The 141,449-nt window shown below is 43.4% G+C and overlaps 6 protein-coding genes and 10 non-coding genes across 16 annotated transcripts; 8 read left to right on the forward strand and 8 right to left on the reverse strand.

Moving 5' to 3' along the window:
• Positions 1-7,011: 7,011 nt before the first annotated feature.
• On the forward strand, positions 7,012-16,640 carry CPOX (coproporphyrinogen oxidase). Its single transcript, XM_054400592.1, has 7 exons — positions 7,012-7,432; positions 7,521-7,664; positions 8,291-8,401; positions 9,135-9,276; positions 12,255-12,473; positions 14,226-14,330; positions 16,127-16,640. Exons 1-7 carry the CDS (start codon positions 7,012-7,014, stop codon positions 16,212-16,214), a joined length of 1,230 nt encoding a protein of 409 aa, XP_054256567.1. The 3' UTR covers positions 16,215-16,640.
• Positions 16,641-17,135: 495 nt separating this feature from the next.
• TRNAD-GUC (transfer RNA aspartic acid (anticodon GUC)) lies at positions 17,136-17,207 on the reverse strand. Its single transcript has one exon. It is a non-coding gene; the product is annotated as a tRNA-Asp (tRNA).
• A 250-nt stretch (positions 17,208-17,457) lies between these two features.
• Positions 17,458-17,531, reverse strand: TRNAI-AAU (transfer RNA isoleucine (anticodon AAU)). The gene has a single exon. It is a non-coding gene; the product is annotated as a tRNA-Ile (tRNA).
• A 458-nt stretch (positions 17,532-17,989) lies between these two features.
• On the reverse strand, positions 17,990-18,061 carry TRNAD-GUC (transfer RNA aspartic acid (anticodon GUC)). Its single transcript has one exon. It is a non-coding gene; the product is annotated as a tRNA-Asp (tRNA).
• Positions 18,062-20,278: 2,217 nt separating this feature from the next.
• TRNAD-GUC (transfer RNA aspartic acid (anticodon GUC)) lies at positions 20,279-20,350 on the forward strand. The gene has a single exon. It is a non-coding gene; the product is annotated as a tRNA-Asp (tRNA).
• Positions 20,351-20,499: 149 nt separating this feature from the next.
• Positions 20,500-20,571, forward strand: TRNAH-GUG (transfer RNA histidin (anticodon GUG)). The gene has a single exon. It is a non-coding gene; the product is annotated as a tRNA-His (tRNA).
• Positions 20,572-20,854: 283 nt separating this feature from the next.
• TRNAI-AAU (transfer RNA isoleucine (anticodon AAU)) lies at positions 20,855-20,928 on the reverse strand. Its single transcript has one exon. It is a non-coding gene; the product is annotated as a tRNA-Ile (tRNA).
• A 236-nt stretch (positions 20,929-21,164) lies between these two features.
• On the forward strand, positions 21,165-21,246 carry TRNAS-AGA (transfer RNA serine (anticodon AGA)). The gene has a single exon. It is a non-coding gene; the product is annotated as a tRNA-Ser (tRNA).
• A 307-nt stretch (positions 21,247-21,553) lies between these two features.
• TRNAT-AGU (transfer RNA threonine (anticodon AGU)) lies at positions 21,554-21,627 on the forward strand. Its single transcript has one exon. It is a non-coding gene; the product is annotated as a tRNA-Thr (tRNA).
• A 3,410-nt stretch (positions 21,628-25,037) lies between these two features.
• On the reverse strand, positions 25,038-25,111 carry TRNAI-AAU (transfer RNA isoleucine (anticodon AAU)). The gene has a single exon. It is a non-coding gene; the product is annotated as a tRNA-Ile (tRNA).
• Positions 25,112-25,335: 224 nt separating this feature from the next.
• On the reverse strand, positions 25,336-25,418 carry TRNAL-CAG (transfer RNA leucine (anticodon CAG)). The gene has a single exon. It is a non-coding gene; the product is annotated as a tRNA-Leu (tRNA).
• A 3,868-nt stretch (positions 25,419-29,286) lies between these two features.
• On the reverse strand, positions 29,287-50,850 carry TTF2 (transcription termination factor 2). Its single transcript, XM_054382463.1, has 23 exons — positions 50,823-50,850; positions 50,593-50,704; positions 50,264-50,350; positions 49,187-49,253; positions 47,786-48,721; positions 46,833-46,959; positions 45,496-45,678; positions 45,114-45,271; positions 43,368-43,449; positions 42,961-43,074; positions 41,853-42,003; positions 41,093-41,198; positions 39,361-39,551; positions 38,437-38,590; positions 37,616-37,707; positions 36,673-36,755; positions 36,100-36,239; positions 35,218-35,388; positions 34,552-34,610; positions 33,221-33,374; positions 31,769-31,851; positions 30,195-30,269; positions 29,287-29,431 (listed from the first exon to the last, which is right to left on the reverse strand). Exons 1-23 carry the CDS (start codon positions 50,848-50,850, stop codon positions 29,287-29,289), a joined length of 3,498 nt encoding a protein of 1,165 aa, XP_054238438.1.
• A 3,123-nt stretch (positions 50,851-53,973) lies between these two features.
• GPR161 (G protein-coupled receptor 161) lies at positions 53,974-62,840 on the reverse strand. The gene is made up of 5 exons (XM_054387259.1): positions 62,401-62,840; positions 61,179-61,903; positions 59,540-59,644; positions 56,088-56,207; positions 53,974-54,221 (listed from the first exon to the last, which is right to left on the reverse strand). The coding sequence occupies exons 1-5, from the start codon at positions 62,838-62,840 to the stop codon at positions 53,974-53,976; spliced, it is 1,638 nt and encodes a 545-aa protein (XP_054243234.1).
• A 3,568-nt stretch (positions 62,841-66,408) lies between these two features.
• Positions 66,409-76,526, forward strand: TIPRL (TOR signaling pathway regulator). Its single transcript, XM_054384801.1, has 7 exons — positions 66,409-66,509; positions 69,293-69,472; positions 70,888-70,987; positions 72,266-72,397; positions 73,235-73,330; positions 74,721-74,783; positions 76,212-76,526. Exons 1-7 carry the CDS (start codon positions 66,409-66,411, stop codon positions 76,359-76,361), a joined length of 822 nt encoding a protein of 273 aa, XP_054240776.1. The 3' UTR covers positions 76,362-76,526.
• A 5,143-nt stretch (positions 76,527-81,669) lies between these two features.
• Positions 81,670-89,129, forward strand: SFT2D2 (SFT2 domain containing 2). Its single transcript, XM_054386646.1, has 8 exons — positions 81,670-81,732; positions 82,563-82,649; positions 83,254-83,339; positions 84,376-84,457; positions 87,021-87,056; positions 87,749-87,807; positions 88,431-88,460; positions 89,090-89,129. Exons 1-8 carry the CDS (start codon positions 81,670-81,672, stop codon positions 89,127-89,129), a joined length of 483 nt encoding a protein of 160 aa, XP_054242621.1.
• A 15,912-nt stretch (positions 89,130-105,041) lies between these two features.
• On the forward strand, positions 105,042-119,127 carry TBX19 (T-box transcription factor 19). The gene is given in 9 exon segments (XM_054385083.1): positions 105,042-105,174; positions 105,177-105,408; positions 111,774-112,038; positions 113,969-114,103; positions 114,899-114,960; positions 116,055-116,116; positions 116,927-117,115; positions 117,938-118,070; positions 118,893-119,127. Coding segments are annotated over 9 exon segments (1,446 nt in total).
• Positions 119,128-141,449: the final 22,322 nt, after the last annotated feature.

Below are 141,449 nucleotides of genomic sequence, written 5' to 3' on the forward strand. Positions count from 1 at the left end.
CTGAAAAAGGAAGAAACCTAAGAAATATCCAGAAGGGAAAGATAATGTAGTGCTGAGATCCAGTATTGTTTGGGACAGTGTTTCCTTTAAAACCCAAAGAGACAAATCTCACAGAACTAATGACCAGGCATGCTCTGGCATGAAGGCTGAGTTATACAAAGAGACAAAAAAGGAAGTCTGATACTAAGTGGTGCAGTGGTCCTACAACATCCTACACCTTATCAGCATTTGAGATCTCTGGTAAGAAGTTGTACAGAGAAAGTTCCTGGCAGACACTTGTTAGTAGCAAATGGATTCTTTGGCTTTCAGTATGCTGGCCTGCTCCTCAAATCCATTTCAGTCTTTATGAGCCTCACCATACCAAACAGTGCTACCCTGGAGTAGTTTAGCCCACTTCAGAAAAATCACTTCTAAAAAACATTAGAGGTCTCCAGACTAACTGTGAAACTGCCCCCAGAAACTTTTGCTCTCTGCCTTTGCTGTCTGCTCTCCCCCAAAGTACCCCACCTGTACGGGGGCTGCTCCACTACGCCACTCCAACCTAGTTCCCAGGCTGCCCTCCTCATAGACTTGCCTCTGCAGTCTCTGGCTTCATGCCCACCAGGATCATTTCTGCTGTGGTAACATTGCCTCATCCACAGAACTAGACCAGTATGAGATGAAAGATTAAGAAACGTAGACAACAGAGGAAGTGAAAGTTGTGATTCAACAGATGGTAATTCCTTTTAGGCAAGACTAAAACCAGAGTGCTGCCAAAATATTTATCGATTGGCCCTTTAAGGTGCCTTTTTTCAAGCTAGACACAAGGTCAGTGGTTTCTTTGTTTCTCAGAGTTTTGAGAGAAGCAAACACCGCTCAAGACAGACCTTACAATCCCACCAGGTTTCTATGCTGAGGTAACAGATCTAATTCTGCTCACCCTGAGGAGAAGAATGACTATATTAGATTTAAATCAATGGAGAAAATCAGGTCTGATAGTTAGATCTGATCACAGAACGACAGCCATTGCAAAACCTGTAGTTATATATTAGATGAACTAACAGCACAAGGAAGGGAATTCTCGACAGTAATTAAAATAATAAAAGGATTATCATTAGTTTTCTAGCAGCAACACAGGAAAACTAGTCTATTTCCTTTTCCATAAGCCTCCTGCCTGACCTTATCCTCACAGTACAGTGTAAGGGTATGATTAGGATGGTACATCAAGCCTACAGCTCTACCAGATGGTAAACCAGGCACTCACTACCAGGGCAGAAAATGCCACAGCCAGAAACCATCACTAATCGCAAACCGCCAACTTCTAAATGATCACAGCACCCTTCCTGTGTACTGTCTCTAACACCGGTCATCTTCCTTGACAGCAAGGGTGAGCATAGCACCTTTCTCTACAGAAAACTGCTTTCCCATCCTAAAGCTCTCTGCTGATTCTCCACATATGCATCCCAACCCTTCCTGCCACTAGTCTTCCTGCTAGTGCCATCTTGGGCAGTGGCACTGACACAGGTACTTCCTCTCTAAGATTTCTATTTTAATAACTCTCATGATTACAAACCTGCTGAATGCTCTAAGATGTTCACTTCTGTGCATCTTGCAGAAATCTGATCAACAAGGGCAGATTATGAGATTCTCTGATGTAAAAATCTTTAAAATGGAGGCAAGCTGTAAAAAACAAATGTGAACAATTACAAAGTTACTGTGCTAACATGATTCAATCCAGTTGGTTAAAGAGGACCTTGAACCTAGTGACACAGCTTTCATCTTGACATCGTGCCTTACACCAGAAAAGGTTATAGACACACAAGATACCAAACCAGCACTGCAGTTCTTCTAATCCCAGTTCCTGCAGTTACCACAGAAAAAAAAAATTAGCATGTCTCTGGTGAGAGTGGGAAAGATCTTATTTTATACCACGCTAAAATGTGTAGTGCTACCTGACACGCTTAGAATCAAGGCTTCTTGGGGGACATTACTGAACTTTTGGCAGCATAAGCTCATGATTTAAGATCTACAAGTTTGAAGCTCAGTTCTGCAGTCACACAGGAGCATTTCAGACTGTAAATCTCTGGAGCTCTGTAGAGCTGCCCAGAGAGTAGAGCAGTTTCAAGCACACTATTACAGTGTATGTCTGTTACTCTGAAATAGTTACAGACACAAGTCTCTTAAGACTTGTGAGCTAACTCAGCTGCTCCTTTAGCTCAACCATAAACAACATACTGATTATTCCAGAGAAGACAGAAGGGTGTGTATTTTGGCTTTTTGGTAGACTTTAACAGCAAACATTACATTTGGTCAACAGTTACAGTGGCTGTAAGAGGAAAAAAAAATAATTATTGTGACACTGTCATGAGGGCAATAGGGTGTTTAATCTGGATCCCAGTACAAGAAAATAAATAGGGAATCCCCTTCAACAAATCACTCCTGCTCATTCTTTCCCTTTCTTTGGAAGCCCAGGAAATAGGTTATACTTTGTTTAGCCTTGGTGAAGCCACATATGCAACAGCTATATTTTTGGAAAATTCCTGATGTTTTATGAAGATTGTGTGATGCATGTTTTGGGCCTGATTGTTAGTGCAAACCACTCCAGGGGACTCACTCTTTGGATGATGGTACATTTCAGGCTGTGAGTGTTGGGGCTGTTCTGCCTGGAGAAAAGAAGGCTCCAGGGAGACGTTATAGCAGAACCTGAAAGGGGCTACAGGAAAGCTGAGGAGGGACTTTTTAATAAGTGCTTGTAGTAATAGGGCAAATCAAAATGGATTGCAGCTTGAGGAGGGTAGATTTAGACTGGATATTAGAAAGAAATTCTTTACTGTAAGGGTGGTGAGACACTTGAACAGGTTGCCCAGGCAGGTTGTGGATGCCTTCTCCCTGAATATGTTCAAAGCCAGGTTGGATTGGGCCTTGAGCAACCTGGTCTAGTGGAATGTGTCCTTGCCAATGGCAGGGGGGTTGGAACTAGATGACCTTTAAGGTCCTTTCCAACCCAATCCATTCTATGAATCTATGATTAATTTTTTTCCTCTTTTTAATTAACTTTGTAAAGGCAATCAAGTAGTAAGATGAAAAAAGGCTTTCCTAAAGCCTTTCATAACTTCTCTTACCTTCCGGAAGGTGCCTGAAGCACAGCAGTTTCTTTTTTCTGTAGTTATCCTTTCCCTCCTTCATATAGCAAGGATAATCAATCCTGGACCAAATAAAGAAAAAAAAAGGAGGGATTCCTAACAACCTATCATCCAGACAAATTACTGAGATGACAAATACAGAAGAAAAGGTTTTTATCTTTCTCTTACAAGCTTCACATCACCTACTGTTTTCGCTCAGCCCCCCAAAGCTTTTACTTCTGACGACACACTGAAATACTAACTAAATTCAGTTTACACTGTCAGACAAAACATTTGAGCTGACCTCCATTAAACAACAGTATTTGTCCAGCTTTGTAAGCCCTCAGAATCACTTTGAAGTCACAATCAAGGCTTTGTGTGATACAGTAAGCTGGATAAGATTGGCTCCTTTAACTTTAGAAGTAACAGAAATGCCCCCAGCATGATGGGGAATGTTCCTCTTCTCAACAAACCTTTTTCTTTTAATTTTCTGGTAAGTCACTGCATACATTCAGTGCTCAAACAGAAGCATCAAGGAGCCTCAGTGAAAGCATTGTGCCTGTCTTGGTCTGAGTCAGGTCTGATTGTGCTTCACCACCTTAGAACACTCAATGTTTCTTGTTCTTTTGCTACTATCCTTTGTGCATAAATTATGATTAAAAAGAAAAAGAAGGTAGACAGCACCTAAATACAAACATCAGAGGAGTTTCAGAGCTTTTTTCTTCTGTTTGGTAAAAAAACAACAACAACAAAATTAGGAATATTCTATTCATTTAAGGTCACCTTTCATAAAGCTGTAGATCAGATTCTTCTTTTATTTTTTTTTTCCCCAAACCACTGTAGCCTTACAACCATCTCCAGAATCACACTCATTTGTATCAGTAGAAGGTTTTGGCTACAAAGCAAGTCTAAATGGCTTCCATCTCATTGAAAGCAAAACTCACTACCATAACACATACAGGTACAAAAATTAATGACTCATTAAGGGATACAATATTCAAAGTAACTTCACCATGTAAATTTTCAGCCAGACTTTAAAAAGTGACCCAGAGATTTCAAGGGAACTCAAGACTTTGGTTTTCTTTCTGGCTTTAATCTAAGCTCTGAGCATCTTTTTCCTCTTCCTTTTGTATTTCCAAAGAAACAGAGGAGCACAGAAAATCAGCACTATACACACAAGCTGAAAGTCTCCACCCTTCATACCAATACCATGCACTGAAAATGTGGATCAAAATGTAAGCTGTGTCATTTTCTTGCCTCTTACCACTGTTAGGTTGTTGACCCTCTCACACACATCAGTACATGCTCCTACTGTAAAGAGAGGTAAGCTGAAATAACGTGAAGTACACAAGTCCACACACTAAAGGAAGTTTGAGCTACTCTCTGCAATGCACAATTTGGCTGTACACATATAAACTAAGCCACACAAAAGGTGCCACTTTTGATGTGCTTCAGTGTCCAGCCTGAGAAATTCTAGTCTGTAAAGTAATCCAGCTTCTAAGAGTCAGCAGCAAGATCAAGATGGTGAACTGAAGATGTGGTTGCAGCAAAGGAAATTCTTACTAGATACAAAAGATCTTCTTTGAGGAGGTGGTGGAGCACTGGAAGAAGATTCCAGGCATGATAGAAGGAGTTTTTCTCCAAATGCAGTTGCACAAGGAAGGTTGTAAGTAACCTCATCCAGATGGGAACAGTGAACCCCTGGAGACCTCCAGACATCCCATCCAGCTGAATTACCAGATATCACCTAAGATTGCACTCAAACTAATATAGAAAAAAACAATCATCAATATGAATGCATTTTACATGCCTTAGTATTTATTTCCCCCCCACCACTATATTAGTGCCTGAGAAACCCACTCAGAGTAGAGTTTTACTACAGTAAGTAACACAGAAGTGTACAATGTCCACATAGTTAGTATGAAAATGCTTAGGTAAATCTAGTGGATGCAATTCAAGAAGAAACCAAGCTATTACAGCTGGCTCTGTGAAAATAGCTGCTTAGTGCAGCCAAATTAAGCAGAATTGTCACAGCCCTTACGATGGTAGCATCCTTTTCCCTCAGCAGCAGATCAGTCCTGCAAAAAAGTGACACACTCCTTCCCTCATTCCTGTCTCCAGTGTCTCATGTCTCCTGGCTCATCAAGGATCCTGTCCTCCAGCTGATGGCAGAAGAGAGTCCGGCTCAGAGGTCTCCTTCCCTTGCCCAGAGCTTCAGCAGCTTCACAGCATCCTCTGCTGCCAAAGAGCAGAATCAGATCAGAAATGAGGAAGTGAACGTTATGGCTCTATGTATCTCCTATATAAATGTATATATTTATACATTTCTCCCTCTAAATTACAATTGAAGGGAACAGATAAAGTCTCCAGCTATATTAGGGAGAAATCACCTTGCCTCCCACAGAGCCATCCCTGAAACTGATCTCCTCTTGGTTACTGTAGGTGCAGAAGAGTTCTGAAATATTAGAAGCTCACTCTTTCTAAGAAAAAGAGTACAAACATTGCAGGGCTGGGCAAGTAGCTGATATTTTTCTCAGCCTAACCCTCACATGGGTCCTCGGTTAATGCCAGGCTTAACAAATGTCATTACTTATTGGAAAATAGCAGTGTGCTTATTAAAAAACAAAAAAACTACCCAAACAACAGCAACAACAAAAGCTTAAATAAATGAGCTGTTTGATTTGAAAGAAAACTCTCATAGCTAGGTTCAGTATAGCATCATCATCAGCTGCACTGTCATTTATGTGTTTCCTTGAGGAAAACTGTCATTTAATTTACTTGCTAAGGTTTTTTGTCATTGCGCTATTTAGTTTGCTGTGCTGTGCTGCTATCCACAGTCATGTCGAGGAATCTGAGAAAACAGAAAATAATTTTAATAGATCTGGCACCAACATCAGCATCAAGAAAATCAAATTGCAAATTCAAGGCTGGTGTTATGCAGTACTTTTCAATGTCTGCCACTGCAGACTTATTCGTCTAAATCCTTGTTTTATTAGCAAAAAATAAAATTAGCTTCAACTTCGAAAAAAAGTGGAAAGCATAAGTGTATGCCCTCTCAAAACCATGGGAAATATTCCCATCGCACAAACTAGTCAGGTTCTAACCACAGAAAGAACTATAGAATGAATTGGGTTGGAAGGGACCCTTCAAGGTTGTTTTGTCCAACTACCCTGCAGTGAGCAGGGACATCACCAGCTAGATCAGATTGCTCTGGGCCTCATCAAGGCTGACCTTGAATGTCTCCAGGGATGGGGCCTCCACTGCCTCGTTCAGCAACCTGTTTCCAGTATTTCACTACCCACAAACGTCTTCCTAACGTTCAGTCTAAACATAACCTGCTCAAGTTTAAAACCGCTGCCCCTTGTCATATCACCACATGCCCTTGCAAACACTCCCTGCTCAGTCTTCCTGTGGGCCCCCCTGCAGATGCTGAAATGTCACTATGAAGTCCCCCTAGAATCTTCTCCTCCCTAGGCTTAACCACCACAACTCTCTCAGCCTGTCCTCATAGAAGAGGTGTTCCAGTCCTTTGACCATCTTGGTGGACCTCCTCCAGCAGGTCCATGTTCTTCCTGTGCTGAGGGCCCCAGAGCTGGATACAGCATTCCAGGTGAGGTCTCAGTGGCAGAATCACGTCTCTCGACCCGCTGGCCGCGCTTCTTTTGATGCGGCCCGGGCGGGGAGCACGGCGCAAATCCAGCCCAGAGAGTTACAGGGCGCTGAGCACCCTCCCGCGGCACCCATCCAGGACAGGCTGTCCTGTTCATACACGGACATTATCCCCCCTCTTCAATCAAAAATTTATACTCCGCGCGTTGCGGCCCGGCCCGCCCGAGCACGGCCTCCGCTCCGCCCGCGGCCCGCCCCGGCCGCGACCCGCCCCGCCGGTAGTGCGGCTCTGGTGCTCGTCATGGCGGCGGCCGCTCAGCTGCTTCGCGGCGCCGCCCGCTGCCCGCCCGCCCTGGCGTTAGCCGCCGTGGCGGGCCGGCGGGCGCTAGGCTCCGCGCCGCGGGAGGCGGTGGCGGGTCGCGGGGGGCGGCGGGCGGTGTTGGCAGCGGCAGGGGCGCTGGGTGGGCTGGGGCTAGGGCTTTGGCAGTGGCAGCGGGCCGCGATGGCGGTGGCCGAGGAGGATGAAAAGGAGGACGAGGAACTGCAGAAGCGGTTCATGGCGCCGCCGGTGACCGGCTTGCGGGAGCTGCGGCGACGGCGGCGGGAGCTGCGGAGCCGCATGGAACTGCTCATCATGGAGACGCAGGGGGAGGTGTGCCGCGCCCTTGCCGCGCTGGATCCCGGCGCCTCCTTCGCTGTCGACACCTGGGAGAGGAAGGAAGGTATGAGGGGTCTGCGAGAGGCGCCCTGGGCTCAGGCACGCCAGGGGTCCGCGGCAGCCCCGGCGCAGGGTGACCCTGGTGTTGGCAGGTGGAGGCGGCATCAGCTGCGTGCTGCAGGACGGCGAGGTCTTCGAGAAGGCGGGGGTGAACGTGTCGGTCGTGTTCGGGCTACTGTCCGAGGAGGCAGCGCGGCAGATGCGGAGCAGGGGCAAGTCTCTGAAGGCCAAAGACGGTAAGTGTCCGGCGGGGATGTGGTGTTGGGGACCGGGACGCGTTCACCTGCGGGGACTCTGAATAGAACGTAAAGAAGGCCGGACCGAGCAAAGCTCAAGGGTTTCATTTGTATCGAGGGGCTTTCCAACCAGTAAGCCTGGCAGGTGGACTTTCATACCCCTGAAAAGCTGGGTGTAAGAGTGCCCCACTTTAAGCAGTGTAGGTTGTTTAATAATGACAACACCATAGCTCAGCGCTCTGTACCAAAGAGGTGGAGAGTGAAAACCAAAAGACTGGAAGGCTAAAGAGGATTCAACCCACACTTGTGTAGCAAAGGTTGATTTTGAGGACTGAGTGTGATGGAAAGCCTTAGCAGTGTTTTGAATTTTAAGTGAATGCTCCTTATCTAACACACTGTTTCATTTCAGGACAAATACTGAAAAAAGCATTTAGTTAGGGTGCACAGAGAACTGTGGATGAGAAGCAAATTGCACATTGATTCATAACTGTGGTGACCCACCATGAGGAGTTTTCTTGTAGTGGAACAGTAGCTTGGAACCTGGAGAAAAAACATTGATGTTCCTTAAATGATAATAAATTACCTGAAAAACTGAAGGCTTTTTTTCTGTGCATCTTTTTATATAGGGAAGCTGCCTTTTTGTGCCATGGGTGTGAGCTCTGTTATCCATCCAAAGAACCCTCATGTTCCAACCATGCACTTCAACTACAGATACTTTGAAATTGAAGAAGCCGACGGTAAGAATTTCAGTCTAAGAGGTAAAAAACTGAAGCAGGTTTGTTCCCAGTTGTGCCAAGAGTCAGTTGTGTAGCATTGGATCTCTTGATCACTGGTCATCACATTATCTCAAACTCAAGATTTTTCCTGATGGAGGTTTAGGGACACCACTGAATAATCACAGAATCATAGAATTGTTTTGTTTCGAAAAGACCTCTAAGATCATCAAATCCAACTGTTGACCTAATACCACCACGGCCATGAAACCACATCCCGAAGTGCCACATCCACACACTTCTTGAACACCTCCAGGGGCGATGACTCCATCACCTCCCTGGGCAGCTTCTTCCAATGCCTCTTGCCTTTTGCAAGAAAGGAATTTTTCCTAATATGCAACCTAAACCTCCCCTAGCACAATTTCTGGCTATTTCCTCTCATTCTATCACCTGATATTAGGGAGAAGAGACCAACCTCCACCTCACTCCGGCTTCCTTTCAGGGAGTTGTAGAGAGCAATGAGGTCTCCCCGCAGTCTCCTCCAAGCTAAACAATCCCAGTTCCCTCAACCACTCCTAGTAAGACCTGTTCTCCAGACCCTTCACCAGCTTTGTTACCCTTCTCTGGAACACTCCAGCAACTCAATGTCTTGTTCGGTATTGTAAAAGTAGTTGTTACTTCTTGGTGAACCACTAGCAACATACTGCCGTTTTGAAGTTTAAAAGAAAAAATGTTGCTGCTTGCCTCCCTCCTATAGGAACTAAACAGTGGTGGTTTGGTGGTGGGACTGACCTCACTCCAACTTACTTGAATGAAGAGGATGCTGTTCATTTTCACAAGACTCTGAAAGAAGCCTGTGACAAGCATGACCTAAAGCTGTATCCCAAGTACAAGAAATGGTATGTGGGGAGAGATGTTCTTGGGTTCCTTCTGTGGAGGCAGAAGGCAGCACTGGATGTTGCCAGTTAAATGTGCTCCAGGGACAGTAGGTTCTGCTGCTTTTTGAAAAGTATCAGCAAACCTTAATGAAAACCAGCAGATGTGTAGGAGGGCAAAATGTAGTCAAAACCAATCTTTTATTTACAGAGGCCTGAGTTTTTCAAATTAGAGGGCTGACAACAAGGATCGTAAGTCTACAAGTCAAATAAAAAATGAGCTGGTTTTTAAACCGCAAACTTCGGTAGGCAACTCAAAAAGTAATGGTAGCCTCTGATGTTAAATCAGGACAAAACTCCAGACTTACACAAATTCTGCTTTCATTGAATTCATGGTAAATGTGCATGACTGACTTTAGCATGAGCTTATAGGCCAGGGCTGCAGTTCTGAAAATTCCACTCCAGTTTTTCTGCTTTCAGTGTGACCTTCATGACTTTTGGGGTTTTTTTGGCCAGGTAGCTGAAGGAGCTTGTTCTTAATGTAGAAGCTTCATAATTTTGATGGAGCTGTAATTTTTTTTCTTTCTAGTGACATATTCAGTGAGAATTCAACAGCATATTAATCTAAAGATTCAAGCTTTGACCATTCTTCTTAGGCTGACTGATAAAAGTGATGCTATACTTCACTGTTCAGAGGGGACTTGCTGTTCTGTGTCTGATAACCTTATCTGCTGCAAGCTGTGGAGTCCAGGAAGGAGGGGTTACCCTTTTGTAAGCTACCAGGTTTTTCCTGTGGACAGGAGATAAAGTGGGTCTTGTAGCTTGGGTGGCAACCACTTAGTAGGGAAGCACACCTTAAGACTTGTTCTCTTGACCTTAAGTCTTGTTCTCTGAGGAATTTTTGCCTGTTCAGTGTCTGCCTTAATGGTCAGGTTGTTTGCAGCCTAAGTAAGCTAGCAGGGGTTTAGAGAGAAGGACATTTGTTCTTAGTCTGAGGGCAGCTCAGGGGAGGACTAATTGTATCCCATGGACAAAGACCGTTTTTTTTCTATCCCAGCTTGTTTGCTTTAAGCAGCAGCTGTGTAGGACATGGTTCTCGCTGCCAGAGAAGCATGAATCTCCTCTGAGCTTTTACTAATTAGCATTGCCCCTTTTCCTACCTTTCTGAAACATAAAAGCTCTTCTTGCACTTACCATGCTATGTCCCTCATTTAGCTTTAAGACTTTGGCCAGGTTTTGCGTTTCTGACTCAGTCTTTTTTCGTAACTCTTCCTGCTGCCAGTACAAAAAACCAAATAGGTGAATATCCCTTTATTTTAGCTTATCGGGTACATCTCCACACTGTCCTGCTATGGCCATGTCATTTTTATTGCTTGTGAACAGCAACCATGGATGGATGCACATATCAAAAACTGGTCCCAGAGGAAGGCAAGGTTTCCTTACTGTTGTGACAGGACAAGGGGGAATGGGTTTAAGCTGGAGGAGGGTAGATTAAAACTGTCCAGGATGAACAAGGCTTTCAGCAGCCTGGTCTAGTTGTTTAAAAGGTGTCTCTGCCCATGGTAGAGAGGTTGGAACTAGATGATCTTTAAAGTTCCTTCCAACCCAACCCATTCTGTGACTGATTCTGTGATGGTTTCTGCTTCCTACTTCCTTTCTACTTCTCCACATGAAGACTTGCTTGCAGGGTATGGCTACCCAAGCAAGTAACCGTAAGCAACATAGGGTGTGGATAGAATGAATCACTAACTTACTGGAATTGCATGCCTACATACTCCCAGTAAATATAAAAGAGATTAATTGCCTTTCTATTGTAGGACAAGATGCACTTAATCCTTCATAAACTTGAACATAAGCCATGAAGACTCATTGCTACAATGACTCCATCTTCCAAGTTTAGCTATTAAGCCTTTTTCCAAGGAAGGCTGCCTCACTTTTGATTTTTCCTTAAGTGACAATGGCTTTCTTACCTGGTCTTGGGTTTTTAGATTATTTTAGTTTTGATGTGGAAAATCAGTTAGTTTATTAGAATGGCAAAAAGAGATTCTCTTACAAGTTTATTTTGAGTTCTTCTGAAAGTTGTACAAATAATTTGGGATCTATATATAATGTTGGGAATGAAATCTAGAAAGAGCTCTGAGGGTGAAGTTTTGAAATCAAGCTTCCTTCTGTGTAGATGAAACCTCACCTGGAGTACTGCATCAGGACTGGAGCCCTCAATACAGGAAGGACATGGACCTGATGGAGCAGGTCCAGAGGAGGTCCACAAAAGTGATCAGGGGGTTGGAGCACTTCTGCTATGAAGACAAGCTGAGAGAGCTGGGTTTGTTCAGCCTGGAGAAGAAAAAGCTCTGGGGAGACCTAATAGTGGCCTTCCACTACCTGAGGGGGACCTACCAGGCTGCAGAGACACTGTTTACAAAGGCCTGTAGCAATAGGATGTGGGGCAATGACTTCAGACTAGAGTAGATTTAGATTGAATGTTAGGAATAAGTTGTATACTATGAGGGTAGTGGAACACCAGAACAGGTTGCCTGGGGAGGTGTTTGGGGCCCCATCCCTGGAGATATTCAAGGTGAGGCTCAGCAGGGCTCTGGACAGCCTGATCTATTCTGACTGCAAAGGTGGTTGGACTAGATGACCCCTGGAGGTCCCTTCCAACCCAGACCGTTCTATGATTCTATGATATGAATTGGATTACTCCACGTGGAAGCATCTGCTGTGTTTGAGTGTGAGATGTTTAGTGACTGTGTGGTGATGTGTAGCTTTGCAAAGACCATGCCATAAGAGTTTTTGCCATAAGTGAAGGTGGGAGTGCTTTCCAGAGGGTACTGGACCATCCTGACTGGTGGTAATCAGTGAAGTGTCAGGACACCTGGCATGGCAGGGATTGAGTTCTCATCAGTGTTTCACTAGTGCTCTCCTGTGCCACATAGCTGCTTGAGTTCTCATTTCATTGAGTATTGTGGCCCATATTAATAATCCTCTGCTGCTGCTTCTAGGTGTGATGACTACTTCTTTATCAAACACCGTGGTGAGCGAAGGGGGATTGGAGGCATATTCTTTGATGATGTGGACTCTCCCTCCAAGGAGGAGGTATTCCAGTTTGTGAAGAGCTGTGCCAAAGCTGTGGTGCCTTGTTACGTTCCCATTGTGAAAAGGCACTGCCATGACTCCTTCACACCAGAGGAAAAGCTATGGCAGCAGCTTCGGAGAGGACGGTGAGTACTGAAGGACCAAATGAATACAAGGGAGGTGGATTATGCTAGCGAGAAAAAAATCAGCTAGTTCTTAATAGTTACAAGTTTGTCCTGTGTGGTGTGAGCTGAGTTTGCACGGGTGCTCTAAAGCTCACAAGAGAATTTCACCATTTTGTGCACAGAGCTAATCCAACGCTTGACTGCTGAGGAGGGTGCAAAGAAGGTATTAGCACACCCTCATCTGTATCTCCCACTCTTCCATGTTGCAGCACAAGCAACTCCTACAAAATGTCATGGTTTCTCTCCAGCTACTTCAAAAACCAAGAGAAGTTGCTGCTTTGTAAGGCAAAGAGGTGCATGTGCTCCTCTTGTCCTGAGTTCTGCCCTCTCCTGCAGCTTCATGATAATGGGATATAGGACTTCCCTGTGACATGAGGAGATAAGTATGAGGGAGTCATGCTTCCTATTCAGTAATGAAGCTAAACCCCAGAAAGTCATAAATGCACCCAAGAGTACTTTGAGCTTCTTAATGTATTTCATTTGATCATGGCATTGAAATGAGGAGGCAGTGAACTCTGTAAAGGGATAAAGATACAGGGAGGTTTTGGTTTTCTGGCATGGTGCAGAGTCACTGTCACCTAAAAGACTTTTGGAGGCTTATTATGATGAACAACTGTCACTGCATCAAAAGCTGAAGTACACTGGTAGATACAGTTGTACTCCTTATCCTATGTCCTGTGATTGTGTAAGCATATGGAGAAATGAGAATACAATCACAGAATTGTTTTGGATGGAAAAGACCTCTAAGATTGAGTCCAATTGTCAACCTCTGACCACCATGGCTATTTACACCATGTCCCGCAGTCCCATGTCCACATGTAATGCATGTGCTTTGTGCAGAACTAGAGAGTGTTCTTTGGTTTCTGCCTCTCCTGCAGAGAAATCTGAGAGAGTAGTGTAGAGAGGGCATAAGTGTTCAAGTTTAGATCACTGGCCTGCATCAGTCACTCAAGCATAAATGCTTAATTTGGTGGGACTGTTCCATTGAGCGTTGGGCTTTCACGAGCCAGTCTGTGGACAGAATTTAGCAACCCTCCTAAGGTAGTAAGGAGGAATAGCTTCTTTAAGCTGCAGTCAGGACCAGCTTATAAGGCCTGCTTATTTCCCTGGACCTGTTTGTAGGCTATTGGGTTAGGTAAAACTCTCTGCAGATGAAGAAGAGCTCCTCCCTTCCTGAACCTCTGTTAAGTACTAATACCACAGTACTGGTTATTAAGATAAACCTCTACTTCAGAATTGTCATTGTTCCTGAGCTAGGGACAGAAAACCATTCCAGCACTTAAAAGCCCCAGCCTGCTGCTTTCCAGATCTGCCAAGAAACAAAATCTTGTTCTGACCTTCCTTTAAGGCTCCTTTTAATGTCTGAGACCAGCACACAAAAGAGTACTAACATAACCAAGCTTGCCAGCAGTGTTGAGACCTGGGAGAAGTGAGCTACTAAGACCATGCAGAATGTGCTCCTTTGAACAGTTTGTCTGCTCTAGTCTCTTAGCTTAAGATGATTACTTCTGTGCTTTGTGGAGTGGCAAGGTCACACCTGCATTCCTATGCAGAGGGTGCTAGAGAACCATTGGCCCTGAAACAGGGTTCATTCTGACACCCAGCACAGCAGCAAGCCTGGTTTTGTTTGATGTCTGTGAGTTGAGGAAGACACAACTAACTGACTTCTGATAACAAACTTGTTTTTCTGTTGCATCTCTTCACTCCCCATAGGTACGTAGAGTTCAACTTGGTTTATGACAGAGGTACAAAGTTTGGCCTCCTGACACCAGGATCAAGAATTGAAAGCATTCTTATGTCTCTGCCACTGACTGCAAGGTAAGGTCATGATTATGTGGAGTTGCAGGTAGGCACTGTTCTCACTAAAACACTTTACAGGATTCAATCTGTCATGGTGTCCACTCTCTTAATCGAGATACTGGAACTGGATAAATACATGCAGATGCTTCTCTGGTCTACTGCACTCACTCAGTTGGCATTAATATGTGGCCTAGATATTTTTTGTCAAGAAGTGGTACTTTTTGTCCTTGATACTTGATCGATTTCCTCTCCTTGCTCTGTGAGATTTTGTGTAGTAGTGTGTTGAAACCATGTGAGCTTCTGGCAGTCCTGATAAGGATGTTGCAAGGATTTCCACAGTTTAACTGTGTGTTGTATGAAAAAGTGCCTCTTGTGCTTCCTACTTGCACCTGATGACTTCATTTGACTTTTCAGTGAGTAACCAGATTCTCTTCCTTTTCATTTTCTCCTTTATAATTAATATTTTACAGGCTTCTGGGGTTTTTGTCTCTTTTCTAGTGTGGCAAGTCCTCCTCTTTGTAGTCTTTGTACAATGGCTGTTCCATACCTTTGTTCACATTTGCCACTTTCTCTAGGTTTAAGTTTTCTATGCCCTTTCTGAACAGGTAGCATAAGCTACATACGTGTATCCAAGATGCAGGTGTGCTGCGGATTCATAGCATGGCATCATGATGATTTAGTTCATTTTTTCTTTCACAATCCTTAAGTGCTGTTTGCTGGGTTTGACTGCTGCTAAGCACTGAGCTGGCTTTTTCACTGAATTACAATGCCAAGATCTTTTCTGGGCAATAAAAGTTAACTCAGTCTCTTAATGTGTATGTAACTTTTTTCCTTTGTGCATCACTTTCAAGCAACAGTGAATTTCACTTACTGTTTTATTGCTCAGTTGCTTGTCTTGATATTAACTCTTCTCAAATGCTTTTTTAGTTTTTAACCTATTGTGCTTAATCCTGCAATATCAGCAAACTCTGTCATTTACTGTTTACTCCCCCTTTTTTGTTGCTTTTATATATGCTGAGTAGCACAGACCTGATCATGAATTTCGTAAGATTTATTAGTGACTTACCTCTGCTATGAAAACTGTCCTTTGCTACCCCTTAACCATGAAGGCAGTCCTGTTCTCACCATATAGCTTCATCTCACTGCCATTACTAGATGTGTCCCTGACCTGGTGGTGTAGCATGCTGCTCCCATCTTCGATTCCATTGCTGGGATGATCTAATTTTGTTTGTTTTCGTCTGTGTAAATAGGCCACTTCACAGCATAAATGGGTCCTTCTTGGGGAAAAAAATGGAAAAGGTTGTACCCATCCCTTTGTGGCTGCTAACACTATTCTTACTCTGTCATGCCTCTTTTAATTGCCTTTTCAATAAAAAGTGGTCTTTCCTCACCCTTGGTTTTAAAACCAGTATTTAACAAGGACTTGTAGAGCTTCCAGTCCACATTCTGGAAAAACTGTATCTTGTGTCCTTACTGTCAAAATTGTTTGGGTTCCTATTGTGCTTATCTTCGTGATACTTGTGTGTCACAAGAGACTGCTAAAAGATCTTTGCAGATTGGTGGGCATTGCGGAGTAGGGGGCATTGCTCTTTACCTTTGTTCTTCCAGCCTCTCCAGAAGTTTGGAAAAAGATTGAGCTAACATTTCTCCTGTCTATCTGGGTGGGTTTTTACTGGACTTAATGATTTGTTGCCATACCTGTCACCTAATCCAAGAATATCTGCTGTGGGTGGAGCTTTGCTTTCTCAGAACAGGCAACTCAAGTCCAAACACAGCCAGCTGGCAGCCTGAGTAAGCATCCCCTCTCCCCACAGGTGGGAGTACATGCACACACCACCAGAGAGCTCAAAAGAAGCAGAAATCTTGGAGGTTCTGCGTAATCCCAAAGACTGGGTGCACTGACGTGGATCATGAACAAGATGGATTGCTGACACTGAGCCATTATGAAAGAACATGAACGCCTGCAAGCCACCAGCTCATTCAAACTGCTGTTGCATGGTGTTCTAGTAGAGCTATTTATGCTCTTACCTGGTGCCTTAATAATGCTGTAGACTTCTTATTACTTGCAAATATGTGAACTCATCATTTAAGATTGATCAGCTAATGTTATTTCCCTCTCTTGATGTTGCCTTGTGATGGACAGGCAATACCCTCACAGGACCACAGTGCATGCTTAAGAAGTTTTTCAACTCACTTGTTGGACTGCAAAGTGGCAAGCTACTGTGAAGTGTGCCCCCCATGGAATGAAAGCATTATCTGTGCCTAAATAGCACTGCTTACCCTTATAAAATGTTGAGATGTTTTAGAAATATTTTTTTAAAGAATAAAGGGAATATTAAGGTTTAAAATCATACCCAAACTCTGCTTTCAGGAAGTTGTGAAAAGGTGGTACTTAATCACATGTCTTTTGCTGCTCTCCACGTTGACTTAAGAGATGGGAAATGCTTTCAGATGTGCTACAGCAGTATAACTGGGAGATTCTGAGTTGGGGATCCCAGTCTTAACTGCTGAGAGTGGAGGCTGGAGGCTGGCTGTTTCAAGGGAAAAAAAAAAATCTTCCTGCACTGTGCATCTCAGCTGTGATTAAGACAGGAAGGCAACCGGCTCCTTTGCCAGGGAGACTGGGGACAGATCAGAAAGCTGTGGGTGTTGCCCTGAGCTCCTCCAGATAGCATCTCACACTGCTCCCTGCGTGGGGCTGAGCTTTCTTACCTCGGAACGAACGTCGTCGAGAAGCCCCCAAGGAAAAGGCGAGAGCATACTGCCTCCTTGCTCGAGGAAAAGGCAACACTTCCCATTTCTTATCTCGGGAAAAGAAACGCTCTCCCCGTCGGGGAATCGAACCCCGGTCTCCCGCGTGACAGGCGGGGATACTTACCACTATACTAACGAGGAATGAGGTATCGAAAGCTTGGCTTTCCGCTGTGACGTGGTACGACGTCACCTCTGGCTAGTTTCCAGTATACGAGTTGCAGTTGCCCGGGGACCCGTATAGAGTAGAGCAGAGCTACGCCAAGACGGCTGCCGTTTAATCTCGGAAGTCACGTTTCTTTTTGGGGCTACAAAATTTCTTTCCGTGTTAAACTTCTTAGGAAACAAAGTACTAAAATACAGGGAGCAGTGGGTAGCGTTCTCCAAAAACAAATGGCCCGTACGGGGATCGAACCCGCGACCTTGGCGTTATTAGCACCACGCTCTAACCAACTGAGCTAACCGGCCTTCTTGTAAGCCACTCTTCGCGCGCTCACAGCTCAGCCACTCCCGCGAACACGCTGTGGGGACACTGCAACTGCTGCTGGTGCTGCTGCTGGTGCTGCTGCGAGGTGCTCTGAACCCCGCTCTTTGCAGAGACCGCGGCGGCGGGTCCTGTTAAGGAGCTCTGCAGAGCAGCGTGAGCATTTAGCGGGGTGGCAAGAATTGCTAAAACGGAGACTTTCAGAGCTGGTGGTTTTGTTTTGTTTTTTTTGTTTTGTTTTCTCTTCTTTCGGCCCATCCTCCGGTCCGCGAACGACATTTACCGGTGTCACGAAGCAGCTCTACAGGGCCACACACCAGCCTCGCTTTTCCCGTCTACTTCGTTCCGGAGCAGTTCCTGATTGTATGCTTCGTCGCGACGGGGGCTCCGCCGGCAGGAGAAGGCGCAGACACTCCCCTCGGCGGTAAAAAGAGACAACCTCCTCCCCGTCGGGGAATCGAACCCCGGTCTCCCGCGTGACAGGCGGGGATACTCACCACTATACTAACGAGGAGTGAGACGTTAACAGCTTCTCATCCGCCGCACCCCAAGAGGCGCCTATGGTTGTGAGCTGAGCGGCGATGTGAAGCGCTTGTTCAGGTCCCAGCACAAGGTAAAGAGAGGTTCGCCGCCAAACCAGCTGCTATCTCCCAGCCAGGTAGCAGGTGGGGGTCCGTACCTGAAGCCTGGGGTGTGGCGTGGGTCTGCGGCTGTTGTCAGTGCAAGTGCATGTGTGCCCGCTGCGGTGTGAGCCTCAGGGCTCTCCATGGAATTGCAACAGCCGGTCTGAAGGAAAATGCGCCACGAAGGGAAGACCAGGCTCACTTCCTAAATCTGTGATAAAGTCCTGTTTTCTACTGTGCTAAACCCACCCGTCCTCAGAGGAAAGTGTGAATCCTTCCCAGCTGGAAAGCCACATGTAAAATAGAAGTGCAGAAAATATGTCAAAATTAAATATTACTGAGCAAATTAAAAAGTTGTAAAGGTCGAGGACATCGTCGAATTCCAAGCCCCTTGCTTTCACAAACTGTCAGTGTGTGTGCAGAGTTCCTCAGTCATCTTCTCCTTTGCAACTACTATCATCTACCCTAAAATACGTTAATAAAAATAGCATATTAGAAACCAGAAGGACAACAGCTGCAGAGAGATGTGTCACAAATGTGCACAGATATGTCCTGATAGTGCAAGAGCTTTCTCAAAACTAGGCAACTTTTAACACAGCAGAGTAAGAGAGCAAAAAAAGTATGTTAGCATCAAATCTGGGTGGGTTTCCACAACAATGAAATTCTGTGAAGGGCAGATATGGAAAGCCTTTCAAAGGTTGACAGCAGTTTTTAAAATCCTTGACCCATTTCTTCCTTTAATAAGTTTTTATGATATGCTCCATTTTCCAACCAGTTAGGTCTGAATTGTTGAAAAACATCAGGGAGAGAATGTGTATCACCTACAGCTCTGTTTTCATTTTCCCCTGCAAAGCATACAGTCTTTACCACAGTACACTAGGCTGAAAATGGTAATAGTTCATAATTTGATCTGCATGCACACAGGACACTGCTGCCTCACAATCAAACCCTTGCTCAGGATTTTTAGGGTAGATGATTAAGTAATATTTTCAGCATACAGTTTTAATCAGATGTCCTGAGCTTGCCTGAATCCTCAATGACATTTAAGAAATAAAGCCATAAATGAATTTGCCCTCTTAAAAAACAAACCAACCAACCAATCAAAAAAAAACCAAAACCCAGCCCAAAACAAAACAAAAAACCAACCCAACCCCAACAAAAGCCCCACACAAGCCAAACTGACACCCACAAGCTTAAGAAATACTTAGGTAACATAATTTTAAAGGCCTGTAGCATCAAGGACAATGGGGCAATGGCTTCAGACTAGAGAAGAATAGATTTAGATTGGATTTTAGGAACAGGTTCTTAAGACTATGAGGGTGGTGGAACACTGGAACAGGTTGCCCAGGGAGGTGGTTAGGGCCCCATCCCTGGAGGTATTTCCCCCCTGTAGGTCAGAGCCTTCAGCAACCTGACAGAGGTTATCTGCCTTCCTAGCAGGGAAAAGGCAGAGAGTGTACCTTGGGAGATGTATTTTGAAGTTCAGAATGCAGTAAGCCACCCATCAAACCATGCCCATGCCTTTCATGGATTACCAGAGTGTAGTATCAGTATGTGAAGGGACCTACAGGAAGGCTGGGGAAAGACTTTTATTTAAAAGGGCATGTAGCGATAGGACAAGGGTAGTGCAGGGTAGATGTAGGTTGGACATTAGGAGCAAGTTCTTTACAATGAGAGTGGCGAAATACTGGAAAAGGTTGCCCAGAGATGTGGTTGAGGCCCCATCCCTGTAGATATCCAAGTTCAACTTTGATGGGGCTCTGAGCGACCTATCTAATTGGACTGCTGACTGCAGGGTGGTTGTACAAGATGAGCTTCGAAGGTCCCTTCCAACCTGATGCATTCTGTGATTCAACACGCTGCTGGGTTTGGGTGCAGATGTTCCGTTTTAGCCCCACCATTCCATGAAGCAGGACTCACTTCAAACTCCATTTTCAAACTCAGAGGGAAGTAAACTCGGCAGATCACAGGCGCCTCAGCTCAGCGCCCTTTGCAACTCGAAACACCTCGGTCACGTCGAGCTCTGTGAAGCCGCTTGCTCCACCCATGTGGTTCAGGCATTTTCCCGGCCTCCGGGCAGCCACCGCACCGCGCCGCCCCCAGCTCGTTCCTCGTTAGTATAGTGGTGAGTATCCCCGCCTGTCACGCGGGAGACCGGGGTTCGATTCCCCGACGGGGAGACTGTGGTGCTGTTTTGGTAACACGGGGCCGTCGCTGCTTCTTTTCCTCACAACAGTTTCCACTAGCCCATTCCCGCCGGCGCTAATGGTGGACTAACGCAACTACGACACATACCTGCGTGCGCACCGGTGGCGCCGGGCGCTGAGTCGCCGTGATCGTATAGTGGTCAGTACTCTGCGTTGTGGCCGCAGCAACCTCGGTTCGAATCCGAGTCACGGCAAAAATACTTTTTATTCTACATTCGCTTCTTCCCCCGCCGCCACGCTTTCCTGGCCCCGTCCGTGTCCGTGAGCGCCTTAACAGAGACACTGGGAGGTTGTTCCTTCCCGGGGGCTGCCACGCATGTGGAGGGGGCGTTAGGGCGAGGATGGAGGGCGGCATGCACTGCCCTGACCGGCTTGTCCTCTTCTTCTGGGTGCGACCCGATCACGGGCGCTACAAAGGGGACCTTCCGATGGAAAACACTGAGGAGAAACGTAAACGAATTCTTCAAAAAATACACTTGGCCCGTACGGGGATCGAACCCGCGACCTTGGCGTTATTAGCACCACGCTCTAACCAACTGAGCTAACCGGCCCACCGCAAGTGTTTTTTTTTTTTTACGGCATGGATCAGCACCCTATCAGCGGTTTCGTGTGCCGCCGCGCGTGGAAGCTGCACCACGTCCTTCCCCCGCCGCGACTCCCTAGCTGTGGCTGCTCGACGCAGGGTGGCGCCGTGCACGGACCGCCGACGGCACGTGAACAGAAAAGGCGGGAGAGAATGGTGGCCGCGAGTTGCAAAATGCGGGAACCCAAAATAATGTATCACACGGTAGTCGTGGCCGAGTGGTTAAGGCGATGGACTAGAAATCCATTGGGGTCACCCCGCGCAGGTTCGAATCCTGCCGACTACGGCATTACTTTTCCCGATCCCGAATATCCTCCTCCGTCGGTACCCCTGATGCACTCACAGTGTTTGGGGTTTTTTGAGGGCTTTTTGATTTTTGGGCCTCCCCTTTCTCACATCGTAGGAGGTTTCACCACTAATAAAAACGGAAACGAAAGAACTCCAAAGCGCTTGTCGGTAGGCGCAACTCACGGCGAGCGCTCCTGACACCACCCACCCCGCCAGCAGGGAGGGGCTGATCCCCGGCATAGGGCATCCCTGCATCATCCCCGCCCTCTTGGGCAGGGTGAGGCGGGGCTCACAGCGGCCCTCCCGGCGCCGTGGCTTAGCTGGTTAAAGCGCCTGTCTAGTAAACAGGAGATCCTGGGTTCGAATCCCAGCGGTGCCTCCGTCCTTAATGGGCTCTTCACATACTTATTTTGGAGGAGCCCGACGGCAGCTATGATACCAGCGCCCGCGTCAGGTTTCTGGCACCGCTCTCATGACAGCACCGCTTCTTTATACGTCCTCAGTCTTATCACTTTCTCTCCTTGGACCTCCCCCAAACCCAGGAAATAGGGCAGCTGATCAGGACAAGCTTGCAGCAGCAATTTTTCAGACTGATTTAGAATCATAGAATCAGTCAGGGTCGGAAGGGACCACAGGGGTCATCCAGTTCCAACCCTCCTGCCATGGGCAGGGACACCTCACACTAGAGCAGGCTGGCCACAGCCTCATCCAGCCTGGCCTCAAACACCTCCAGGGATGGGGCCCCAACCACCTCCCTGGACAACCCATTCCAGGCTCTCACCACTCTCATGGGGAAGAACTTCTTCCTCACGTTCAGCCTGAATCTCCCCACTTCCAGCTTTATTCCATTCCCCCTAGTCCTATCACTACCTGACACCCTAAAAAGTCCCTCCCCAGCTTTCTTGTAGGTCCCCTTCAGATACTGGAAGGCCACAAGAAGGTCACCTCAGAGCCTTCTCTTCTCCAGACTGAACAGCCCCAACTCTTTCAGTCTCTCCTCACAGGAGAGGTGCTCCAGCCCTCTGATCATCCTGGTGGCCCTCCTCTGGACACGTTCCAGCACCTCCATATCCCTCTTGTAATAGGGGCTCCAGAACTGGATGCAGTACTCCAGGTGGGGTCTCACCAGAGCTGAGTAGAGGGGGGGAAATCACCTCCCTTGACCTGCTGGCCACACTTCTCTTGATGCAGCCCAGGATCTGGTTGGCTTTCTGGGCTGCAAGCGCACATTGCAGCTCATGTTGAGCTTCTTATTCACCAGCACCCCCAAGTCCCTCTCCTCAGGGCTGCTCTTCAGCCAGTCACTGCTCAGCCTGTATTTGTGCTTGGGATTGCCTCGACCCAGATGCAGGACCCTGCACTTGGTCTTGTTGAATCTCATGAGGTTGGCTTGTGCCCACTTCTCCAGCCTGTCAAGGTCCCTCTGGATGGATCCCTTCCCTCCAGCGTGTCTGCTGCACCACACAGCTTGGTGTCGTCAGCAAACTTGCTGAGGGTGCGCTCAATGGCACTGTCCATGTCACCAACAAAGATGTGGAACAAGCCTGGTCCCAGGACTGATCCCTGAGGGGCTCCACTTGTCACTGGCCTCCACTGGGACATGGAGCCATTGACAGCCACTCTTTGGATGTGGCCATCAAGCCAGTTCTTATCCATCTCATGGTCCACCCATCAAACCCATGTGTCACCAGTTTGGAGACCAGGATGTGGTGCGGGACAGTGTCGAAGGCTTTGCTCAGGTCCAGGTAAATGACATCAGTTGCTCTCCCCTCATCTATTAATGTTGTGACTTTGTCATAGAAGGCCACCAGGTTTGTCAGGCAGGATTTCCCTTGGTGAAGCCATGCTGACTGTACCAAATCACCTCTTCACTATTCTTCTGTCTCAGTAGTGCCTTCAGGAGGATCTGCTCCATGCTCTCACCAGGCACAGAGGTGAGACTGACTGGCCTGTAGTACCCTGGTTCTTCCTTCTTTCTCTTTTTGAAAATGGGAGTTATATTTCCCCTTTTCCAGTCAATGGGGACTTCCCCAGACGGCCAGGACTTTTGGAATATAATAGAGAGGGTTTAGCAACCTCATCTGCCAGTTCTCTCAGTACCTGTGGGTGTATCCTGTCGGGTCCCATGGACTTGAACACTTTCAGGTTCTTCAGGTGATCACAAACCTGATCTTCACTTATGATGGGCAGTTCTTCCTTCTGGTTCTTGCCATTAGCTTCCATGACTATTCCAGGAGTGTGGCTAGAGGCCCTTGCAGTGAAGGCTGAGGTAAAGAAAGTCATTGAGAACCTCAGCCTTTTCCAGGTCACTCGTGACCATTTCACCTGTTTCCTTTCTGAGGGGGCCCACACCTTCCCTAGTCTTCTTTTTACCATTAGTATACCTGTAGAAAGTCTTAGTGTTCCCTTTAACCTCCCTGGCTAGATTCAATTCAAACTGTGCTTTGGCTTTCCTAACCAGGTCTCTTGCTGCTTGGGCAGCTTCCTTATATACCCCCATTCCAGCTGTCCCTTCCTCCACTCCTTGTAGAGTTTCCTTTTAAGTAATAGTGTGTCCAGCATCTCCTTGCTCATCCAGGCAGGCCTCCTAGCATTCTTCCCTGCTTTTCTCTTTGTTGGTATACATTGCTCCTGGACACAGAGGAGGTGGTCCTTGAATACTGACCAGCTGTCCTGGGCCCCTCTTCCCGCTAGGGCTTTGTCCCACGACACTTTGGCCAGCAGATCCCTGAAGTGATCAAAGTCTGCATGCCTAAATTCTAGGGCTGTAAGCTTAGAATATATCCTCCTGGTTGCCCTGAGGATCTTAAATTCAACTGCTTCATGGTCACTGCAGCCAAGGCTGCAGTCTCTGAGCCTCACATTGGTCACCAGCCCTTCCCTGTTGGTGAGAACAAGGTCCAGCATAGCACCTTTTCTTGTTGGTTCCCCTGCCATTTGGAGGAGGAAGTTGTCATCTATGCAATCCAGGAACATCCTGGATTGCTGGTACCTTGCTGTGTTGTCCCTCCAGCAGATGTCAGGGTGGTTGAAATCCCCCATGAGGACCAGGGCTTGTGACCTGGAAGCCACTTCTATTTACCTGTGGAGGGCCTCACCTGCTTGGTTCTGCTGGTCAGGTGGCCTGTAGCAGACCCCTACAGTAACATCTCCTTCCCGTCTTGCCTTTAATTTTTAACCCATACACTCTCAACCAGCTCATCATCCTTCCTCAGGTGGAGCTCCACTGATTCCAGCTGGTCACTGACATGGAGGGCAACACCTCCTCCTCTCCTTCCCTGCCTGTCCTTCCTAAAGAGTTTGTACCCATCTATCCCTACATTCCAGTCGTGGGTATCATCCCACCAAGTTTCAGTAATAGCCACTATGTCATGGCATCCCAGCAGCACAGTGGCCCTTAATTCATCCTGTTTGTTGCCCAAGCTGCGTGCATTTGCATAGAGATCAATTACCCTTGATTTCCACAGAGTGTCCTGGTGTATCATTAATTGCTTGCTTCATAGTTGAACCACGGGGGACTGCAGGTGACTCTATAAGGACCGTTTTATCTCCTGTGAGCTTTCCTCCGTGTTTCTCTTCCACTCTAGGAAGCGGCACTGCGACCTGCGCTCATCAGGAAAATTGAAGATGGGGTTGGAAGAAGCCAAGCAGCTCTGAAAACGGAGAGTGAGTCGAAAACGTTTGGTTCTGGCCCGCACTGCGACCTGCGCTCATCAGGAAAATTGAAGATGGGGTTGGAAGAAGCCAAGCAGCTCTGAAAACGGAGAGTGAGTCGAAAACGTTTGGTTCTGGCCCGTACGGGGATCGAACCCGCGACCTTGGCGTTATTAGCACCACGCTCTAACCAACTGAGCTAACCGGCCACCTTGTCTTTTAGTTTTCCAGAGCCGCTAATCATGGGGGCGCCCCGAGCGGAGATTCTAATGATTAAAAGAGCAGACATCAACGCGAGAGCACTACGCGTGTCCCTGCTCAGCTTCCTCTTCCATTTGCCGCACTGCCCACTTGAGGTAGGGCCTCGCTAAGCACTGCCGTTATCGGCCCTCAAAAGCAGCATCGAGAGGCGGAAAGAGAAAAAAACTTAAGATGTCAGGAGTGGGATTCGAACCCACGCCTCCAGGGGAGACTGCGACCTGAACGCAGCGCCTTAGACCGCTCGGCCATCCTGACTACTGACGGTTCTCCTCAAATGGCCCAATTCGGCTGTGCCGCGGCGCCAGTCAGCCATTGTCCCCATAGCCCCTGCGCCCATACCCGACCTGTCGTACCAGCAGGCACCACGCACACACGCGGGAGAGGAAGCGCCTCGCTTAAGGTCAGCGGAGGCTGACGGCAGAGGAAGCTACTGCGGCAGGACAAGGGCTAAGGAAGGGCGATGAAGTAGTGGCAATATCTGTCCTAGGTGTAGGTACGCAAAAAGCTTTCTCCAAAGGCTTCAACGTTTGCTCAGCGACGAAACCCTGCAGTATCCAAGCGGTCCCGTGGAAGCACCACACTGGAGCACACGGCATGCCTAAGAGGCTGCTCTGTCCCACCCTCAGTGCCTGAACTTCTTCAAGCAGTTCTGCAGGTGAGTGCTACTCTCGGCCCTCTTCGGGAGGCCACATCCCCTGTTTACTGGAGACACCAGGTACCACAGCCTTACTCTGGGCTCCATTCATTAATTCGGAGCAGGTGGCAGGGGAGGTTGTTCTGCTTTACTTCTAAAGAGCATGTAGAACAAGACTGGAGGACAGTGAGAGGCAAAGGGAGACTGCTTTTTGACAAAGGTATGGGAAAAGAGCCCTTAATCTTCTTTATGTTTTCTTACAGAGAATTTTTTTTTCCACAAAGAAAAAATGAATTAATATTCTTGAGTTCCAGGCTGACATGCTTCAGCATTATTTTGAAGCTCAGTTTTGCTTGGTTCTGAGGATAATAGCATCAACCAAACTCAAACCACTTACCCTCTCCTCCCAGCAAAATTCCTTTAGAAATTTGACCAAAGCCATGTCTTCATTCCTTCTGTTAGCTGCATTAATTTGCCATTTCAGAAGATGGTATCAAAGGCATATGCCAGACCTTCAGCTTCAGAATTTCTCTGAACTAAGCTGACTGCACATGAGAAGGATTTAAACTGGATTTAGTAATGCACCTTAAAAAGGGAAAGATGGTAGGTTAGCAGCAGCTGAATGGAAAGGAAGGGGAGCTCAAACCAGAGTGTTCACATGCTCCAAGAGAAGAAACTACAACCCAAGCTCATGCAAATGTCCAAACCAGCACAAAGTATTTTAGTATTCCTATGTTGTGTAAGTGAACTGAGGTTCTGTTTCCCAGAAAACCAGGGTAGCAAGGCAGATGAGCAGCATGCTGCTATGTTACTCAAACAGAAATTACTGTTAAATTGCCCAACTTGCAGAGTCTTCCTTGGTTCTCAAGGAAGAAGCTTCTTGAGGAAGGCTCTTCAGCTACTCAAGACACTTCCACCATGGTTGAATTTATAGACTTAAGCACACAAATAAATACAAATTACTGTTTCCCTTCCCCTAGTCCCTCTATCTATACAATACAACAGAATAATCCCATTGATTACACATTGCATTAAAGCAGGTAAGAGAAATGACTCACAGCTGTATCATACTCCACCAGGACACTGTTGTACTAACAGGAACCACTGATCTTCAAATAGATCTCTCCTTTCCAAAAAATGGTACCAAATTATCTAGTTCCATGGGGAACAATGGAAAGGTTATACTGCTTTGACAGGGCAGTAGGACTGAATCTCCAGAGGTCCCTGCCAACCCCTACCCTTCTGTGATTCTATGATCATACAAGAAGTTCTCTTCTCCCTAGTATCAGGTGGTAGGTTGAGAGGGAAATGACCTGAAATTGTGCCATGGGAGTTTTAAATTAGATATTAGAAAAAAATTCTTTCCTGCAAGAGTGGTCAGGCATTGCAGCAGCCTGCCCAGGGAGGTGGTGGAGTCACTGTCCCTGGAGATGTTCCAGAAACATGTGGACATGGTACTTTGGGACATGGTTTAATGGCCAAGGAGGTCTTAGGTTGACAGTTGGACTTGATGATCATGGACGTCCTTTTCAACTGAAACAAGTCTATGGTTCTATGAGCCAGCATCTAGTTTTCTACCAGCACTCTAATTTGTCATGCCCTACCACTTAGCATTAGAAATAAACTTTTCAAGGGCCCTGATGTGGTATGGAACTTATAGAAACTGTGCCAAATCCTAGAGAAATAGTGTAATGAACAGAAAAGCAGAATATGCAGTGGTTATTGCTAGGGGCATGGAATCACACAGAACCACAGAATGTTAGGGGTTGGAAGGGACCACAAAAGATCATCTAGTCCAACCCCCCTACCAGAGTAGGATCACCTAGAGTAAGTCGCACAGGAATGTGTCCAGGTGGGTTTTGAATGTCTTCAGAGGAGACTCCACAACCTCTCTGGGCACCCCATTCCAATGTTTTGTCACCCTCACAGTGAGAATGCCTCCTCCTTATGACACCTCCTATGCTCGAGCTTGCACCCATTGCCCCTTGTTCTATCATTGGACATCTCTAAGAGCCTGGCTCTGTCCTCCTGACACTCACTCTTCACCTATTTATAAAATTTCATGAGATCAATTCTCAGTCTCCTCCAAGCTAAAAAGACCCAGCTGCCTCAGCCTTTCCTCGTAAGAGATGTTCTACTCCCTTCATCATCTTTGTGGCTTTCTGATGGACTCTTTCAGGCAGTTCCCTGTCCTTGAACTTAGGGGCCCATAACTGGACAGGCTGAGTAGAAGGGGGAAGAGAACCTCTCTCAACCTGCTAACCACAGGTGAGTGTTTCTAAGCAGTTGAGATTTTTTAACTGGTAGTGCATCTTCCCTGCTTCCATCACCCTCTGCTGTGTGGGAACAAAGTGCACTGTTGGCAAGTTTGCTGGTGACACACAAGTGACAGGAGTGACTGACACACCTGAAGGCTGTGCTGCCATTCAGCAGGACCTACACAGGCTGGAGAGTTGGGCAGGGAGAAATTTAATGAAGTACAACAAAGACAAGTGCAGGGTCTTGCATCTGGGAAAGAACACCACCACAGACCAGTATAGGTTGGGGACTGACCTGTTGGAGAGCAGCACTGGGAAAAGGGGCCTGGGAGTTGTGTTGGGTAGAAGGGTGACCATGAGCCAGCAATGTGTCCTTGTGGCCAAGAAGGCAAATGGCATCCTGGGGTGTATTAGAAGGGGTGTGGTTAGCAGGTTGAGAGAGGAGAGAGAATACAAACCATTAATCAAGTACTTGGCAGCTCATCTACTATTAAAAAATTGGAGCTTCTTCTAGGGAAAAAATAGTCTATATATTCAAAAGTTTGCACCAATGAAACTTTAACACTCAGAAAGAAAACAAAACAACCATCATAAATTCAGGGTTTGTTTCATAGAAATGTAACAGAAATCTACTTCCCTCTTGAATAAATATCTTGAGCAGGGTAGATAAATCCTTCTTCAGTTAGGCATAAAACATTCTCATAATGAACAGAAGAGAAAGAGAAGTATTCCATCCTTCTTAATTTTGTTAATAAATAATTTTGTAATTTTGTTACTTATATATTCTACAGCTTACAACCTTCCTATAGCATTGTGCTCACATTTTTTTTTCCCATTGTTCATGCCCATTCAACTTCACCCCTCAACCTCTGAAGCTTCCTACCTTATGCTTCTCTGTGCTTTTTCTGTTCTGAAGGGAAAGTTTTCTATCCAAATAGCACAAACAGGAAACCAAGAAAGAAACAAACATGTTTTTAATATTTACTTATTTCAAAACAATAGCTTAATTTAAAACAAAGCTAATAAAGTTATAACATTGAAATTAGATCATGTATCCAAATTCCTGAAGTTGATAACTACATTTTTTGTAACTGTTTCAGAAACAGAAGTTATTTGTTCAAAATAAAGAACCACCTTAAACCAGCAGTCCTTCGTTGAAATCTGCAGTTAATTGTAGGTAAAAAAAAAAAAAAAAAAAAAAAAAAAAATCACTGTCTGTTGTGTATTGTAATTAGATGTCAAAGAGGATTTTGAGGTCAGCCAGAGTTAGCTTAGCAAAGGTCTCCCCTTTGCCTTGCAGCACCTGCTGGGCGAGAACTTTCTTCTTCCTCTGGAGCTGTAGGATCTTGTCTTCTACTGTTCCTTCACAGACAAACCTGAAAAAGAAAAAACAAAAACAAAGCCAAATCATTTCACTGCTGGGAAAACATGTCAGCATTACAGTAGATTTCCAAAGACTTGTTTCACTTAAAAATTAACAGCCTATTGCAGGACTGACAAAATACACAGCAAACAGGTGCTCTCACATCCAGATATTGTAACAGTTCAAACAAACAATGTCTGATGTACTTTAAGCCTCAGCTTTGGTCATCTGAAGCAGCATTAATTCTGTGACAAAATCTTGCAATGATTGATTGATAACTTATCTACTGTACTAAAAGCATTGTACCTTGAAGTAGTATTTTATATTCCAGTTCCTTAGAATTTTCTGTGCCACATTCAGTACTTAAAAATATAGATGCTTTTTCTAAAAGCAAACTTTGTCACTTCTTTCAAGTGCTCTGTATGTGTTTATGTTAGTGATATTAGAAAGGTCCAGACTTGGGGAGCACAGTGAAAAATCTCCACTCAATAAGAGAAGAGAAATGGTTTGATGCCTGAATTGTTCTCAGGAATTAAAGGGACACAGCCACCACAGGCTGAAGAGCAATAAGCCACTGCTAGCTATCAGGACAGCAACATTCAGACAAGTACCACATAAAAATATTTTCATGTAGTCTTTCAGTGCCCAGATGCCAATCCCACTGTTAAACCTTGTTTCTAGATTTAAGGAAGAAAGCCTCAAACCAAGGCCTTGTCTCATCAACTAAAGCCAGACAGTAAGTAACAACCTCATTTGCTGCTAAGGAAAATCCTGACCTGTGTATCACAACATCCTTCTGTTGCCCCACTCTGTAAACACGGTCACACGCCTGATCCTCAAGTGCAGGATTCCTGCAAGGTAATAAAAAAACCAAAAAATTAAACAAAACCCCATCAGCTTAAGGTCTTGTGTTCAGGAATAGCTGACATTGAAGTGTTTGTGTATGCCCCATTTGTCTACCTCCAGAGCATCCCATTTTCTTCTACTGTAGAAGGTCAATTGTTCCTCGGTTACCTTAGGTTCCCTAGCTTGATCAGGAATGTTCATCCTGACTGTATTGCCCTTTGTCCGTGGTACAAGTGTGCTACAACTCTACACAGTCAGCTGTGTGAACCACACTACTGATCCACGTAGACCAATATTTTTGGCCAGCAGTTAATAGTCAGAAAAAGCTGAGTAGCTGGTGGGGAAACAAGACATGGAAGCAGTAAAGCAAACTTCATTGAAAGAGGCTTTCACTCAAGAATATTTACATCAGAAATGCTTGCCTTTGACACACAGTTACAAGGAATACTTGTTGGTGTAACTTCCACTTTGTAGAAAAATCTTAGTGCTGCTACTCAGTAGCTAGTTTTGTACTGAGGCACATCAGTTTGCTTTGTAAGTTCCCCAGAGCAACATTAACTTTGAAACAAAAAATGTAATTCTGACTTTGATGAGAGACAATATTAGAAGCTCACATGCACTATGTTTATAGCCCTGTAAAACCTCAAAACACTTTTACACAACTAATCACAGAGTACTATGGGGTTGGAAGGGATCTCTGAAGATTGAGTCCAACCCTCCTGCCAGAGCAGAATCACCTAAAGCAGAGCACGTGGGAACACATACAGGTGGGTCTCGAAAATCTCCTGAGGCTCCACCACCTCTCTGGGCAGCCTGTTCCAGTGCTGTGTCACCCTCAAAGAAAAGAATTCCTTCTCATGTTTAGATGGAACTTCCTGTGTTCACATTTATGCCCATTACCTCATCCTGTCACTGGGGACCACTGAGAAGAACCTGGTCCCATCTTCCTGACACCCAAACCTTAGATATTTTTAAGTATTGATAAGATTCCTACTCAGCCTCCTCTTCTCCAAGCTAAACAGGCCCAGCCCTCTCAACCTTTCCTCATATGATAGATGTTCAGGTCCCCTCAGCATCCTAGTGGTCCTGCAGTAATTCTCTGTCCTTCTTGAACTGGGGTGCCCAGAACTAGACACAGTACTCCAGGTGAGGCCTCACCAGCACATATTAGAGGGGGGAAGAGAACCTCCCTCAACCTACTGGCCACATTCCTCTTAGTGCATCCCAGAATGCCACTGGGTTTCTTGTCCATGAGGGCACACTGCTGGCTCATGGTCATCCTGTTGTATGTCAGGTCTCCCAGGTCCTTTTCCTCAGAGCTGCTCTCCAATAGATCAGCTCCCAACCTGTACTGATACCTGGGGTTGTTCTTCCCCAGAAGATCACTAGCCCTTTCAGCTGAACACTCTTTTCCTGACCCAGCTGTATCAGACACAGTACACATGGAAAGAAAGCAAGCAGTGTCCCCTCCATCTTCCAATATGGAACTTTAATTTCTCTTTACCAGTGCATGTCGAGAAGAAAGAGGTGGTTCCCTCCAGTCAAGTTCAGGCCAATACCTCCAGCCAGCAATGAGACTAACATTACCTTCAAAAAAAAGAGATAGTTACATTAAGAAGCTTGTTTCCAGAAAAATTAATGCTTCACATGCCCCATGTATTAACTTGAATCAAAAGATCTTTTTATTACGTATATATATTACATGTCTGTATTTATTATGCATTTGGGAGCTTGCCAGATGTTACTCAATGAGGCACAGATGTCTGGACCTGGAAGTTACAGCTCTGAGAGGCCACCCTACTCTACCATTCCGTATCTGTTAACCTGATACATTTTTAGAGATCAGAGAAAGGAGTAAAAAGTTCAGACTCTCCAAGTCACACTCAAATGACCAGCCTCTCTGATGACAGCCTGTTACCAACAGTGGGACCAATCAGCACCATCTCTGAATTAACAATAATAATTAAACACTGGCAACTGGACTGAAATAGCCTGCTACTCATTTCATTTTGTTTTCACATAACCTAGTGTTTAGAAAAAGATGACTAACTGGAGAAATGGGGAGTATAGCAGATGATTAATTTGGTGAAGATTTCTGGTACAGCAGGAAAATAATTAAGGTCAGGGATGCTTGCTAGGTATATATTACTCAGTTTCATGGTATAGTACCTTAAAACCCTCATCTTAAGGGGTCAGCTGTTCATATAGCTGGCAAAAATCTTCCTTTGTTTAAATTCAAAGCCACAAGAAGAAATATTTATTTTTGTAGATAACTTGTTCAAGAAATTCAAAGAAAACAAGCTAATGCACCACATCCTCCCCTTCCAATCACAGATCTATCCTTAGAGAAGACAGTCTGTCCTCACTCAATCATGGGAGCATCAGAGCCCAGATGAAACCATAATATCTACAAAAAATTAATTTGGATTCAGATATCTTTATAGCAATCTGGTAAGCTTCCTTTCCTTGACCAAAATTTCATGCTGGAAGCTATTTTCAACAAGGGCCGATACAGAGTAGTTCATCAGTATTTAAATACAGCCCACACCTCCACACCCCCCACTTAAACTCCAACAATTTGAAAGGGAAAGAAGTCACATGAGGTCACTTCATTTTGTATGCATGCAAAACTGATTTCTCTTGCCCCAAACCCTATCGTCCTATCTTTATATCAGGGTGAGATACGCCCTTGTCAACTTCAGCCTCATTCACATTCAGCTGTCATCCTCTCAGAAAGCTTAGTCTGATATATTGAAAAACAGCAGTAAAGTCCTACAGGCTCCTTGGCAAGCAGGTAATAGACAGAAACATTTTCCAACACACAAGCATGAACTGGAAATGACCAACATGCTTTCCACATTATTCTTCTGCGGCAAACTCACATCTGAACACATCAAAGTCAGCCATCACAGTTCACAGCAGTGCTCCTAATTGTTGCCCTGCACTAATTGCATACCTGAGGCCCTTTGGGATTGTTATTGAACTCCTCTACCACATCCATTCTTTCTTTAGGATTGATAGAGCCATCCACTGTTGCATACTTCAGCCCTAGACGCTGGAGGTGCACAGCCACAACTTTCAGCATACTCGTCCACTGAGAGACAACAACACTGGAAAGAGAGTTAGACCAAGTTCTGTGTATTGTAACAGTTCAGTTTTTGCAGCTACATCCAAGAGGAGGCAATGATTTAGGCACTCTTCCTCACTGCACACTGGAGCCAAGTCCCTTTCCACTTTAGAAACAGCTTCAGCTGTAGGTGCAGTGGAAGACGAATACCGAATAATCTTCAAACAAATTAACCCTCTATTTTTGGATTCTACATTGTCATCTACAGAATCACAGAACTGGAAAGGACCTCAAAGATCATCCAGTTCCAACCCCCCTGCCATGGCTAGGGACAGCTCACACTAGATCACTACCAATCACAATTCTGAGCTTTTTCTGCAAAATGAATCAATCAAGAACAGCCAATTCAGATTCCCCTGAGCCACTCACTCCCCTCACCTTTCAGATTAAATAGCTTAGGAGGCAATCATTTGCTTGATAACTTTTTGGCAGAAAACAAAAACAACGTTGGTGTTCCCATTCTTGCAGTGGGAATGCTTTCTAAAGATGACTTTGAAGAAGAGCTTTCTACATATGGTGCAACTCTGGAGTTGCTCAAGAACAGGACTTCCCCTTCTGATCTACTCCCAGCATAGCTGTACATGTTTAACTACTATGCAGCCACATATCTGTGAGTGAAATTCTACAATGTTCAGCAAAAATGAGCAGAAAATCCTCTAACAGTGCAGTCTGGTGGAGGGCAAAGACACAGAACTTGCATAGTGAGAGATGCAGGACTTCAGCAACACTTCAGCAATACTTAAGTCCTCTGATCAGAGTATTTCTTTATCTCAAACAGGTAGAGTTTTAACCACTACTTTATTTCCTCACCCTTTTTTTTGGGGTGGGGGGGGGTGGGGTGGTGTTTGCAGAGCAGAGGGCAGGTATTTCTCAGCACAATCAAATTCTACCCAGTTCTGTGTTTGGAGAAGAGCCTTCCTGGGCGTCAAGGCCCGAGATTCCTCATGCATTCACCTCTATTTACTATATTTATTATTTACTTCTTAAACTGCTCTCTTTTGTCTTAATTTTTTTCCTCACAATCAGCTTTCCCCCACTGCAGCACTGGCACTATGTTACCATACCAGGAAATTGGTATTAATTTGGTTTAAATTATTTCCCCTGCTGTCAAGAGACATCACACAATCACTATGACTGAAGAAAAAGACATGTTCACTAACCTTTTCTGACACTCTGAGTGACTCTGAAGAGTTTTCAGTTCAGACAAGAGGTGAGCTATCTGCAAGACAAAAAACCCAAGGTTAACTAGATGATCCTTGTGGTCCCTTCCAACCCTGACTGATTCTAAGTCTTCTTGATATTGTAACTCAACTAATGCTTGGCTATCCTTCACTAGAGTAGGAATCAAAAGAAACTCTTCAAATGGGATTTCCTTTGTGCTCAGAATTTCAAGATATTTTAGTAACCATTAATAAGAATGCTTTCACCATGGAAAACAGAAGAAGCCTTTATTGCCACTTCTCCTCCTGCTGTCATCCCAGTCCTCCTAGTTCTTTCACAAGCACCATGCTCTCATGTGCAGGCTTTTCTAAACTTCTGTGAATCCAATGCTCAAGATTTTCACTGACAGTTTATCAGCAGTCACATTCTCACTTTATTAGACTAGATTCTCAGCTTTATTAGAAGTCTCCATCAACATTTGCTGAATTGAAGTCTTCCCCAAAGGGCTTCACCAGGCTATCAATAAAATCACCAGATTTTATCTGAACTGCCATCTTAGCCTAATCAAGGCCACACCAAGGTGTGACAATTCATTTAGAAGTTAAAAGGCCAAGTGCTGAAATCTAAGCTTCTCAAGGAAGGTCAGAAAACCACAACCTGAGTACCTTGGTGCTCTCCCTGGTGATTTCAAAAAGATCTGTTTTAAAAGCTGCGCCATTGAGGTAGACTGTTGACTTGGAATCAGAAGCCTGGAGCTCAGACAAGGTCAAAGCACTAAGTTGTTCCTCAATGGAGAGGGAAAGGCCTTCACTGTTCAAGTTAACTTGGTCCAGAGCCTTCAAGCAAGCAATAAAATAACACAAACATGAGTTCACATTCAGTACTGATCCACATCGTATCCAATTTCTGCTGAGGACAGTGGATTTGAAGGAATCTCTGTTATGCAAGAAGACAGAACAATGAAAAAACACTACTAGGTCAGACCAGTCCTTTTGGCCCTTTCTTTTGCCCTAAGAAGGGGTAGTGTAGGGAAATCATGCAAGCTCAGACATTTTCTGTGGATCAGTCTCATCAAATTCCCCCTCCCACAGCATTTAGCAATTGCAGGATTAAAGATGTTAGAACATAAATCCCTGCTTGTTCCCTTAGTATCTGCAGCTGCTTGATATGACAGAGCAAAGAACTTCTGACAGATGTCTACTTCATGCAAAGCAGCTGCAGTCAAAGACACAGCCTTTGAAACAGGCTACAGTGGCCTTGTGCACTTTTCAAGACTAGGTTAAGATCAAGACTTATCTGCCATTAAAATAGCCTTTTTAAAATATGAATAAAGGTATTTCCAGAGACACAGCTGGCACAAAGGTCATGCTGGGGAACTTTTCATTTTGAAGTGTGACCACCTCTTGGAATGTAAAACAGAGTCCTAAAAATGGTTCAATACAACTCCAGCTAAGAGATGCAAGGGTGTTACAAAGTCTGTTAAATTACAAAGCACTTTTAAAAACCTCCACAAAAACCCCCACACCACTACAAGCCAAGGCAGTTACCACTTTCAGCAAGGAGAGATGGCAGCAGCACTGACGGAGCCTCAACAGGATGGACAAGACATGGACAGTACTTGAAACCTGGGAGGCACTTTGTGAGCCTGATAGAAATTCCTTTTGATTGATCCCAAACTCTTGTGCAACTGCCAAGGAAGGAAGACAAAATGTGAAGAGCTCTTGGAGGCATGTCCAAGCACTGCCCAGTTTCATCAATAAGAGATAGGACTCAATAAGCAAGCAAATACCTAATTTAATATAGGAAACCATCAAACCCCACTTTAAAAACAACCAACCAACCCACCCAACAAAACCAGGCAACAACTCATGAGTACCACACCTCACACTAACACTGACATCTCTTCTCCAAGCAATCAGACCTTTATTTCAGAAAGGAATTTCATACCCAGGGAGGTCAGGAGATTTGCCCAGAGCCATAACAGTGAGAACAGACTTTTGGAATGCTATGGTAGAATTCTTCCTAACATTAGGGAAACATTTTCCAGGTCTGTTTCCCCTCCTTAACTATGCATGTAAAAGTCACTTCTGCAAATATTTTCAGGGGAGGTGTGCTCAAACCTTTCTCAAACGGGTTATCACCAGCACACTTTCTGCTTTCATTTTTCTGCTCTTGTCTCTTTAAGTAGGATTGTAGTGTTGACCTGGAAACCAAGAAAAAGACTGTGGGATTTACAGCTGGAAAAAAGGCTAGAGGTACCTGAGCTTAATAAGCAAGGTGGTGATGCATCAAGGTATGGAAGATTTCATTAAACTTTTCATCACAAAATTATCACAGAACACCCCAGTTTTGTTTAATTTGAGTGGAGTTAAAACCAGGATCCATTTTGGAAAACACACAAGGAAGCAAGTCTACTTATTGGAATACCTGGAGTATAACAGGAGCCAGGGCTCAATAAATAGGAGTGTTCATAACGGAAAGCCATCTTTAAATGCGTATTTAAAAGGAAGGCAGACTCTTTACAGCAACACTTGGGAAGAGATCCTAGAAGAACATCAAGTTCCACTGGCTTGTGTTACAGCCATCTGGAGAGGCCAGCATAGTTTCTGCTTAATAAAGATTGACATTCTGATTGATAAAGATCACTGACTGAAGAAGATAAATACTCTCCGTTACAGGTGCTGACACATAAAATTACAGAACTGTTGAGGTTGGAAAAGACCTTTGAGATCATCAAGTCCAACTGCTTGCCTAGAGCTCGCAACCCCAGCACTACTGCTAAGCTTATTTAAGAATCACTTTTTCAACTCCATGCCTTTTGAGTCTTGAAATCAGAATAAGTGTAAGGCTAGAAAACAAAGCTCATACATGACATGAGCATATGGGAGAAAAGAAATTAGTTTCAACTATTACCAGAACAACAAATATATTTGCAAATATGTTTAACAGGTAGTCAGAAAGGGAAGAAATTAACAGGAATTTGCCCCAAAGATCTTATTTCAAGTGTTTTTTTCATATAAGCATGAAACAAAGCCACAAAATGCCCTATAGTCACATTCATACCTGGATCTTGCAAAGAACACATTGTACACAGACTGCTCCTCTGCTGAAAGTTTTAACTGATGCAACCGTGTGCTGCGCTGGGGTAGAGGTACCTAAAGTGAAAATACACAAACCCAGTTGTATATAATGCAGAAATCTTATGCAGAACCATGAACATCAGCATTCTCAGTATTCAGAAGGTAGCTGTTTCTTCATTAGTTACTTGTATTAATGCAACTAGGACACAACATAGATACTCTAAGTAACCTGGTTAACACTTGAGATACCAATCTTTATTCCAAATCAGGCAAGAGTAATTAAGTATGGGCTACTGCAGAACTACTGTGGAGGGACTCATTTACTGCACTGTAGAAGCAGTTTCACAGTTCCACATTCAGAATCAGACAGTACACCAAAACACCACCTTTCAAAGACTCACAGACACACCAATGACCTAATGCTCAGCTTAAGACTATTTGTAAAGAGAAACGTAATGCAGCAAGCCAATGCCCGAGCACGCACCAGATACACTGGACATGAAGCACCTTTGATTCTCAGAGATCTAAGCTAGCTCATGGACCTAGGCTAAGGCTAACTTTCCACTAAGTGAACACCTAGTTGTGCTTACTCAACGTTCTTGTCTGCATAACTAAAAGGTTTAATTATTCTGTACATTTCTGCTTTCTGGATAAGCCATCAAAGCATCCCACAAGCTTCTCTTGCTCAAAGAGTGCGGCACACAAGAAAACCCACTCATTAACAAATTCATTCATGTAAATAACTAACTGGCTGGTGCAAGCAAAACAGAATGATTGCCCAGTTGTGGAGGATGCAATTCTTACCAAGGGCTTGCCAGATGAATCCAGCTGGTCCTTAGTTCTCCGTAGTAAGAGGCTCCTGGTTAACAGGCTTAGCCTCTCTCCTCCTTTCTTTGTGTTGTTATCTACCTGGTACTTCCATACTTTGTATTCATCAAAAGGAGAGCAACGTAGAAACCTACAACAGGGAAGGAGGCTTCATACCAAGCAAAGAGTTCTTCAATTACTCGAGTGCCATTTGTTATTTCAAAATCCCATAGCTCTTACTTGAAAATTAATTTAAATTATCCAGGATTTCAAGTCCAAGGTGTCTCTGGTTCTCCAACACCCTACATAATCTTTTCCCCCTCAGCAATGAGAGGCACAGAGTTTAACCTATCATTTGTTTCAAGAAACTGAAGGTTTCACATTTTCCTGCAATGCCCTTGTAGCACAATACTCTTTAATAAGGTCCTCCTAGACTGCCCTGGTAGGAAAAAGGATTATTGCACAAATCTTCTGTTCATTAAAATTGGGTTTGTGGAAAATCAAATGGACATGTAGTGGTTTCCTGGAGTCTTCCCAGGGCAGCAGTGGAGTCACCATCCTTGGGGGTGTTAAAGCCACGTGTGCACCTGCTGCTTAGGGTCATGGTTTAGTGTTGACCCTGCAGTGCTGGGTCATGGGTTGGATTGGGTGATCTTTGAGGTCTCTTCCAAACAGATCTATTCTGTGATATCTTCAGTAATTGTCCTCTGTGGAAGCAGAACAGCTTCCGCACATGGTCAGCCTTTTGCAGTGCCTCAGCCACAGCCTTTACAATGCAGTGTCTGAAGTGTTAAAGCAACTGGTCTCACTACCCCACATATCTTAGGAACCTCTCAAACTTAGAAACAGCTTCAGCACTTATTGGGGAAAACTTACTGGAATTAAGAGCCCTGTCCATGTGTTCACGTGCAGCCAGCTCACCTTAGGAGAGAGTACATGTCCAGTAAGTTGTTCTGAATTGGTGTCCCACTGACAGCCCATCTGGCACTGGCTCTCAGTTTGCACACAGCTATGGAGGTCTGAACCTTTGGGTTTTTAATATTGTGAGCTTCATCCAATATAATTCGAGCCCAAGCTACCCTGAGCAGTGGGGAACAGGGAGATGACCCACTCTGAAAGAAAAAGCAGAGTAATAACCTTGAGACTGCTTAACCTTGAGCAGAGCTACAACTTCCAAGGTATACCTCAGGGTAACAGTAATAACCTTGCCAGACTCTCTAATGAGCCTCAGGCAAACTTTTTTCCCCAGTAAAAAGCCTTTTCCTGATGCTAGTTTGCAGTAATCTGAGCTCTTGCTGTCATGTAAGAGATGCTCTCAAAAAATCATCATTCTAAAGCTTCTGTGAAGCTTTATAAACTGAAGAATATAAGATGTGCCTGCTCTTAGTAACAATTTCTAATGTTCTGATGGTTTTCTTTGAACATTTTATCACATTTCTTTTCAAGAGGCATTTCATATCAGTAAAGTTTTGCCAGGCTGGGACTAAGGACCACATCTAATTATCCACATCTTTCTACAGTTTTATAGATCCCACCATGAGATTTCAAGAAATTCAAAGGGCTGTTTGCTTTAAGAGCTGCACCTAGATCTGTACACAAAGATGAGACAATAATATCCACCAGCAAGGGTACTGGGTAGCCAAGTTCAGGTAGCATTCAGCAACCACTTTAACTTTTTCATAGCCTAGCAAATATGCAGCATGCTCAAGAGAGCAGCATGTCAGCTGCCTCAGTCCACACTGAGCCAGATCCTGAGCACAACAGTTTAAAGTGATGGTAGTGCTTCAAGCAGTAAAGAACACAAACCAGGATATTCTAGTGTTCCTTCCCAGTCTCAGCTTGAAAGGAGTATGAGATTCATCACCTTGCTGTTGAAATTACTTAAGGCATTTCAGCAGTCCACTGGCCTCATCTGGAATACTGTGTCCAGTTCTGGACTCACTGGTTCAAGGACAGGGACTGGAAAGGGTACAGCAAAGGGCTACAAAGATAAGGTGACTGGAACCTCTCTCTTAGGAGGAGATACTGAGAGAATTGGGTCTTTTCAGTCTGGAAAAGAAAAGACTGAGTGGGGAGCTCATCAATGCTGATCAACAGTTAAAGGGTGGGTGTCAGGAGGATGGGACCATTTTTTTTTTCAGTGGCGCCCAGTGGCAGAAAGGGTTAACAGGCACAAACTTGAACATAAGATCCATCTAAACATGAGGAAAAAAGTTCTTTAATTTAAAGGTCATGGAGCACTGGAACAGTGGTGGAGTCTCCATCTATGGAGACATTCAAATCCTGCCTGAATGTGTTCCTGTGCAACCTTCTTTAGGTATACCTGCCTTGGCATGGGAGTTGGAATCAATCTCCAGAGGTCCCTTCTAACCCCTACCATTCTGTCATTCTGTGATTCAGGAACATATTCTATATCACTACAGAACAGATTTATTGTGACTGTTTTTCCCCACTGTCTTGGTACACTTCATAGTACTTTCATCACTTTATTTCTGTTGTGAAAATTCAACAGGGAGCTTAGATAAAAACATAAAAGACAGACAACCTGCTGCTCACTGTAGCATACCTAAGGTGCTACTGAAAGACATCATGGCTTGTAATGCCTCAGAAAAAAATACTAAGGCAACCCTCTATCAACAACATGGTTTCTCACCCCCACATCATGGTCCTCAGCAGGGACTTCCCCTTCCCCTTTGCTTGTGGGAACCTCCTTGCAGACAAGGCTGTACGTTGTGACAACAACATCATACCCAGAGAGCCTGCATAAAGGGAAAGTAGTGATCAGGAGCAAGAACAAATGAGGAATTCATAATGCATGCTGAAGGTTCCAGAACAACACAGTTCTACAAGAGCTGAAATGCAGAGTTTTACAGAAAATTGAGCTTCAGAGCAGCCAAACAGGAAGGACACATTGTCCCCATTTTATGGATACTGAATGTCAACAAAATAAGCTGAAGAAGGTAGTAAAAGCAGGTGGCACGGAATGCACACCACACAAGATGAACACTGCTTAGAATCTGGCACCTAAAAATACTCAGCGTGGTTTAAAGCAGCGTAGAAAACTTTCTGATCTATACCTACAGATGATTTAAAAGAAAAAAATACAACCACAAAGAACAATCAAGGAAATGGTCACTGACAATCTCTGCAAGAAAGAGATGATATTGGGAAAATAAAAAGGTGTCTTACTCTCAGTCAGGATCAGCTTGCACCAGAACCACCCAGCATGGGTACAGGCCATAAAGATTTTGCTACCTTGACAGCAGACATCATCTTGATCTTCTCTGTCTGCCACGTTCTCATGCTTCAGGTTCTTCCATCATTCTACAGCCACTGAATTTCAACTCTGATGTACACACTCTCTTGCTAAACAGTATTTTACTTTCTGGTCATATTTACAGTTTAGCACTTACACTTTTGCATGTTTATCTCTGTTTGGCCCATGGTACAAATAGACGCTCAGTTTGCCACAGCCTACATGTCTGTCAATCTCTTTCTTCCAGTGATGGATTAAGGTTGCAGGACAAATGATTAAAGTGCTGCAGGAAGGGGTAACAAGGGAGTCTGCAGGGAAACATCACAGACAGATTTCAATGCCTTCACATTAGATGATAAAGACAAAAGTTTTAGAAATTCACAACAATTAACAGGTCCATGTTTCCTCTGAGCACAGTTTGTGAAGTGGACATCTCTACATCACATTTTTGGAGGCTGTTAGTTCTGGGTGGGAAAAACCTCCAATCAAACATCAACACATCACTTCATCTCTGTTCAGAGTTATGCTATATATTAGTGCACTTTCTTTGGATAAGCTGAAAGCTTAGAATTCAGGACCTAACCCTGATCTCTCCTAACAGTTTGGTACCATATAATTCTTCTTCCCTGTTCTAGAAGGTGGAAATGTTACCATTTTGGACCACAGAGGAAGGAACATGCAGACAATCAGTACACTCAGCAAGACAGGGAAAAATAGTCCAATTAGTTCCATAAGGGTGGAAACAGTAACAGGCTGGGGACACAGGTGAAAATATTCTTAACTCTTAACATCCCTTATCCATACAGACCAGACAAAAAGTAATCTTATGGGGGAAGAAGAGAAAAAGAGAGCGTGTGGGAGAAAAATCAGCTACAGGGAAGGTGATTAGTAATGAATTTAAGTCCTTATGCTATGAAAACTATGCATGTATTTGCATATGTAGAAAATACTATGAAGCTTTTTTCACAACAGCAAATGCTGGCTTTAATTGGTTCAGGAAACTAATCTCTAAAAAATATAAATCCCAAAACCATGTAAAGTAATGACTTGGGAAATCCTATACATCCAACTGAAGAACAAATGACACTGATCAAGAGAAAGGCTTTCCAAGGGAGTGCAGTAAACTTTAAGCCCAATAGGGTTTTCCTGCAGGAGGGAAGTGAGCACAGATACAGTCTGTTCCATGAGGCATTAATCTATAATGCTTTAGGCATTTCAAATGTCACTGCATGGTAATGTAAGAGCTGTAGGACATATTTCTGTACCATATTTGGATAACCATATTTCTAACGTCTCTTTTTTTTCCTCTGTCTTCAGCTGCTTCTGGGCCAGAATGAGAGCAATCATTGTCAGAGTCTTCCCCAAGCCCATGTCATCCGCTGGAAAAAAGACAGAGAAGTTGTCACGACCTGCAGAAATGAGCCCCTCTACTTCTCATCTACACTGATGTAAATACTGCGATAGAAACTGCCAGGAAATAAAAATACACATATGACCATTTCTGGCTATGATTTAGTAATGGGTTAATAGCTGTAATTGATCAAAAGGGCACAGAAAAGCAAGCCCCTTTGACGTGTCTACAGAACAACAGTTATTCATCTGCAAGTAAGTTGCATGCCAAATTGTTGCTGCCATACATATGTTCCCTGAAATCCACTGTTCTGTTGCTTACCCAGAATTCCTCCACATGGCCTCTGATTCTCTCTCCAGAGCAGCCATGCCAGTGCCTGCTTTTGGTGCAGCAGCAGTGGAACCTGAGGGTAAGACAGAGGATTTGAAGGAAACACCTTGCAAAGTTAAAACTCTTCTGCCTCTTACAGTTGAACTGGCCTACTGCAGCTCGTAGGTTCATAGAGTCATAGAATGGTTTGGGTTGGAAGGGGCCTTGAAGATCATCTAGTTCCAATCCCCCTGCCATGTGCAGGGTCACCTCCCACTAGACCAGGTTGCTCAAAGCCTCATCCAGCCTGGCCTTGAACACCTTTAGGGAGGGGGTATCCACAACCTCCCTGGGCAACTTGTTCCACTGTCTCACCATCCTCACTGTAAAGAATTTCTTCCTAATATCCAGTCTAAATCTACCCTCCTCATGCTTCAATCCATTCCCTCTCATTCTGTCACTACAAGCCTTTGTAAAAAGTTCCTTCCCAGTTTTCTTGTAGGCTCCCTTCAGGTACTGGAAGGCTGCTATAAGGTCTCCCCAGAGTCTTCTCTTCTCCAGGCTGAAGAGCACCAATTCTTACAGCCTGTTCCCATAGGCTAGTTGCTCCAACCCCTGATCACCTCCGTGGCCTCCTCTGGACCTGTTACAGCAGTTCCCTGTCCTTCTTGCGATGGGGGGCACCAGAACTAGACACAGTACTGCAGGTGGGTTCTCACAAGAGCAGAATAGAGCGCCAGAATCACCTTCTTCAACCTGCTGGTCACACTTCTTTTGATGCAGCCCAGCACATGCTTGCCTTCTGGGCTGCAAGCGACCATTGCTGGCTCATGTCAAGTTTTTCATCAACTGATACTCCTAAGTCCTTCTCCAATTTAACTAAAAGGAGTTTACCTCCCTGTTATTTTCCTACATGGACACTCAAGATAAGCAGTTCCTGCAGAGAGGAGGTCAGCAGTACCACAGATCAGCCTTGCATCTGCTTCATGCACAAACCACCTTAGCACCACCTCGTGGTGCTCCAAAAGCATGTAAAGGTGGTGTGGTTCAGATGGAAAACCCACCCAAGCAAGCCCTGCTCACAACAGGAATCACTGTTTGGAGAGGGATTGAGAATGCTTCCCCTTTTCTCAAGAAGTCTGAAAAGAACTCTTAAAAGACGTAAGGGGCTACATACTCTCATCATAGGACATTACATGGCCTTCCTCCTCACTGAGAGGGTCCTGAGAGGATGTGACAAATGACACAACATACACACAAACACATCATCTCATAGAGGCACGCACCTTCCAATATGTTGCACATAACTTCAACCATGTGCTCTGCACCACCTGATAGAGCTGCTCTTTGGCAGATCTGAATGGATGGCTCTGGAGTCTGTGGGGTTCTATGAACTTGATCATCTGCAACATTTTATCAAAAGACTGTTTCTTATAGCTCACTGGGAAACCAGACTGGAAGAAGAGAATAAGAAGCTTCTCAGACTGTTCCTCACTAGACACTTGCCTCTGCTCTGACACTCATGTACAGATGGTTGTGGGTTTGTTGCCTTTTCTGAGGCACTACTATTAAATATTCTGAAGGCATCACAACAAGAGGGTAGAATACTAGTGTTGGCAATCTGAACTACTCTCATGGAGGGAAAACAAGCATTTCAGGATAAAACCTGCAAAGTACTTCAAAGTGTAAAAGGAAAGGATGCTCCAGGGGTTAACACTTCATTCATCAGCATGAAATCCTCCATTCCTGCCAACTCACCTTCAGTCCAGAGGGATCTTCAGCTGCTGTCTGCTCAGTCGGGCAGGATTCCAGGGATTTGTGAAGATGATTAATAGCCTCACTTATAGCACTGTGCACAGCCTTGATTCGGTCTACTGTCATTCTTCCTCCATATAGATTCTGCACACCACACTGCACTGGAATGATACACAGGATGAGTTTCCAACACTAACATTCAAACAGATCTTTCATCTCAGATGGATCTCAGTAGTTACAGATGCCTGGTAGGGTTCTCTGCAGTTCAGACTAATAAAAAAAGGTTTACTACTCTCATGCATATTGACACACTGAAGGATTATTCCACAAAGTCCCCACTAGTGCTCTCTTCAATGAAAAGTCTTTTTGTACTCAATTCCAAAACTGTGGCCATAATACTCACTGGAATCCAAAGTACCAGCAGCAGAGGGGTGGCTGTGTGAGCCTGGAGAGGTCCTTGCTGTAGGATCCTGGAGTGGTAGTGGTGCAGTCAACTTTGTACCACCTGGCCTACCAAACGGGTTAGGCAAAGATTCCTCACGACAGATGCTGCTTGTGCTACCCTCCCCTTAAGACGAAAAGAATCACAGGTTGGAAAGGTTGCACAATGGACCTCAGAGCCTTTCATGCCAGGCCAGAGAAGGGCCTTCATTGTTCCAAGCCTGCTTGAAAAAATATTACCACGTAGTTGTACCTATATGACAAATAACAGCAGGGTAGCAGGTTAGCACAGCACCTGAGCCCCTGCAACTACTAACATGCCTGCTCTGAGCCTGCTCCTACGTGACAGGCAACACAGTTCAACTCAGACCTCCATGTGTGGTTTATACCAACACAGGGATTTTGCACCTGAGATCACAATGCAAACACAAGGACAATTCTGCACACTCTTCCCAGGGGATTTATTCCTTTTAAAGACAATGTTTTGGTGTTAAAACCTATCAAAACATCCAAGAACAAATGGGCCAAGAACTAGCGACCTTTTCTTTCCCTCATGGAAACGTTTGTCTTCCTTAAAACCAGATATGGTGTAAAACATTTGGAGTGCTTGTTGTGTGATGGTTTGGCAGTTACTGCTTCCTTGCTAGGCACCCTGTTTCCAGAGCTGTCAGACTGAAACTTGTCATCACTATAATTGATGTTATGATCACAAAGTAACTCTCCTGTTGAGGTGACCATACAGGTAACAACAACATGCCTCTCTACCACAGGTGATTAATACTAGTTAATAGAATTAGGAAATAATTTTACAGGAATGGCAGAGCAGAAGCTGCTTATCTTGTATCTGGTAACTGAAACATTAAGACATAGCAGCCAAAACAGGCATAAGCATCCTGGTTCCATACAACAAAAAGGAAGTTCACACTTCACTGGCAAGTTCTCAGAGAGACACCTGCCTCAATCGTGTAGCCCAAGCAGGAAACAGAACTAACAGTCCTAACCATGAGAGGAAACACTTTAGGGCAGCCACATTTCAGGGCTAATGCTTGAGTTGTTCATACTCTCCCAGAAGCATACTTAGCAACTAACATTTGTTACCTTCAGTCAATCTCAACAGACAACTTTCATATTGAAAACATATCCATCAGATAAACTTTGTAGAGAGCACATACAGTAAGTAAGTTTGTGCTATTTTTCCTCAGCGTTAACAAACACAATAAGATAAACTGTTTTGCAGAGTTCTAGGGTGAAAAAAACCAAACCATAACAAATTACCTCCACCTTTTTCAGTAGTATCTGCTGCTGAAATGTTCAGAGCATCAAGTGCAGCTTCCAAATCCTGCACTTGCTTTAATAACCGTTCCCCTTTATCTGGCAGCATCTGTAGGTTCACTGTAGCCAATGTACTCTGTAAAAGGAAAAGAAGAATTCAAAACCTGAGTGTGCTTACCAAGCTCTCTGCCAATAGAGAATCAGGTCAGAAATTTAAAAACACTCATGCCATAGCAATTCTGATACTGTTCTACAATTTCTGAAAGCATTTAAGTGCCACTTATTGTGATTAACAGTCTCTTAGAAGAAAATAAACTAACCATTAGGGTACTTAAGAAAAGATGGAAGGATGCAGGGCTTTCCCTTTTTTATGAAACAGGATGAACAGGTAGTCTTGGACAATATCAACAGTTCTCAAAGTACCTAATGTTCAGTCTACTTGCACATTTCTTTCCGTGACTCGTTTATTTTGAGGTTCCATTTGGAACTCTAGGCAAACAGGGGATTTATAATAAAAAAAAGTTATTAACAATTATTTTTAAAAAGCAAGCAGGCAGATAATTTATTTTGTCTTAGTGTAAGCATTCATGGTTAGATCACTCTCCTGCCCCAAGGCCAAGGGAGACCATCAGAAACAGCACGTTATTTAAAAAGGTTCAGCTGGCTGTGCACTGCTCCACCTTACACAAATTACTGCATGGGTAAAAGCCAGACAACCTCAGGCAGGTCAAACCTGAGCACTCTCAAACACAGAAGGTTGTTTTACCTTAGGGGTAATACATATGTGTCTCATATGTGGCTTAAAACAACTAGCCTCTGCCTACGCTGACTTCCTTCCCATGTCTCATCTTCCTAAACCATCTAAATATTTTGAGGTCCTACTGTGATGGGATGCCATATTCTGGTGGGAAGTCACTCTCAACACAGAACAACAAAACAGTATAATAGCTGCAATAAATGACCTTCTTCTGTTTCAGCTGGACTAGAAGATGGTTGTGAACAGCTTTAGGATCCTGGGGTCCTCCCACGTGATGCAATGGTGCAGGTCTCGGCAAAGACATCCCCTGCATACTCTTTCCTGTTTTTTCTGAAGGAATCCCTCTTGATTGCAAACCCTCAGCTGAGTTCTCAGGTTGACTTTTACCTGAAAAGGAGTCACTGCCAGAGACTTTATCAGCAGGCTGTCCCAGCTCTGGCCTGATTTGTGTCACTGCCTCTCCTCCTCCCTTCAGGGCAGCATGCTGCAATATCAACTGTGGTACTTTTGGGGAAATGGCATCTTCTTCAGACAGCAGTTTCTTTTCTCCATTCTTCTGACCACCATGTTCTTTCTCTCTGGTTTCTTTATCCCCACAGCTTTTTAAACCTTTCTCTCCAAACCGCTCTTCTGGAGCCTTGCGACTTCTACTTTGCTTTCCAAGATCTGGTGGAAAGAGTTTTGATCGTGCACCTGGCTCTTTCTCCACATATTCAGAAGCCTTCCTGGATTCCCTGCTATTGTCATGGTGTTTCTGTTCCCCCAAAAGGATGTTTTTCCCTTTGCAAGTCTCAGAATTACTGAGTGTAGCTTCTTCCACTGTGCTCTCCTTAAACTCTGGATCACTTTTTCCCATGGACTGTGCCTTTTCAGATGTCAGGCCTTCCAGAGGCTCTGTCTCTCTGGAGGGATCAGAGGTTGATTTATTTTCTTTACGTGACACCAGCACACTTTCTGTCTCTGCTTTTACTCCTTTTGCCTTACTTTCCTCTCCATTTCCATGCTTATTCTGTTTCCAGGATGACGGTTCACAATTCTTGTCTATCACCTTGAATGGATTTCTTTGGCCACTGGGATTGAAGAGAAGTGCTGTGTTGGGCTGAGATCCCAAGGGTTTTGACACTTTGGTAGCTTTTGGGTCCTGCAATATGTATGAATAAATGCAGTGTACAAATTATTAAAGCCTGCTAATCATACATACAAACTGATCTTCTCAAGCAAGGCTTCATTTTCTGCAAGCATCATCTTTCCTATCATGTTAACAGGATCAGGATAAACACTGTACAAGAAAAACAAAACTGCTGATTTTCTACTTTCCATTCCCATGGGACTTTTTTTAGAATCAAGTTCCCACTGCATCAACCTCAAGAGAATATTGCCAGAAATCAAAACCAAGTTTCTTTCAAGACTAGAGAACAGCGATTACTTGACAGAATTTTGGATTAATACAAGTCTCATCTGGAGGACAGCAGGCTGATAGCTTTTCAGCTAGAAAACACAAACTGCTCCACTATGTAGTCTCTAAGATGATTACAATAGGAAGGGTTAAAACTCATGCTAAAGTAAGTTAATACTTATTATATTAGTACAAATGAAACATTCATACCTGCCATGGGACACTTCCACACCATTTCTTCCCATTTACCTTACTCTTAAGGCATCGGTAAAACAACCTACCAAAGAATAAAACAAGATTTGAACTGCAGGAATTGAAGACTTGAACTTTAAGCATTCTTTAAAACTAGTTTGCACAAAGAACATCACAGGCAAGTTTTTCCTCTGTACTTTACATTCAGACTTACGCATACCAAAAGGTCATAAACACTGGCAGTAAAGCTTTTACAAAAGCAATATTCTCTGGATAGATTCCTAGGGTTTGGGGTTGCTTGTTGGTTCTTGAGGTTAAAAAATTTATTTTAGCAGTAAAAAAATAACTGCTTAGGCAAAAATATTGTCTATCTTCAGAGTCTCAGAAGTGTTCTGTGATTTCAAGGTGTAAGGAAACAGCTATTACTTTAGTTACACTGCACAAGCTGCCTCATCTTTAAAGCGCCTCAGGAACAGAAAGAACTTTGGATGTGATCTTTTATTTAAACTGGCAGCCAAATAGGACTGCTGCAACAACTGTATCAAAATTAAAATTGGCAAATTCAGTGCAACCATCATGAGCCACAGAGCCATGGTCAATTGTCTTAAAAATAAACATTATCTGATCACTTAGATTTACACCACCAAATATAACCGTAAATAAAAATAGCAAACGTTCTGAAATATGCTAAGTGAAGGCCTCAAGCCTGGATAACCCTTTTAGTTCCAGAAGGAAACTGCAAGTCTGCTGCCATCAGACAACCCCAAATTGAAGTCTATGAAGGGTACATTTAGACTGGATTCCTTACAATAAGGGTGGTGAGACACGGGAACAGGCTGCCCAGGGAGGCTGTGGATGCCCCCTCCCTAGAGGTGTTCAAGACCAGGTTGAACGAGGCCTTGAGCAACCTCGTCTAGCAGAAGGTGTCCCCCTCCAATACCAGGCAGAACTAGGTCACAGAATCACAGAATGCTACAGGTTGGAAGGGACCTCCAGAGACCAGCCCCCCTGCCAAAACCCAAACTATTCTATAAATCTGTGAAATATTCAAACCCAAACAGCCAAGGTTTTTTTTTTCCACTTCAAGGAACTTACTGGTATTCATCTCTGTCCTGCTGCTGAACCAGGACTTGCAACTCCACCATGCAACCCTCATGAATCAAGCAGTGAGAAGCAGGAATACTGAAAACAGGAAAGGAAAAAGACAAAGAATAACGACAAGAAAGGCTGCCCCATGAACAGCAACAGCAAAAGACATTACTTGTGACAAATTACTGGGACAATCTTTGCCAAGACTACACATCTAAGAAAACAGAAGTACACGATTTCCGACATAGCACTGAACTACCTTCAGAACAGTAGTGTGTGTGTCCCTTCTTACCAGAGCTGCAGAAAGACCTCCCACCCCACAGCCCTGCACCTACGGCGTCGGTAGCACGAAGTCACAGACCCCTGGGCCCTGCACTCCGCAGACGTAGAAGCTCTTCCCCTGGTTGGGACCATCGCGAACACCTGTCTTCAGGAAGCAGAGGGACCCTGAAGGGCAGAAAAAAAGGGAACGAGTCGGACCGGGACCGGGACCGGGACCGGGACCGGGACCGGGACCGGGACCGGGACCGGGACCCCCATAGCCGCCTAGCCCACCACCCCTCACCATGATTCCTGCACGGTACAGCCTCCATCGCTGGGGAGTAACAGCCACGCCCAATTTTGAAATTGGCCAATCCTACGCAACGTTAGAGCTTGCCCAATCACATCAGGGTACGGGGAAGGTGGAACCAACAGCTGCTGCACTCTGAATTCCCAACTCTCCGCCCCTAGCTCCGCGCGGTTGGTTCTAGAGCGCCGGGAGAAAGGGCGGGAAGAGGAAGAGGCATTGCCATTGGTTGGCGCGCCCTGGGGGGGCGTGGCCATGGCGAAGAGGGTGTGATTTCCGCTGTGGCCCATCAGCTGCTGCTCCGCTCCGCCCACGCCGTAAGGCGGTGCCCGGTCCGGGGGCCCAGTCGGACCCTTCGCTGTCAGGGTCCTCTCAGGCCGTGAAGCAATACGTACTCCGGGAACCCGGCGGGCACTGCCGCATACGTGAAACCAGCCCGGTGGTGAGCCACCAGTTCCTCCATTTATTACGGCAGTACAGTTCCACGTGAAGTCGTTTGGTTCAATACACTTTTAAAACATTTTAAAGTAAGTGCAAGTTGAAAAAAAACAAGCACCACGGACCATCACAAGCGGGAAATAGTTTTATTTTTTATTTAAGATGGGCAATACAGTTTTACAAAATGTGTCCATTTCTTAATTACTGCTTTGGTTAATGACAATTCAAGTGAGATAATGACTCTGGTAACAACTGGTTATAACGTGTGTACAAAAAACATTAACAACATTTACACTAAATAAGGGATTAGTGACATTAGCACTGACAGCCAAAATCGGGGTGTAAACTGAATGCAACTCCCCTGGCCTGCCTGAAGGCTGAATTTGGCTCAGTACCTGTGTGAAAAACGTGCTTTTTACACAATACTAACAAACCATGCTTTCACGTGTGCCTTGGAAGTTTTCCTCCTAGATACACACCATCTGGGGCTAGCACCGACTTCAACTCAATTTGCACACCAAGCAACAGCTTTACTCAGCTTATTCTGAGGCAAAAGTATCAAAGAAAAGTGATGCAGATGAAGTACATCAAGCCACCTGAGGCAAGCCTATACCTTAAGGAGTGCCGAATACTACTTACAACTCTGTAATGTTAATGACAGCAATAATAATCTCAGTCAAGGGCATTTCCTAGCAAATACTGGGCTTTTTAATTATTTGATTTTAATGAGTGTTGACAGGTGCCAATTTGTCTATCGGGTTAGAAGTAAAAAGACCTCACTATCATTAGTTGTTTCATTCCTGCATTATGCAAAGAACTATCTTACTGGTGCTTTAGTGTTCTTGAATAGCCTGCTCTTAATCAGCAGACCATGTACTGAATTTTAAGCATGCAGTTCTATCTGACAAGGGAATGTAATGGGATTCACACTAGTTCATGAAGTCAAGTCGCTTTGTCCAGAGATGGACATAAACTGGTGCTGAAATATATCTGAGTCAGAAACACAGACAAATAGGCTGTCTAAATACAGTAGTGGACTGAAACTCTGCCTCAAAAGCAGTTTGCTCCTCCACCTTTGAGTTAGTTGCACACAATTTAACAAGTGAACATAGTTTTTGCTCACATGGAAACATCCTGCCCCTGAATTCCAAACAGCTTGCAGCAAAAACTCATGCAAACCACATGTGGGGAAATGTGGAGGCAGGGGGGGAGCAGGCACAGAATAAACAAATGCAAACCCTTGGTCCTCAAGTCCACTTGCTACTGACACTCACCCACAAGAAATTACCTTATGCACTTATGTCTCCCTCTCTTTAAAACAAGCCGTAAGGCAGGGCTGTAACCCCCCCAAAGTAAGGAAGGGTCCAGCCTAGACAGGCACAGAAAGGTTCCTCAAGCTGGGTGTACTTGTACCACCTATTTTATCCTTCTTTTTGTAACCAACCTTTCCACCTTTGCAATTTGTTCCACTGCCAGCAGCTTGTCTTGCCCAGCTCCCCTTCTTTGGCAAGCAGGGCGGATCAACCCTCTCACCAAGGCCTAACAAGGTAATGCCTGTACAGTGCTTAAGAACATGCAAAGTGCAATGTAAGTGCCAAATGTTCTTATTTCAGAGATTAAGGAAATAATACTCCAAGGAATATACGTATTGAGGTAACTGTAGCTTAAACGCTACATTCCCTCATGAATTAAAAAAAAAAAACAAACTCATAGAACTTTTCTCTCTAGAAAAGATGAGCTCTTGAATATGAAGTGGTAATACCTTATTTATATTTTGTCAAGCTTACCATCTCCACAGAGTGCCCTTTTAGTAAAAACAAAGCTGTGAAGTTCTCAGAGAAACCAAGAACTCAGCACTGATGATTTCCTCAAATACCATCTCTGTGGTACTTCCTGCACAGATCTGCTTCCACCCATTAGATCTAGAGAAGGTGGCAGCTCATAACAGAAGCAATGTACAGTTCATTTTCAGGTCTAGCATTATGATAGCTGAACAGCCAGAAACATCAGCTAGCAAGGCTAAGCATAACCACAGTCTGCATGAGCTCTCTGAAAAGTTCAGGTTTTGCCTTCAGTGAAGGCAGGCTCTGGAATAGGTGGTGGGGTTGTGTCTCTGACAGTGTTCGAGAAATGTGTGGACATGGCACTTGGGGATGTGGTTTAATGGCCATGGTGATCTGAGGTTTTGTTGGACTCGATTTTAAATGTCTCTTCCAACCAAGACAATTCTATGATTCTAAGTCCACGTTCCTCATTTGGGAGTCTATGACAGTAAGGCTGTGTGGAGTATTCAAAGCATGAGCTCCTATCAGAGCACTCCAACTATAATCTGATTATCCTGGTGGTCAGAAAAGACTCATAGTAATAATTAAACGCTTGCATGTATTTCTCCTTTTTCATCCTGTATCAGCTTTGGCCAATAATGGATTTAAGATTCAACAGACTATTATCTAGTGGATGAAACCACACTCTGCATTCTTATGCACTATGTGACAGATTTAAGACGTGGCACAAAAGAGTCAATAGCACCCCTAAACAGTAAACAAATACTGCTGTAAAACTCTAATTACCAGAATTCATCTGGTTTTCAAGTGCTGAAAAAAACCACTGAAAACATCCCAACAAAGTACCCTGGTTCTGCTGAAACACTAACAGCTGTAGTAGGTCCTGCTTAGTGGTTTCATTTTGTCTTCTTACTCCAGCACTCCTGTCAAATATTCCCTTCATCAATGCTCTGCAAGTGAAGTCTTTGGCTGGCATGGGGCCTGACACTCCGACGTGTGTTCATAGTGCTTCCTGGCAGAGTCCTCACAGGGAACAGAGCTGCTGGTAAAGCATCTTCCCCAAACAAGCTGATTTTCACATCAGCTTCAATAGCTCTTGCTAAACTGGATGCGTAACTGTCCAGAGATTTATGGACTTCAGCTTTTACATGAAGAACAGAATTCTTTGTAGCTTCTAAGACAAAAAACAATACACAAAGAAGTGCAACATATCAGAAAATTTAGTTGATCAGCATGCCTGCTTGAAGACTAATGTTGAGCCTTTTGTAAATGTGTGATTATGCTTTCTGCAAAATAGCTATGCTACAGTACCCAGGACTCCTAAACTATTTTATGAATATGAAGCTTCAGGTGATCTCAACAGGTCAAGCAGAGAAAGATTACCTCCAATTCAAGTGGAAAAAAAAACAAAAACAAAACCAAAACCACCAAGTCCCGGGAAGCAAAGTATTTAAACATATTTAACTTTGAACTAAGTGTATGTTGAATAATTTTCTGAATCTGAAGCTGTGCATGCAGGAATTTGTTGGTCTGAATTTGTACCCAACTGAAGTCAACACCCTGATTTCTGTGTACTACCTGGAGTCCAGCGTTAGGGACAATGGGAATTGTCTGGTATCAGGCAAGAGTTCATACAGAACAAAATCCTCAGTTTGTACTTTCTCTGCTCTAAGAACAATTTACAGCCTTACAGGGATTCTTGGTGCAGTTGGACTAAGATCTCACACTTCACTGACATGAACAGTGGCATTTAAGAGCTATTTTATACTACGCTTGAAGCCCAAACGCCAGGAGCTGTGTTTATGGATTGTCTCCAATTTTCAAGAGCTTCTAACAATTAGTGATTAAAATCATCAGTCTGCTGACCTTAGGCCTAAATTTCTTCCAGCCACAATGTAAGGCCTACTTCCACATGCCAGGAAAGGTTGAAGACTGCAGTTGCAGATTTCTTCCTAACTTTCTATTACCTTGGATAAATCTGGTCTTCAGTGCTGACACAGTTGCTTTTGTCGTTACCTGTCTACCTCTCTACCCACCAACACTATGTGCAACACAGGTGGTTGTCCTTAATTCTTCAGTGAAATTGATGAAATAATTTAAAGTCTCAAGAGATTCTGAAAACCCTGAGACACATCAGGGAGAACTGCTATAAACCTGTGGGGAACTTTTGCACTAAGATATCCCTCTTTGACTGAACTGTATGAAAAGTGAGATACTTGCCCTTACATAATCACTCAGAAAGATAATGGGAAACGTCTCGTAATGTATTTGTCCAAGGAAATAATCAGCTCATGCTGGGGCAAGGGCAAAAGTGAATTTTGCCAAGACGTTTGAAGAGAAATTCCACAGGAAGAGTCTTCTCATTATTTCAGAATCATAAAAATCGGTCAGGTTTTATTACCACTTGATTCTTAAGGGCATTCTGTTCATTTTTGTACTGTCCACAATTGTTTGTTTAAATTGTTACTCTCAAGTTTCCTAGTCCCTATCAGCTTAAATTAAACTATGCCGTATTTTACAGATGATCCAGCAGCACTTTGCTGGCATCTAACCAAGTGAGTTGACAAAAAAAAAAAGTGCATCTATTTTCACCCCTATCTGCTGAGAAATAGTAAAGTAAGTGAAGGTTAAATAAAAAAAAAAGTAAAAGTAAGTCAGATTAAAATTATATTCAGACCATTAAAAACTGTAAATGGAAAAATGTCAAGTCTGTGAACGACAAAGTTGAGAGGAGGCAGCAAATGAGAAATACTGGGATAAAGGAACCAAAGTATGGGAGCAGGAAAACTTAAAACAAATCACAGCAGCCACCAGATGAGTGTTGAAGACAGAATACTGCTGTAAAATGTGATGTGTACATAGGGAATCACAAGTTTTTAACTCTTGTCCTTGCCTGTTGCTGGTTGAGACTGGAAGAAAGACCTGATCTGTTGTACCTGGCATGAATGGTCATGTCTGTCAAGGTGAACAGCAGTCAGCTATGTTTTAAGGCAATTCTGAAGGTCCTGGGAAGCATTTCCATACTTACCCCTAATCCCACCTTTAATTTGCTCTACTTCATCTTCAAATGTCACTGAACTCCTCCTTCGAGGGGGACAGATGCAATGTGGGGCATGAGTGCCATCTGAGCTATAATCTTCAAGAAGCATTGTATCTGTTCCTGAAACAAAGCAAGAGTTCTCAAGTAAAACAGGGTAGCACTGTGACAGAATATTTGAGTGATGGTCAAACCTTTTCAGTCTATAGTAGTTCCTCTAAAAGATGTTTGAGCTCAGCTTTTGTGAATCAATTTCAGCTTGAATTAAACACTGCCCAGAAAAAGAATGTGATTAGTGTTTTCACTGAAAAGATTTCTAATTTTTTCTCATTAGCAATCTAAAACCTCAAACAGCTCTGAAATGCTCAGCTGCAGATCTTATAATGTCAATGGGAGAGAAGACAAAGAAGAAGCCTTACCTTCAGTAAATAAAGGGTGAAGTTGAGGGCAACTTTTCCCCTTTCCTGATGAATATAAGAGGCTACCTGACCGACACGGACTGTAGCTGCCAAATGTCATGCTTGTAATCAGACTGGAGAATTTTTCTGTTCCATTTAGTTTGTCTGCAATAACCTATTTTGACTTTCTTGAAGTATATTTTAAGGAGGAAAAAATCCCTTGCTGGTTAGGAATGACTTACGTCTGATGAGTCTTTTTTCCCGTTTAGGAGTCTTTCATTTCACCTCTCTGCATTTTGCTTTGCACCTTTCCAATATGAAATAGAGTTTACAAGCATGAGGAAATTCATCCTGGTATCTCTGCAATGCTTTCATAGAGAGGGCAAGACTGCAGCATAGACCTCCTTTGCAATGCTGGTCTCTTGTGTAAGGGAGAAGTGTGGCAAGCATTTTTAGGACATACTAAAACAGTGCTGAGCCAGCAGTCTTCAGGAAAGCTGCTGTTGGAAGATGCAGCATGCACACACTTAATATTGGTTTGTTTACTCCTGCAACATGGCAACAAGCCTAGGACAAAGAGCCTTCACAGGTTTCATAACTCCTCCAGATAGTGGCTTCACATCCTTCTTCACCCACTTGACTGCTTTTGATTCCCAGACCTGTTCTTTTTGCAGCACCCATTTTACAGAATGAAGGGTGTACCTCTAGACAACATGCTCCTCTACGGTCTAGTCTTTGCTGACAATTTGTTGTGATATAGCAAAGAGATAAACTTTTTAGGGTGATACTTCTGTGTTATTACATACATCTTCCTCCAGCACACACGAAAGTGAATGAGCTGCTGTCCCAATACACAGGCCCAAATAAACTACTGACTTTCTGTGCTGTTCTGTGGATCACCTTAGTCTGAGGCTGCCTGCAGAAATACTTTCCTCCATGGAGCACAATTTTAGTGTGGTGTTTCAAATGAGGCTAGTGAAGGGACTATCATCTTAACCTTACAGAGTGGTGCTTCATCCTTAGAATAACTGATCTTAAGACATTATTTATAGCAATTGGCACTCAGGTCTCTCATTTCATATTTTGTGTGCAGCTAGTATTGCTCAGATTTTTTTTCACTCCTACTATGCTATCTTCCATGTTTTTCACAACATGAAAATCCCAGCTTCTGTTTACCAGGGCATATAAAGATGCAATTGCACCTCAGGCCAAGGGATCATGTACTGCATCAGGCAGCACTGAATATGGAACAAGACTTCTTTCTGCTCTCTAGTTCCTTGAACAAATGTATCCAGTGAAACAGCATTTCACAGTGGATCACCAGGCTGGATGTGGCTCTGAGCAATCAGATCTAGTGTAAGGCACTGGAACGAGATGATCCTTCAGGTCCCTTCCAACCCTAACAATTCTGCGATTCCCAGGCTATGGACTGTACCCCCTCCATAACAGTTGCACTTCTAACAGCATTCAGCGTGCATCCAGTTTGTTTACTTGTTTAAGCTTATCAGCACCATTCCTCAAAAGATGGTTAACACAACATCCTCCTAACTGAGTCAGGTTTACCAGGCTTACACAGGCTGGGGCATGATGAGATTGAGAACAGCCCTTCAGGAAAGGACTTGGGGGCACTGGTGGATGAGAAGCTGAACATGAGCCAGCAATGTGCGTTTGCAGCCCAAAAGGGCAATCACATCCTGGGGTGCATCAAAAGAAGTCTGGCCAGCAGGTCAGGTCAAGAGAGGTGATTCTGTCACTCTGCTGTGATCAGGTGAGACCTCACCTGGAGTACCGTGTCCAGCTCTGGAGTCTTCAGCACAGGAAGGACATGGACCTGCTGAAGCGGGTCCAGAGGAGGGCCACAAGATGATCAGAGGGCTGGAGCACCTCTCCTATAGAGACAGGCTGAGAGAGTTGGGATTATTCAGCCTGGGGAAGAGAAGGCTCCAGGGAGACCTTACAGCAGCATTTCAGGATCTGAAGGGGGCCTACAGGAAGGCTTGGTGAGGGACTGTGTATAAGGGCCTGTGGTTATAGGACAAGGGGCAGTGGTTTTAAACTAGAACAGGGTAAATTCAAGTTGGACATTAGAAAGAAGCTCTTCAACAATGAGTGCAGTTAAATACTGGAACAGGTTGCCTAGAGATGGTGGAGGACCCATCGCTGGAGACATTCAAGGTCAACACTGATGGAGCCCTGAGCAACCTGAACTAGTTGGGAGCAGCCCTGCTTACTGCACGGTGATCAGACAAGTCGACCTTTAAGGGTCCCTTCCAATCCAATGCGTTCTATGATTCTATTCTTCTCTATCACATACAGCTGCAGAATACCTACAACAGGCATGAAACTACCAGTGTAAAACACCTACCAAAATAAATCCCAGATCCACAGACTTCCTTTGCAGAAGAAACGAGCCTCTGAACACCAAGCAAATGTTAGAATACCACCCTCTGCTGTCTCCAGAACAGAAATACTCTTTAAAATAACTAGAGCAGTAAAGGAGTGGTAGCTGAATTCACTGCCAGAAAATTCTAGCTGTAGTTCTGGACAGAAAATTACTGGCAGAACACTTTTTCTCTTTTCCAAACTATTTTCTGTTGAGAGACCTTAAGTATTGACACAGTCTTAAGTAGCTGAAATTATCCTCAGCATTTGTGTTTACACTGCAAGATGAACAAGACAAGGTCCCTTAAATAAAACAAGGAAAGGGAGAGGAAAGGGAGAAGCACATTCTCCACAGCACTTCGTTGTTCTGTTCCTTGTGGACACAGGCAAAGTCCCTGAAGAACTGCAGTAACTGAAGACAATCACAAAACCATCAAGTCCTGTTCCCAGGACACACTGCCCAGGAAGTCATCATTCCTTGAAGCAAACAGTGCTTTGCAAGTAAATGTATTGAGAGCAAAGAAAGAAAAAATAGCAACTGCAGCAGTTTTGTTGTAACAGCTGGAACAGATGCTTTATGTCATTTGTGTGTAAATACAGACTATCCCAAAGAGTTTTGCCAAGTTCAAGCGCAATCTTCTGCCCATGAAAAGACAGCAAGAGACTTTTACTTACCTGAATCCTGTGAGCAGCTGAATCCTGTGTCTCCTGTGCTGCTGCTGTTTCCTAATGGCTTCCCACCGGCCATGAGGGCAGTGAGATGAGGAGATAGTCCCAAATCTGCAAGAGAGTTTTCTTGTTACACAGTGAAGATTTAAGAGGTCTGCAATACTAAAAACCTCTTTCAGTAATACTCACACTACTGTCTTATTTCTTATTCATATAAATCTTACTTTGCTGATGCAGAGTGCACTACACCTGGACTTCCCACCTAAGAAATCCAGTCAGCAGTTTTCAGGTATCCTTGAAGTCTTTCCATATGGCAAGTTTCCTTTCTACCTACACTGTCTCCCTCCCACTCTTTTTGCAAATGCATATGTTTTATCAGCCACACAGGCTGAACATAGAGCACCTGCAGACAGATAGGGATATGTGCCACACACCTTCTAGGTAGAGAATAACCTGGTAGGCACCAGCAGCTATGACTAGAAGGAAGCTCAAGTGCCAGGAAGCTCATGAGCAATGCTGGGGAACCAAGATACCCAGCTTCTTTCAAATCCCCAAAACAAAAAGGGAAGGGATTCTAGTATTCTAGGTCTTTGGATCCCATTCAAGATTTTGTTGTGGGTTTGGTCGGGTTATTTTTTTATCCCTCCTTATCAGCCTCCAGCTAATACATCTGATAAACTTGAAGTTGTCAGCTTCTTATCACTGGGAAAAGATTAATTTCCTGACTTCTCCCTCCCACCTCAGATCCGAGTGCATCCATAGTATCTCCTGAATACAGATTTGCCAAAGGGAGAAGTGCTAAGAGAGTTCCTGCAGCTTGTGATGTGGCTGCAGCTGTAGAACTCTTTCATTTAGATGGGAGTCTCTCCCAGTGATCCCAGGTTGCGGAAAAGATAACGGATGCCTTGCTGCTCTCTCTTTCCTTCTGCAGTTTAGATCTTCCTTCTCAATTAAACAATCTGAGTTCCTGCCTCTGCAGGAAATTTCCCAAAGGACCCCATGAAGATGTCCCATTTTTGAATCATGAGAAATCAGAATTTTGGTGCATTGCTACTTAAAAAGAAACCAAGCCACCAACCAAACTCAGAGGCAAAACGAAGCTCTCAGCCTGCAACTGGAGAAGCCATCAAATAGTTTTATTCTTTTGCAAAGTTTCACTTAGTTTATAGTGTTTTTCTTTACAACCACTAAACCTGAAAACTCAATTTACAGAAATAGTAACAATAGTGTAACTTCAGTGAAGCTCAAAGAGTCATAGCATAGAGCCAGGAATCAAAGAGCAAATGCTGCAAAACATACTATAGGTAGTGCTCAAATCTGGGTAACTCAAAACAGTAGTAGGTTTATAAAAGCAAACGCCTGAGAAAGAAAAAGATAAATAATTTTTATTAACCACATGACTATATCTTGTGTGGCAGAGAAAATTTTACTAGAGTATGAGAAAGAGCTTAACTCCCACCAAAAAAAATTCTCCTTTCAAGCATCTGTGATAACCTGAACAAAAAACAGATGAAACCTCCAGGAACATTCCACTTGGATAAGTCAAAGCCATTGAAACAGTCAGAGCTCTGAAACATATCAAGCACACATTAAGCCTTGCTCTCACTGGTACGAAGGAAGAGTGTCTTGTGGACATATGGCTTACCTGTGATCCTATTGGAAATGCTGAATAACCTCGATGTCCGATGCCGCTGCACAAAGGACTCGCGGTAGTACCGATCCCCAAAGCACATTCCTAGTAGTTCCTTGCGCACAGTCTTGTTCCACAGTCCATAAATTAGTGGATGGCAAATGGCACTGGAAAAGGACAACCATGTAGCTAATGTCTCCAAGGCAGGGGAAATACTGTTTTTTCCCCAAAGGGCCTCTGATGTAATTACTACCATGTAAGGTCCCCACGTAATCACGAAGGCACCAATGACAACCAAAATGGTTATGAAAGCCTTGCATTGGTTGGCTGAGTAGACAACCCCTTGGAAAGCATTCCTTCGGCTGCCAGAAGAGGATGTGGAGGTGCTGGAGTTCTTCCTCCCGTTTCTCTGGGAATCGTCCTCCACAATGACGATGCTACCACAGTGGATTTTCCGGGCCTTAATCCTTGCCACACGGAATATGAATCCGTAGCAGATCATCATGACCACAAAAGGCAGCAATGCACACCAGATCTGCCAGAAGGCAGTGTAGCCAACCTCCTTATGCCAAGCTGCCACACACATCCACTTGAATTGGTCAAACTCCAAAGATGACCAGCCAAAAAGAGGAGGGAGGCAGCCAATAAGGGAATGCAGCCACACATACACAAGAGCTACCACTGCTCTGTTGCTTGTTATCTTCATTGGGTAAACCATCGGGTACAGCACAGCATAGTACCTAGTGGACAAGAAAAGAGTGAGTCAACAGGAACACTGCAGACAGTAAAAAAAGAATGGATTCAAATGACATTGAAATCTAGTTCTCTTTTCTCCAAACCTTGAAGTGGGCTCAGGGACCTGTTTACAAAAATAATTTCATGTAAAAATATGTATCATTGCAGGCAGGATTGTAAAAGTTGGCTGAAGACTCACATGCAACTATTAGATCTGTCCCTCCATGTGTGCATGCTTAGGGTATAGTCTGGAATTTTAAGTTATTTGTCTCTCAAGTAGAATGTTATTATACCATTAATAGCTTCATAAAACTCTAGATGCATGTCTACATACTGCATTACTGATGGTATAATTCACATTATCAACATTTCACAGGAGGCTGGAAAAAAGACACTACAACAGAACACAGCATTATCCACTGCAATGTGTCTCAACATTATGAGCAGCCAACAAGGATCTCTATGGAATGTCTCATCAATAATTCATTAAAATCCTTCTTACCGGTCTATAGCTATGAGTCCAAGAGTAAGCATACTGGCTGAGCTGATCAGCATGTACAGCAGGGCAGAGAAATTGCACCAAACTACTCCGAAGATCCATTCCCGCCTGATGGAGCTGGTGACAACAAAAGGTAGCACCAGTACAGACAGTAGAAAGTTTGAGAGGGTCAGGCTGAACACAAACTTGTTGCTCAATGTGAGAAGGTAAGACTTCCGATAGAGGGTGATGACAATCACCAGGTTGCCCAAACAGATGAAGATAGCAATGACGATTATAGCAATGGATTCAGTGACTCTGACTGCCCCATCTTCCTGCGTGGTGAGGTTCCTCAGGCCCTTCACGTTGCTGAGGGAGGAATTGCTGCTCATGGTCAGAGCATGCAGAGCCGGAGCAGGCAAGACATGCCAAGCGGCTAGAAGCAGAACAATGCTCAGAAACATTCAGGCAAGATTTCTTCAAACTCCCTCCAAATACTTGAGGCCCTTTTGCCTGCATTAATTAAAATTTACCTGGAGGATGCAGGAAACCATTTTAGATGGGGAAGTGACAGGGCAGGATACTGCCTATGGATATTCCAAAGAGGTCAGTAACAGAGCCAGGCCTAAAACTGGGAAGAAACTGTCTAAAAGACAAAAAGAGGTGGAAGGGAGAAACAAAGAAAAAAATTAGCACATTTTACCTTAAAATTTTTCTAAGGATTTTGGTTGTTTATAAGTCATACTTACCAGCCCTGCATCTCACTCAGTCCTTTCACCTAGGCTGTAAAGAGACAAGAAGAATGTCACTCTCAGTCTTCATTTCTCTCACTTGAAAAAAAAAGTTTTGTTTTATAAGTTCTGCTTGTTTATCCTCATCAGTACCTTGTGTACTGTGTATACAGCACTTGGTGGTGGTCTGTGGATGTCTGGCTGTTCATACCCTGCTGACTATTTCTTAATAGTTGCTAAGTAACATTGAAAGACTCAGGGATCATTGCACACACTCTCCTAACATCACTTCTCCATGTTCACAATCACCTTAGCTACAGTGGTGATTTTACTTTACTGTCAATAGCTGGGGAGCTGGTTCACTGTACAAGAGGTCTGAAAGATAGTTCCTTGCATTAAGCCTCAGTGCACCCTACAGAAATGTTCGAGCACCTTTAACCCTTGACTTCGTGGTGTTAGCATCTATCCCACTGGTTTAAGAACCGTTAACCTTTGACTTCTCAGTGCTAGCATCCATTCCACAACCTCGTTTTGTGAAACCAGTATTTCTCTAAACTCCTTAGCAGCCTTTTGCCTGCTGTCTCCAGGAAGCTCTCCTATCTACTTCATTCAATCCTTTACCCATCTCAGACCAACACACTAAAGGAAAAACACCACCAAAAATGCAAATATGCAAACCAAAATGAGTCTTCCAATTAATATAAAGTTAACATTTTAATTTCTTGGAAATTAGAGTCTGGGGAAGAGTTATCTCAGATAACTGGGGCTGTGCCCATCCATAACTCCCCAACCGCCCCGAGTACTCACAGAAACGCCTCAGTCTGCACGGCTGATGGGGCCTTGGGCAGCAATGTCGGGCTGGAGAGCTGTGTTTTTTCCATTTTTATTTGTGCCTGCCTAAGAGCGTAAAGACATTATTCGCCCATGCTTTGTAACTTGCCTCCTTTCTAGCGAGGCTGCCGGGCGACTGTTCGCAAAAGTGCTTCGCCTCAAGTTTTCCCCAAACACACCCGCCCCGCCGCCGGGAGTGTTGCTAGCACTTCTGGGCTGCTGCAGCTTTCGGGAGGGTGGTTACCCCCCGAGGGGCGCGGCTGCTCGCCACACTAGCGACGGCGCGGTTCCATCTGATGTGCCCCGTCCCCTAACGGCCCCGCTGCAGCCCGCAGGGAGGAGGAGGAGGCCTCTGGGAGAGCTGTCCCGCCCGGGACTGTGGGAGCATCCCCTCCCTGTCCGGCCAGGCGTGCCGGCACACACGCACAAAACCAGCGAGATGGAGATGCTCCTGGCAGGGAGGGGGTCGCCATTTTGCCCCCGCGCTCCCTCCGGCAACGAACAAAGGGCAGGGGCAGCGCCTCCCCCTCCCCAGGCATCCCTCACCCTTCCCGGTCCCATCAGGCGGCGAGCGGGTCGCGCCGCCGCTCCCACCTGTCCCCCGCCCCGCCGTGGCCGCCAGCGCACTCACCACCCGCCGCCGCTGCAGGAAGTTTCGGGTTACAGCACCCCGAACCCTCCACAGCTGCCACCGCCGCCAGCACAGAGGCCCCGAGCTGTGGCCCGACCCTCGCCCGCCATGGCCATGCCCCCTCCCGCCGGCCCGTCCCGCCCCGCCGGCTTATCCCGCCGCGCCCCCTCCTCGGCCTCGCCACCCGCCATTTTCTGTGCAGGCGGGATCCCGCCACGCCAGTGGGGTGCTGAAACTTCCAGCACACCCCGTTCCGGGCAGAGTACTTTGCTATTCAGTCCCCGAGGGGAGTCCCACCGTGGGCGCTGCACCTACCTCGCGGGCCAGCTCTGAAGCACAGCCACCTCTCCCTTATAACCGCAGGGCTTCTCATGGCTCTGCTCCGATGAAAACGCAGGAATCCAGTTAAGAGGGGAATCCCATATTATAAAGGTCATGCAGATGAAGTGACTTGCCTCAGCACACAGTGCAAGCCACATCACAGAGGGACAGATCCTAATTGCTCTCTTAAAATTATATTAGAAGTAGTAAGAGTTTTGGGAAGGATTCTTCCACTCTACTTGAAGCAAAGCACAGATGGGCACAGTACAAAGAGCGAAGGACAGTCAGATGCAATGCTTGCACATCCCCAGCCTCCAGCTTTCCCATATCCTGACAAGGCACTTACGGGCAGAGGACTGCTCTGACTTGAGCATTGCTGCCTTTTGGTTGCTCTCAGATTTGGAAGAGATTAGAGTTCCTTGTGATGCAGGTATCACATTCTTGGGGCCACTGTCTGCCCCGGTGCTGTGGCCTGTCCAACAAAACCCACGTTGTGCCCCTGTACCAAAGGAAGCTCCCAGCAAGCTAGTGTGTCCTTTTGGCGACGCAGAAAAGCAACACCAGTAACCAGCCATCAGTGTTGGAATAGCAAATTATGTGTCATACTCAATCAGTTCTACCGATACTTTCCTGCAGGATTAAATTTATTGTGTTTACATTATGTACACTAAACAAGTATTTGAATAGCATTCAAGAGAATATCCAACCAGCGCATGAAATTCCACATGTATAATATGTAAAATAGCAAAAACGTCTTATGTTGGAACCAAACCTAGCCATGCAGCACTTGCTGAATCGCTGAGTCTGACAAAGGTCCAAGAGCTAAAGAGCTCCCGTAACAGCCGTTATCCATCTGTCAGCGGCACCGCCGCAGCAACCCTGCGTTACTGCACAAACCTGCCGCTCCGCAAGCTCTGTTCCTGGCCGCCGTGGCACCACCACAGCCGCCCTGTCGCTCGCGGGCTGAGATCGGCAAACCACCATTGGAAATGCAGCTGGAAACAAAAGCCACAGCCAGCCATACACACGTTTTGCACTAGATGCTTCGGCCGCTGCAGGCCGGTGCCCCGGGAACAGAGACCCAGGTGAGTTCACGGCTACTTCGCACCCGGCTGCCCGCTGCGGCAGTGCTCTCCCGCGGCGGGCGGGAGGAGGCGTGCACCAACCACCCACGCTCTCACCACGCAGCACGGCAGCTCTGAGGCCGCAGAAGGGCCTGGGGGCAGCTACCAGCGACCCCTCCAACCTGAGCCACGGCCAGTACCCTGCTGGCTGCGCCTCCCACCCTCACTGTCCACAACCAAGCCGCCACTTCCTGCTGGCAGAGAGCTTCCGGGTTGCGGGCGCGGGGGGCTTCCCCTGGAAGCGGAAGCGTGCGGCGCTGCTGTTGCCGGCGGTGCTTTTGCTGCTGCTCGGTGTGTACCGGCTGCGGCGGTGTGCTGAGGCGGGGTGGGCCTCGCCGCCGCCCTTTCTGGTCCTTCTTGTATTCTCGGCGGGGCTTCGCTCCTCGCCTCCGCTATGCACCCCGTTTTCCAGAGCAGCCGGCGCGATTTCACCTTCGGGCCGTGGAAGCTGAGCGCCGCCCGGACGCACATCATGAAATCGGCGCAGGCCGAGAGGTGGGGCGGGCTTGGGGCTGCCTGGGGTCTGTGGGGGTACACGGGGCGGTACCTCTGTTGTTTTCTGTCCGTCCACAGTGAGCGCTTGGGCTGAGGCGCGGGGAGGAACCTCCGCTGGGATGGGACCTCACTCCTTGACAGCGAGGGGTTTGGGACGCCTTGCTACTTTGCACAAGAAATAAGTAACCTTTTGTAGGTGGGAAAGACGCTATTTGGTCTGTTACCTTTTTGTTTTCTCCGAGGCTAAGCTTGACTGGTTTTGTTTGTTTGTTTGTGTGTTTTTTAACGATTGCTAACGGTTTTGGAGATCTGTACGTTCGTGAGCTGAAGCTTATTAATTAGAAGCACGTTTTTCATAATTCTTTTTAATGGCGATTTAAGGTTCTTTTAAATGTGCTTCACAGACTCGTAAGCTATTTCAAGGTAGTAGTTTTCATTTAAAATGTATTATTTGCTTTCTTCTTGTACTAGTAATTTCTACTGCTTGTCAAACTGTTAGAGAAAATGCTCCTGTGTCAGCATCAAGTACTTAAGTCAGCTTTACAAAGGCGGGACTGAGTAGTTGATCTGTAAGTGGCATAGCTGACCTTAGTGGCAGTTGAACTTGACAGATACTTCCTGCTGCCAGTTTCTTAAATACGTACACGGAAATCTTGTTTGTCTTGTTAAGTATATCTTCATTCATGTTGCTTTTCACTGCACTGAGGGTAATTTGTTTGGTAAAGTCCCATGTTATAATGAACTGTGTAAATTTTTTTTTAAACGGCATTATACTGATTTTAATTTTTTAACTGGATATCTACCTTAAAATGGGTTAAAACTATTTTCTTTTTTCCATCTTTGTTCTACATTCAATGCCTAAAATAATCTTCTCAGATGGCTTCAGACTAATAGTCCTTTAATTTTTTAATTATAGATAAGAAAACTTGAATCATGTGATTTAGTCACTTTAATATAATGAGGATTTAAGATCCATCTAAACTGTAGCAGTGTTCCGCAGGGGAAGGAGGGCTATTAGAGTATCTAATTTCTATGCTTATTGTGTAGGACTTACTTTGTAGGGTACTATCTCTTAAAAATGAAGGACTTTATTCTTAAGATCAGGAGGATGCTAACTCTCTTCATTATCTGTGACCAAGACAGAGATGTGAACTGCCAGTCTAAAAATCAAACTATGTGCTGTATTCATCTTCTGATCTATTCAAGTTCTTTAACTGTAGCTGTTTTAAAATAGTTGTCTCTGTAATCTTCAGAAATTACTTTTATCTGTTTAGATGTTTTCGAGAGACGCACAGTTTCTCAGAACATGTTTTAAAAGGCTGAAAAGAAAGTTGCAGGAGCCACAACACAAGCTTGAAAGAATACAGAAGATTTTGCAGGGTAGGGAACCTCAAAATTAGCCATTTACCTGTAGGTCTTGGGTACCTACAACATGAAATCCCCCATACAGTTCCTCCATTTCAAACTGGAAAAGTCGAGAATTATCCACCCAGCTGTAGTGCTTTTGGTCAGCTTCCTGTTTTAATGTATTTCTCTTGGCATTTTGCCTTTCTTATTGCTTGGGAAACATCATTATTATCTGCAGGATTTTTTTTTTCTGGCAGGCATATCACAGAAAATCCTTCAGTGACCTCAGTGGAAAGGTGAAGGATCAAATATGCCATAGCAAAAAAACTTTCTGCACTGGAGTTGGTCTTTTCAAGTCATCAGGGCCACACTTGCTGAAATGGAAAAGTTTGTAACATTGTTCTGCCTTCTCTGGCAAAGACAAAGGATCTTATTCTCCAGCTCTATTCAATACTTCTGTTTCACTTTGGTTAGCATAATGTTATTTTGTATGCGAGGTTGCAGAAATAACCATTTTGATACAGGAATACTTCATCAATGTGAAAGTTGCCATTATCACATTCCCCTTATAATTAGTGTATTTCCTAAAGTTTCCTTCTCTCCAGGTGTCATGTATTTCTTTTTGATCTTGGTAAGTAAAGTAGGTAGTAGTACGGAAGAAAAGAAGTATATGAAGCCTTTTGGTAAATAAGGTCAGTGTGTGTATAAAGTGGTGTAGTGTGTGTGTCTGTGTATTTATATATGGTGTATGGATATATGCATATAAACTAGTATAGAGGATGATGTAAAACAAAGTAGATAGGATGGGTGAGATTTCTTGCAGGGATCATAATTAATTAGTTCATGCAGTATTTTGTTCAGTTGAGTCTGTAGCCTTTGTACTTAAAGTTACAAATAATGCTACATACTCTCTGTCAGCTTGGAGAAAGTGGTAGAGCACAGTAGTTTCTTCTGCACTTTTCACATACTCTGACAGGATTGCTTGCAGTCCCTTTTTGTAGATTTCTAAATTCGAAGGTATGGGCTACTGTGTACTGACTTCAAACTTGCTGACAGTGAGTGCTCGTTCCCCAAACTTGGTTTTGGGCACATGGTGAAGTAGTTATGTAACATGTGGGGATTTGCTACAGTAGGCTGAAAGCTGCTAGTTCATGCTTACCAGATAATTTAATTCCTCATGTATGAGACTTTTGTTCGAGCCTGATGGAGAAGGAATACTTTAGGAGTACTTAAGTAGTGGAAAAGTCAGGTTGAATCAACGAGTCTTCAATTTGTCTCAAATGATTAAACTGAGAAAGCAACAAACCTTTGCAGAACATAATGAGGACTGGTTTTCTAAATTACCATGGCCTAAAGAATATATATTCCAATACAAGGAGTGGTTTCACTGAACTGTAGCTGACCTCTCTTCATGGGACTTTAATTTTTCTGTGCAGATTGGCTGATGAATTGCACATGCCTTCCCTGCCAGAGATGATGTTTGGAGACAATATCCTGAGAATACAGCATGATCGTGGTTTTGGAATTGAGTTCAATGCAACAGATGCTTTAAAATGTGTCAATAATTGTCAAGGTATGATCAAAGTGGCTTGTGCAGAAGAGTGGCAAGAGAGCAGGTACAGTATTTTTATCACCAGGTGGGCAAGTACTGGTGTGTTGTGTGTGAAAACTGTCATGAAGTGGCTAATAAAAGAACAGACTGAACTCTTAAAGAGCACATGGAACAGGCTGCCCAATGAGGTGGTGGAGTTTCCATCTCTGGAGACATTCACAACCCACCTGGATGTGTTCATGTGTGACCTACTCTAGGTGAACCTGCCTTGGCAGGGAAGTTGGACTGGATCTCTAGAGGTCCCTTCCAACCTCTACCGTTCTGTGATTTTGTGATTCTGTGATGTTGCATTTGGTTCTACCCTAGATACTGTGTGTGATCACAGAAGTCACTTAGCTTTTCTTTGCCATGATTATCTTACCTGTTAAATTGAGTCAACTATATTTTTCATTTGTCTCTTGGCTTTCTTAAACTAAACTTTTTTAAAAAATAACTAAGTTTAATGTGGCTTAATGCTGTTTCTGTTTATTCAAACTCATAGAGCCTCAAGCGTTGGCAAGATTGTGTTGTGTGGCATTTCAAAGTGTTCAAAATTGTAGCCTTAGTAATATAGCAGAACAATTGTCACGTGTGAGAACTAATTGTAGTGTTTAGCATTTACCAAATTAGTTGCAGAGCATCTAGAAATAAAGCACAGAGAGAAATAAAATCTGTCATGAAAACTAAGGCAAGTAGCGATGTTAATGCATGGTGTGTGTTATGAGCAGATTGCTTTTTGCTTCTTTAAAAAAATCATCATGAAATAGGAATTTTTCAACAATGTGAAACTGAAATCTTTGTTTTGACTCTTAGGACAGAGACAGTTGTTAGCACAGGAATTCAAGTAACGGTTTTCTAATTGTGGTGGTTTGGCCCTGGTTGGGGGCCAGATGCCCACCAAAGCTGCTTTATCGCTGCCCTTCTTAAATGGACAGCGGAAGGGAAAATATAGCAAAAGTGCAGAAGTCAAGATAGAAGCAATTTAATAAGATGCAAAGCCAAAGCAAAGGCTGTGCATGGAAGCAAAGGCAAACAAAGATGTTATTCTCTGCTTCCCATCAGCAGGTGATGTTGGGTCACTCCTGGGAAGCAGGGATCTAATATGCATAGCAGTTGCTCCAGACGACAGGTGCCATCAATGAATGTCCCCACACTTCCTTCTTTCACTTATCTTATATATCTCAGCTGATGTCATATGGCATGGAATGCCCCTTTGGCCAGTTTGGGTCAGCTGGCCTGGCTGCGTCCCCTCCAGAGATCCTGCCCATCCTTCAGTGTACTCCTGGGGCAGGGGAGTGTTGGAAAAGCACAGCCTTGGTGCTTGGCTCAGCAGCAGCCAAGGCGCTCATGTGTTATCACACCCAGCTACAGCACTGCAAAACACAGCACTAGAAAGATGCTCTGGGGAGAATTAACTCCAGCTCTCTTTCACTTCTCTAGGAGTGAAACTGAGCACAGTAAGGAAGTTGTCAAGCCGTATGATTGGACTTACACAACAGACTACAAAGGAACTTTGCTGGGAGATACTGCAACGTTAAAGGTAACTCTTTTCTTCTTGTTAAGTGCTGCTTGCATGTTCTTTCAAACACAAAACACTTTTTTAAAGTCATCATTTGCCTCTGAGTAGGCTCCTGTAAAATCTTACATACTTTCTATTTTCAGATTTCTAAGTCTAGTTTGGGTGTTTCAAGTCACTCAGCATGTTATCCTAATCAAATCATGTCATATTTTAATAAAAGAGTGCGGTCTTGGAAGTATTTTAGGATTATGTAAAAGGGTGTTATTGTGTCCCTTAGTGAGGACTTTGTTGGAGACTAAAGCACATGGGAACCTTCAGCACTTGCTGGGTGTCCCTCTAAAGCCCTGGGCTCCTCATACACAACAGAACTCTCACTTGGGTAATTCTCTAGTACCTTTACTCTGTTGTTTGCCTATTTGTCTAAGGGGATGTGTAGATCTGGCTACTTGAAATGGCTAGTTATTTTTCTGTAACAGTCACTTCTTGAGCAACCTGGTCTAGTGGAAGGTGTCTCTGCCTATGTCATTCGGGTTGGAACTAGATGATCTTAAGGTCCCTTCCAACCCAAACTGTTCTATGATTTGTATTTAAACTTACAGGCCCTCCCTTGTATTTATTCACTTTAAAATAATACTGAAATTCCCAGCTTTTCTTTACTGTAGGCAGATTGCCTGCTAGTAGGCAGACAACCTGTATTAATTTACTAGGATTGTGTTAGCTATAGATCACTTGAGTTACTCTGAAATTAAAAGTGCATAGAAATAAGCCATGTCTTATTTACCCATAGTCTATAGGCAGCAGAAGTGTATGTGTCTATGGAGACCAGAAGATGGAAAACATACATGTACATGATTTCTAGGACAGCAATTTATTAGAATCCTGTTCAGGGGCTGTACTGGGGTAGAGATACTAAATGCATGGAATCCTGTTTATAACCCAAAACTTCTCATTTGTATGGTAAACATGAGGCATCTTCAAATATTTTGCAATACAGAGAGTGCAGTTGTTTGCAGCTGGAATCCCTATTGAGCCTGCACCCAGAGGGAAGTTTATTTGGGTTTTTCTGCTCCTGGTTGTTGCTTTTTGCTTTAATTGATGTTTCCTCTTGGAAGGTTTGGTTTTAATTTTAACCTCTTTTGTTTTTGTTTTTCTTAAGAATCTGGGATGTTTTCAGCTTAGTGCCCTGAAAGCTTTTTCCTTTCTAAAACTAGCAGTTGTGGGGTTTAAAAATCAGGATGAACTTCATGTAGCTTGGCAACAAATTAATATACTCACTATTGTCAATCTTATTTTTTTTAGGTTGTTCCTACAACAGAACACATAAATACAGAGAAATTGAAAGCCAGGGAACAAATTATGTTTTTTGAAGAAGTACTTCTATTTGAAGATGAACTTCATGATCATGGAGTATCAAGTTTGAGTGTAAAAATAGTGAGTAGTGAGAGGTGTATACGAGATGCTCAGTGACTCAATTGGGTAATGTATGCAAAACACAGTCACTTTTTGCAGTGTGCTCCTTTTGGGATTTAAAGTTTTCTATCCCATATCTGGAGCTAAACTATGGCAGTTGCTCTATCACCTGATGACCCGTCCCCAGCAGAGAAGAGGGATTGGGTCAAAAAGAGAGGAGATCTGTGTGTTGAAATGAAAACAGATTTAATGAAACAGCCAAACCCTATACCAATGCCATTGTGAAGAATTCAAAATCATACTCAGCCCAGCAAATACACAATGGTCACAATAAACGGGAAAGCAGTTCCCTCAGAAGAATGGTAAATGAGCCCCTTCAGTGATGGGGAAAAGCGGGAAGAGGAGAAGCCAAAGCCAGAGGCTCTCTGATTCCCAGCAAACTTTCCCCTTTATACTGAGCATGATGGTTACAGTTTGGGATACCCATGTGAGCCATCTGCTTTGGCTGACTGGAAACTGCTAACGTCCTGCAGATTCTGTCCCGGCAAAACCAGGACAAAAGTTTAAAATGCAAAGTTTTTTGTCCTCTGTCTTAGAAATACAGTCGTCCTGGCAACTACGTTGTCTTGAAATCTTTCTGTCAGTTGCTTCGAGGAACAATCTTTTCCCTCATTCTGCATCCTAAGAATCTTGTGAGATGCTGTCTGTCCTGCTGTCCAGTGATAGCTGTAGCATATCAACAGCCCAGATTTTGTCTTTCTTACTGAAAGTTCCCTCATACTGTCCTTTGTTGTAAATGTTGCATGTAGGTAAATGCCACTTAAAGTAATGCTGACTGGAACATCTTTGTTTTTGCAGAGAGTTATGCCTTCCAGTTTTTTTGTGTTGTTGAGGTTTTTCTTGCGTGTCGATGGAGTACTTATCAGGATGAATGACACAAGGCTTCACCATGAGGTAAACTTTTATTTGCCATTAGAATGTTTTTTACAGATGTTCCTTTGCCATATTACTTTCAGAGAAGACCCACTCTCGTTCCTGTAATTTAATATTGATAATTTGATATATAATCATATATGATTAATGATATATAAATTGATTAATAATACTGATATTTGGGGGGAAAAAGGTTATCTGCAGTGTGCCCAGGTGGCCAAGAAGGCCAATAGCATCCTGGCCTGTATCAGGAACAGTGTGGCTAGCAGGAGCAGGGAAGTCATTCTGCCTCTGTACTCAGGACTAATTAGACCATACCTTGGGTACTGTGTCCAGTTCTTAGCCCCTCAGTTCAAGAAAGATGTTGAGCTGCTTGAATGTATCCAGAGAAGGGCAACAAAGCTGGTGAGGGGTCTGGAGCACAAACCCTATGAGGAGCGGCTGAGGGAGCTGAGGTTGTTTAGCCTGGAGAAGAGGAGGCTCAGGGGAGACCTTATTGCCATCTAAAAGTGCCTGAAGGGAGGCTGTAGCCAGGTGGGGGTTGGTCTCTTCTCCCAGGCAACCAGTGACAGAACAAGAGGACATAGTCTCAAGCTGTGCCAGGGGAGGTTTAGCCTGGATGTTAGGAAGAGATTCTTCACGGAGAGAGTGATTGGCCATTGGAATGGGCTGCCCAGGGAAGTGGTGGAGTCACCATCCCTGGAAGTGTTTAAAATAAGACTGGATGTGGCACGTAGTGCCCTGGTTTAGTTGATTTGATGGTGTTGGTTGATAGGTTGGACTTGATGATCTTGAAGGTCTTTTCCAACCCAGTTAATTCTGCGATTCTGTGAACTGAACTTTCAAATGTATTTTATTGTGGCAGTGCTAAAATAGCAACCAAGTGTATGCCATGGAGTAGGTATTGTATGAGCAGAGTAGGCCACCCCACATTAGTGGGGTGAAGTAGTAATTTAAATATTTTTGAGAAGAAGTACAAGAGGAAAAATAGGGAACCATAAATAGTGTGATACTGTTCTTATCCTTGTCTCCAAGTAAAGTTGTTTTGGCTTGTCTATTATATGACTGCAAGCTTGACTTGCAAATAAATGTCCATGCTACATTGAGTTCTAAGACTTGTAGTTTGCTTATTCTGTCTCGGTGTTTTCACACTGTAGGAGTTCTGAGTAAAGATTCAGTCATAACATTTTTTATTTTTCATACATGCGCTCAGGTGATTCTTGGGAAGGAGAACATTGTTAAACATCTTTCTCTGTCTTCATGAATTTGAACATTTGTTTCTGCTCCCGTGTGAAAGTCTGCGGTCAACCAAATTCAAATGCTTGCTAAATTCATTATATTAAAACCGCTCATTTTGCACTGATAGTAGGTGATAATTTCTTAATTAATTTTGGCTGTTTTTTCCCATTAGGCTGACAAGGCCTACATGTTGCGAGAATATACATCCAGAGAAAGCAAAATATCAAGTTTAAAGGTACTGTATTTTCTGTCTGCTTTTTAAAATTGTTTTATGGTCAGCATAGAAACTGCTGTCTCTAAGGCATTCTTTGCTAGGGTTGGAATTGATACAAAGGAGAAAGTTTTCTATTTATGCAACATTTAGTTTTGTGATTTCCGGGCAGGTTTGCATTTGTACATCTCATATCACATGGGAAGATAAGGGATTATGTTACTTTTTCTACTTTTGAGTTAACAAGATTTTAAAAAAAAATATTACTTTTTTTCATCATTCATTTTTTGTTCATCCACAAAATCAGGTATAGTCCATGTGCCATGTGTCAACCAGCCATTTCAGGGCTGGCTGTATGCTTGCAAGTAGTATTAGGGGTTAAGTAAGGGTTTGGCAATAGACTAATTCATTTTTTTCTCAAATAAATTTAATAGCCCACCTTAAAAATGTAGTAATGGTTCAGGATAATTTGTGGTGCATTTGGAGTTGCACTTGCTGATTTTTATTCTTGACCCAGCACCTTATCTTGGGTATTCTTGTTAATTTATTTCTCCCTTGTTTTTCTTCCACCTGTAAAAAATGACTAATGTGTTACTAACCTTCTGAGGAAATGTTTTTGCAAAATGCTTTTCTTTTTGAGTAAAGGGGCACTGTAGCATTTCTAAACAATATGTGATTCCCAATAAGCAGGACTAAATCCAGACATGAACTTTGTGATAGTTTTTTGAGTTTTGAAATACAGATCTGTGATCTAGGTTTTAATTCATTTCATGTTTAGAAATTATCATCTACACTGTTAAATAACTTTTACTGCCTCTTATTTTAGAGAGGAAATGCACATGGAACAGGTTCCCAAGGAAGGTGGCTGAATCCCCATCCCTGGAAGTGTTTAAAAGACACAGAGATGTGCGGAGGGACATGGTTTAGCATGAGACTTTGTAGAGTTAGATAATGGTTGGACGCAATGATCTTAAGGGTCTTTTCCAACTTAAGTGATTCTGTGATTCTATGGCTTTTCAGTTCCCTAGATCAGCTTGCACCTGTAAAGCAAAAGTGATTCCTGCTTCCCTTAGGTTTGAAATAATTGAAACAGAAGTATGATTCCTTGTGTATTAGGGGTAGCCAAAATGCAAGTTGCATTTGAATATCTCTGGATGGATTTCTTAAAGCATGTTAGAAAGTTTGAAGATGGTTTGCTTAGTATAGGCATTTCTTTTTTTTTTCGTCACCAAATATATGTAGTGAAGTTAAGCTGTCTACAGGAATATCCAGAGAAAGATATTAATTAACTTGATGAAACTACCTAATTTCTTCAAATATGAAATTCAGTTGCTTAAATCAGGTAAATTCTACATTAACTGACTGTAAAAGTCTGGATTCTGAATGCCTTATTTTTTGTTGTTTTTTCTTCTTTTCATTCACTTGCTTAATGTAAAATGTTTTGCTTCTTAGCATGTTCCACCTTCCCTGTTCACCGAGCCTAATGAGATCTCTCAGTATTTGCCCATAAAGGAGACAATCTGTGAAAAACTAGAATTCCCAGAGAAGGTGGATCCTATACCAGAAGCACCACTGGAAGACATGTGTGTTAAGTCTAAATAAATATGACTTTATATGGACTGGAAGTTGACTGGAGATAATGTGATCGTGTAACCATTGCCATGGGGGGCAGTTTCACTACTAGTGGAATAAGAATTTGGCTATTTTTTCTGTAGCCCTGAGAGAAAACATTTCAAGCAAGTTTTGCTAATGATGTTTTGTTGTTGTTGGGGGGGGTTGTTTTGTTTTGTTTTGTTTTTTTTAACTGTACCACGAGTTAATGATAGATTGATGAGTTAGTTTTCAATGGCTTTGGAGAAAGACTCCATGATTAAGAGTCTGGGTTCTGTTCAATTCACTGGTTAGGCAGGAGTATTGTCTTGATGCTCCACCACAGACACTTCTATGAGGATTTTGTTATTGCTGCTTCAGATTTTATTGAGAAATCATCCACAGTAAAAAAAAAATAAATCTCTGCATCTATTTTGAGCTGTCATTTCCAAACTACACATTTTGCTTGGCTTCCCTTACTGCGGTCTGATAGCTTACAAAGTTAATTTTGGAGTCTGTGATCCAGACTCTAAATTAAGAATATTAATTTCATCTGAGAGTAGTTTTAAGGAAGAAAAAAAGTAGTTGGACACTATATTAAAGGTAAAATTACCTTGTTTGTGAGGCATTAACTCCAAAACAGGAGAAAAGCTGGAGATTAACAGAGACACACATTGGTAAGTCAAATACTAGTTTAATCTCATGTCAGCCAAATTTCTCTAGGCAGTTCTGAAGACCGTAACTGGGAGTCTGTTTGATGCTACAGTTATATAGTGCAATGGAAATGCATTGTACTGCATTGGTCTTTGTGGGACAAACTGCATGGTGCCTGCATAGGATGGTTAGATGGTTGTACTGCCCTGACACTCAAACTGCTACATTGCAGAGGCTTAGGGATGAGAAATAGAGGGGTGTTTAGTCTGTAATCCCTAAAGGATGTGGTGTTTGCAGGCTGAGAAACAAGATATATAGCCTTAAAAGGATGTGAAGATGTATTCCTGATAAATCATTTTGGTTTATTTTTAAAATTCTGTAAGTTCTGATATTAATAGAAGTGTGATCACATGTATAATCATGGTTTTAGCTCAACACTTTGTAAATCAAACTTTAAATATTTGTATTGCTTTTGGAAATCCTAAATTATATTCATAGCTTGGCTTAAGAATGAGGGAGCTAAACAGACTTGTCTAAGTTTACTGCTCACAGTCAGTGAAGTACAAGAAGCAAATGACTGTAGCAGAAAGCAGGCCTTGTGGTTTAAGGTGGTGGCAAATAAGAATATGTACATATTCTGATATATTTGGGTTCTTGTTTTAAACTCTTAATGTTCTACACTGCATGGCTTAATAGGAACAACCCACCTCAAAACATAGTATTTAACCAGGTCTTTTGAGAAACTGTTTTCACTTGAAGAACCTGAAGCTTTTAGGGGGGGGGGGGGGGGAAAGCCTACTGCCATCTAAGTGTTTTCTTAATAAAGACAAACAATTTGTTCCACTTTTATTTGTGCCAACCTGGTCTAATGAATCAATGATAAGGTTGAAAGGCAGGAACTAACTGCAGTTTCTCCAGTGTCACTAATGTACTCTAACCACTTCTCTGTGCCCTGTATGTAAAAATCAGAGTTAATACATGTCTACCTCACTGAGGGTATGTGAGGATTGTTTTGTAAAAAAGTTATTATTAGAATATTATTTTTTTCCTGAATATACCTTCAGCCTTATCTTTGGAATCCTTTGAAAGGATTAGTGCAGAAAATCTTATTCACAAATAAAAATGAGTGAAGAGAATTGAAATTAGACAGTTGCTGAAAGAAATTATCAGCTGGACATGATCCAGATGACTGAATTTATGGCCACTTCCAAACAGACATGAGGTCCTCTATACTCCTGATTGCAGTCCAAAATTCTGCTGGCTTTTTTCATCTTCCTGCACTTGTTTCCTAAAGATTTTAGTGTGAGGATAAAGAAGGGGCTGCAAATGAATGCAGCATAGAAGTGATCTAAATTAATTTGGTAATAGAAGATTATTTAGGTTCACTCCAATGATAGAGGGATAGGGGGAGAGAGTTAGATTGAAGGAAATGACAAATGGAGATGAAGAGAGATTTTGGTGGTAGAAGTAAATCATGGCACTTCTTTAAGCATAAATTGTTTTACATGTCTTAAACTGTGTTCTTAAAACCCTTTAAAGCTGGTAGTGATGGAGAGGAGAGCTGATGTAGCGCTAGCATAAAGGAAACTGTATGTTCATTCATTAATTAAAATTGTGATTCAGGTTTGGCCAGTGATGCTAACATTGAGCTTGGGGATGGACCCACAGAATCAACACCTAGCATTGCAAAGGGTGTTCTGCATGTTTAGCTTATACTGTGTATTTTTATCTTATCCATCATACATACTAATTTGTAACCTGTTGATACAGTTGTCTTGAATGGACTTGAATCTTGACTATATAGATATGTGATACCCATCTATTTTGGGGTGCTGTGCGTTTAAGTAGGACACACATGTTGGGGAAATAACAAGAATGTTTTTAGAAATTCACAGTTACTACAAAGTAAAACTTGTAGCACATTGTGACTCTCTTCAGCCACACAGATTATCCAATAGCAGCAGTATAAACTGGTGTCCCACAAGCTCTCTAGTCCAAATTTTCCACAGAAAACTACTGCTTTGGGTACATCATTTTAGGGGGAGGGAGTGGGGTGATTCTCCAGATGTTTTGTGGCAAGTTTAACATGTGGCAATTTATATATTTTCTTGTATCTCAAATAAAACGTACCAGACATTTTATAGTTGTTTTTATCTGAGCAAAATAAACTGAAATAACTGTTTGTGATGTTGAATTCTGCATGCTAGTTAAGATGTTGTATCCATGTTCCTTTGCCTGTCATCAGACCCCTCTGGCTATTTATGAAAATAAGGTGAGACTGTTTCAGAACAATGGAAGAGCTGCAGTAGTGGTAGCAAAATGAAATCTATATTGCTATGTCTATTAGCTTCACTATTGCCAAGTAATGGATTCAAAAGTAGGGAGAGGAGTTAGGGTACAAGTAAGGAAGTAAGACTTGCAGTATTATCTCAGGCAATGGTTTTAAACTAGAGCAGGGTAGATTTAGATTGGACGTTACAAGGAAGTTCTCACAATGAGGGTAGTTGAAATATTGGAACAGGTTTCCCACAAAGGTGGTGGAGGCCCCATTCCAGCAGACATTGAAGGTCAAACTTGATGGAAACATAAGCAACCTGATCTAGTTGGAGATGTCAACCTTGTGAGGTTCAACAAGACCAATTGCATCTAGATTGGGGCAATCCCAGGCACCGATATAGGTTAGGCAGTGACTAGCTTGAGAGCAGCCCTGAAGAAAAGGACTTGGGGGTGCTGGTGGATGAGGAGCCTCAGTATGAGCTGCCAGTGTACACTTGCAGCTGTTACAGTGGAGAGCTGGAATCCCCCTCCCACACTGACAATAACCAGGCTAGCTCAGTCCAGAAGCAAATGAAACTATTTACAGGCAAAACTACAATCTATGATGAGATGCAATGAATATGTGAATACACACCATTCACAACATTTACAAATACGTACAATTAACAAAAAAACACAACAAAGCCCTCTGGCCCTGAGACAGGCTATGCTTCTTCCCCCACGCCCCACTCCCCAGAGCAGGCAAGAGGGAAGAAAGCCAAGAAGCCGAGAGGTTTGTTAAATTTAGCTTGTCAAGGTCAGTATGCCAGTATGTTATCTGCATCCAGAAGAGAAATGCAGAGTAGACAGACTGAGAGAAGATGGACTGGCCACACCTTGTTTTGAGTTCTTAAACATTTCTCTCTCTCCAATGGAAGTGTTTAGAATAATCATTATTTTGCTTTTTTACACCCAATAGTGATTTATTTACATTCTTTCACTTTTCTGCTAGAATTTTGTGAAGAAAAATTAAAGACAGTCTTAGAACTATCACAGCAGCCCAGAAAGCAAATTGTATCCTGGGTTGCATCAAGAGAAGTGTAGCCAGCAGGTCGAGGGAGGTGATTCTCCCCCTCCACACTGCTTTTGTGAGACCCCACCAGGAGAACTGTGTGCAGTTGTGGAGCACCTATTACAAGAAAGATATGGACATGCTGAAGCTAGACCAGAGAAGGGCTGCGAGGATGATCAGAGGGCTGGAGCACCTCCCCTATGAAAACAGGCTGAGAGGGCTGGGGTTGTTCAGTCTGGAGAAGAGAAGGCCCTGAGGAGACCTCATTGTGGCCTTCCAGTGTCTGAAGGGGGGGCTAAAGAAAGCTGGTGAGGAATTTTTTTAGGATATCAGGTAGTGATAGGACTAGGGGGAATGGATCCAAGCTAGAGGAGGGTAGATTTAGGTTAAGTGTTAGGAAGAAGTTTTTCACCATAAGGGCAGTGAGACCCTGGAACAGGTTGCCCAGGGAGGTAGTGGAAGCACCATCCCTGGAAGTTTTTAAGGCCAGGCTGGATGTGGCTCTGGACAAATTGATCTAGTGGAAGGAGTCCCTGCCCGTGGCAGGGGGGGTTGGAACTAGATGATCCCTGAGGTCCCTTCCAACCCTAATAATTCTATGATTCTGTGTCCTTGCTCATTGCAGGGCTGTTAGACCAGACGACCTTTGATGGTGCCTTCCAACACAATGCATTCTATGATTCTTATCTACGATCTGGAGTCTTGAAAGTATTGGGCCAGTTTAGGTGTCAACTGTTGTATGCTTGGAGGAGTAAGGAATGTCTGACTCTTAGGAAAAGTGGAGTGTTTGCTGTCTCATAAACGACCCAGACCAAACATATAAATTGCTATGGAAATAATTTGTCTGCCACGTGAACCTGGGAATCGGTGCTAGGATGGTCTTTCTTAATCTCCCTGATCAGAAAGGTTTGCAGTACTGATGTTTGTGGACTTGTCTCGGGACAGCTGCCACAATACGGTGGGAGCACAGCACCAGTTAACACCCTTTCCAGACCCTTTCTTCCCCTCAGCGCCTCTCAGCCGATCCCCTGTGACGGCGGGGCACCACCCCAGCAGTCGGAGGAGCCCGAGCAGGCAGTGGCTCCGGAGGACCCACCTCCCCTTCGTCGTTCCTAGAGACACGGGGGGCGGCTCGCATCGGCCCCTCACCGCCGGGTGCGGTCCCGCCTGCTCGGTCCGGCGAACTACATCCCCCGGCAGCCTCCGCGCCGCTGGCCTTGCTTTACCTGGCTAGCGCAGGTCTGCGGCGCGGTGCTTGCTGGAGCTGGGAGTCCCTGAGGAGAGGGAAGACAGTCTGGCCGTGCGTGGGGCAGGGCTGTTCGGGCCGAGACAGGCAGCATGGACAAGCTCAAGCGGGTGCTGAGTGGCCAAGACACGGAGGAGCCAAGCGGTCTGTCCGAGGTAGCGTTCTGCTCCCCGGCACCTGCCTCCCCGCCGGCGGGGCGTCTACGTGTGTGTGTATCTGTGTGTGTGTGATTGTATCTTTGTGTGTTTGTACGGGGAGCTGAGCGCCGAGGCCCGGGCGGCGGGAGCACAACCGCGAGGGGAGAGGGACCCTGGGCCCTCCGTCGGCGCGGGTTGGCTGCCGGCGGGACCGGCCTGTGTTGTCCAGAGCCATATCCAGCCTGGCCTTAGAAACTTCCAGGGATGGGGCTTCCACCACCTCCCTGGGCAACCTGTTCCTCCGGCTCCCTCAGGGCGGAGCCGGTCACTGAAGCTTTCGCTTTGCGCTCAGGAATCGTTGTGTTTTATCCTGGAAGCCGGGTCGCGTTGCCTGGGAGCGGAGCCCTGGCTCCTGGGTTTTGTGGGAGGGGATGACTCGGTCTCGCAAGTGAGCCCGGGCCGGCCGGGAGCAGGAAGACTGGTAGCAGCGAGCTCTGAAGTAACGCGGAGGAACGGGACCTTGCTTGGTGTGGGCAGAGAACCAAGCCAGCACCACAAATACCGCCCCTCTCGGCCAGTTTGCTTGGAGAGCTGGTGGAATAGCGAAAGGGAAAAAACTCCTGGTGCTGGTGTGGGCGGGAGGCAGTGCTCCATCCTTGGGCACTGCCCGGCCCGCTCCCGACAGGGCTGCGCTTTGGCAGCACCTGCACTTCCATTGGCGACTGAGAGGGAGCTTAAAACTGAGGCTCCCTTTGAGCTGGAAGGGCACAGTTTAGCATCTTGGACTGTACCAAGGTTTTATCAGTATATAGTTATCTTGCACTCTTTATTTTTCTCCTCGTTTCTAGGTTATTGAAGTGCCTTCGTTAAGTTGGGGCACCAGAATGAAAGGCTTCGTTGCTTGCTTTGCAATGGGATGCTTGTTCTCCATCTTGGTAAGCACTTTTTTTTGGCCACATCTCCCTGATACTTGAGTTTCAGGAGCCCACATAATTGCATCCTAGCTGTATGCTGTTGCTGCTCCTTATAACTACCTGAAAGCAGGTTGTAGTGAGGTGGTGGTCAGCTTCTTCTTTCAGGAGGTTTCAATTGGATATTAGGAAAAATATCTTCACTAAAAGGGTCATTGGGCACTGGAACAGGCTGCAGAGGGCAGTGGTGGAGTCACCATCCCTGGAGGTGTTTGGATGAGGAACTTAGAGACATGGTCCAAGAGTTGTGTACAGGGAGATGTTAGGTTATGATGGGACTCCATGATTTTAATGTCTTTTCCAATCAGGCAATTCTATGATTCTGTAGTTTTTATTTTTATTAAGTCTCTGGTGAGAAATCTGACTCGGTTCCATTTAGATGCAGTGCACCAGCTCTTAATGAGAATGCTAATAAATACAATTTAGTGTATGTCTGATACTGCAGTTTGAATTTTAAAGTTTTCCCAAGGCTTTTGTGCTGTGACACTTGTTGGATATACTTCTTTCACAACTTAAAACCAATACTAATTTATTTTTTTCACTTCTTTTGCTAAATGTTCCTTTTTAGGGTAGCTGTCTGCTGTGGGCACCAAGGAAAGGACTGACACTCTTTGCAGTGTTCTATACACTGGGCAATATTGCATCAATTGGAAGGTAACAATATTTATCTATGAGCTCACTAATAAAGATGAGAAACTAAAGCAGAATGATAGGTGAAGGCACATAAGTGGTAGAAACTGTTACATTTGTGTCTGAAGATTTGCTGATGTAGATCGTTCTCTTGTTGCTGAATTTTAAGGTACAGTATTTAACCAGTAGTGCCCTGAATGATAAAAAAAATGGCTATTTTGTTTCTTGTTATTAGCAATGCAATTGAGGTAAAAGTAACTCATCATTAAAGAAGAATCAAATGCATGCTTTGATCATTGAGCTGCTTTGATATTTTTTGCTATTTCCCCCCCTCAGGATAAAAAATATTCTTTGCCATTCAGCATTTGCTAATGTTCTGTGTGTTTTGGTGAATATATTTGGGACAGTCTTGTCTGTTTAATAAGCCTTCATGGCCATTGAGGTTCCTGAAGGATAGCCTCACTGACTTTGTGACAAACTCAAGCTTCTGTGATTGAAGAAACTTAACATGGTGTTAGAAAGCACAAAAAAAAAATTGGATGTAATATATTAATATGGCAGAATACTTAATAGAGTATATGAGGCAGAACTATGAGCTTATATAAAACTTGCACTATGTATAATTTGTGCAGACCAGGAAGGGGCTGCAGGTCTGGTAAGGTATCAGAGTCCCTTATGTAGAGGAATTGAGCTGGATTACCTTGCAATCCATGCAGAGCCTCTGGTGTTATTGAAAGCAGGCTGAGAAAGCATCTGTCAAGAATGACCTGTTTGGAGCTGACCTTGTCCTGTGCAGCTAACTAGATATTTCTGCTTTGCTTAGGTTAATTATAACTGAACAAAATCATTGAATGAATACTTTAAACAAAAGCAGGATGGATTTTGTCTCATTGTATACCCTGTTTCTTTTGTTGCACAGCACTGATTGCTGTAACGCTGTGTACTGATGCCCCGTATGACAGCAGAGAATTTAATATGACTACTCCCCTTGAGTAGGAATCTTGCCTAGTTTCTTATATGTCTTTCTACCACTGTGTTAATTTTGTTTTGTTTTTCACAGCACTCTCTTTCTTATGGGACCAATGAAACAATTGAAGAGAATGTTTGAGCCTACACGTTTAATTGCTACTACTGTTATGCTAGTAAGTACCAAAGGAATCTGTTTTAACTTATGCTAACCTGTGAAGTATTTTAATTTTAAAGTACTTTCATATACATTGACCTAACTACATCTCAAGATGTGTTTGTGAGCTGCTGTTTGGTTTGTGTTTGTTGTTTGGTTGGGTTTTTTTAATCAAATATCCTGCATGTCTGCTGTTGTGGAAAAGTATGTGTAGCACCAGAAAACCACCTTCTTATTATGAAAGACTGAGCTGAAGCCAGGTTGTGACACTGAATGAGTGCTAAAGTTTTGTGGTCAGCCTGTGTGAACCTGCACATGCCTGCCTTTTTGATGTGCTTGAGGTCACATCATATTTTCATGCTGTGCAAAGAAAGATGAGAAACTATTTTTTAATAGGTTGTGCTATAGAACTTGTTAGGCATCCTATTTTGCATAATTTTGTCTTTTTGTATTCTGTCTGATTTGCTTTAATGAGCTCTACACGTATTTCCTGACAACAGGAATTCCTATGCCTTGGTCATCTTGCATTAAAAATACAGAAATCATTCCACTTAGCTGATTGCTTCACGTTTTGAAACTTGTGCAATAGTGAAACCGCAAATTCAACATTCAGCTCAAGTCAGCTCTTGGAATTATTTTTATCTTCAGAAGATGGGAATCATGGCCAGCTTTCTACTGGGGATGTGTGTGACAATGTGCTGCTTTGTCTCCAACCTTTCCCATTTCTCTTGGAGAATTTAAAATTTGGAAGGTGGTTTAACAGAATCACAGAATGGTAGGGGTTGGAAGAGACCCCCTGAGATCATTGAGTCTACCCCCCATGCAAAGCAAAACCACCTAGGGCAGATCACCAGCAACGCATCCAGGTGGGCTTTGATGATCTCTAGAGAAGGAAAATCCACAACCTCTCTGGGCAGCCTGTTCCAGTGCTCCATCACCCTCACAGTAAAAAAGTTAACTTGCATGAAAATGCCCTCCTTTTCAGTGGGAATATCTTTAGAGCATCACTCAGCATCAGTTCTTCCTCTTTAAACATCCAGAGAGGCTGCAGGCAACTGATGGAGCTTGAGAAATTGATTGCTCCCAGATGAACAGCAGGCAAGAAGGTTGCTGCATGGTGTGTTTGTTTTGTATGTACTTAGGATGCCTGGAGTCAGGAGAATGCTTGGAACATTGTTCACTGGAATAAACCCAGTTGTTAAATGTATGATGTAGCATTGAGACCAATGTACAAATCACCACCTTTAAAACTAATGAAAGAACTCCATTTAATGTCTATAATCACGGTTGAGGCAAGTGTATGGTTTATTTGGCAATGCATGTGTTACTGTCTTGAATATGCAGAACTAAATAGATTTTTTTCACTCAAGCAGAAAAATGCACATTATAATCTGTCTTAGCACATGGTATCTGTATCAACCGGTTGGTAGATGCTGATGAAGAAAGATCAAGTATCAGCATCTGCCATTGCTAAATGAGCTGTTGTGTCTTAAATTGAAAATCAAAACTTGAACTAAAAGGAGGCTTCTGTTAAAACTGAGGACTACAACAGAAAATGATCCAGAATGACCAACTATCCCCAAAGACACTGTGTCTTTACTGCAGTTAAACTCTGAAAGAAGTGCCTGTTTGAATGGCTGTGTTGGACTTAGTATTAAACAGGAGAGCTACTAAGCAATAACTGAACGTTCTTGAAAGAACTTCAACAGGAAGTGTGGCAGTTAGAGAAGCAGGAAGACTAGAGTCATAATGGAAAAGTCTTACCTACACAAAACAATGAAGTGTGGTGCCTACCTGTGACACCAGGAAGTGTGTGGGATGAAGTTGGAATCTGCTGATGTTGCAAAGGAGCTATAGGAACCTCTTCCTCTTGTCACTTTTGCAGCGTAAAATGAATTTGATTTGCAGCATAAGAAGGAGGTGCTGGAATGGGTACAGAGAAGGGCAGTGAAGCTGATGAAGAGTTTGGAGAGCATGTTTTGTAATGAGAGGTGGAGGGAGCTGGGATTGTTTAGCCTGAAGAAGAGGAGGCTGAGGGACCTTACTGCTCTCTACAACTCCCTGAAAGGAGATTGTAGTGAGGCCAGTGTTGGCCTCTTCCCCCCAAGTAACTAAAGACAGGGCAAGAGGTAATGGCTTCAAGCTGCACAGGGGAGGTTTAGATTGCATATGACTTTCTTTAATGAAAGAGTGGTGGGTCATTGGAACCAGCTGCCCTGAGGGGTGGTGCAGTCACCATCCCTGGAGATGTTTGAAAAATACATAGATGTGGCACTTCAGGATATGGTCTAGTGGTCATGGAGGTGTTGGGTAGAAGGTTGGACTTTGATGATCTTAGAGATCTTTTCCATCCTTAATGATTCTGTGATTTTCTGGAGAAAGCAAGCTGATACCTCCTTATTACTTTAATTCACCTCAGTAATGTAATAGCAAGAGCATTTTGAAAAATGCTCTTATGCTGAATTGGATAAAACTATCAAATGATGTAATCTGTTTCTGTGAAGGAACCCATTTTGGTGTTCAGTATTTGTAAAAACTGGAGTTGTTTCTATGTTTAATAGAAATTGTTTGTTTTTGTCTAGTTGTGTCTCGTACTAACACTGTGTTCAGCTTTCTGGGTGAGTATGAGTCCTGCGTGAGTATGTAACTCAAGTATGTGTGATGGTTTTAAGACTGTCTTTTTAATTTTTTTTCCACAAAGTTCAAGCAGAGAAAGTGAAAGAATGTAAATAGATCACTTTTGGGTGTAAGAAAGCAAAATAATGATTATTCTAAACACTTCCATTGGAGAGATAGAAATGTTTAAGAACTACTCAAAACAAGGTTGGACAGTTGGGCAGTCTGGGACTCGGCTTGGTCACTTGGTTTCTGTCTGCTTCTTCTTTTCTGGCTGAAGATAACACACTGACCTTGACAAGCTAAGTCTAACAGCCTCTCTGCTTCTTGACTCTCTGCCTTCTGCCGGGGGGCTGGGGGGATTCCTTCTGGCTGGGGGGGAGGTCCCTTGGGGAAGGCCCCTTGAGGGAAGCAAAGGGGGCTTGGTTGTGCTTTTCTGTTGATTGTATGTATTTGTAAATGTTGTGAATAGTGTATATTTGTACATATTCATTGCATTTCATCATAGACTGTAGATTTGCTTGTAAATACAGCTTTCATTTGCTTCCAGACTGAGCTAGCCTGGTTATTGTCGGTGTGGGACAGGGATTTCAGCTCTCACACTGTTACAGTATGTTTTAAAAATAAGATTCCTACACTGTTGTCTCATTTGCTGTGTTTTTCCCTCCCTCCCTCCCCTTCTCCCCTCCTTCAGTGGCATAAGCAAGGACTCGTCCTCCTTTTCTGCATCTTGCAGTTTTTTGCCTTGGCATGGTATGTGATTTCTTCCCCCCACACTCAAAATTAGCCATTGTACCTAACGTCAGTAGCTTGAGTTGAGTGGATTTTGACTTTGAATGAGTTAGAGGGAAGCAAATTTTTTTTACTTCTTGGTTCCCCAAGATACAAAGCAATGCATCAATGAGGAGCTGACTTATGATTCTTGATCTTTCACACCATTTCAGAGGCTTTGGCCATGGAACTCAGCACTCTATTTCTGGAGGAAGTTCCTTTGAACATGTTTAATTTTTGTGAACTTGAAGTAAAACTGGCCTTTTCCTGTGTCCTGGCCTCCCCCACTCCCCCCCTGCCTTTTTCCCTCCCCTGTATTTGTTAGTCACTGTCTAGTATTACTTCATTCACATTCTCCCGAGTCTGCTTGTTAAAAGACCCGTATATGCCAATGAAATTATGTGTCAGTGTTCAAGTTAACATAGGCTCTGTGTGATGTCACAGAACTAGTACAGAAACTGATGCAGACATCTAGCCAGCCCTCAAACTCAAAGCTTCTTTTTGGTTGTCTGTGTCACAGTTTAAAGCATCAGAGAGGTTCTTCTTCTTTGTGAGTCTTAATTAAACCTGACATGAAGAATAACTTTAGAAATCTTTTTTCTTAGGTACAGCATTTCCTTTATACCATTTGCAAGGTAAGCTTTCTTACTCCTTCACTTTTTGGCATCTTGAGGTTTAATGATGCAGAAGATTTGTTTCTAGAAGTGTTGTAATATATGGTTTTAGCAGTTTTGCCATGCTGGTATTTAGAGGGAGGAAAAATACATGTAGTTAAACCTGAAGATGAAACTAGGCATCTTCTTCAGCGGAAGAATACAGTTGTAACAGAGAGAGCTTCCTGTAAAAATATGTAAGCTTGCTGACCACACACTAATCTCAAGATTTCCCTTTGGAATGCCAAAATGTTGGCCCAAAATGCTACAAGACAAGAGTGCTCTTCTGTGTCTTTTTTTTTTCCTCCTGTTCTCCCTCATGAACACTATTCTGCGTTTGAGAGTACAGTTTTCTATCTTGCTCCATCAGTCCAGGCCTTCTTCAGTGCATCACCTCAGAAGAGGCTTGCAGGGATTGTTTCCATCCCAGCTGGGCAGGTGGGCGTCGAGAAGACCACTTGTCTCTAATGCATTCACGTAGATGTGCAAATTATGGCAGAACATGTATTGATATCCTCAGTGCCAGTGCACAGCAGCATAGAATGAGTCTCCTCAGGCAGCATGCCTGAGGTGACTCACTTTGTTTTCTTTTTGATTTCTCCTGTCTGTAGGGATGCTGTGAAGAAATGTGTTGCTGTTTGTCTGACCTAACAGGAATATTGGATGCTTCACAAAGTTCTTGGAAGTGTAGTAGAACTGTGTTATGATCACTATGTATGTATTTTCCTAATCCTGTCTTACACATGTGCCTTTCAGCTTGTTGTTAGAAGCCCCTGATGTTAAATCCAGTGTATGCAATTGCTTGATTGAGTAAGCAATGCTCTCTGTAGGAAAGGGTGCTTGTGATGAAACGAAGTTCAGTCTGGCAGAAATAAGTAGACAGAGATCTAGAATTCATTAGGATAATTCTTACGTAAAATTGTGTATTTGTTTGGTTTTGCAGAAGTGACAAAGTAATACAAAAAGTCTATAAAACAGACACCTCAGCTGATGCGACCATGCCGGTCTAGAGGATTTCTTTTTTGAGAAAAAGAAATCAGTTGCCATCTGATTTCTTCCTGACAACTTCTTGGGTTTTTTTTAGATAGCCTTATGTTACTTAATCTTTGCACTGTTTGCCTTAGATAACGGAATATTTGTATTCTTTCTTTTCCTTCTAAAAGATTTAATTCTAAATGAAAAAGATCTGTTTTGGAGTAAGTATGAAATGTTTACATCTTCAATGAAGCATATAATTTTCAGTTTAGGCTGATGGTGTTTCCTTTAAAATAAGTAAAAGGAACATTTTCATCTGTAAAAGCTTGCTCCTCTAGGAAAAGCACTTGCAAAATGAGGTTGATAGTATCTTTTAGCTGCCAGGAACCTGAATTCTTTGCCTTGCCTACAGCTAATGGCAATGTGTACAAGGTAGGAAGCTGGAAATTTTCATGTGAAGCAAGGTGCCTCTTTTCTCCCCCAGCTGCAGCACAGGAGTAGTTGCAAAGCTGAGGGCATAAGTAAGCAAAGAGAGAATTTATTTATGTCCTTACTCAAAGGACAAACTGTTGATAAGCTGAAAGCAAGCTATTGTTTAAGCAGTATGGGCCAGGGAGAAGGCATTTTCTAAACTTGTAAATAAATTAAAACTTCAAATTTTTTTTTTTTTTTTTGGTAAGTGGGATCACTTTCATTTCTCCTAAAGCTCTTGGGCTAGTGAACTAGCGTTGAAGAGAAAGTTACCATTCTCTATTGCCTTTTTTATCAAAGAAGCTATGAAGCAATCTAGCTGCTAGCTACAAACAAAAGCTGAGCAATCAGTTTCCACATTCCAAGGCCACTCTACATTATCTTCTGGGCTGTGTGTAATCATTTACTCCCACAACATGGCAGTGGTCAGTTTCCTGCTTGTGCTGTGCAAGATACTGTTTAATTTTCACCCTTCCCCTTACCAAACTGTCTTGCTGGAGTCCGTGTCTATGAAGATGATTACCCAGTGGACTTTGAGCTGAAGCCTCTCTTCCTCCCTCTACCAAGAGTTCAGTCATTTAACAGCATTGTATTTGCATGTCAAGCACATCCCTGACTTGTACCACAAATCTTTTAATGCAGGAAGAGCCTAGGTCTCTTTGGCAGTAATAATGCCAAATAATTCTGTGGCTTCTAGAAGGTTACTAGAAATTGAGTTAATTCAAAAATCTTAAGCCTAAGTGTCCTTCTGATAATTTTTAAAGCACAGTACCGTCTTGCTGGTAGGATCCTCTGAAAAAATCCTCCTCTTTGAGGATGGTGTAAAGGTGATTTTAACAGGCTCTCTGTGAATTAAACAGGCTCTCTGGAGACTCTCTCCTGAGGGTAACAGAGGGACCCATATGTCCTGACCCATCCCATAGAGAAGTCTGCAGCCTGCCTGGGGCCCAGATAAGGGACATCACAAGGAGACTCCCAAAGCTAATCCAGCCCACTGACTATTACCCATTGCTGGTAATCCAAGCTGGAGGTGACAAGATCGATAAGAAGGGCACCAGGATGATTAAAAAGGAATTCAAGGCCCTCGGACAATTGGTTGAAGGGGCAGGAGCTGAAGTGGTGTTCTGCTCAGTTCCCTCAGTGGCAGGGGTGTACACTGAGAGGAACAGGAGAACCCACACCATCAACAGTTGGCTCAAGGGATGGTGCCAGCAACAGAATTTTGGGTTCTTTGATCAAGGGGCAACTTTCACTACACTCGACCTGCTGGACCTTGATGGGGTGAATTTATCTAGAAAGGACAAGAGGGTACTAATATTGGAGTTGGCAGGGCTCAGTGGGAGGGCTTTAAACTAGGTCTGAAGGGACTGGGTGAGGAAATCAGTCTCCCTGGAGAGGAGAGAGTGGGACAGAAATTAGGGTTAATTGAGAAATCAACAGCCCAGCTGAAGTGCATGTACACCAATGTACGCAGTATGGGTAACAAACGAGGAACTGGAACTCTTGGTTCACCAGGAAGACTATGATGTAGTTGCCATCACAGAAACATGGTGGGACGATTCTCACAATTGGAGTACTGCACTGGGGGGTTATAAGCTCTTTAGGAGAGACAGGCAAGGGAGAAGAGGAGGAGGGGTGGCCCTGTATATTAGGGAATCCTTTGATGCCTCAGAACTTGAGGTTGTGGATGAAAGGATTGAGTGCCTGTGGGTTGAAATCAGAGGGAGGCCTAACAAAACTGACATCCTGGTTGGAGTCTGTTATAGACCACCCAACCAGGATGAGGAGGCAGATGAAATGTTCTATAAGCAACTGGAAGATGTCTCAAGATCATCAGATCTTGTCCTTGTTGGTGACTTTAACCTGCCAGACACCTTCTGGGAACTTAATTCAGCAGAGAGGAGACAGTCCAGAAGGTTCCTAGAGTGTATGGATGACAGCTTTCTGATGCAGCTGCTAAGTGAGCCTACCAGGGTTAAGGCTCTGCTTGATCTGCTGTTCTCAAATAGAGAAGGGCTGGTGGGAGATGTGATGGTTGGAGGCTGTCTAGGGTGCAGCGACCATGAGATAGTGGAGTTTTCAATATGCAGGGAGATAGGGAGGAGCAGTAACAGAACCCTCACCTTGGACTTCTGGAGGGCAAACTTCAGCTTGTTTAAGCAGCTTATTGGGAAAATACCCTGGGTAGCAGCCCTTAAGAAGAAAGGGGTCCAGGATGGTTGGACCTACTTCAAACAGGAGCTCCTAAAGGCACAGGAACTGGCAGTTCCCACATGCTGTAAGACGAGCCGGCGGGGAAGACGACCGGCCTGGATGAGCAAGCAGCTCCTGAAGGATTTAAGGGAAAAAAAGAGGGTTTATCACCTTTGGAAAGGGGGGGAGGCAACTAGTGATATGTTTAAGGATGTTGTTAGATCATGTCGGAGAAAAATCAGAGAGGCAAAAGCCCAGTTAGAAATTAAACTGGCCACTGCTGTGAAAGATTATAAAAAACGTTTTTATAAATATATTAATGCTAAAAAGAGGGGCAAGAAGAACCTCCACTCTTTATTGGACCTGGCGGGAAACATTGCAACTAAAGAAGAGGAAAAGGCTTCTTTGCCTCAATTTTCAACAGTAAGGCAGGAAGACTTCAGGATAACTGGCGTCCTGAATTGGTAGATGGGATCAGGGAGTGTAGTACCCCTGAATTCCATGTGGAATTAGTTTGGGATCTGCTGAGCACTTGGATATTCACAAGTTCATGGAACCAGATGGGATCCATCCAAGGGTGCTGAGAGAGCTGGCAGATGAGCTGGCCAAGCCTCTCTCCATCATTTTCCACCAGTCCTGACTCATTGGAGAGGTCCCAGAAGACTGAAGCTGGCCAATGTGACACCCATCCACAAGAAGGGCCAGATGGATGAACCTGGGAACTACAGGCCTGTCAGCCTGACCTCAGTTGCAGGGAAAATCATGGAGCAGATCATCTTGAGGGCAATCACAGCGCACCTGCAGGACACCCAAGGGATCAGGTCCAACCAGCATGGATTTAGGAAGGGCAGGTCCTGCCTGACCAACCTGATCTCCTTCTATGATCAGGTGACCGCCTGGTGGATGTGGGGCAGGCTGTGGATGTAGTCTACCTGGACTTCAGCAAGGCCTTTGACACTGTCCCCCACAGCAAACTCCTGGCCAAGCTGGCAGCCTGTGGCTTGGACAGCAGCACTCTGCGCTGGGTTAGGAACTGGCTGGAGGGCCGAGCCCAGAGAGTGGTGGTGAATGGTGCCACATCCAGCTGGCAGCCTGTCACTAGTGGTGTCCCCCAGGGATCAGTGCTGGGCCTCATCCTGTTCAATATCTTTATTGATGATCTGGATGAGGGGATTGAGTCCATCATCAGTAAATTTGCAGATGACACCAAGCTGGGAGCAGGTGTTGATCTGTTAGAAGGTAGAAGGGCTCTGCAGAGGGACCTTGACAGGCTGGACAGATGGGCAGAGTCCAACATGATGGCATTCAGCAAGTCCAAGTGCTGGATGCTGCTGTTTGGCTACAACAACCTCATGCAGAGCTACAGGCTGGGGTCAGAGTGGCTGGAGAGCAGCCAGGCAGAAAGGGACCTGGGGGTACTGGTTGACAGGCGCCTGAACATGAGCCAGCAGTGTGCCCAGGTGGCCAAGAGAGCCAATGGCATCCTGGCCTGCATCAGGAATAGTGTGTCCAGCAGGAGCAGGGAGGTCATTGTACCCCTGTACTCAGCTCTGGTTAGGCTGCACCTCGAGTACTGTGTCCCGTTCTGGGCCCCTCTGTTTAGGAAAGATGTTGAATTGCTGGAGCATGTCCAGAGAAGGGCAACAAGGCTGGTGAGAGGCCTTGAGCACAAGCCCTGTGAGGAGAGGCTGAGGGAGCTGGGACTGTTTAGCCTGGAGAAGAGGAGTGACCTCATGGCTCTCTACAACTACCTGAAGGGAAGTTGTAGCCAGGAGGGGTTTGGTCTCTTCTCCCAGGCAACCAGCACCAGAACGATAGGACACAGTCTCAAGCTGCGCCAGGGGAGGTTTAGGCTGGAGGTGAGGAGAAAGTTCTTCACAGAGAGAGTGGTTGGCCACTGGAATGTGCTGCCCAGGGAGGTGGTGGAGTCACCATCCCTGGAGATGTTCAAGAGGGGATTGGACGTGGCACTTGGTGCCATGGTTTAGTAGTCATGAGGTCTTGGGTGACAGGTTGGGCGTTGATGATCCTTGAGGTCTTTTCCAACCTTATTGATTCTGTGAATTCCATCTGTGTAGAGTTACTGTTACAAAGGCAGTTGAATGGAAAGTGCCAGCCTGAAAACATGGCACTGATATTGGGATGAATCAGTTACACAGGATGATGTTTGAGTGCTATGTCTTGGTGCTCACCCCTCCTCAGGATTTGGAAGTTAATACTGAAATAATGAGATTGACTATTACTTTTCTTGAAGGAAGAATTAGTTAAATGCCTGAGAGAGAGTGGGAATTAAAGAATACTGATACCTCTTCCCTGACTGATCTAAGACAAGTATCTGAACTGGTGTGTATCTTTTTTTATCAGGGACTAGGTTCAAAACCTAATTTACATCTGTCAAAGGACCCATATTAGTCTTTTGTTAGGACTTTCATAATATTTACAGAATTCCCTTGTATAAGGGCAACTGAAATGCAACCCTGATGCCTTTTACATTCCAATGTTTCTTTAGTTTTAACATCTCTGGCTGTTCCAGGACAATACTGCAAGTATAGTGGATTCTTCCTCCCCCTCTCTAGGAAAGTTATGTTAACTCTGATCGTCATTCCAGGCTCATCAGCAGTCAGCATAATGGAATTTGACTTCTAGGGTTCTTTCTTTGAATCCTTCAGATTAGGAGAAGTAAAAGCCTTTTGCCTACTCCTTTGCCTGACTCAGCTGTGCAGGATTGTGGTATCCTGACTCTTTAGCAGTTCCCCTAGAAGAACACTGGAACTGGATATGCTGAATACCAGCTTTTCAACTTGCATATTAGCTAGCTGGAACCTTTTAGCTGACTGTTGTGAGCACAACCACTTACAGGTAGGAAATTTAGGAAACTACCAATTCATAGCCGGTAAACTTGAATTGATGCTGTAAATCAGCTCCACAGCCTTTTATTCAATAAGAAATTGAACAGAATTGAAGAAATTGAAGAATCAAAAGAAATTTTATTCAATAAGAAAACAGAGCAAATGTTTGACAGCACAGGAGGCTAAGCAATTGTAACATTAAAGGAAGGGAACCCAAGGAGAGATGGCAGAGACGTAAGGATCACCAGAGTGCCCTTTGCTGTTGTTTTCTGTCCCTATGGAGGTCAGGCAGTAGAAGAGACTCACCGTATTCTTGCCAATACATGAAATCTACTCAGGGTTTGTTATTTCCTCTACAAGCAGTTTTGATTTAAAGTAACTCTTGTCTATCAGAACAAAACTCTTCAGATTCTTGCTCATTTCTAAGTATTTGTGTTCAGGTTATTGCCAAGTTTAGCAACAAAATATTTTCCCTTTTTTTTTAAAATACTTTATATGTTTTTACATAATCAGAGAGTAAACTACTGTTTGAATATTCCTTCATGACCAGTTTCAATCTGAATTAGATTATACCATTTGTTAATTATTTTTTTAAATCATTAAAACTACTTTGTGTTAAATTTTGATATCATTATCTTTGGTTATCAGCTTGGCAGGAAGGATGGGCATTTCTGAAGCCCTCTCTAGCTTTTAATGTCCTTGAAGGCAGGAGTGTTTTATATGCACTCTATTGCAAATAGAGACATCTGTGTTTTAAATCACAAAACTCCTTCCTTGCTGAGTTGCCTACAGCACTTAACTGAAGGCTGACTTTCTTTAAGAAGCTTGCAGGATGTTGGATGGCCATCTCTGTAGGATTCGGTGTTCTACCAGAAAGTGGTTTTTGCCTAGTTTTGCTGATGGTCAGTGTGCCTATCCACTTGTTTGACATTTTGCAGTAGGCAGATAATATAACCTTAACCAAGCAGCCTTAGCATACAGTTCCAGCACAAAATGTGCATGTCTGGGATCAGCCAACTTTCCAGATACAGTAGAAATGGAAATGGAGAGTGTGGTAGTCATCTGTTCCCAGAGTACAGTGATTCTATACTTAAAATGTGGGATTTTTTTTTTTTTTTTTTTTAGTATTTCAAAAGTTTTGCTGTGTTTTCTGTGATGAAGTTCATTGTGAGTACTGGTACTATCTGGGATGGTTCTACAGGGAAGATACAAACAATTTAATCTTGTTTAGTATTTACAGTAATAAGATTGTTCATGAGCTACTACAAAAACCAAGGAAGAAATTTAGGCACTAATATGAAATTATTTCAAGAAATCATGGGTATTTTATTCTTTCTTAAAAAAGAAGTGTTAGGGTTTATGTATGAATACTTTACTATGCCAGTCTGGGGGAAGGCAGAGACTCTGCTATGTGTTGGCTTCCATCTAGGTGCAGGATGACAGGTTTGAATTAATTTTAACCTGTGAGTATATTGCAGCTGGTGCACAATGGATTTGGAGGCTTGTAGCACCAAGTTGCTGACACTCAGTCTGAAAATCCTGTCCTTGTAGCTGCCTTCTGGAGCAGTGTGGGCTGTTGAAGCTCAGCCCATTTTCCTATGTGCTAAGAGATTGAAAGAGCCTCTGAGTTTTTGGCAAGAAGTGGTTCTTGCTTAATTTCGATACTTAATCATGTTGATGAAAGTAAGATCACTGTTGCTGTTTTAGACTCTCAGAACTGAGGAGGATGATGATTAAACACACATTTGTCTTAAATATTGATGTTTACAACCATAGCAAATACTGACTGTGGAGGACAAAGTACAGAAATGGTATATATTTCTTAAAACCATGTGCCTCGCTGTAAGGTGACAATACTAATTTTTTAACTGCTGTGGACTTGTTTTGTAAAATAAAACCCAAACTCTCAGAAATACTTTACAATGTTTTGTGCTGTTATTGATTCTGTTTGCTCTTGTGCTTTTTCTGTGTGTTTAAACTGTTTGGTTTCTACTTTGATAAACATCTTTTTTCCTAACTTAAAAGTTTCTCTGTAATGAAGCAAATCTTGACTCATAAGTGCTGGGAGTTCTTTCCTTCAATAAAGTTATCATTGCATTAAATGAACTATTGTTATGGTTAATATGATTTTTAATGATGCTGGTTCTCCAGATGATGTTTTAATTGCTGTGTGCTGGTTTCTTGCTTTGTTTGTTTGAAAAAAAAGAAAAAGTGATTGTCTGGTGCTTGCTTCCTTTGCTGTGCACACAACAGGTACTGCTGAGGGAAGTTTCTGTGTCACCACTGCTGTGCAGTTGCTTCACTCAGCGTATATCCAGCTCAACCAGATTCTTCTTGGCATAGCTACATGCGCCTAGACAACAGCTGGTAAAACTAGAGTTATTAGGGTGGGGGTGATATTTTTTTTATTGCTTATTTACCTTAAGAGTCAACCTAGATGTGCCAGTGAGCTATTGGCTTAGACCAAGCTACAGAGTAAATAATTCCTTGTGCTATCCTTTCATCAAAGATGAGAGTTACAAAGCAGCTTGCCTCTGACTCTCTAGAATAAATCCAGTATACATCATTATGCAGTGTAAGTAAAAAGGTAGTGACTTATAGAATTATTTTGTTTAGAAAAGACCTCCAAGATCATAGAGTCCAACTGTCATCCTAACACCACCATGGCTGTTAACCACATTCTGAAGTGCCATCTTCACACGTTTCTTGAACACCTCCGGGGACAGTGACTCCACGACCTCCCTGGTCAGGCTCTTCCAATGCCTGACCACTCCTTCTTTAAGGAATTTTTTCCTAACATCAAATTTAAACATCCCCTGGCACAATTTCAGGCCATTTCCTCTTGTTCTGTCACCTGATACTATGGAGAAGAGACCAATCTCCCACCTCACTCCAACCTCCTTTCAGGTAGGTGTACATAGCAATGAGATCACCCCTCAGTCTCCTCCAGAATAAACAACCCCACTTCCCTCGGCTACTTCTCTTAATACTTATTCTCCAGACCTTTCACCAACTTTGATGCCCATCTCTGGAAATGCTTCAGCACCTCAGTGTGCTTCTTGGCATGAGGGGCCCAAAACTGAATATAGTATTCACAGTGTAGCCTCACTAGTGATGACTACAGCACAGGGCACAATCACTTCCCTAAATCCTGCTGACCACATTATTCTTGATCCAGGCCAGAATGCTGTTTGCCTTAGCCACCTGAGCACACTGCTGTCTTGTGAATGCATATTAAAAATAGTTAGAAGTAATTAGTTTGTTTTTTAATTTAAAAAAAAAAACTTTCAGAAGGCGCATCCACTTAAGTTTGTGCCTAACATGCATCCAAACACTTGCTGTGGTTTTAATACTCCTTGGCAGTGTAACAGGGCTGTACATTAAACTTGTGATTGGCAGAGCTCCAAAGCAGCAGCAGCCTATCTTCCTGCAAGATAGAAACCTAGGGGTTTGCATTTTATCTTTTTTTTTTTTAAGGGTTAGAGCTTCCAAAGGACTGTCAGGAGAGCTTGGTTTATCTATTTCGTATCAAGACAGCTATGAATCTGAGTCTTAAATGGGTAGTTAATTCTTTACATATATAATACCTTAGAGCTATTTTGCTTGCCTATTTGAAACTGAGGCATAACACAAATCTGTTGAACTTTGCCACATTGTTCTCATGCTGAGGTCTTAATATTTGAGTGGTATTTTAAAAAGATATGAAAATTAAGTCTTCATTTGAATCCTCTAAACAATGAATGATCAGCTATCCTCATGGGAAAGAATATTCTGGGATGACATTGCTCCTTAGAAATACTCTAAAAGGGTTTATCAGTTGTGCTACATCATCTGGTCTTCAAAATTCATTTATAAATACTGGGGCAGAGCCATCAGCACCACATCCAACTTCTGTGACAAAACTTGTAAAGCTTCTGTACTCACTATGTCTGCCCTTTCCCTTCTTCTTCCACAAGGTCTGATTTGCAAGAGAGGGATACAAGAAGTTCAGAATTTGAGGTGGATGCTTATTTTCTTCTCTTACTTGAACCTTTCCTATCGAGCTAAGTCTTGGCTGCAGTGTCAGTGAGGGTACAGACTTGTTAACTGCCCAGATATGAAGAACTGGAGATGCTTAAAAGGAACAAAATCCTCCGTTGTCATTTTTCTGAACAAAGCTGACTAATTAGGGATGGAATAGTAGACTGAAGCTGCCAATCTTTGGGATTGATATTTTAAGATAGCCAATTTAAAAGCCTTTTAACTTTTTCTTGGGTTCCCTTGTGGCATCTCCAGGAGAGGTTATTCCTGAGAGTTTGTTCTTTATAAAGTCTCCAGAGAAGCAATTGTGGAGGAACACTGGTGTAGTGGAAAAATGATATATTGAAAGTATCAGCTGGCGAACATGATTTCACCACAGCTCTGGGCAGATATCACTTCCAACTATGTGGAATGGAATGATTTTATCATGGGCACGTACTCCTGTATTTTCTAGTTGTGTCTAACAGGATGTCAAGCTTATCACTTCGAATCAAATGTTTCAACTGAGCAACTTGTTAACTCTTTTCATTAACAACAGCAAAACAACAACAACAAAAAAGCTTTGACTTACACATCCATGTCAAAAGTGCATTTTTAGTTTCCCCAGTATAAACACCAAACCTATTACTTCTTTTAATGAGATGTTGTAAATGGAATTTTAAAGTTTGTTTATAGTCTTTTAAGATCTTTATTATTTTCTGATCTTAAAAGTGGGGACGTTAATTTCTTGCTCTAGGCACTAAGCCATGTCTGGAGAAGGTCTGAAGATATTCAAGTAAGAAAAACAAATTAGGGAAGAGTATAATTATTGTTTGAAACTAATTTAAATTTATTGCCAGCCTAACTGCATCAGGATTATTTTAAAATATTTTAAATTTATTTTCTTTTTTAAAAAGAAGAAAGGTTGCTCTGGAAAGCCTCCTGTGCTTTCTGGGCTCAGAATTTCTCAGTTATAATCTCAATTATAACACCAGGTGAGGAGGTACTACCTGAACGAGCTGCCTGCCTCACTGCCAAAAACATACCTGGTGGAAGTTATTGAAACTATCCCCTCACCCCCTGACATTAATGAAAAGACTAATCTTCTCTAAGTCTCTTCTAACCTAGCAATCTCTTGAGGGGATGGATCCATGATTAAAAATCAGAGGGAAGGCAGCTGTCTTTTTATCCTCTCTTAATTATTCTGTGGTAGTTGATAGGTGTTGATTTCCTGGGAGTGTCATGGTGATGGAGGTTACATTTCCCGGTGTTGTTGGGACTAAATGTTCAGAGGGGGGTTACTTGTTTGGATGGTTTAGTGGAAGCTTTGGAGATGGAAAGAGTGAGTCTTGTTTTCTGTGATTTCATCTGCCTTTTATTTAGAAACATGCACCTAAAGGCCAAAAACAGCTATCCAATGTCAAGGCAAAGAAGGCCTCTTTAATTACCTGTCTTCATTTTTTTTTTTTCTTCCTTTTTTATCTTTTTCTGTACCACACCAGCTGGTGGCTAGGGTGGTTTTAGAACAAGTTTAATTAAAAAGCTTGGTGAATAAACTCCAGTAAGTTCTGCAGGATTGAGAGAGGTGATCCTGCCACTTTACTCTGCTCTTGTGAGACCTCATATGGAGTACTGCACCCAGCTCTGGTGCCCTCAATGCAAGAAGGACATGGACCTGATGGAGGAGGTCCAGAGGAGGGCTGTGAAAGTGATCAGGGGGCTGAGGCATCTCGCCTACAGCAACAGGCTGAATGAGCCGGGATTGTTCAGCCTCAAAAAGAGAATGTTTTGGGAGACCTAATAGCAGCCTCCCAGTACCTGAAGGGGCCTACAAGAAGGACGGAAAGGGACTGTTTGCAAAGGCCTGTAGTGACAGGATGAAAGGCAATGGTTTTAAATTAGAGCTTGGTAGTGCCCAGCTCTCCAGGCTGGGTTTCAGGGAATGTTTACAACTTTGCACATTTTGTATGACACTTCTGCTCCCTCCAATGCCCCTACTGATTTGCTTGCTTGGTTAAACAAGTGCAAGAGGGGTAATAGTCTTCTGTCCTTTAGCCCTGCTCTGTCACACCTTGGTGGCAATAATTGCCAGTGCTTTTGTTAACTGCGTTACTTTCTAATGCAGCTACCTTTCTTCTTCAGGGAGAGTCAACCTCCAGCCCAAGAAATAATGCCCCTGTTGTCTGAGAATGGGTTATTCTGGGTGCCTTGGCAATACTTATGTCCAGTGACATTAATCTGTTTGTGCCTCAGTTTCAGCATCTTGGAAGTAAACTTGGAAAAATTAATCTTGCAAGAAAGTGGGAGAGAGAAGGGATGCTTTGAAAGTATTCAAAGTTAGGTCAACAGAGGGACGTAAAAGGATGTCTCTTCTCATAAAACAGGAAAAACACTCAAGGTAGAGATTTCTACTCTTAGTATTTACTAAAATGAAAAGTTAACAATAAGCAAATAACTTTGACCATGAATCTGTCTGTTTGGTTTCTTCTGCAGCCCTCTCCCATGACAGCTGCATGAAGCAAAGACAATGTACAATGTGACAAAACCTGATGCATGAGATAGGTCTGGATGTGTAAAATCTCGGGCCCAAGCACATTCAGCTGATTGCCTGCACACGTGCAAACTCATTATTTCTTTGTCTAATTCTTCTAAGTTGGAAAGATATGTCAGTGGTGAGCTGTGCCTTCTGGATATGTTGCTATACCCATCACCAGTTTTTCATAGTCTGAAATCTTACAGCTGAAACACCCTTCCCCATGCTGATAATAGCAGTTGGGCTATTCCCACTAGCTGACCACAGGTAACTACTCTTGTTTTAGGAGATGTTGTGGTTCCAGTCAACATGAGCTATGGTAATACAGCTATAAAATTAAAATTCAAACTGTATGAAAATCAGGTATTTTAAAAGACTAGATTTGTGGGTGGTTTTCTTTCCTCTGGGAGACAAGACTTTCAAACATCAGGCACCTTCCGTGAGCAATAACCATAAGTGCCCAAGTGTGACTTACTTTTAGTACCTGAAAGTGCATTTTATTATCGTGCAGGATGAAAATTTTAGTGTGGTACTCCAAAGCAGATCCCATTGTGCTTCTCCCGTAGACACACTAGCTGTAAAACATCCAGTCTTGGTGAAAAACTTGCTTCCCAGCCCATTACTGGAATGGGTCCGTTATCCCCTTCATATATCCTTCCGCCTCCACATCTGTGTCCCTGGAGTGCTTTGGGCAGAAATGCACTGAGGGCAGAACCTCCCTTTCTGTGCTTCATGGCTGCTCCCATTTCCAATTCATTTTTGCTGAGCATGTTATCACTTTGTACATGCTTTTAATTTCCTTTAAGTTCTAAACATTTGATGTGCTGTGGCAGAGGTGGGCAGTTAGTAATTCTGAAATTCAAGCTGCTGCCTTTTTTATTTGTCTATAGATACAATTGTGTGTAATTACTGACATCTTACTACTTTTGTGAGCTGCTGCCTGCATTTGCTTTGACTTTGAATTTCCTGATTTCTGAGCAACTAATTCTAAAAACACTAAAAAAACCCACCAAAACACAAAAATAAGACAGATGTATTTGGTTTGGAGTTCTCTGAAAACCTGAAGTTACTGAATTGAAATACACAGAGCTTCAACCAGCTCTGATTTCTATATTATAAATTTGCATTTATAATATAATGAAACTGAAAACTGGCACCATTTCCTGTTGTTACAGTGCGGAGAGCTGGAATTCCTCTCCCACGCTGACAATAACCAGGCTAACTCAGTTTGGAAGCAGATGCAGCTGTGTTTACAGGCAAAACTACAATCTATGGTGAAATGGGATGAATATGTACAAATACACACTATTCACAATATTCACAAATATGTACAATCAACAGATGAACACAACAAAGCTCCCTGGCTCCCCCAAGGGGCCCCCACTTCTTCCCTGTCCCTCCCCAACCTCCTTCCCCAGAGCAGGCGAAAGGGAAGAAAGCCAAGAAGCGGAGAGAGGTTTGTTAAACTTAGCTTGTCAAGGTCAATATGCCAGTATGTTATCTGCAGCCAGAAGAGAAATGCAGAGTAGACAGACTGAGAGAAGACGGACTGCCCGTAACTCGTTTTGAGTACTGACTCTTAAACATTTCTATCTCTCCAATGGAAGTGTTTAGAATAATCATTATTTTGCTTTCTTGCACCCAATAGTGATTTATTTACATTCTTTCACTTTGATGCTCGAACTTCATGAGAAAAAAATTAAAGGTATAGCTTTAAAACTATCACACATGTGCCTTTGCTATGACATTTGATCACATGCAAAGGAAAATGACAGATGTGGCTTCTCTCTCATGTTTCAGCATTGGAAAAGAAGAATCCAGGCATAAATATATTCCATCTTACACAAACATACTTCCTGAGATGCAATTATTTTTCCAAATGCAAAGTGGCAGGCTTCCAAGTACCTAAATACCCTCTGGAGTTTAAAGTACATTCTTCAGTCATTCTAAACGGAAAGTGGGATGGATATCAAGTTGCTGTGTGACACCTGCTAGGGTAAATCACAAGGCTCATGGAGTAATGTAGGTAATTTCATTATGACTTGAGAATTAAAAGGTACATAAAGGCTGATAAGAAGAGAGGGAAGATGTGTTACAGTGTGAAGTTTGAAAGTAGCATGGTTGGGATTACCCAGATGTAAAAATTATCTCAGACTTGCCTGGCTTGCCCCTTCCAATGGTGCTGAGATTACTGGAAATAGAGGGTTCTCTCCTAACATCCCCCATCCTGCAGAACATCACATTGCTGCAGACCTGCACCTGTGCGTCTTTGAGGACTTGCAACCCTACTCCAGGTAGGGTTTAAGGGATTGGTAGGACCAGTTGCCAAACAAGATTCCATATAACACAAATAAGATGAGCAAGCTCTGGCCCTTGCTGCTAGGTAGATTTTTGACTGCAGGGTCTGTTGAGCCTTGTTAAATGATGGATTTAACTTGAATCCTGTTTTACAAAGTTTACCAGACTCTTTCTTCATAAATCACACTGGTGATTTATAAATTGGTGATTCAAATTAAGAAAATGCAAGTTCTCAATAAGTAGCCATAAAGTGCATGTCTCTAACAATTATTTCCATCACTATGATTTCATAATCAAGCCATTGACTATGTCATGCCCAACAGACCAGAAGTTTCAGGTTAGATGCATCAGGAGAAAATAGGCACTCAAATGCCTTGTTTTGTGTGAAAGTCCGGTGTTCGCCAGCCACTGGTGCTCGTGTAGCCTCCACTTGACCCCTTAGCATGGAACTGAACTCAGGTCTGTCATATATTTGGCTGAGTGCCAAAGTTGTTGGAGTTCTTGGTAAAACGGTGGCTTTTTTGAGGGTTTTGTGCAGTTGGAGTAGGCTTGTCAGAGAAGGTCTCAGTCTGAGGCAAGAGGGAATCCCTGTTTTAAGGATGCTGAGGGAACTTTTGTATGAGGTGGGCCTTGAAATGGTCATCAAGGCCAGCCAGTTATGCTTGTACCCAGAACCAGATGCATGGGGGTTATCCCTGGGAATGCAGCCAGTTCAGCTGCTTGTAATGAGCAACAGGGGCTTTGTGCATGACAATGGGACCAAGGAAAGGACACAGTATGTATCAATGGTAGGTGGAGCGCAGGGGTGCTACCTTTTCCTTCTGCATTGAAACCTCAGTGAGGAAGGGTCTCTTATTATTGCATTTTGATTTAGGAACATAGGGGAATGAAGTTAATGCACTTATTCAATATGCCTGGTGGAAATATTTTAAGACTACCTTCTCTGTGTAACTATCTTGACTGTTAGGAGCTCCTTCAGTTAGAGCCCGCATCAGCATGAACGCAATTTCCATGCATTGTTTCAGTCTCGAAATGAAACAATTTTCATTAATGGAAACCTGGTTCTCAAGCAGAACAATTAGACCCACTTCAGGCTGAAAAAAAGATAAAAGCATGCTAATTTGGATGGAGGACTCTTCTTTCAAGGCAGCCAATTGAGTCATCAGCCTGCCACCCACCTGACCGTCTGACAGGTAATTAGGAGATAGTCCTCTTTTTGTGTGGAGTGTGTGCGTAAACCTCCACATGCTGGTGTCACTGCCCATTGGGACTTCCAGGGGAGAGAGGTAGGCAGTAGCAAGAGTGAGGAGAGCATGTTTGTCAGAAGGTGCCCAATGAACCGACTCGATTTGCTTATTTAGCTCATTGTTTTTGTCTTTTAACAGCTACCTGAAGTTTCTGGCTGTAAAGTCATCATGGCAGACCTGGGCTGCAAGAAACCCAGTGACTGCACTGCCTCCAGGCTGCTCAGCGTGGTGGAGAGCGAGCTCCGGGCTGGGAGAGACAAAGGCGACCCCACAGAGAAGCAGCTCCAGGTTGTCCTAGAGGATGCGACGCTCTGGCAGAGATTCAGGGAAGTCACTAATGAGATGATTGTGACCAAGAATGGAAGGTGAGTGATCTGCTCAGCACTGTAGGGTAAGTGTAGGTGACAACTTAGGGGGGTTATGTGGTTTAGTAATAAACTGTGTGTGCAGACTTGAAAGAACTGCAATGAGCACGTTAACAGTTCTGTGCCTACAGCCTTGCAGTCTCCTAAACCAGAAAGGGGTGTCCCTGCTTCTTTTTAGTCACTGCTAAATGATTCCTGTCACCCTTTTTTCCTGTTTGTGGAACATACTGTAAAAATCCATTGGCTGACTTAAGGTTGCATGAAAAGGGAACTTTTGCAAGGGAATAGATGCTTCCTCTCAAATCCTTTTGCATGATTTCTTGTACTAGTAATCATCAGCCTTTACTAACGAAGTCCTTACCTGTAGACCTCAAATTACTGTACAGAAGTAGATCAGTGTTGTTATCCCCCAGCTGCAGTTCCTATCACTCTGTCCTTGAGTACTAACAGCTTGTACAAACAGTCTGTACTAGAAAGAGGTACAATAAAACTGTGCCATGCGTGGCATGTATGTGCAGCCCATATTGCATTGCCCCACAGTGGTACTGCTCTGTAGCTGTTGCTGTTGCCCTAAGAAACAAGTGCAGAATATTGGTTAATACATACAGTTTTAGAAAGACAGAATGTTATGATGTAAATATTGGTTAACATGCACAGTTTTAGAAAGACCAAATATTGTGATGGTAAAGGATCACACATCTTACTATTTGGGGAACACAGAAAGGTGTGGGGAAAGAGTGCGAAACCTGGAGAGGAAGATACTAAATCTGAATCAGACACTGGCTTGTAGGAGGCTTTCCACAGAGGTTCTGCTCTGAACTGGGCTGACAGGAGAGTCTAGTTCGTAAAAGAGAGGCAGCTGCTAAAATACGGTTCACTGGTATAGTGGTACTAAGTTTTTCATTTCATGTACCCTCACCAGCCCTCTGTCATTCCCCTTCCTGCACACCCCGCCCCCCGCAAAATTTCCACATATTCCTTTTACAAGAACTTTCAGGAGAGCCACAAAGGAGTGAGGAATGAAGAGATGCAGATGAAGATTTACTCATATGGTGTGACTTTTATTAATTTTGTAAACTCTGACTTAGCAGAATCTGTGGGTGATAGTACTGTAGCTTGACAAGGGACCCAGGTGAAAGCTGTTACAAGGGAAAAATCTAGTCTGTTGTTTCAGCAAGGTTTTCCTGATGAGAGAACAGCTGCCTTCCCCAATTTGAGCTTTTGCTGTAACACTGCCTATTGCCCTTCTGAGTCCTCCCAATGACCTACAGGGATAGAAATCTTCTGAGGTTCTCTTCACACTGAGAAGCTGCTTTTGCTTCATTTGAATTGCTTTAAAAACTGCTGTTAGGCTACAGCAAATTTCTGAGTGGACTTTCATGCAGGGTATGGTAGATTAAACTGACTCCTTAGCAGTGTAAGTGACCAAAAATGAGGTAAAATAGGTTTGCCTCAAATTAATTAAATTAATGCAAAGAGCTGCACATTGCCCGCAGGGATTTTTTTCAGTTTCTTTCAGCTAAAATAAATCTCCACTGCATGGTAATATTAGTTCTCTCTGAATGTCTAGGTGAGTGCACAGATAAAATCTTTTTATGATGATAAGGAGATCTTTCATAATTTGAATATGTCTAATTGCTCTTTATTTCATTCTATAAGCTGCCTTATTTTTCTTTATTCTAATTTACAGCATCCCTTCCTAAAGCCAGTGAGAGCTCCATAAATTCCAGCAGGAGCAGGAATATGTTAATTATGATTGAATTACAGCAATCTCAAAATATACAGCATCAGGAACTATAAAAAAGGATGTCTTGCATTTCTGAAAGTGTCTTCCACAATGAACACATCAGCACACCAAAAAAAGGAAATGTAGACAGTGGCCTGCAGCAAAGGTCTCTGAACAACTCCATGTTATTCAAAAGGAGACAAACTTGAAAGTTTCCTATGAGTGCTGAGTCTTTTTCAGGGTTGATATTGTTTAGTAATTATGCCCAGAGGGATTCTCAATAGAAAAAAAAATTGATCTAATACTGCTGCTGCTTAAATCAGCAGAACTAACTCATGTCACTCTTTCTGAAGGGTGTATGAATGCTTTTGAAAACTGTGTTCTGTAATGAACAAGAAGAGCCAGTCTGAACTTCTGCATGTGGAAACTAAGACAGTTTGTGCTGACAAGCTGTTACGCAAAATTCAGAAATTAAACCAGAACTTGATACAGGAGAATCCCAGAGAATGAAAGGCTTCTTGATTAGTGCTTCTCCAGTGTCAAATTCTAGCATGCAGAATTCTATCTGCTGTAACTGAGTTATCTCTAATTGGCACCCAGAGTCCAAAATGTCATAATTAGATGAACTAACTTCATTGTTAATACATAGATACATCTCCCTTGCTGTGTTGTACTTTGTGACAATAATCACCTTCCATAGCAATGTGCCTAGGTACACAGGGAAGATAGATGTATTCATAGACTCATGGAAGGGTTTGGTTTGGAAGTGACCTTGAGGATCGTCTTGTTCCAACCCCTGTTGCCATGGGCAGGGACACCTTCCACTAGACCAGACTGCTGAGAGCCTCATCCAGCCTGGCTTTGAACACCTCCAGAGAGGGGGCATCCCCAACCTCCCTGGGCAACCTGTTCCAGTGTCTCACCACCCTCACTGTAAAGAATTTCTTCCTAATACCCAGTCTAAATCTACCCTCCACAAGCTTCTATCCATTCCCTCTCATTATATCACAACAAACCCTTGTAAAAAGTCTCTCTCCAGCTTTCTCGTAGGCTCCTTTCAGGTACTGGAAGGCTGCTATAAGGGCACTCAAGCCTTCTCTTCTCCAGGCTGAACAGACCCAACTCTCATAGCCTGTCCCCACAGGGGAGGTGCTCCAACTTTCTGATCATCTTCATAGATCTCGTCTGGACCTGTACCAACAGTTCAATGTCCTTCTGGTGTTGGGGGCTCCAGAACTGGACACAGTACTCCAGGTGGAGTCTCACAAGAGCAGAGTAGTTGGGGAGAATCACCTCCTTTGTCCTACTGGTCACACTTCTTTTCTGAACAGGAGAGACATCAGTCAATCCAAACCACATGCTATATCACAAAATACATCCTGATGAGTGCAGTTGATATGGTGGGAATCAATCTCCTACTTTATTCAGACTACTGTATTCAGTTGTCATTTCAATGTCAAACACTGTTTTCTGACTGAGCAGGTTTTCTCTCTCAGTGTATGCTTCTGGAGGCAGGAAGATGCTACTTTTCCCCTCTGCACGTAAGGATACTAATCCACAGTGGATTAATGCAGGTAAGCATGACTAGGAGGGGAGAAGCCCTTTCCAGGCTGAAGTGCTAAAGCAACTTCACCTGTTACTACACATTCAAGTTTGATATCAAACATCTTCCCACTCAAATTCTGTTCTGTGGAGTAATTGTAGAGGATCTGCTCTAAATAAATTGAAGAGGCTGAAGTATTCTGCTACTGCAGAAATGGAGGTCACATGGCCTGTTGGATCATTAAAACAAACATTCAGACTGAAAGAGTTTTGGAGAGATCATCATTTGCCATGCTAAAAGACTGGGAAATGTGATTTTAACAGTGAAGTCATCTAATCAGCAGAACAAGTGATAAATTTTCTGTCATTAAAATCTGTACAGTAAAGATATTCTGGTCCAGTTGAGGATTAAATGTGTATGAAGCAAATTAACACAGGGAAGAACTATAATCTCTGTGATACAGGAGGTTAGAGTTGTTGGTGTTGTATTCTCCTCAGGGGAGGTTTAGACTGGACATTAGGAAAAATTTCTTTCCTGCAAGAGTCTTCAGGCTTTGGAACAGACTGCACAGGGAGGTGGTGGAATCACCATCTCTGGAGGTATTCAAGAAGGCTGTAGATGTGGCACTTCAGGACATAGCTTAGAATAGCACATGGTAGTTGGGTTATGGTTGGGCTTGATGATTTTGAAGGTCTTTTCCAAGCTTAATAATTCTATGATTTTGGCATTAGTCTATAGGTCTTTTGGAGACAAACTTAGGCCTTTTAAGTAGAAAGGGAGAAATGACTGAGGGCAGAGGAATTAATTTGTATGTAACACAAATAGTTCTGAGAAATCCACTGAGGTTAAGTTTTCACGTGGATGATTTTTCCCTTCCACTTCAGTTTCAGCTAAAGGTGTTACTTTAAAGACTGACTTTAGGGATTCTGGGAAGTGCAGTGAGCAACACATCCATACCTTTTATAACATCCGAGATTGATAAGGCCAGGCTGGATGTGGCTCTGGGCAACCTGATCTAGTGGAAAGTGTCTTTGCCTGTGGCAGGGGTGTTGGAACTAGATGATCCTTGACGTCCCTTCTAACCCTGAAAATTCTGTGATAGTTGGTGCATCCTGGTCAGAAAGACATATTAAATGTAGCATCTAAATCTTTGGCTAAGTTTCTAGTTAGTTTGAAAAATCATGGTTCAGTCTATCTTCCTTAGTATTGCACTGGTCCTACATCACCAAGTATTAGATGAAAAAAATCTCAAATTTCTCAAATCCTTTCCTTTCCTGTCAGCAGAAGGTGCTGAATGTATACATTAAGAACTATACAGAGGTGTCCAGAAAGGTAGGTGATGAGTGGGATGTCACAGGAGACTCCTAGCAATCTGCAACTGGATGTCACTGGAGCATAGCTTCAGCTGGAGCCCTACTAATTCTAGACTTTCAGGCACTAGGATGCCAAATCAAAGCTGTGTAGCATGGTTCTCAGGTACTGGGACAGTCAGAAAACTGCTGAAAGTCTAGCTGTGAGCTGCTGCAAATCTCCTTTACAAAAGAAAATTAAAAAATTTAAAAAATGGATAGAGAAAAGTTGGCATTGGACCCTTAGGCACAAAAAGAGCTTTTTCCTAAAACGAAAAGAAGGCAGTATTTCAGTTTTAAATGCACTGGGAAGATGATAGAAGGCTGGATGACAGATGTGGTTGTGGCTCCATCCTTGGAGACATTCAAGACCTGATGAGGCCCTGGGCAGCCTGCTCTAGTTGGAGGTGTCCCTTGCTTGCTGCAGGGGGTTGGACAAGATGACCTTTGAGGGTCCCTTCCAACCCAATGCAATCTGTGAATCTGTGAATGTTTAGAGCTTAGTAAAAGACAACACTGCCTCTAAGATGGAACTGAAAGCAGAAGGACCTGATCAAGTTGTTGAGGTCAGAGAATATGTTAGGATGGGACTAAATTACTGGAAGAACTGATAAGTGCAAAGAGAGCAGCAAGGGGTTTAACCCAACTACTCAAACTAGAGATTTATGTAATTGTGGTGGGACAGTATTGCAATACTTGCTCTTAGGAAAGGGAGAGCAAACATTTCACCTAACTGCAGACATTTAAATTTATTCAGGATGTATTTTGAAGGAAAGAGTAATGAAAAATGTGGAAGACAGTGGAAAATGAGATTAATAAATTTAAATTTATTAAATTTATGTAATGCCAAACTAGCCTGACACAACCCCAATAAAGTCCAGAAGTGTTTTTAGACAAGGAAATTATAGCAGAGTTACGAGGGCTTTTAGAATAGCACTGCCTGGAAACCATTACCCAAGTGGGAGATGTTTGCGATGAACACAAGAACCAGAGGAAATGAGAGAGAGCAGTGATTAACTTTGCTCACAAAGATTATGTAATATGACCATTCCTTCAATGGAAGGAAGAAAAACTTGTTGTGCAGAGCGGTGTAGCAAATAAATCTAACTGGACCCTGATGAGTACCTGGCTGGGATTATGTCCTGATTGCTGGAGACTGCAGGATGGTTTCAGAGAATATATCCACAGTCAGAAAAAGTGGGACTTGGCCACTGGACAGACTGCAGGGTGATTTCAGCACTAAAGAAATGCACTTAGAGTCATAGCATCATAGAATGGTGGACCTCTGGAGATCACTTTGTAACAGAGTTCTGCAGTTAATGCAGTGGATCTGTGGTTCAACTCTACCTTCTCACGTGTTTTCAACTCTGTCATGTTTATTGTCCCACACCTAAGGATGTATTTAGCATGTCCAGATTCTATGGCTTCTACTGATGCTATACACAGTTCACAATGTTTGCAACTCTTGGTATAGTCCAGACCTTCATGCCCTGCTTTAGAGCTAACATTTGTTTGTTTGTTTGTTTGTTTGTTCCTCTCCCCCCCCAATGACTGAAATGAAATAAAATAAAATAAAAATAAAATGAAGGATTAAGATTTAAGAGACATCTTCAGCTAGATGGAGGAATGAATGGAGAATGGTTTTTCGATTGACCTGATCCATGAGCATCTGTTCATAAACATACTGAGGAGAGGTGTTTCAAAACCAGCTTCCAATGATGTCTCCCTTTTTGTGTTTCTTGGCCAGGCGGATGTTCCCTGTTTTGAAGATCAGCGTGTCAGGCTTGGACCCAAATGCCATGTATTCCTTCCTGTTGGACTTCGCACCAACTGATGGCCATCGCTGGAAGTATGTCAATGGAGAATGGGTGCCGGCTGGGAAACCAGAGCCACCAAACCACAGCTGTGTCTACATCCACCCAGACTCTCCCAACTTTGGGGCCCACTGGATGAAAGCTGCCATTTCCTTCAGCAAAGTCAAACTTACCAACAAGCTCAATGGGAGTGGGCAGGTATGGTCTGATGTTTCCCCATACACCTCTTGGCTTCGATTGCAAGCCCCTACCAATCAAGAAATATCAAGGGTGCATTTATGTAATTATAGAGACCCTTTCAGGCCTCTTCACCCACAGATGCCAATTATTCTCTGGAGGCCAAATGTAAACAGGAATAAACAGGCCTTAATTGGCGCTTTCAGATTTTAATGGACTTCTTGATGTTAAGAGAGACAGAGTGCTGTGGTTTACTTAATCATCAGGGGGCTTTTCAGAGTTGGTCTTGTGTGCTGGAGATTTTTACATAGGATTTCAGAGCAGGGGGAAAAAATGGTCACGGGTATTAGGTTTTTGTTGTGTTCCCCCATGTTGTTTGGTGTAAGTGGAATGTTGGCAGGAGTCAGATAGCAGAATAAAAGGCTGCTCCTAAATGAAATAATTACTATGTCTGCTTCTGCATCATGATAATTATCAATATTCTATTGAATCAGCTTTGGCCTTTGGAAAGAAACCACATGTACCAGAAATAAGTGACTTTCTCTTTGAACCTCTTAAAAATGCAAACAGGAAAATTAGTTTTGTTTTGTCTTTTATTTTTGATGGTGCATCTAAAGGCAAAATGTTGCAGAAGACCTTCTGTTCAATTGCTTGTTTTGTACAAAACTCCTACATTGGATGATGCTTGTCAGCCCAGAATCAATTTCTTTCATGTAAATATTATATATTCACTGTTTGTTATTCCCATTAGGTTTGTGAGGTACCTCCATCAGCCTAGCACCCTAACTAGGAAGGACATCATCTTGGTTTTTGTTACAGACTGGAGAACATAAAGATGATTTGTTTTTTCTTAAGTCACATAATAAATCACCACACAAGATTTATGATAGAGCATAGAATGGGATTTGAATTTGCAGATTCTTGCCTGGCATGCATGACCTCAGAAAAGTGTGCTTGGGGATAAAAATCTACAGGAAAACAACGTGGAGGGTCAAAGAGAACCTGGGAAAAAACGGGAAACACAATACATACATACACACACACATGGTGGAGAGGGAAAAATAGAAAACAAGGGAGGAAAAGATAAATGAGAAACAGCACTGAAACAGAAGACACTAAATAAAAATGAACAACTGAAGATTTCCTTGATTTTTTTTTTTGAATCTTGACCACAGTCTCAAGGTAAACCACATCCCTGTTCTGTGTTTCATCTTCCTTCTCTATGGTGTTATTAGAAAGTAATAGCTGACTAGAAGTGCTTTATGTTAATGGTGGCATTCTTTCATATATATATGTGTGTGTGTAGATAGATATATATCTATCTATGTATCTATATCTATATGTATGTACACACACATGTAAGCACACAGCAGTTTCCAAAGTACTGTTTGTTTGTTTTAAACTACCTTTTTCTGGCAGTAGAGAGAATTAAGCAACAAAATAAACTTCTTGAAGAAGGTATGTTGTGGATTCAATGCTATTCACAGCTTTTGATGCCAGATTAGAGACATCTGCCAAGCCTCATTTAGATACACTTCAGAAAGGTGACTAGGTGGCTGCTTCAACTTCCTCCTAGCCCTAATTTCTATGATGATGATTCTGAATCTTTCAGATAGTGGGAACAGGACAGGGATTGCCCCTTCATTCTTTCAACAGCCCTTACTGCAGTGGAAACTTAATGGTTTGAATGCCATAGCTGCTGATATGAATATTCACTAATGCAGTATAATGCAGCTGTATCAAAACTTTTAAATTCAAGTCCTGTGAAGTCTAATTTTATGATTTTTGGGGTTTTGGCATTGTGGTTCATCATAAGGGAGGGAGGCACCTGCCCTGCTCTCACTGAATGGTGAGGGTTTGTCAGTGACATCTGGTCTGTTACAGAGCCAGAGCGAGAGAGCAGCCATGGGATACCAGATTGGGATCTGTCTCTCTGTTTTGTTTTCTGCAGATAATGTTGAACTCCCTCCATAAATACGAGCCCCAAGTACACATAGTTCGTGTAGGAGGTCCCCACAGGATGGTGATGAACTGCTCTTTCCCTGAGACACAGTTCATAGCCGTGACTGCCTATCAAAATGAAGAGGTAGGCGGATTCCACACTGATGCTCTTGGTCATCATTGATGAGATTGTTAAAAGCTTATTAGCTACAAGGTTGGCATGGACAGACTGATCCTTGTTTCCCCACTGGTCCCTCACAGTGTAATGCTCCATCCACTCTGTCTTCTTTCTTTAGTAGAACATTGTTTAATGTAGCATCTGGCTGCAGTACTAAGCTAAGTTTAGCTTAATATCCTGCCATGACTATTCCAGACTGCTCCATCTGTCCTGACATCCCAATCCCTTTCTGGAAAAACTCTCTGCAGTCAAGTCCAACATTTTTCTCCAGGAATGACTGATAGCTACAGTGATAACTCTCTCTCTCCCCATTCCTTATGATCCATACAATTGTAGAACAGCTCAACATTCCATCAGAAAATTTCTTCCCAACCCCCAAAATGTTATCGAGGGATGCTTTGGATTTGTGACATTTGCTAACTCATGTGCCACATGCCCTTATCTAGAGTTGCTGCAGATTTGATTCATACTTGGTAAAAGTTCAGTGTTGAAATTCTCATGAAAAAGTCCACTATCCCACAGGATTTGCTAGACTGGACTATTGCATTAGGCAATTAATGTTCTGCTTGTGGCACTGATCAGTACACAGCACTCTGCAATGAGCAAAGCTCTCTCCTAACCAGCCCTGAAAAAGTCATGTATGAAGATATGTTTTGTTAGGCTAACCAAGTCAGTTCCATTTAGATTACTCTGGAAGATGTTTTGTCAAGTTTCTATTCCAAACGGCCTTCACTAATATGCTTTGTTTTCTGCAAACTCAAGATAACAGCTCTCAAAATCAAGTATAATCCCTTTGCAAAAGCCTTCCTGGATGCAAAAGAAAGGTGAGTTCATTTTTTTTCTCCAGTACTGTTTTGCTACACTGACAGTTAAAACTGTGGCATCACAATGTGAAAGATAAATGGTATAACTCAATCTTGTTTCTGCTGAGTTCCAGAGTCACTCCATTGATACTAGCAGGTAGATTCTTTATGTAATTATTACAATAGGGTCTGAAGTGGGTGAACATCCTCTTTGAGATCTTAGGATTAGCATTCTCTAAACAAGAAGCCTGAAATGATATGATGGGAACTTCCCCAATGAAGTTACATACCCTGTGTGTTCTGTATATGGTACTTACAGGGAATCCCATAAATTGATAGCTTGGGGAGAATAAAAGTTGACTGCAGATGTTGAAAAGCATACTAAAATGAAATTGCAGTGTCACTGTAATGTAACTGGACTGCTGTTATTTAATGTGTGATTAAGTATGATGTGTTTATTAAAAGCAACCTGTAGGTGATAACTATATAAGACGGTAGAGACGCTTCCATCAGAAACAAATTGCAGTTTATCTTTCAAAGTTTTACCTCCATCATCCATGCTAATGCAGTGAGGCACCCAAATGATTCATTCCAGGCCACAATTGCTAATAAATTTTGTCTGGACCTGCTATGTCTTCCTACATGTCAAGTGTCCTACGTGCTTACAGGAGGATCTGTATTTTGTTCCATTCCTCTCACCACTTGAGAAGCTGTGGTGATTCAGTGTCAGGATTTCTAGCTATGGGAGGGGAATTGCTGCGTTTGGCTTACCTGGCTGGGAGGGCAAGCAGAGCTCTGCCTTGTTCTGAGTAGGGGGTCCAGACTGAGGGTTGTTGGTGCAAGCAGGAACAGCACCCACAGGTAGATTTAGAATTCCATGTTCATTCCTCATTTGACATGAACTTAGGAGCATTTTTATATGTACCATGAAACACAAGTTCCTGCTTCCTTTATGGCAGACTGGAGAAAAGTCTACTGCCTAACAAGTGGTAAAAGAAGGATTTGCCTTCTTTTTAGCTTCCTTTCCCCCCATTTAAAAGTAAGTAGCTCAGGTTTTAACTTTCTTTTGTAATTTCTCAATGAGAAGTTTTGCCACTAAGTATTTTACTTTTCAGAAACCATCCCAAGGATGCTCCAGAAACAGTCTCTGAAGGTCAACATATGACATATTCTCACTGTAAGGTTTTTATTCATGTTGCCTGGACATTTTGTGTGATATGATAGATGCTAAGACAATGGGACCTGTTTAACTGAATCATACCAGTCATTCACTGAGCCCTGAATTGTGTTCAGGGAGAAAAAAAAAAAAAGCAAAGAAACTTCACAGTAGGAAATAGCAACAGTTTCTGCTACCGTTTCTGCAGAGGGATCATTTTACTTATGATCCCCTTTTTCAGTATTAAAAGGAATATAGAATCAAGATGATGTATGACATTTTCAGGGCTTTGTTCTGCCTTTCTTTTCTTGCATTTTAAATGTGAATGTTTTTGTCACCTATAAAATTACCTTTTATTGGTGAAGAGGTAGAAAAAAAATGGGAGGATCAGAGGTTGTGATTAGAATCATAGACTCATTTTGATTGGGAAAGACCTTTACGATCATCAACTCCAGCTGTTATCTAACTCTGTCAGGTCTGGTGCTAAATTATTTTAATTATTATTTTAATGATAATGATTGTTGTAATGATAGTCAGGTTTTCTTCCATTTGTTCTTTTATATTTGTGACTTTTTCATTGTTTTCAAGTCTTGGGTTTTTTAGGGTTGGTGGGGGTTTGGTTTTGGTTTTGGTGGGGGTCTTTTTGATTTGTTTTGTTTTGTTTTTTTAGGGGTGGGTTGTTTGGTTTTTCAGTTGTTCCATAAACCAATATCTTGGAATCTGCTCAGTGTTTCTGAGGCACAGCTGATTCTGCAAGAAGGCTGGTTACATTCTTTATTGTACTCCAGTCCTTCATTCAATAACAGTTTTCTTCTCTCTTTCCCCTCCAAGTGGGTGGCTGGTTGATTTCCAACCCAGATACGATGTGTGCATCAGGAAGCTCCAATTATCAGTACACAGGACCTTTACCTCTGCCAGCTACACACACTCCTCATAGCTGTGAGCGATATTCAGCGCTGCGAGGCCATCGAGCTGCTCCCTACCCACCTCCCTACATGCAGAGAAATCATTCACCTACAGGTACAACTGTAACACTGCTTTGCTTCCAGGGGGCAGACACTCTGCCTGCCTGACTCTTGCTAGAGGTTAGCATGAGCATTAGTACAAGCAAGAGCTGAAGCTAGGAAATGGCATGAACCCTGCATTGAACCCTGTGTGCACAGGGTGTGTTTAAGGCATCAAAACAAAAGGTACAAAGAGCTAGGTGCACTGTAGCTATTGATTATAAATGAGAGTGAATAATCTTGCTTAAAATACAGCTCCAAATTATACAAGAAGAGCACTGGAAACCTTCTTTTGATGTCATGTGGTGAAGCACTCTCGAGTCAAACCAGCCCTTAGGAACATCGCATGCCAGAATGTCTTCCGAGTCCCTTTTACCCTCTAGATCTGGGTGCAGAGTGCCAGAAATTGACTCTAACTTGATCAGAAGAAATTGGCCAGAAACAAGAATAAGGATAAAGTAATCTGCTCACTAATCATAATTCAGCAAGGCATCCTGTTTAACAGAAATATTTAAACTCAGGTTATAAGGAAATCTGTATCAAAATATTGTCAGTCATATGGCAATTATCATTAATGAAAAGACTATTAGTCAGACTTGCAAAATGCATAGCCCATGTGTATCATGCTATATCTTCTCAGAGATCACACCTGGAATTACAATTGCACCTTGCTATCCTCTTAATTAAAACACTTGAATGTTGTCCTTTTACCAGTGGTTAGGATCCTCATGATCAGATTGCTTCGTCAGGCCTGCTGGTGTTCTGCTCCTTAGGACAGTATCTCTGCAACAGTCTCTAAGGATTTGTTTCTTGCTTTTTTTTTTCTTTGCCCCCAAAGTTAATTTGTTGGAGAGCTCCAGCAATAATCTTCAAGTATTCTCAGGACATGATAGCTGGACTTTGCCATCCTCTCCACATGCTAATTTGCTCTCAGTGCCACACACCAAGGGATCTGCCAGCCCTGGACCCAGGTAAGGTTATGGGAAAACTGCTAGTATTAGGAGGAGTGAGGCTTGTAGGAATGCCCTGGTGATTCACACTTTCTTCCAAGCTTTAATTGGTGCCCAGGATTTGAAACAGGTCCTAAGTGCTCAGCTTGAGATTCCTGGACAGATCTTTACAACAGGCTACTTATCTCCTGCTCAGAAATCAATGTGAACTTTGTTTTTCCCCTGCACTACTGAAAACCAGGACCTTGGAACAGCCACATAAAACTCTGGTATCTACAATCTGTGAGCAATTTAAAGCCACATTATTTTTTCTCTAGATACTTCTCACTATTCTCCTGCACAAAATGAGGATATTTCTCCCAGGCAGGGATGTAACAATCTGATTCATGCTCAGTTAAGAAAATACTGTTAATAGAGTAGTAAACAATACTAGGTATGGTTGGAATTTAGACCTAGAGAGTCAATCAAGTATTTCCCCTTCTTTTCCAAAAATAAATGCATACATTTCTTCTCTAATTTAGGTTTCAGTAAAATCACCTGCAATTGTTTAAAATTCTCAAGTGTTCACAAAAAACCCCAAAATCATAAAAAAAATCTTTAAATCTTGAAACCTTACCTGGTTTTGCACATTGCTTTCCATTCCTCTCAACAAGGTCACCAGTTCTGATGGGTTACTGATAGTTTTTTACTTAAGATCTGCAAAGCTGAGCTAGTTTAGTAACTCAATTTGGGTAGCTACCTTTTAGCAGTTAACACACTTGGTTTTACTGTAGTGAGTCTTGTGCTGGGGAAGATGCTTTAAAATAAGATATTCAATATGTACTGCCTTTTTTTTTTCCCCAGCCACTACCCTTGCCTGTGGACAGTGAGCAACAGTGCTGTCAATGTTGCCAACCCAGGAAGTGAGGTGAACAGCAGCCCTCCAAGCATGTTTCTAAGGGGTAATGTCCCCTTACCCACTGCATCATCGGTCCAAATGCCTCGGCAGGGAATGGTGTCCAGCAGCATGGAAACACAAGGCGAAGCCTCTCTAGGCAGACTAGCCGACTCTGTGTGGACATCCTCACACTCCTTCTAGTGGACAGGTGGCTCAGGAGGGAAGCTTAGCCAAACAAGACTGACACTATTGTTGGAAAACAATTCCCTAGAATTAGAACCATAGAACCATTGAGGTTGGAAGAGGCTCTTGAGATCATCAAGTCCAACCACTCACCTAGAGTTCACATCCCACCACTACTGCTAAGCCACTACCACCACTGAACCACGTCCCCCGGCACCACATCCACACATCTTTCAAATATCTCCAGGGATGGTGAGTCCACCACCTCCCTGGACATGTTCCAATGCTTGATAACCCTTCCTGTGAAGAACTTTTTCCTAACATCCAACCTGAACCTTCCTTGGCACAACTTGAGGTTGTTTCCTTTTGTCCTGTCACTCGTTGCATATGAGGAGAGACCGACACCCACGTTGTTCCAGTCTCCCCTGAGGTAGTTGTAGAGGGAAATGAGGTCTCCCCTCAGCCTCCTCTTCTGAAGACTAAACAACCCCAGTTCCCTCAGATGTTCCTCATAAGACTTGTGTTCAAGGCCCTTCACCAGCTTAGTTGTTCTTCTCTGGACATGTTCCAGCACCTCAATGTCCTTCTTGTAGTGAGGGGCCCAAAACTGAACACAATACTCAAGGTGTGACCTCACCAGTGCTGAGTGCAGGGGGAAAGAATTGCAGCTCAGAGTAGGGATGTGTATGCAGAAAAACAACTTCATCAAACATTGCTTCCCTTCATGTACCTGCTGTGTGCCAGAGAAACCAAAATGCATAATGCAAAGACAGGAAATGTTGTGGGAACTGGCTTATTACTATAACCTTTATGTGTTAGGATTATTTTCAGAGTGAATCTTTGTAGTTAGTTTTGATTCTTTATCACATAAAAAAATGGTCAGAGACGTGGGACTGAGTGAAGCAGAAATGGCGGTTGGATATTGCATGTCATTTTAAAAGTCCTTTCTGTAACTAGAAGCAGAGTTCAGGGGAAATTGTGAGCAAGTTCACAGCTGGTAATTTGAAGGGACAGTGCTGCTTTGAAGACTTTCTGAATCTGTCACAGGAAGGTTTTCACAGTACTTAAAACAAAGCCTTTCAGGGGATGAAATTAGTCTGGCACTTTAAGGCCTCTTGGAGATGGTATTCTCTGTCTCCCCCAGCTCCTGTTTGCTGTCCATGTGATGTAGGGATACTGGATGTGCATGAGTTGAGAAAGTGACTCCATTGTAGCAGCAGGATGAAGGGCATCTAGTTTAGCATGTACAGTCTGATGTGAGAGTCTTTGAAATGAAAAGTTCCAATGTTTTTGGTATATGCTATTTTGAAAGGATGGAGGGAAAAGAATTATAGAAAATATACTCATCTTGCATTTGCACTTTGCTTCAGGTACAGGGTACAAATAAAATATGATTACATGACATATTATCTCCTCGGTGCCTTTCCAAGGTACACACATACAGTGTTTTTCACCTAAACAGGCTCTGAGCAACTTAAAGCAGGTATGACAGAGGGAAGTTTACAGGGCAGGAGTGTTCGATTCCTTGGCTAGTGACTGGCTGTATGCTTTTCAGCATAGCATTGCATGCTTTTGTACCTGTTTCCCCAATCACCTTTTGTCTCTTTCAGCTTCCTTTTTCAGGCTTCAGCTTTTCCTATCCTGTGTGAGTGTACAGCATCTAGCACAGCAGAGGCCTGATCCTGTCTGGGATTTCTAACCACTAGTGTGTTGTAGTTAATAACAGTTGTCCCTCAGTATTCCTTGTCTTCATGTACATGCTGCTCCCTGTACCTCCTCAGGCAATCTCTATCACCCTCTTGGAGAAGAGTGCTACCAGCTGGTCTCTTGTAGGGGGAAATCAAACATTGCAAGCTAACTCATGTAGGTATGTCTCTATAATTAAGTACCCATCAGCAATTTATTTTTCTTTACAGTCATCAGCATTGATAGAGGCTGGATAGATAGCCCTCAAAGAGGAATTCCTCATCATAGGTATAGAAGAGAGATTCTCCAAAGTTCTTTTGAGCTGGTGTCTCTACAGAGGTGTTTCTGCTTCTGTCAGATACAGTGACAGGCCCTCTGTGAATACTCATCTATTGCATACAGGCTCTGGGAGCAGCATTTTGTTTTGGGTAAATATTAGAAGAAGCAGCAAGGAGAACATTTTCATTCAGACCATCAAACGTACAACTGTCTGGTGAACTCAGCAAGCTCCTGTTTCATATTCTATTACCTTGGCCCTGAACCATCCCCTTAAAGTGCTCTTAGTGTTATGGATTTTCATGACTTTCCCGATCTGGCCTTTCAGATTTGCTGCTGGCAAGACACTGTGCTAAGATGCACTCAGTGGCATTGTTAGTTCTACTGACTTGTCCTGCTATCCCCGAAAAGCAAAGTAATGAATTTGCTTGGGATGTGCATTTTATTGATACAGGCATTGGTCAGACAGGAGCTAACAGAAGTGTAAAAAGCTCTGTGGCCTGATAGCAACGTAATCCTTGTCAGTTCTGACTGTAAATCCACCTTTCCACATTCTGTCAAAAGCTTGGTGATTGACATTTCCATGGATGCTATCACACAAGTCATCCATGACTGTGACAGTTTCAAACCATCACAGTGATCAGTTCCTCAATACTATGTTTCTCTGCCTTGCAGGCAGGCATCCAAGTAGATGTTTCTGTCAAAAATAGCTCTGCTTTACAGATGAGGTTTATTAACTAACTTACACTACCCTCTTCTGGCTGTTCAGTTCCCCACATATACACCACATGCTGAATCAATAGTCGATGGCTAAGAAACAGGCAAGTGGTGACTTCTCTATGTACCAGCACTTCCTTTGTGGTTAATGAGTTGGTTAATTGCTTAGTTTTCCTGTGTACTGCATTACAGTAACAGAAGGGTGATTATAAGGTGTTACACAAACTGTGTTTTTATTTCACAAATAAACAATCTAGGAGGAAATACAGTTAGCTTTCCTGAGAGTACTGTAGGATTGAAAGGATAAAACAAAACAAAACAAAATGAAGATTCAAAGTGACCAGGCAAAGTAATTTTCTTTCTTATTACTGTAAGAACAGCCATGACTGATGTCACAGGAGGCAAAAAGTTCTGAAGTCTTTGAAACAAGCTAAGTTTTTGTCATTGATGGATAATCTGATTTAGCAAAAGCCTGAGACATGACACGAAGAGGTAAAAATACCACAGGCTTGCTCACTACCTTGACATTTTGGTACTTTGGTTTTGAACCTATAGTACTCTTGTTCTCCAACAGACTTCTGCTTGCCACTAAAAACAATACAGTAATTTCTGACAATATTTCATGGTTTGCTATAAGCAGTACCTGAAATTGCAGCAAGACAAGAAAACACACACACATATTTATGCATTTTGACAAAGTCCCTTCTTCATTTTGTGGCAACAAAATACAAGACTGAAAGCACTGCTTGGAGGTCTCTGGGGTAAGTGTACTACCTAGTAAATATACTGCCCAGTATTAGTGACAGTTCATATTTTTTTACGTAACAAGATTATGAGGTTTCTTGGCCCACAAAACACATTAGGTTTTATCCTGACTGAAAAGCCATCCTGGATACAGGGGCTGCAAGGCAGGCCTGTTGGGCTCATTACCCACACAGCAAGCACTTGTGGGTCCATACCTCCACAGAAACCTTCATATAGTTAGAGGGAGGAACCTTTTTTTTTTCAGTTTCTGCAGAGCTTTAATAGTGTACCCAGCTACTAATTGTGAGGTTGAAAGTTGGTTCGTTGGACTCCACGTATTTAATAAAAAAAAGCAAAATAAAAGGGGGAGGTGCGGGGGAAGGGGTTAGCAAAACCAAAAGATCTAAAGGATTGAAAAATCCCCTTTGAGACAAGCTGTTTTACTTCTGGTGCTGTAGTCTCTCCCCCATGTTCTGCAGCTACAAAAGGACACACGAGGGAGCAGCCCTGGGATGCTGGGTTGGAACAATTGTCCTTGGTGGCAGCTCTCCTCTAATGTCTTTTGTGGGCTTGGATGGTCATTGAATCACAGAATGTTAGGGTTTGGAAGGGACCTCTTAGAGGTCAAGTCCCTCTTGCCAATGCAGAATCACCTAGGGCACGTCACACAGGAATGTGTTCAGGAGGGTTTGGAAACTCTCCAGAGAAGGAGACTCCACACTCTCTCTGGGCAGCCTGTTTCAGGACTCTGGCACCCTATACAGCAAAGAAGTTTTTCCTCATGCTGAGGTGGAGCTTCCTGTGTTCCAGTTTGTGCCTGTTGTCCCTTGTCCTACCACTGGGAGCCACTGAAAAGAGACTCTCCGTTTCTTCTTGACACCCACTCTCAGGTATTTATAAACTTTGACTGATCCCCTCCTAGTACTCTCCATGCTAAACAGCCCCAGGTCTCTCAGCCTTTCCTCATAAGAGAGATGTTCCAGTCCTCCAGTACAGAGGGGACTGTAAGGCCCTCTGTAGTCCTCTGTTGGACTCTTTCCAGTATTTCCTTGCCTCTCCTGAACTCTGGAGCTGAGAACTGGACAGAATACTTCAGATGTGGCCTCACTAGGGCTTCACTAGAGAATTGGTGCTTCTCCTCAGCTTGCCTGGCACTGCCAGGCCGTGGTGCCTCTCCTGCTCAAGCAGTGCCATTTTGTGGGTATGGGCAGTGGCTGCCTCAGCTTATACCATGGGCACTGCTCAACATTCAGGGCCAGCGGCTGGGCTGCCACTGTGGAGCGGTCAGCAGCTCTTCTTCGGGTGGTAGGAGGGTCTTGGGTGAACACACAGAGCCACAGCAGTCCATGTGAGCCCCAGGCCCAGTCTAAGGTGGGTGCCTTTTGTCTTGGGCTTTTCCCTCAGGGTTTATTTTCCTGGCACTGGGACAGGTGTTCTCCCAGGTGCCTGTGGCTGTGAATATGGAGAAGTATTTCCTTCAGGGAGTGGCCCACAGCTCCATTTTAAGCCCGCAAGGATATCTGGCCTGTTGACCTCTGTGTGGTGTGGCACACAGCCTAGGTGGCCCCATCCCAAAGAGTCACACCTCCTGTGCTTTGCTCTGTCTTTGTTGGGTCTGCTTCCAGGACAGGTTGTTACAGCCCTCACCTGGCACCAGAGGCACCTGCATGAACACCAATAGAGGGGATAGACAGCTTCAGATGTTCCCATCCACCACTGTGGAGTTTTAATGGAGCATCCCTTCATTCTCTGACAGGCAGAAAAAGCAAACAGATAAACAGCAGCATCCTGAGATGCAGGGGAGAAGATACCACACGCAGAAGGCACTGAATAGCATACTAGCAGCTTATTTTATCTCCTAGTGACGCCACTTTAGCTCTTAACTGGCCTCATATCCATGACTGTGGGCTTTGCATTTTGCACAGGAGCACTGAACACTGGGAAGATGGGCAGGACTGGAGCCCATGTGCCTGTGTAACTTCAATCTCTGCAGCTGCAGCTGGGGCATCACTCCTAGCAAAGGAGTGAAGAGTCAAATTGCACAGGGACAGGGTGCTTACTGGCTGTCACAGCCTGCACCTCCTGTATTTTCTATTCCAGCAGCTAAATTGCTTCTCAGAGAGGATGTAGTAAAAACAAAATATAAACACATAACTCCTGGTGATGACACAATAACAAGGCACCTCTTTTAAACCACAAAAATGTACTGTGTCCCTTGGTTTTGTCAGAGCCCTGGGTGCAATGAAACTTAATTGCCTTGACCAGCCTTACATGAGGCCTCCATCCACACCCCTGCCCTTGGGTCCTGGAGCCTCATTTAAACTCAGCCTGAGGGAATTAGTGTCTGTCTGGGTTGTGTTGGAGAGCATGCTCTGAACTCTCCAAGCTGATATTTGGCTTTCCTAGACATGACTTCTTGTCTTGCCTGCTGGTCACTGGGCTGTTGCTAGGACATGTTTCCAACAGCAGCCCTGTTCTGCTTACTGGGGCCAGCTGCAGTGGGCTTATGCCCTGCTGACGAGACCATTGCCTGCAGTGTGGCAGCCCTTGCCTTTCCATTCTTTGGAATTCAGCTCTGCTTTTACTATTCCTGGAAGGTTTGTGTCTGTCCAATTCCTGTCTGAATTTATGCAGTTTCCTCTGATGAATGAGGAGCTTAACAAGGTGGGTTTAGTGCTGTCCTGACCATCTTTGAATGTGCACACCTTTGTCTCTATATAGATATGACTCTCGAAGCTCCAGAAAGGTGGCACTGAAAATGTCCCTCATAGTGGAATACTGGCTGAAGGTCAGGCTTCTGTGGTATGTGCAACTCCAAGTTTAAAGAGAGAGGGTCATCCCTGGAAAAGAGCCATTTTACTGCCTGAATCAATACTCTGCTTGGTGAAGAGGGGTCGTTCCTCACTTCCATGGTAGCATTTGTTTAGTGAAGAGAGCATACTCCAGGGGAGCACAACAGAAACAGAGGATACTGCTCTCCTTAAGTTTGGATCTCTACTATAATTTCTATTCAGATTTACGTCTTGTGTTCTCTCTCCTAGTTTGGAATATAGAGACCCAGGTAAATTTTCTTGGGCAGGAAATACATAAGCAAATGCCAGATCTGCTAGAACTGCATGATCTGGTAAGAATAAAGTAGTGTTGTGCTTCTAAGGAGTGTGTTCTTTTTTAGCACCTAACTAAATGCTATAGCTATGCAGGACAAAACTTTGTGGATTTTTAGAGTTTTTGGGAGAATTATGTTCCAGAAACCCTAGATGGGATAGTTTGAAAGGAAGACTTAATTGAAAGCACTTACGCATGAAGCTTACTCTTTCTTCTATCAAAGTCAGTTAGAACAGTTTAAAAATTATTGCATAAATTCTTCAGCAAGCCATTTCTTGTAAAGGCAAAGAACATACTTACGCTTGATTTGAAAGAAACCCAACTAAACAATGATGAGACCCAAACCAAAACACAAAATCCAAATCCAAGCTTCTTCCAAAGCTCTCCTTCTCTCCTTCTGATTATATATGTCATTGCTCAACAGTTATGACTTTGCTTTTCAGGTGCTGTATCTCTAAATGTCTTTTGTGCTCTCCTATTCACTTGTTGTTCCAGAGGACAGTACAAAATGCAGAAGGTGCAGAGTGTGTCATGCCTCCAGAGTAATCACACAGAATCACTACAGCTGAAAAAGAGCATCAAGATCATTGAAGTCCAACTGTTATCTAACTCTACCAAGGCCACTATTACATCATATCCTTGAGCACCATATCTAGATGGCTTTCCAATGCATCCTGACTAAGACCTTACCGGAGTAGAAGTGTGGCGATTTAAACAAGGCAGGGAGTAAATGTGAAGTAGGTATAAAATAAGCATATGGACACATGGAAAGATGAGGTAAGCTGAAGGCAGCTCACATGCTGGGACATGTTGTTACAGGTACAAACCCTCTTCCTTTAGGCAAGCTGACTTTGTACTAGCTGATGGTGTAGCCCACAGAGCACAGCTTGGATAAAAGCCTGGGCCATCCTTGACCTTCTCACTGCCTTGATCTTTGCTTGTCTGCTGCTTGTGTAGGTACTCTTCCTCACAGCTCATCATGGTCTGCTCATCCTACACCCAGCCAGCCATGGCATGAGAGTGGGCTGGGCACTGTGTGTGCAGTACGTCTGGTGTTCAGGGATAAAGGTGGTATCTGCTCCACAAACCCAGCTCTGTATGAAGTAACTGTGTAGCTTAACAAACTTAAGGGTGGAGCTGACTCTACTAGGGACCAAGGAACTGAGTTGTTCTGGGGCAGGCTTTAAGGTAACCATGAAATTCCACTGTGCCACTGTAATGGGTTTCACCAGCTAGGCAACTTTCTTTCAAACTCTAAAGTCTCAAGACTAATCAATTTTAGCCATAGGGCAAGCTGTCCGCATGTGTGTGCGCTGGTACATAGTCCAACCCTTCCCACAACAGTAACTGACAGGCAGGAAGTTGGCCATGTTCTTCATCTGATGTGTTTAAATGTCCTCTGGTCCTTGCTGTCCCCTGCTATAAAAATTCCTCTCTGCACAAGTAAATAGCCAGACAAAAAAAAAAAAAAAAAACCAAAACAACTTCTGTACCATATGTTGGTCCATTAAACGAATTCTGTCCTGACAGTCAAATGTCCAAAATTTAGACAAGCAATGACACATTGCTGTTGATCTATTCTGTCAGCATGCAATAAAATGCCTTGCCTTCCTTTATTTAAAACTTTGGCTTGACTTGCCTGGAGCAGATTTTCTCTTTTATGCTGTTTAGAATAAGAAATGTACTTCCTGGAGCCTTTAAATGTTTTCAGTGATTTCTATATTAGAAGGGCTGATATAAATAGACAATCAAATTAGGAATACACAATTGGAAGGAAGCTCCTGGGAGCATGCTCTGTTCCCTTGCCATTGGAGGGAAAACATTCTTCTTAACTGATCAGCACTTTTTTTGGAATATTCATTGAGGCTTAGGACCCAGCAGTCCAGTGAGAAGGCTGACATGTTGAAAGCTGTTTCCAATGAAATGGTTATGGTTAATTTATAAACATTAGTGCTTGTGATGGCATTGTCCCCTACTTGAAATTACCCATTGCCTTCTTAAGACAGTTTTACCTTATGCCTCATTTAATCTTGTTTCTGCTGAAAGAGGAGAGACTTACTTTCCCCTCACCTTCACATGCCTGATGCTTCCTTTTTCCGAGGAAGCTAAGCACTGCAGCAGCAGAGTGAGCTGTATTGGCTCATGTTCTCACTCAGCACAAGGAACCAGTGGGACCGTAGGACCGGGCCAAGCAGGACTGCCCTTCTGATGACAAGCTGCTCTTGGATCAGCTTATTTTGAAACTGCTGTCTTGGCTGGCCAAGCAAATGCTTGGTTTTATTTTATTTCTCTCTTTTGGGTATTTGTTCATCCCTTTTGTGTGCTGACTCAGTTAAAATTCATCCCTCCAGAACTAGGTGAACAGAGCTGCCTGCAGTGTTTCAGAGGCAGTCTTACCAGTGTCTTGTACAGTGCTACAAAACCTACCCTCTTACTCCTGGAAATGCTTCAACAAATTCATCCTATGAGCATACTTGCCTCTGTCTCAGAAGGTAAGATTCTACTTTGGGCAGCACTGATGCATGAGGCATGACCTTTATTTCCCCTTGCTGCTAAGGGAATCCTGTGATTCAGGGCTCCTTGTAGCTTTTACAGCGTTGTCTGAACCAGCCTGCTTACTGCTGCAAGATTTGCTTTGCTGCAATGTTGGTGCTTCCAGAAAAACTGGATCAGAGGAAAATCTTGAACAAGGGAGCAGATGCACTGTTAGCTACATGGGGTAAAATCCTGGCAGTACTTCCACTGACTTAATAGGGTGAAGAGTCAATAAAGACAATTTGTCCTTTGACACTTTGTCTGGCTGACTAAATCGGGACCTTACATAAAATCTGATGTCTAATAACAGTTGAACACGTGATTCATCGCTAAATCTGAGTATGAAAATAGGAAAACAGTGGGGAGAGAAAAGGAGTGGGAAGTAGGAAACACACAACCTCCGCATTGTGTTTCATACCTGATATAATTTCAGCCAGGCCTTTGTTTCATTTTGGTAAAAGAAAAAACTTAACTACTGCATCCTGTGTTATAAGGAGCTAGGTGATGTGTAAAATAACTTTGACCCGAAGAAACAAGGAAGGGAGTGTAGTCTCCTGACAGAAGTAACTAATTAAAAGCTGTCATCTTGCATCCAACAGCAGTGGCAGCTTCCTAATTGGATGTTAAAAATATCCTTTCTGGTCTTTGAAAAGTACATGCTTGCATAGTGGTGAGATAACTGGTACTTTGGCCTTTGTACAGGATGCACAAAATCAAGGGCTAATGTCTGAGCTCATGTCTGAGTGTGTAATGGCTGATTCCTTCTGCTGCACAGGCTCTGCATCTCCTGCTCTGACTAATGCTAAGATTCTGGGTTTTCAACCAAAACTCAGCTCATTTCTGCACGCCTTCTCCTTTAGAATTATATCCTGACTTTTCAGAAGGCTTTTTTTCAGGGTAGCTTCTTTTTCTGGTGTTTTACTTTTATTTGGTCAGGAAGGAGTAAAGATGGTGGTGAAAGCAGATAAGTGGTGATCTTGAATCATAACTGCATGGCACAGCCCACTGCACAATTAAAACAATCCAGACCAGAGGACTTTTTGTCTTTTTTGGTTGCCTGGTAGTGCCAGCACCCTAGATTTGCCTTTCAAAAAGGAGGAGGAAAACAGAAAAAAGGCGTGGGTGAGGGGAGAGGTCTCAAAGCCAAACCACAGACACCTTAATGGGTTTTTATGCTCTCTCTCTGCCCAGCCGTAAGTTGCTGGTATGTATAATTTTTTTTTCTTCACAATCCAGCAGATGGTGTTAGATGGCTATTTAATGACTTGCATGGGACTGAAAGAAGATCTTGTTGGTGATAGAGCTAAAGCAATGCAAGAAAGAAGTTTTGCAGGGATTTTCAGTGAATCTCAAAGCTGTGACAGGCTCCTGTTTTAAGCATTTGTGTATAAGCTTTCACCTTACTACTAGTAATTTTTTTCCATGTGGAGGTAGAACTTGTTGCATTCCAGTTTATGTCTGTTTCCCCTTTTCCTGTCACAGAGCACCCCTGAAAAGAGACTGACCCCCTTCTTCTTGACATGCACCATTCAGATATTTTAAAACATTGTTTAAAACCATCCCCAGGTCTCTCAGCCTTTCCTCATAAGGCAAGTGTTCTATGCCCTTAATCATCCTCATAGCCTCCATTGGACTCTCTCTACTATTTCCCTGTACCTCTTGAACTGAATGCAATACTTCAGATGTGGTCTCACTGGGGCAGAGTAGAGGAGGAGAACCTCCCTTGACCTACTGGTCACACTCTTCGTAATGGACCCCAGGATACCATTGGCCCGGCTGGCCACAACGGCAACTTGCTGCCCCATGGTTAACTTCTTGTCCACAAGGCCTCCAAGGTCCTTCTCCATGGAAATGTATGCTGGTAAGACTTTAACATCAAACAGTTAATAGACTAACACTGAATAACAGCAGCAGAACAGGCTTGACCTGCCAGTCAAGGGCATAATTTACACAATTCCAGGAAATCTGTTTTATAAAGTGACAGCTTTTAGTGATGGGCTAATGTATTCTACTTGGTAGACTTGTTTCTGAGCAATCACTAAAATAGCAAGCACTGGGGTATACAAATGTCCTGGGTAGAAGCACAGCAAATGGAAGGTAGAGGAGCGTGACTTGTCTGCTAATAGCAGCACTAGTGATTTGAGGGAAAGGTTGTTTGGGTGTTTGATTTTTTTCCTCTCTCTTTTTTTTAATTTATTTTGAGAGTTATCCCTCTGAGCTAGGGGGATAGTGTCTGTCCTGTAGTTGATGAGAAGTAGTGCTGTTGTCCTTTAAGCTTTTCCTGGAGCCCAAAAGCCCACTAAAACAGGTTTAGATTGCCTCCTCTCTCCCTGGTAGGGAAAAGCAAATTAAGCAGGAAGAGAAGAGAGAGGTAAAACTACAAAAGAACAGTTTAAATCAACTTGGAAGTAAAAAGGTAAGTTTAACAAAATAAGGCATTTGAGTAAAAGGAAGGTTTACAAAGGTATAAGGAAAAGGGATATATAAAAATCTATACAAATCCAGACACAGCTGGCAAAGGATTCTCTGAATGTAAGATGGAGTCTCTTTAGATGCAGTACCCTTAGGAGCCTGGAATAGCACAGAGCAGGCCTGACCATATGGTTAAGATCTAACACCAGCACCAGAGCGTCACCAAAGCAAGGGCAGAAGAGAGTAAGGCAATATATGGCCCTCCCTTAAAAAGGATTGTGGACAGGAAGTGGGAGTGGAATAGACTTTGACCCGGGGACCCCTCCCTCTGGGAAGGGCCCAGGTCTCTCTGCCTACCTGGGTCAGGTTTCTTTGTCCACCTGAGGCTAAGTCTAGGGTTTTTTTTCCAGCCCACTCCTCCTGGGCTGGGCTTAACCTAGCGCAAATGCATAAATCCGCAGACAGTAATAAGAACAATTTATACTATAATATTAAATCTTAGAGAATCCCAAAGCAATTTACAAACTCCTAACCACAAAGGAAGCCTTAACAATATCTGATCTGGGAAGCTGAGTCACCCCCTAAGTGTGACCAGCTCTTCAACAGGATGCTAGCTCAAAATCATGTGCCTATTCTCACCTGCAGCAAGAATACAAACAAACAAAAGAGAAAAACTAACTCCCCCCCTGAAAAAAAAAATCAACAACAAAACCAAAAAATCAAAACCCAACCAAAACAACTAAAACAAAATGAACACCCACCTCTTAGGAAGCCCTGTTTCCTATTTTCCTATTTTCTGGTATTCCTGGCCAGCATTAAGTATCTTTTAGAAAAGGGAGGGCTATGATCTTGCCCTGAGTTTTCAGAGGCAATTTGCTTTCTGCCATGCTTTTCCTTTTGTTGCACTGCTCAAGAAACAGTGAAAGAAAAAAGTGTGTAAGGAAAGGGTTCTGGTTAGTACATTTCAAAGCCCTTGTTGGTTTGAAGGAGGATGTCGTGGCTAACGGTACCGCTTTGATGTCTGGTGTATGTACAATTCTGCATTGCACATCCAGTGTAGATGAGCTGGCTCAGTATGGAACCATAGAATGCACTGGTTGGAAGGGACCTCCAGAGGTCATCTAGTCCAACCTCCTGAAGTAACTAGGGACATCCCCAACTAGAGCAGATTGCTCAAAGGCCCAGCAAGCCTGACCTTGAATGTGTCCAGGGATGGGGCCTCCACCTATCCCTGGGCAACCTCTTGCAGTGTTCCACCACCTTCATAGTAAAGAACTTCTCCCTAATTTCCGATCTAATTCTACCCTGCTCTAGTTTAAAACCATTGCCCCTTGCCCTTTTGGTACATGCCCTTCTAAACAGTCCCTCAACAGCTTTCCTGTAGGCCCTTTTCAGGTACTGGAATATCACTATAAGGTCTCCCTAGAGCCTTCTCTTCTCCAGGCTGAACAATCCCAACTCTCCCAGCCTATCTTTGTTGGAGAGGTGCTCCAGCCCTCTGACCATTTTTGTGGCCCTCCTCTGAACCTTCTCTATCAGGTCCATGTCCTTCTAGTGTTGAGAGCCCCAAAACTGGACACAATACTCTAGGTGAGGTATTCCCAAAGTAAAGTGGCAGAATCACCTCTCTTGATCTTCTGGCCGTGTGTCTTTTGATGCAGCCTAGGATGTGATTTGCTTTCTGGCCTGCAAGTGCACATTGTTGGCTCATGTCCAGCTTTTGGTCCACCAGCACCCCCAAGTCCTTTTCTGCAGGGCTGCTCTCAATCTCATCATCCCCCTGCCTGTTTTGATGTGAGGATTTTTCTGACCTAGGTGAAGGACCTTGCACCTGGCCTTGTTGAACCTCATGAGATTCACTTGGGCACACTTCTCCAGTTTCTCCAGATCCTTCTGTATGACATCCTGTCTCTCTGACAAGTTGACCACACCACTCCGCTTGTTGTCATCTCCAAACTTGCTAAGGGTGCACTTGATCCCACTGTCTACATCATTGACGAGGATATTAAACAGCACTGGTTCCAGTCTGGACCCCTGAGGGTCACCATTAGTCACCCATCTCCATCTGGCCATCGGGACATTGACCACTACCCTCTGGATGCTACCATCCAGCCAATTCCTTATCCACTGAATCCATCGAATACATACCTCTCCAACTGAGAGAGACGGATGCTGTGGGGCACTGTGTTGAAAGCCTTGCAGAAGTCCTGGTAGATGACACCTGTTAGGCATCAAAGCTGTCTTGTTAGGCTTGCTTAGCTCTCAGACACTTTTTAGAAATCTATTCACTGCTTTCATCTTTTCTGGTTCATGTCCATAGTTGCAGTTCATCCTCACATTTGCAGTAGAAGAATTTTCTTAAGATAGTGGGGCATGGATTTTTTTTTTTTAATTCTGCTAGTGCCACTTTAGCGTTTGTGCTGGTTTGAGGCCAGACAGAACGTCTCTTGCCCCGAAAGGGACAAAAGAATGACACTCACACAAATGGATTGGAGAGTGATGGAAAGTTTAAATGGAAAATCAATTGGTGAAGCTACAAAAAACTACAAACTACACAGCATAGTGACAGAGAACATCCCAAAGCATACAGAGCCCGTTACATAATTCCCAAAGCTTCCCAGTTCTTCCCTTCTCCCCACCTGAGGGTCTGCCGAAACCCCCAGGGCTCTTTCTTCCCCCCCCTCCCACTGCTAGGCAAGTCTCAGGCTGGCCAGGTCTGAGACTGCCCCCCCTCCATTCTCCTCCTGGCATTAGGCCTAGACAGGCCTAAGAGGCCTTGAGAATACTCCCCTGGCGTTACCCGATGAGAGAGGACATTTCCCATGGGAGCAGAGAGGGAAGAAAGAGGAAGAGAATGACTCTGCAGATGGACTTATAGGGTGCAGGATTTATGGGTAGAAATACGCCATTTCCTGTGTCCACCCCTATTGGGTGGGCACCTGGGACACCAGAGGTGTATCTCATGCAGCAGTGGCAGGGGGCACCCAGCCTGAACTGCCACAGCGTTTCAGATTATGAGGCAGCTGTATGTGTCCCCATCCTATGCGGGCTGAAGGGGAACAGCGGCTTTCAAAGTGGTCCTTGGCAGATGACAAAGTGCAAGTTCATAAATAACTGTTGCTGTGGTAACACATCAGCACTGTCCCTGGGTTGAGTTTTCACTGGTAGGTGTTAACATCTGAAATTATTAACCTGGACTGGGAGCTGTGTTGGTGGCAGAGAACTTCAAAATGGGGGTTAACTACCTGAGGTGTGTTAAGTAAAGCTCTTCAGCACTTCCCCAGATGGCTCTGAAGATTGGTGAAAGGATAATACAGCATTTAGAGTTTTTCGTCTGTTCAGTGATCCAGGTAGAAATTGTGGGAAGGTGAGTGCAACAGCTGATGAAGTCAACAGGCTTTTCTTCACCTTCCTGCTGTGATTCTCTTAGCAAAAAGTCCAAAGACTAGTCTAGGAAACTGACATACTTCAGATATGTTTAAAATCCTCCTTTCCTTACTAGTGACCATTAACCAGGTAGTGTTGGGAATCCACACCAGTACTGTCCATACTGAAACAAGTCATCAGCGTTTTGGGATGGTTTCAGCACAAGTTCAGTGTTAGTGAAAGATTGTGAATTGAAGTGTTGCGCAGGAATCTAAGCATTTTCTTCTCTTCTCCCACTTAAGCTGATTAGAAGGCTGGAGCACCTCTCCTATGAGGACAGGCTGAGAGAGTTGGGGTTGTTCAGTTTGAAGAAGGCTCTGAGGAGACCTTATTGCAGCTTTCCAATATCTGAAGGGGGCCTACAAGAAAGCTGGTGAGGGACCTTTTTTAGGATGTCAGGTAGTGACGGGGGGGGGTTGGAACTAGATGATCCTTGAGGTCCCTTCCAACCCTGACAATTCTGTGAAATTTTCTCCCCTATTTTCAGATGCCATTTAGTAAGATTAAGAATGTTATTTCTCATGGAAATATCTCTGGACTGGAAGAACAGCATGCATTATTCAACTGGCCTGTGTGCTGTATGTTTGCTTGTGTTTTGGTGTTCATTCTCAAACAAAACTGAGCTAGCTTAACTTCATTCTATTTACATTCACTTTGACTTTCTTATGTCATCTTCCTAGGATGAAGAAAGGTTTATTTTACCTATTTATTTTCCCTTTTTTTGTATGGAAAAGTGCTTGTTATTTTCATTCATATAGCAGATCTGGATTTGGAGAGGTCTATTTTATTTTTCTACAAGTTTTCATATTTTCAGAATTAAATAATATATACTTCTGCTTCTATATAAGTATCTTGTTTGTGTTCTTTGGAATTTTTTTTTGGTGGTTTTCATCCTAGTGATAGCTTTGGACTTCAGGAGTTATAAGCTGAATAGGTTATTACAAAAGACTTTTAATTCCTTCTCACTGCTACTCCTTTCTCACACAAAACAGATTTTTTAAAAAATATAAAACAGGATGATTTCCTCTGGACGTCTTGATGGTGTTTTAAGATATTTGCTACCCTTGTACTTTGCATGCAGTATCACATTAATGCACCTTGAATGACCAGATTTTGCCTGATGACTTTGTGCAGGGCATTCAGAAGTGCCAGATATGGCAACTCTTACATGACATTGGATCCATTTGTGGTTTTGTGAACTGTTGATCTTCTGTGAACTTCTGGTACCAGCAGCTTTTTCTTGAAGAATTTTACTTCCCTGCCCCCACACAACCCTCTCACCCCCCTTCATATTTTCTTATGATTCATGCCTCAAACTTAACCTAATCTCTGATTTTTCATAGTAAAGCAGTGTTCCCCTATGTTTTCAGTGATGATGGAAACTGCTTTTCTGATAAAGGTATGAAATAGCTACAATACCTCAGTTTTGTAGTGATTTGGTGTCTGAGGGCTGCCTGGGTGTGGTGATTGTTTGCAAATGTAGGACAGTGCAAGCCTGCAGAGCTCCCATTTGACCATTGCTGAAGAACACATACCTTTTGGGGGTGCATTTGGGTCAGAGTGTTGTCTCACAACAGAGTTCTTCAGTAGTTTAGCTCCATATTTGAGCCAAATGCTGATCTGGAAAGGTTGGAGCAGTGGGAATTACCTTTGTTGCAAGTCTTATCACATGGCCTGCCCATTTTGTAGAACTTTCTGGACTTTGACCAGGTCAGAAAATTTGTTGTGATAATTTACTCATGACTATCTTCAAAGTTAGGTATCTTCTCCTCATGCTGTTGACGACTGAGCACAAAAAGCTAGTAACCTGACTGGATAAAGCCCTGAGCATCCTTGTGATACATCAAAGCACATTGTGCCAGCAGATTGGACGAGAAACCTTGTGAAACTTCTTCCAACCTGCATTATCCCTTGAACATAAACCTCCCCTAAGCCTCAGGCCATGTAATCATGTTTGGTGCAAGCCTGTATAGACAAACAAGATCCCAAATTTTCGGCACTGCTTATCCATACAAGCTCAGTGAAGGGTTTAGATCATCTCCTTCTGGGACATATTCTTACTGCTGTGAAATAATAAACTTAAAATACAGTACTACTGTAATAAAATACCATAGGACTGTATTTTAAGTTTACTTTTGTTTTGTTTTATTCTCTTTAATCAACCCCATGGGAATATCTGGAATGCATCATCATGCAGTTGGTCTAGAATGAACTGTTCTTGGTGTGTTTTTCTGATCCTCATCAATTTTTTTCTCACCTTTGACAGACTTGCAGTTTCTCTTCTTCCTAGGAGGACAATAGCACTCTACTGGTGTTAGAATTTGTACCAGTCTTGCTGTAATTCCCTGTGTGGGCATTCAAAACAACATAAATGACATCATACATGTACTGAAGACCAGGTCTGCACACAAGGATTTAGATGTATCAATGTAGTTCTGCTGGAAAATTCTCCTTTGTAGGGCAGCCTGACGACTGTCATACTGCTGAGCTTGACCTGAAGGGGCCCATTAGCCTTAAGCTGTCTACAGTCAGCAAAATAATCTAGCACCCTCATATGAGATTCAAAAGTCTCAGAACCTCATGTCATCTCTTCAGCTGCTCACACCAAAGTGCTGGATGTGACCAAACTATTTCCTATTTTGCAAATCTTTCTCAGCTACTTTTTTTTTTGTGTATGCTCTATGACCACCTGGCTGGGTGGCTGTAGGATCTGCTGCCATTTCCACTCTCTAATGACTGTTGTGGCTCATGGAAACTCAGCCTTTCCTGTATCACAGCCATCTGTTTATGTATTCACCCTCCCAGACTTGCAGGTAGTACCTGTCTTTTGCTGACAGGACCCTCAAAGGACAATTTCCAACTTTGTGACTTCTCTGCTCTGTCTGACTTCTCTCTATGGGACAGGCAGCTCCCGTGAGGTTTAGGCTACAGCTCTTTACGAAAGAAGCTGCTTTCCTTGACTTCCATCACCACGTTCCTTATGCTCTGCTGGTAGGAAACCTGAAAGCATGTTGGTTTTTGCTCTGAAAGTTTCTTCGAGCTTGTGAGATGGGCTGGAATGCTTTGCTGAAAGCACCTTCATGGTGGGAATGCAGAAATTTTAATCCTTCCTGCTGATGTTTCCTGTGTTGCTGCTCTGTAAGGCTTGTTTTCATAATTCACCCACTCATTTAAATGGCTGGAGTCGGTCCAGAGGAGGGCCCCAAAGATGATCAGAGGGCTGGTGCACCTCCTCTATGGGGACAGGCTGTGAGAATTGGGACTACTCATCCTGGAGAAGAGAAGGCTCTGGGGAGATTTTATAGCTGTAAGGGGGTAAGCTGTAAGGCAAGCTACCTCCTGCTGAAAAGGCAGGTATGGCAACTGGATTCCTTCAAAGAGTTGGTTTGTTTTTGCTTTTGCTTTTGCTTTTGTTTTTGTTTATTAACAAAAAAGGGAAGAAGGGGAGGAGGGAAGTCTTTTATGTTGTATATTCCAGTTGCCATCAGATTGCTGTTGTGCTGTACTGTAAGCCTATTGTGCCAGTGCACAAATTCCTTGCTTCAGATGACAGATTTGAAAGAAAAATTGATAAGTGTTGAAGAGGAAGCTGAGGGGAGATTTCATGGCTCTCTACAGCTATCTGACAGGATCTTGGAGTGAGGTGGGGGTTGGTCTCTCTTCCCTAGTATCTAGTGATAGAGCGAGAGGAAATGGCCTGAAACTGTGCCAGGGGAGGTTTGGGTTGGATATTAGGAAAAATTTCTTTACTGAGAGGATGGTCAAACATTGGAACAGGCTGGTGGGGAGGTGGTGGGGTCATTGTCCCCGAAGACATTCAAAAACCATGTAGGCACAGTACTCTGGGAGATGACTTAAAGGCCATGGTGGTGTCAGTTCAGCAGTTGGACTCTATCATCTGAGAGGTCTTTTCCAACCAAAACGATTCCATGGCTCTATGCTTTGTAAGTCATTCAGGTCTTTATAAGCATGTGTGTCAGTGTGAGCTGAAATTCCCCCCCCACTGACAATAACCAGGCTAGCTCAGTCTGGAAGCAAATGAAAGCTGTATTTACAAGCAGAATCTACAATCTATGATGAAATGCAATGAATATGTACAAATATACAAAATTCACAACATTTACAAATATATACAATCAACTGAAAAGCACAACCAAGCTCCCTTTGCTTCCCCCCAGAGGGAACCTTTCCCAAGGGGCCTCTCTCCCAGGGGCCTCCCCTCCAGGCCCCCCTGGCAGAAAGCAGAGTTAGCTAAAGCAGAAAGTTGTTAACTTAGCTCTCCAAGGTCAGTGTGTTATCTTCAGCCAGAAGAGAAGAAGAAACAGCAGCCAGACACCCCAGCAAGCTGCCCTGACTGCAGACTGCAGAGTGCCCCACTTTGTTTTGAGTACTAGTTCTTAAACATTTCTGTCTATCCAATGGAAGTGTTTAGAACAATCAGTATTTTGCTTTCTTACACCCAATAGTGACTTATTTACACTCTTTCACTTTCTCTGCTTGAACTTTGCAAAGAAAAATTAAAGAGACAGTTTCAAACCATCACAGCATGCATGATTTCTTCTCTTCTTCAGCTATAGGGAAACTGAGTCAAAAGAAGGGGTTCTAGACAGGGAGAACGCTATGTCAGTGTTCTCCATTCTGTCTCTGAGTGGCCCTGCAAAGCAGCAGCTCAAGTGCATTAAAGGCTCTAGTTGATGTAAATGGATAAAAGAAATGAGAGCTATGTTGGAGGTCTGAGGTCTCATGTTCTTGATTCAAGAGTGTCCACTATCTGAGCATGCAGGGTTAGGTATTAACATGATACAATAGCATTGCAGATGCTAGCCTTGTTTCTTGGAGTGCAATCAACTGCCCTGGCTTGGGAGGATAAGTTAATGCTAGCTTTTACGGTCTGGAGCTAATCTTGGACAAGTGGATATCAGGACCACTTATTTTTCATCAAGTTAGACACTGGAATAATCTCTCGAGAGAGTGGATTCCCCTAAACTAGGCAGTTTTAAGACTCAGCTTGGCAGGGTGCTGGGCCGTCTCATTTCAACTCTACTATTATCTAGAAAGGTTGGACCAGATGATCCCTGAGGCCCATTCCAACCTGGCATTCTATGATTCTGTGATTTCATTGACCCAACAATGTCAAAATTTAAAGTTGCCTTCAGGGGCAGTGTTAATTCATTACATAAAAAGGAGGAGTGGTGAAAACAAAGGGTATCAAACTGTCTTTATCAGAAGTATTGAAGTGGGGTCTATGAGAGCCACATGCAAAGTAGACAAAGACTTGGACTCCCTTGTTTCACCAGAGGTAATTTAACATCCACTGCATTTGACACATTAGAAGGGTGGAGAAGGGTTAACTCTAGGTGGTGTTTCAGGACTTTATTATTGCTTAGCAACAATGTTTCAGCTCTCTTCAACCCTTTCTTTACTCTTGAAAGGTGATGAGTAGGGCATTTCCAAAGATGAAATTACTTGCTGGGGAGTCATTCTGTCAAGGCTGGAGGTAAGGGTAGGGCTTAAAAACCTCAACTGACTGGCCAGCTGTGGTTCTGTGTGCCAGGCTGTGCAAGCCCCCTCTTTAAAACACAGTCTTAAATTATAGAGCATCTGATGTTGATGTTAAACATGGTAGGTTAGTGTCTAGGACAGAATATTATGTTTTATTTATAGGCATTGCTTGGTAGAAATGGCAGTGGGATTTTTGTTAACCATGCCTGTCTGGAAGCAGTATGCAGGTTGAATAAAAGCAAGTGTTTGTTGTCTCTCCTGCCTCAATTACCTGAGTTCGCCTTTAAGTCCCAAGACCAGCACATTTAAGAATGCAAATGCTCTTTGCAAGGAGTTTCTGTGACTTTGTTGCATTATCTCTGGAGCTCCTGGTTTCAGGGGACCTTCACACAGACAAAATTGATCAGCAGCAGGAGGAGGAAAATAGCTGTTGCCACAGCAACCGATGATGACTCATCCTGGGTAGCAGACAGCAAAGGCTGGGAGGCTGCAGTAATTTTCCAGATGCTTAATCCAGCTCTCAATTCTTTATTTCTCTTGCTGACAGGCAGAAATCCTCCTCTGCCTTTCTTTGCTCAGAAACCCACACAGCCTGCAGCCCTACGTGATGCAGAGTAGTCCTTTGTGGTGCTTACCTAGAATGGCGTCACAGAGACATGGCTGAGTAATGCAGATGAGCCAGTCCACGGCTTGAACTGCAGCCCCTAAAGGTAGTAAAAATAGAGCTGCAAACTGCCTGTCTGCAAAAATACCCCAGTGTGTCATCAGCTGCACTTAATTCCTCTCTGCCAACTAGCATCACGGTGGCTGTAGCTCCAGCTATAACATATTAAATCGGTTCATCTTGTTCCTTCTCAGAGATGAGGGTGTGCCTGTGCTCTATACAGAACACGCTAAAATGAGAAGAGCAAACTGCATTCAGCACATGCATTTCTGGGAACCAGCTTCTCTTTTTCTATTACCTACTACTTTTTGTGCATGAATTTCAGTCTGCATGTGATGAAATCGAGCAGGTCAAGAGGCTTATCCAGCAAAAGACCAGCAAAGGGAGCAGCACCTTCCATGCCGCTCATGGGGTGATGACCTTGCAGTTTTCCTGCAATGACTGCATTGTAATACAGGCATCACCCCAGTTGGGGCACTGTTACAAATGACCAGGTAGTTCTTTTACCTGTTCTGGTGACAATGTGGAGCTCATTGTGATTGCAGTGTGATGATGAAAAATCAAAGAGCAACTAGAGTAAAGGTATTTTCAGTTTATTTACATGAGAAATGTACACATTCAACTCTTGAGCAGGAGGATAGTAATAGCAGAATTTGATTTCCCTGTTCCTGTGAGTTCATCTAGCTGTGAGGGACTTGAGCATGCTCTGCAGCATGGGGAGAAAGAAAGGCTTCCCAGCAAAACAGAAGAGACAACAAGAGCCCTGTGTTTGTTTTTGGAGGGAAGAAAAACAGAATACTGATGCTGCCAGCTGCTGTCTCCCATAAGTCCTGGAAGGCAGATGGCTTTCTGTTGGTGAATCAAGTGAGACCATCAGCTACTTCTCCCACAAGGCAGCCTCTTTCAAGTCTTCCTAAAAGTTTTGGCTGGGTGTGCTGCTGAAAACAAGCTGCTACGTTGCTGACAGGCTTTACAGTGTGTTGTTATCTGAAGCTGAATCCATGTGAAATCACCAAGTGTGTGAGGCATGAGGAAGCTGTATGTGATGCCTGTTTTCCACTTTTTGCTGGGGTCATCTGCTAATAAATGCATGACTATGTATTGCCTTGGATATTTGTCTTCTGCCAGAAGTGGGATGTTTAAGCATTTAACAAACATGCTGTGGCAGATCTTCAGAGAAAACCAGTTTTAAAATGAAACAATAGAGACTTTGCTGGTGTTTAGCTGTTCCTAACTGTGGCTAGGTTTTGTATATCCTAAGGGAGAAGAGTTC

The sequence above is a fragment of the Indicator indicator genome, chromosome 1 (assembly GCF_027791375.1).
Source record: "Indicator indicator isolate 239-I01 chromosome 1, UM_Iind_1.1, whole genome shotgun sequence".
Lineage (NCBI taxonomy): Eukaryota > Metazoa > Chordata > Aves > Piciformes > Indicatoridae > Indicator > Indicator indicator.

Coding starts and splice junctions, on each gene's coding strand:
- GPR161 (XM_054387259.1), bottom strand. CDS start 62,840: ATGTTTCTGAGCATTGTTCTGCTTCTAGCCGCTTGGCATGTCTTGCCT. Junction 59,645..61,178: donor CATTTCCAATAGGATCACAG/GTAAGCCATATG, acceptor ACTCTCTTGCAG/ATTTGGGACTATCTCCTCAT. Junction 56,208..59,539: donor CAGCTGCTCACAGGATTCAG/GTAAGTAAAAGT, acceptor GCTTTGTTTCAG/GAACAGATACAATGCTTCTT.
- SFT2D2 (XM_054386646.1), top strand. CDS start 81,670: ATGGACAAGCTCAAGCGGGTGCTGAGTGGCCAAGACACGGAGGAGCCA. Junction 82,650..83,253: donor GATGCTTGTTCTCCATCTTG/GTAAGCACTTTT, acceptor GTTCCTTTTTAG/GGTAGCTGTCTGCTGTGGGC. Junction 88,461..89,089: donor TCCTTTATACCATTTGCAAG/GTAAGCTTTCTT, acceptor TCCTGTCTGTAG/GGATGCTGTGAAGAAATGTG.
- TTF2 (XM_054382463.1), bottom strand. CDS start 50,850: ATGGAGGCTGTACCGTGCAGGAATCATG. Junction 45,679..46,832: donor AGCAGATACTACTGAAAAAG/GTGGAGGTAATT, acceptor TTTCGTCTTAAG/GGGAGGGTAGCACAAGCAGC. Junction 45,272..45,495: donor CAGTGAGTATTATGGCCACA/GTTTTGGAATTG, acceptor GTATCATTCCAG/TGCAGTGTGGTGTGCAGAAT.
- CPOX (XM_054400592.1), top strand. CDS start 7,012: ATGGCGGCGGCCGCTCAGCTGCTTCGCGGCGCCGCCCGCTGCCCGCCC. Junction 7,433..7,520: donor CACCTGGGAGAGGAAGGAAG/GTATGAGGGGTC, acceptor TGGTGTTGGCAG/GTGGAGGCGGCATCAGCTGC. Junction 9,277..12,254: donor TATCCCAAGTACAAGAAATG/GTATGTGGGGAG, acceptor TGCTGCTTCTAG/GTGTGATGACTACTTCTTTA.
- TIPRL (XM_054384801.1), top strand. CDS start 66,409: ATGCACCCCGTTTTCCAGAGCAGCCGGCGCGATTTCACCTTCGGGCCG. Junction 69,473..70,887: donor GAAGAGTGGCAAGAGAGCAG/GTACAGTATTTT, acceptor TCACTTCTCTAG/GAGTGAAACTGAGCACAGTA. Junction 70,988..72,265: donor GAGATACTGCAACGTTAAAG/GTAACTCTTTTC, acceptor TATTTTTTTTAG/GTTGTTCCTACAACAGAACA.